This window comes from Falco rusticolus, chromosome 8 (assembly GCF_015220075.1).
Source record: "Falco rusticolus isolate bFalRus1 chromosome 8, bFalRus1.pri, whole genome shotgun sequence".
Taxonomy (NCBI): Eukaryota; Metazoa; Chordata; class Aves; order Falconiformes; family Falconidae; genus Falco; species Falco rusticolus.
Genome location: NC_051194.1, coordinates 5,551,522 through 5,695,065, shown reverse-complemented (window position 1 = coordinate 5,695,065; position 143,544 = coordinate 5,551,522). Strand labels below are relative to the sequence as shown.

At 43.3% G+C, this 143,544-nt stretch overlaps 2 protein-coding genes and 1 long non-coding RNA gene across 11 annotated transcripts; 2 read left to right on the top strand and 1 right to left on the bottom strand.

Annotated features, from left to right (window-relative positions):
• The first annotated feature begins 43,332 nt into the window (after positions 1-43,332).
• RASGEF1C (RasGEF domain family member 1C) lies at positions 43,333-122,555 on the top strand. Its single transcript, XM_037397626.1, has 14 exons — positions 43,333-43,492; positions 90,324-90,506; positions 92,035-92,157; positions 94,752-94,889; positions 100,226-100,438; positions 102,596-102,670; positions 106,151-106,246; positions 107,340-107,442; positions 107,539-107,618; positions 108,253-108,348; positions 113,409-113,504; positions 114,854-114,977; positions 116,588-116,660; positions 117,095-122,555. The coding sequence occupies exons 2-14, from the start codon at positions 90,330-90,332 to the stop codon at positions 117,117-117,119; spliced, it is 1,419 nt and encodes a 472-aa protein (XP_037253523.1). The 5' UTR covers positions 43,333-43,492; positions 90,324-90,329; the 3' UTR covers positions 117,120-122,555.
• LOC119152414 lies at positions 64,443-72,096 on the bottom strand. The gene is made up of 3 exons (XR_005105765.1): positions 71,940-72,096; positions 69,072-69,347; positions 64,443-64,680 (listed from the first exon to the last, which is right to left on the bottom strand). It is a non-coding gene; the product is annotated as an uncharacterized LOC119152414 (long non-coding RNA).
• Positions 122,556-130,238: 7,683 nt separating the features above from the next.
• Positions 130,239-141,862, top strand: CLK4 (CDC like kinase 4). 9 transcript variants are annotated; one of them, XM_037396594.1, is made up of 14 exons: positions 130,239-130,369; positions 132,422-132,481; positions 133,118-133,269; positions 134,314-134,539; positions 135,747-135,837; positions 136,238-136,304; positions 137,213-137,329; positions 137,432-137,598; positions 137,700-137,794; positions 138,936-139,065; positions 139,396-139,478; positions 139,949-140,028; positions 141,344-141,431; positions 141,510-141,862. In XM_037396594.1, the coding sequence occupies exons 2-14, from the start codon at positions 132,428-132,430 to the stop codon at positions 141,645-141,647; spliced, it is 1,488 nt and encodes a 495-aa protein (XP_037252491.1). In that variant the 5' UTR covers positions 130,239-130,369; positions 132,422-132,427; the 3' UTR covers positions 141,648-141,862. The 9 variants fall into 9 exon arrangements, with proteins under 9 accessions (XP_037252491.1, XP_037252490.1, XP_037252492.1 ...); XM_037396593.1 differs by having other exon boundaries at positions 133,112-133,269; XM_037396589.1 differs by lacking the exon at positions 130,239-130,369 and adding an exon at positions 131,090-131,114 and having other exon boundaries at positions 133,112-133,269.
• The last annotated feature ends 1,682 nt before the right edge of the window (positions 141,863-143,544 follow it).

The following is a 143,544-nucleotide window of genomic DNA, read 5'->3' as shown; positions in this document are numbered from 1 at the left end:
GAATGCTTCTGAACTCAGCCTGAAGAAAGTCACAGCTGGTACTTTGGTTAGGAGGTAGGGAGGTTTGTGATGCTTTTTAGCTCCTGGAAAAAAACAGTTCTGATGTCTGAGGTCAGTGCCTCACTGTTTATTGAAAACTTCAAACTTTGCTTTGGACTTCAGCCTTTTACTAGTGCAATGCATGTGAAAGCACAGGTAAATGTGAAAGGAAAATGGCTGTAACTTGTGAGCTTTTCAAAATGGCATCTGGAACGGCCCAAGGCAACATGGAAATAAGCCCTATATCTTATCCATTCAGAGTCAGAATTGGAAAGAATTGGCTACCTAGAGTGAAAACATACAAATCTCTTCATAAACTGTGATGGAGATGACAAGTGTAACTTCAGAACTAACCCCAAACTGGTGTCACTTGCACCTTCTTCCAGACTCCTTGCTATGCTAGTTAAACCAGTTTTGTTGCCCTTTGGTTGACACCCACATGTATTACAATTACTCACACATAACCACAGAACTGGCTCACCCTACCTGAGCAAGAGTATTTTCTGTGTGAAGAGCCAGAAGAGCAGGATACATCTAGAAAGACAAGAAGCAGTGATAAGGAAGTGTTGACTGAAGTAAGCTGCACTTCCTTCTCGGTTTCACCCTGCACTGGAGCTGAGGTGTTAAGCTTATTCCTTTCTACTTTAATATACACCATTTTGTATCTCCCCACTGGCCTGTGCGTGCTAGCTAGACTATGAATTACATTTTGTTTGTGATGGAGGAATTTAGCTGGGAAAATGGGAGAGCAGTGGACTTCAGAAGGTTAGGAGGTTGGCAGGACAAGGAAGGCATGCTCCCATGCTGCTGAGAGTCCTAATCTTTTTAACTGGCAAGGAAACTGGTCACTAATCAATGAATGTCTCCTGGAATACAGAGTACTTAGAAAGTCTCTGCAATGCTTTTACTCCACGAGGTCAGAAGGGTGCCGTTTCCATTGCAGAGTGTTTCTGCCACTGAATAAACACCTGCAGGTTCTGTCAGGCAGGACTTGGCCGCTCTGTGAGGAAATGCTGCAGGACTTCAACACAGGGGCCTGTATTACCTGCGGAGACAAGCTAATTCAATACAGGATTTGGGAAAGTTTGTAGCAAATGTCTTTGACAGGGTTTGTCTATATGCTTATGTAAATCAGAGTATGTGTGCAGGAGGCTTATCAAACTCGCAAACTAATAATATTACCAGCAAGTGACCGAAGGCTGAACCATTGCAGGGAGGCTGTGCTGAATGATGACTGCAAAATTTGACTCACTCTATTAAGGGGTTTCCGATTTCCACATCAACTTATTTGCATGATGTCTGTGCGACTGAGTGTTTGATCACCTCCTGCTTATTCATATTTTTCCCCATTCTGGACCGTATCCTCCCTGAGCTCTTGCTTTAACCGAACGAGGGTCTAGGGAACAAATTCTATGAGGAGCAGCTGAGGGAACTGGGGTTGTTTAGCCTGGAGAAAAAGAGGCTCAGGGGAAATCTTGTCACTCTCTACAACTAACTGGAAGGAGGTTGTAGTGAGATGAATGTCGGTCTCTCTTTCCTAGGTAACAAGTGATAGGATGAGAGGAATCAGCCTCAAGTTGTGCCAGGGGAGGTTTAGACTGAATATTAGGAAAAATTTCTTCACTGAAAGGGTGGTCAAGCACTGGCACAGGCTGCCCAGGGAGATGGTGGTGTCACCATCCCTGGAGGTATCTAAAAGATGTGTAGATGCAGTGCTTAGGGACATGGTTTAGTAGTGGACTTGGAAGTATTAGGTTTACAGTTGCACTCAATGACCTTAAAGGTCTTTTCCAACCTAAATGATCCTATGATTCTATGAAAAAGACCATTCATCACTACCTAGAGATGTAACCATACAACTTGTCTGAGACTTGTTGCTGCTTATAGTGCTATTAAATGGCAGTGCATGATGTTGGCACACTTAACTGGAAAGCTTGTCAAATGCCTCATTGACTTCCTGAAAATCACCTTTCTTCTAAGCAGCAGTGACAAATGACCATCACAGGGCCCATGGAGCGGGAGGGGAAACTGCAAAACTCACTGCAAATTAATTTTCTGAAGTAACAGACAAAACCCCATGCTTGCATGGCCTGATACTTTTCAGCCATCGGCTGTATTTCTGCCTCCCTGACGGGCTGCAAGCAGCTGAAGTGTCCCCCCTGTGCTGGTCTCGGAGCTGGTGCTCTTCGCTGTTGTGGCTCACTGAAAGGGCATGGCGCATCCATCTTAGCACAGTGAGATGTTGCCCGCAAGCCCTTCCTCCAGGAGCGAGCAAACAATGCCACCATATCCTGTCCCCTTTAAAAAGCAGGGCTGTACAAGAAACAGGACTGCTCTGTCTAAGGGACTAGGGGATGGTTTTTCCCTCAGTCCTGCTGCTGGCCTGTGCTGGAGTTTCTGGCACGTCTCTGCCCTGCCAGTGTCCTTCCCTTGCGCCGCCAGGCTGAGCCAACATGCTTGGAAAGGGGCCCTGAACTGGCAGGAGACATCCTCAGAGCTAAGGAGGCTGATGTGGGTGAACCTGTGGGGAAGGAACAGCCTTCCAGGAGAGAGGAGATCTCTGTGTCTCCTCATGGATGAGGGACCGCTGGCTTTACCTGAGGTAACTTCCCCATTGCCGTTTCTGGTCTTGTTCTGTACAGCCAGAGCTGCCCTTGGGAGGAAGGCAGTGGATCACTCCTTAGAAAAGGAAAAAAGGGGTAGGAAGAAACAGGAAAAAGGTGTTTTTCCTGCATAGGGAGGGCCTTTCTCCTCAGGCACAGCACTGAGGCGCTGGCTCTAGGGGACTAGAAAATGGCTGTCCTCACCTGCCTCTGGCAAAATGGCTTCCCCCCTGCCTGTGGGCCAGGGGCACCTGTGCCCTTCGCCATGACAAGACCACTTTGGCAGGGGTAGGTGTCATGTCCTGCCCCCGCTCCCCACAGTGCTTTCACAACCCTCTTGCTGTCGGGCTGTGAATGACGAGCAGGGCTGGCTGGGCCGTGCCCACCCTCTGTGCTGTTCCCTGCATGGGGGTGTGCAATGGGGCTGGGGGCCATGGGGACAGCCAGCAGCAGTAGGGTGGCTGGAGGAGCCATGGGGAAGCTCTTCCCCATGACACAAACATAACAACAAAAAACTTGTATTTAAAAAACAAAACAAAACCCCAAAAACCAAGCCACCCAACGCTCCCTTGTTTCCTCTGGGTATTTAGTCCATGCATGTACCGCTGCACCCAGGCCATGGCTCAGAAGGCACAAGGGGGTGAGCCCAGCTCCCCACAGCGGCCCCTTGCAGGGTACTGGGAGAGAAGTGGCTGTCAAAGGGCCCCTGGACAACATCTGTAGCTCAAGGTGCTGGGAAAACACCCGTGGCCACTCTTTGCTGTGTGAGAAGAGCATCAGGCATGGCAGGCAGGATCTGGATTGCTGATGGAGGTGTTCCTACTGCAGGGTCTGACCCTCTGCTGCTCCTGGCACTTGCCTGTACTTTGGGGGTGTTTCTCTTGCGCATGATAACACGGTACCTGATTTGTTGCACTTCCCCTGCACCCATGTAACCTGCTCCAAACTTCCCCTGAGTAGTGAAATCACTAGATTTGTTGTCTCTTAATATTAGGTCTTTCAGCCATACTGCACATAAACCTCAGAAGGAGATCAATATTTCTCACCCTTAGCACATTGATTTACACGGCCTTTCTGATGATGGCTTCTGTAATAAATGCAAAAGGGCTTTTAAAGACTTGTCTGAATGCAAATGTCTTCCATGTGCAAAATACAGTAGTGTGGGGTGGTTGGGAATATATGGGCCTGAGCAAACTTGCAGGGGGCAGCATGGGCTCGTGCAGGGCTAGGTTTTGTGCTACTGCATGCACGTGCATGTTTTAGAGATGCAGTCCGTAGTCTGCGAACAGCAGTGAAACAGTGGGATGCTGCCTCACATGTGGGTTAAAATGGAACTAGGATAGTGACAAGATGACGACAATAAAAAAAAATGTCTAAATAAAGCTAGCAACAAGGTTTCAACCTTGAAGCATTTTCCTTCAAGAGAAGAGCAGAGCTGAACACAAAGAAGTGGTACATGCCATGCCATGCTGTTGAGTTGCCTGTATATTGGTGCCAGGCAGCTGGGAGCCTTGTGTGGATATGTGTGAGCCTCAGTCAGCCAGTTACAATGCCAAAATATTGGCCTTTTAGCTAAAAGGGCTACAGTGAAACTCCGTGCTCCAGGTTCTGTCCCAGGCAAGGGGAGAAGCTGCTGAAACAGCTGGGATCAGATCTGGGGCCGCAGAAACAGGCCCTGTCTTAGTGTTAGAGTAATATGCCTGATACTTGCCCACACCCCAAAGCACTTCAGTGACCTGAAAGCCACCCAGAATTGTGACTCTGCCTGTTTTCGGACTGGCTATATAGAAAGTATAATTTGTATTGTTACGAGTTGCATGACATCTAGTAACTGCTTAGTCACAGGAAACCTTTGTGTTAATGTCTGCCTCTTCATTTTGGAAAAATCTCCCCCTTCATGCGTCAAAGCATCCACCAAAACTACAAGTTGAAGTCACCAGTCAGAGGAGTTGTAGGGGCTTCACAAGGTGCTGTTCTGTGGCCTTGGCAGAACAGCATTAGATCACCTGCATAAGCAGCCGGAGAAAAGCACTGGCAGCACAGTCTTTAGAAAATGCTGAATGCAGCTTTTTGCTGGCTAAAAAGGGACTTGGAGCTCTCTCCTGCTGCTTCGTTCCTGGTGTGTGAAGGGAAACAAGGCTTGCATGTAATTTGAAAGCAAACAGGATTGTGTCAAAGTTATCAGACTCCACCATTAATTATTTCTCCAGACTGGAATGACCCATGGGAGTCAGATTTTTAGCCAGCCATTCCGGGCAGGCAGATATTATCATGAAATGTTCATATCTGATGGAAGTGGTATCACTCCCTGGACATTACACTGATACACATCAGCAAAGAAACTGACAAAAATAAAAAAAACCCACACCGGCTTCCATTGGAGTTAAAGCAGCTATTTAAATTCACGTACTGCACAGCTTCAAGTTAGCTACTTAGTACATTAAGTACATCGTTTTCCTGCTTCATTACTTCCACTGTAAAACAATCAGTAACGAAGACTATGAAATAGAGGGGTTTTTTAAAAAAATACGGTTTTGGATCTCATGCAGTTTGCCTCAGACTGATTCCTTGTCTAAAAGGCTAGATTTGATAGTTCATAAATCTGCAGGGATTGCTGATACATACTATATAGTTGCTTTAAAGGTGACAGCATTTCAGAGCTGTTGGACTATATATCTGCACTGCTGCATTCTATCTACAAGTTCCCATTAGGGCAGTTTCCAGTACTTTCAAAGCCTCATCTCCAGTAAAATTGCAGGTCCTTGGGGAAGAAGGTGCAGAGAAGAATAATTTCTTATGTGTTTATACAGTATCTACCACCGTAGGCCTCCAATCCTAACTCAATTCTTCGGGTTCTGCCACAGTATAAATAATAAATCTTCCAAATGTTGCTGTTTAAAAGCCATTTCGGAGATTGTGTGGAGTATCTGAGTCCTACTGTGCTAATTCACTGGGGCAAGGGATTTACTGTTGAGTATTTCATAGGACAGGTATTTGGCTCATACTAAGAGCTGGACATTCAGTGGTATTGTCATTATTCTCTTGAAGTCCTTAGACTGGACCAGAGGTGCAAAACCTAGACATAGGCCTGGACTGCTCTGAGGCTGTATTGGGTTGTGTGTTGTTGTTGGGTCCTCAGATGTCATTTGAAATGTAACCTGCTCTGGTCTGAGCATCTTGGGTTCAGCAGAAGCAGAGGGTTAGGGTAGCTCAGCATCTCATTCACAAGCAGGCTCATCAATGCATTTTAATGCTTTTGATTCAATACGCAGAGTGTTCCTTGAAGAAAGAAAAAATCTGTTAGAGAGACAGGATTTGTAATTGCTGTTTATAACTTAGATAAAATTGACACCTTTGACTTGAATGACCGTCTATGCAAAGATTCTTTTACACACTGAACAGCACCATTTCCCATCAATACTCAGAAAAAGCACTGCTCAATCAAGACACCTCTGCTCGCACGGGAGACCAGTGCTGAAGCAGCGGTACTTCCCTTGGTCAGTGAGCTGGGCTTATTGTGCACATTTGATATTCCATCCATAATTTCACTTTAATACTTAAAAAAACCCTGGACTTTCCCAGCAAGAATTTCTGCATTACCGCAGATCTGCTGTGCAGCTGCCTCTGTCCTCCAGCTCGGCTCTCAGTCCCAGCAAGTGCCTTGGAAAATGTAATACTTAAAATAGAACAGTTATATGTGCATCAACCCATACTGATTATATTTACAAGCTGCCACTACTCTGGACATGTACGAGGACAGGCATGGCACTGAAAAATGAAAAGAAATGCCACAGAGGCTTTTATGCTTGCAAACAGCTCAACTGTAACTTAGATATCAGGAAACGCTCTTCACAGGGCAGTGTGCAGTCTCTCTGCGCTGGGACCCAACCGCATGATTTGTCTCTTCTGTATTCATGAAGAGCACTCTCATTATGGCTACTTCTCACATTTATTTTATTTCTAATTACAGTGATTTATGATTGGGTTTTAATTAACTTCTCTTGTCTGGAGCCTACCTATATACTTAATAGATCTTGCAGTCTAGGCCTAACACATTCAGACTGGTGGAAGTTGCAATGGAAATATCCTTGTAGCCACAAGCTTTAATTAATAAAGGATTAGATTCTTTAAGAGAGCAATTAGTGAGGAAGATCTCAGCTTTTATATTACAGAGAAGGTGAATGACTCGTTCGGGGTCTCTTCTGAGCACTGGTCTCCCAATACCAAATCAGTGCTGTGGTCCTCAGGCTCCCATTCCCACGGACTGGGTATACTGTGCCTGTGGATAAATACTGTTGTCCAGGCAGGTTGGCTTTGTGGCTGCTGTTTTTCATCTTTAGGACACTCAGCAGCTCTAGTGAGACCTCAGATCTGACCTGACTTTAGAGGATGCTGGGACCCCTCAGCAGCCAGGGGAGTATGGAAAACTGCTGACAGTGTCAGACTGTTGATTCCCTGCGAGGCTGCCATGCATTTCAGTCCGAGTGAGCTGACTTGCGCTGCAGTGCTGGCTGCAGAGGTATGTAACAGTGCTATGAGTTAACTTTGATGTGACATCAGACTTCTAGTTTGGTATGACAGTCCCTCAATTTTCTGATAAATTTGGGTCAATGCTGGTCTTTCGTGGGATAATTAAGGTTGATCCATTCTGCAGGGCAAGCAGGAAGAAAATTCATTACTGTGTGGGGAGGTCAGAGAGGGCCAAGGTGGAGAAGTATCTTGTGTCCTGAGCACTGCTGTTTAGTGCTGCATCCTAATTGATCAGTGAACTATGTAAATGCTGAACAGGTCAGGCCCTGCATTTACAAAGTGTCAGAACTGATGAGGCTTTCTTTGAAAAGTTACCTTGCTGTGCTACATGCTGCTAAGAGAATAGCAAAATGGGATTTTTAAGTATTGTTCATTTTTAATTCATGGCAAATTCTCTTCATGATCTCTATGCAGCCCTCAGTCTGCTGAGCATAGTGATTGCTAAAGTAAACAAAATACTTGCAACACAAATAAGACAATAAACAGTCTCCAACCCTTCTTACCCCCTTCACCCCACATAGTCCTAGGTGCTGTACAAAGCAATCACAGAGCAGAGAAGTGACGGTCTCCTATGACTGCAAACAACTTAGCTGCTTTGTAATACAATTTATTATTTTGGGCCTAGGGTCAGGCAAGTTCAGCTTCTTGTTCTGGAGCTAAAACCAAAAGGCATAGAGGCCACCGTTTCACACTCACTTGGACATGGACTTCCTTTCCTTGTTTTTTAAGGAGAAAAATCTGATTCAAACGATAGTTTCCACCATCTTCCTTCCACCTGGGCTCCAGGATTCTGTATAGAGTGTTGCTATGAACACTAGTTCCCTGCACAGGAATATAAGATAAGGGCATGTCATAGCAGCATTGTATGTCATGGTATGTCATTGTATGTCATTTGCAAGCTGAAATTCCAGCAACATCAAGAGGAGGAAATCTGCTATAAATACGGGGCTTTGTTTTGTAGAGCTTTGATTTTCAGGATCGTGCTCAAGTTCCATAGCCTGAGCACTCTGCTAGAACAAATTGCTCTGAGAGATCTTGGTGGTTTTTGTTTTACTATGATTGGAGGAATGCCAAGTTTTTTTCATTCGCTTGTACCAAAAAAACTTATCTGACCTCAGGGTTTTACAAAGCACAATGAGGTAGAATTATCCAAGAACAAGACCTTCCTATGAAGCAAACTACATATTAATTTGTGCAAGTGATGTGGGGACAGAATTCCTATTCGTGGCATTCTACATTTTTGTGATGAGTACTTCACCATTGCTTCCCATCAATGCTAAAGCTGGGAAATGTTTTTCACAATGAGTGAGGCAAGAAGTGGATCTCTAATTATGAATACTATTAGGGAGCAGAAGCAAAGCACCCAGGGTTATTTTAAGAATCAAAGAATGGAAATCACCATTCAGGCTCAGACAACATGTGTCTGTTACTGATATTAGAATTGTTAATGTAAACGTGCCATGGTTTTCCTTTGTGATAAGACTGGGGGCGGGGGGAAATCGTTTCAGAGGATGCTTGAAATTCTGGTTCCTCCAGGCAGAATTCTTCTGGAGACCCTGGGCTGCCTCTCAGACACTAGTTGAAAAAGCAGAGCAGCAGACTGCCATCCCAGCCTGGAAGAGGTATGCTATGGCTGATGGTCTTGCTATGAGAAACAAGGAATCTCTGATCCTAAGACAGTAGATTGAGACCCTCATAGGAGAAACATCTTGGCTTGTACTGCTTCATGAAATGAAAACTGAGGACAAAATTTGATTGCTGGCTATAAATACAAGAGGAATGGATAGCAGGAAGGAGAAGAGCTCTGTAGTTGGCCTGTGCACTTGTAAGCTTGACCAGTGCTTTCCCATTGTATAAATTAACTTAATGAAAGATATTACCTCTCTCTGCGGACTTCGCTTTTCTTCTAGTCTTGGACCATAGCAGCTATGGTATTTCTATGCTTGGCACTAGAGTTGGAACATTAACAATTTAGTTGAGAAAAAATATAGTCTGAGGAGGTTTCCAAGTATAAGAGCTGCAGGGATCTGGAAAAGGCTCACAGTAAATATAGTGTAGGCAAGGCACCTGAAATAGCTATAAATTGGCATTTGATTAGTATCTGAAGGATTGCATGACATGGGAACACGTGATAGCAGGATTGTTGATCCTCTGCAGCCCTAAGGGAATGTGAGCTGAAATAAAAAGACTAACATCAGTGAAGTGGGGAAAATCTGCATGAGGAACACCAGCATATTTACTATCCAGTGGTTTCTATTTAATTATTGATAATAATCCAAGTACTGCTTACTGTCTCTTGTACTATTTTACAGTGTTTTCCTCTGTGTATTGAATGTCTGATTTACTAGGAAACTATATGCCTTGGAGTTGTGTAAGAACAATGAATGTATTCATCAGCTTTCGTATAAAGCAGCTGTAAGATCTCACTGAGGAGGGCTTCTGCGAAGAGTTGAGCTGGGGGATGAAGGGGAATGTAATAGAATTATACATAAGATTGGCACATACATCTAATGTACTACCTAGGCTGTGTCATAAGGTTGGTTGTTTTGCTCTCTCTGTGTGCTTAGAACTTACAAAAGGATTCCAGAAATTCAGCATCCATACCTAGGGTAAGATTCTGGCTCTCATTTAGGCACTGTACAAAGAAGTGAAGGCCTTGAATGCAGTGCTGTGCTCAGCAATTTCTCCTTAGGTTTGCCATGGAGAAAAGCCATTCATCACAGTCCGTCAAGAGGAACAGATCACAGGTGAGTGCTGTGGCTTCCTAGCTCCCCAATGCCTGCAGTGACAGAGTGACTGGCTACAGGCATTTTGAGTAGTAATAGTACACAGGGAGTGCAGTGTTTTGAATTCTGCAGCAGTTTCTTCAGTAGGACTGGATGTGGGATAGCATGATGTAGGACAATTTTGCACAGAAAAAAATGATCTGAGTTGCCAAACCTTTGTCCAGGATAAACAACCAAGAGAACTGTTTGTTTCTGTATATTTCTGTAAGTGAACCTCCGCCAGTGGCATCACTGGAAGTTCCAGGAAAAACCCTCATTCTCCTTCTACACTGCATTGCATCTTTGCTCTGTGTTGGTAAGAGGGAGACTTCTTCTCTTAAGAAATTATACATTCCAGAGCCTCAGTATAGGTTCATTGTGATACAAAATACTTCATGCACATATTATAAAATTGCAGGTCTAAATTCTTCCTTGAAATCCTGTCTGAAGGGGTAGGCCATGATGGAGGGGCTGATAAAATAGGATGGAAGGCCTCACTAACTGATCCTCCCCAGAGGAGTATGTATGCTCAGAAAAATGAGCAAACAAAACACCTTCCCATATGCTGCATGGGTCTGGACTCTGAACTTGGGCTTCTCTTCTTCATACCTTGAACAGGCTTTGGATCAACCTGTGTGAATGGGAACATATTTCCAGTAATTACACAGCAATACTCATGCGAGCTATTGCTTACAACTAGTAGTTAGGGAGCCACTGCAAACAACCAGATGCACACAGGGTAGTGTTTTAAGCTGTCCTCAGTTATCATTCTTCTCCTGCTGTAAATGCATCTGAAGGGCGTGATTTCCATTTAGAGTACATTATAGAACCAGGTCAAACATGAGGAATTCATTTTTTACCTGCCTAGTAACATGACAGATCATGTAGTTCGATCCTTCTGAAATTATCTGACTAGATGCAGTGCTCTTCAAAAGCGGAGGATTAGGAACTATTTAGACAAAGAAGCAGACAGGTGTATTAAAACACAGTGATAAGAATAGGTGCTTACTCTAGCCTTAAAGGGAAAATGAAATTAATGGGGAAAGTGTTATTTATTTGCCTGTGAATGTGGGAATTATTGGAGAAAGTGTTACTTATTTGACTGTGAATGTGGGAATTATTACTAATTGCAAGAGTAATTCCTTGATAATGATGCTGTAATGATTCTTTCTATTACAAGTGGTAATGCTGTCATTACTACATTACTCAAACTCGAATACGTGGGGAAGCTCTGTAGGGTGAGCAGTGATTGAAAGTTCCACATTAAAATAATTACCCTCAATCTTAAATTTAGAATGGGTGTGATATATATCTAATGTTCACAGATTTCTAAAAGCTCCTCTTCCACAAAGATATTTCCTCTATCTGCACTGCACTCTGGTTATTTTGTTCTTTTTACGCTATTTGATTGTTCAGGACACGTTTAAGGATGATATTCAGAAATGAAAGAGTTTTAGCATTGTTCCAATGGTGACAATCGATAAATGAGCTGCTTATTTTCTTATCTATAATGTTGTGTAGGGAAAAACGTGTCACTCTTTATCCAAAGCTTTTCTGTTCCTGCCGCCTCTTTCAGATAGGATTTCAGGATCTTGGCTGAAATGTACAGTGGCAATGTGAGAAATATGACATAGGTAGGTGTGACAAATGCTAATCCAGGTCTCGTTTTGATTCTGAAAGCTCTGGTGAAGAGGGCAGGGGATGTGAAGGCCTGAGAAAAGGGCCCTTCTGGTTAGAGTGGGAGAGAGAGTTATGGAATGGGGCTTCCCTGCAGCCTCTCTCTGCTTTTGCACCTGTCTCACTAAGCCAAGAGCACCTCTGGAACTCCCTAAAGAAGGCCGGGCAAGCTCTTCCCCTGGGAAATACTGTTAATTAAATTCTCCTAGAAGTGAGAAGCCTCCTTGATTTGGTATTTTAACTAGTATCTTCCATACTACTTGAGTCAGCTCTTTGACAGCCAGAATGAGACATGTGGTTGTTGTGTACAGATATGCCTTGATGTAGCAGACACCAGGGAGCATCACTGAAATGCAGTGAGAAAATAAGGTGCTTTCCACTCCTTACTCACTTTTTTTCTGCAGTTTTCTTGGTAGCAACTGGTAAGTGAGTCACTGCTATGCCCTGCCCTTGGCTTGTCCTTCAGTGGAAGCGGTGCTGAAATAAGTGCTAAATCCTTATGGTCAGGGATTGCTATTAACTTGCAGGAACAGTTCTGAAGAAGGGTTTCATTCTGGCTTTTCTGTACCAAATGAAGGGGAAGGAAGCCCCCAAAGTAATTTTTGGTTAAGCTAACTGGATGTAAATTAGGTTGCCATAGTAAAACACAACTCACTTCAACTGGGAGATGAAGGAGCAGTGGGAACTGGACAGTCTCCTGCTTTGGAAGCACTTGCAGAGCTTCTGAACTCTGTTTCTTCATGAGGTCCAGAACAGGGGCTGCTGCCTGGGGCTACTGATGGGGGCTTGGGTCCCATGTGAGGGTGATGGCTGACCCAGCTGTGGGGCCTAAGGACTTCTCTGTGATCTCTCACTGCTCTTAACCTCAGAGACGATCTTATTTCCTCACTGAGCTTGTCCCAGTTAACTGAAGTTGGGGACTTGTCAGGATTCTCCTCTGGCAGAGAATTTTAGTCTTTGTTCTTCATACATCTTCTCCTTTGTAGAAGTGTTCAGAATCTGTTTTCTTTTCAAGTATAATTTTGAACATATTAATGATATTGGCAATTACTCAAAGAAAAACATACAATCAATGCTTGTTAGTCTGTGAGGTGATAAATTTTAAAAATACCGTCTGTGCTCGCCCGGAATTTATTGCTTCAGGCAAGGTGATAGCTTCAGCAGTGCCATTTCCAAAGACTGCGCTGTGCATTTATTTTCTCATTAGCATCTAGTTTCTATTGTATATTTTGAACAAAGGTAACCTTGGAGAAGGAACACATTCCTTTCTGTCAGGAAGAACTTGTGATGCTGTTTCAAAGGTGCATGCATGATTGAGCAGCAATACATCACAAGAAGCTCTGCAAAAAAGATAATTCTCCATGGGCTGTAGTAGAAGAAAAGCAAAAACCATTTTTTTAGATTACCGTACTTTATGTATGGGGGAGGGTTACTTTATGTGTGTTGTGACAAGCTCTCTTGGATGGTGAGTAGACTGTTTGTCAACTCATAACTATCATTCTCCAAAATAGCAAAAATTCAATTATTTGCATTTTAGTAGGTTTTGATAAAAATTTATATTACTTTTTAAATGGATGCTGTTGTCAGTGCAAATTCTTTAAAAAAAAACACCCACCAAACAAAAACAAAAATCCAGACTGATTTTAATAGTTCAAGAGAGGAATTTGAAACGGTGACTCTTAACTTTCCACTGCAGCATCCATTGCATAGTGTAAAACCCTTAGTATATTGCTAGCATTTAAAGCATGCTTAGAATTCATAAGTTCCACACAGAGCTGGAAGTTCATAGCTGCATTTCTGAGGATGGAGGGGAAGACAGGGTAGGAAAGCAAGTGAGAACAGTCTCATGGCAAAGCACTGAACTGCACACTGGAGGAAGAGGAGGTCCATGGTGGAGGGAGAAGGCTATATGACCAAGAATGTCAATAAATAGCAGTGGGAAACCTGGAAATGGCCTCTCAGGTTCTCCTGTTTTGAAAGTACCTGCATTCCAGCAGCATATCAGAACATTAGACCCAGCCCAAGAGGGTAACTAGTAGCAGTCCTTTCTGTAGCTTGGACCAGAGCTGGGATAGTAACCACTGCCCAGCACAGGAAAGACCCATTCACATCCCCAGAAACCACAGGGCATAGTTAGAACAGGTAAGAGGAGAAACACTGGTGGCAGAGCCAGGTATCAACCTGTATGCTGAGCCCAGTACTCTTTAGAAAACACAAGCTCAGATCTTTAACAGTTCTGCTTAACCTCAGACCTGTCTGCTCCACCAAAGCTCTGCCCCTGCATGAGGTGAGCACTGATGCAGAGGAGTGGCTTCTGCTAAAATCCCACCACTAGCTGTAAAACCTCTCATGATTGGAAAGTTCATCAGTGTAGGATGCCAGGATTTTGAGTTAACGTGCCGTTGCTGCAGCCAGTAGTGCCATCTGCACCAGCTCTGGGTGCACTCTCCATGGCCTCCTGTAGATTAGCTGAGCTGTCCCAGGAAAACAGAATCAGGAGATGATGAACCATGGGAAAAAAAAAGTATTTCTTCAGTTTGCTGTTCTTCATGGATTTTCATTACAGCTGAGACGGCTCTATCCATGCTGAGGACGCTGTGTGCTGAGCATTACCCTGAGTACAAACAAGCTGCTCAGGCTGATCCTGGTGCAAAGCGAGAGCAGCGCCTGGGGAATTCCAGAGATATTAAAGGGCTGCACCAGCCAAAGCAGCTGGATCGTGGCTTTCAGTTCTCAGTGCGAGTGAGCTGTGGTGTTGGCCCTTGCTCTTGTATTTTTATGATGATGGAGATAGAACAGGAAACTGACGCCCTGGAGTTTCTCACTTTTGGATTTTTTCTATGATAGTAAGTTAGAATCCTCAGCCTTCCTAGGGCACAAATCTCAAGAACTTGCTTCAGTGGAAAATGGAGCTTTTTAGTGCTGTGCTGCGTTGATCCTAAAGCATAAAACTCCATCAGAGGGGTTACTAGTTTAAGGATAATCTTCTGGCGTGAGGCACTGTATAATCACAACACAAAAAGATGGCTCTTGGCTTGAAGAGCATTAGCTTTGTAGTCAGCTACAGCTGTTCTGGCTTGAAAGATCACATTAAACGCAATGTCTGTTTCTATTACTAAAACTTAATGTTTTTTTGAACAATAAAAACTTCAATGTGTTTGGAAGTGCCTTAAGTTGGTAATGATGATGAAATGCAAAGAATCACCCAATTTTTTTCTGTTTACTTCTATACTATAAACAGCTTTGTTCAGTAGTTCCCGCATGGGGTATTCAAGATTTTTAACTGACAACAGAAGTCCACATATGGCTTAGAAAAGTGTTGGCATGCTCTTGTGTGAAGTTTGTTAAAATTTTATGATAGACATCTTGTTATTTAAAAAATCCTTTTCCTTTCAAACAAATTTATTCTGTTGTTTAAAAGCTGAGTTTTAAAAGCTAATTGGACAAAGGCAAAGATATAATTAGATTTATACTCATGCAGAATAGTCTTCTAGGACTATTCTGTAAAAGGACTCTGAGCTTGAAATTGGAGTTTGTCAGAATATCACAATAAAAAAAAAAAAGAAATCCCTATCCGCTCTAAGTGACAATTCTGCTTGTACTAGGAGGTTTTTGGTATCTAAGGCAGAGGTTATCTGGTGCTATTATTTACTGTCCACCTTGTCAAGCCTTCTTCCTCCTTCCTCTCTTGGGGGTGATGGTGATGGCCAAAGTCATCAGATCTGCTGGTGGTATTTTTAGGATTAAGAAGGTTAAACCAACATTAGGTCACTCACTGAAGGCTGATGATTCATACCTATTAACAAGTGCATTCAATAGTCGTGTTCTTTCTGACCAATCACATCTTTAAGAGGGGCAGAAAATAATTCCTTTAGGAAATAAGAATCTTCACAAACAGCTGAAACTTTTTTTTTTTTTTTTTTTAGGGAATTTAAATTCTCTTTCCCTTACACAGAAAAGTTGAAAAGGAACTGCTTCCAGTCTTTTTGTGCTTGCTTCCTTGTGAAGTCAAAGGTGAACAAAATCTTGCTGAAGGCATCCTACAAAAATAAAACCAGTTAAATCAGGCCAAGTTGTTTTCTTTGGCTTTCTGTTAGGTGCCTAACATCATGATTTCTATGTAGTAGCTTTATTTTTGCCAATCAAACGTGTGCAGCATGCACAAACATGACCCCCCTGAACAATCTTACTGTACTTATTTAAGTCTTGTTTTAAAAATCCAGTGAGGATTTGTTTTCCTTAAAGAACAATAAATGTGAAATGGAGAGCAAAAAACTGACTTCATTCATTCAGACTTTAATCTTTGTGCTCCAGGCCTGTAAGTGGAAAATGTATATGAATGTTACACATTGAAGTATCCCATGCTTCAAACGTGTAACCAGGCAGAAAAGTTCCCTTCCTCTAAGCTTCATATAGATTATTCAAGTGGTACCTTACAACTTTGGTAGCAAGAATTGTTTCTTGTCCTTGCTAATTCCTGAGTAGGAGAAAGATATATGAAATTAAGGAGAGAGAAGATGAGCTACATAAGATTGCTAGAAACCTCCAAATTTCAGACATGATCTGCAGCGTTGGTGATGGTTAGGCTCAGCCTGTGCATTTTCAAAAAGAAAAGACCTCCAAAACCTAAGTGGCTTACCTGATCTCTGTCATTAGAGAGAAAGCTTAATGTGATGCAAATATACCAAATTTATAACCAATGCATTGCTCACATCCAGTTTGCTCCCGATGCTGCCAACATTAGTGGAACTGAGAACAACCTGGTTCTTGAGGTCTATGAAGTCTGGTCAGTAATGAGTTACACTCGTCTGGAAGTGGTCCCACCACCTTGGTATCAAGGAGCTGCTATCCTACAGGCTATTCTGTGTGTATAAAATGAGGGGTTTTGCCTGTGGTTCAATCACCTCTTCCTGATTCCCTGCACCAACTGCAGCTGTATCACTTCTCAGGTCATTCATCTTCCAAGTTTATTAACTGTTCACAGGTTTCTGGATCTTGTGCTTTTCTACCTTTGCATGGATCATTTCATGGTTGAGAGATGTCTGGGCCCTCCTAGAAAAGCATAAAAGTTATTTGATTCAACTTACCTTGGACTTGTAACTACCTTTCCCACCTATGCTATGACTTGTTAGGCCTCCCCTTGTGCTTTTACCTGCCTCCCTGTTATCACACATCAAAGATACATGCCGGGTCCTGATTAAATACAAGGCATGCTGCGGCATATTTCTCTGTAAAGTGCCAGGGGCCAAGTTCTCCCCTCAGCCTCCGTGCATGCGTGGCTCCGCTTTGATCTGGCAGGAGCTGCGTGCGCAGGCACCTGGGGGAGCAGATCAGCTTACCGGGGGTTTGCCTCCTCTCCCTCCCAATTATTACAGGAAGCAGCAGCTTTTACAGTGTAAATAAGACATTTGAAAGCGGCTGTTGTCCAAAGGTTCTTCCTAATTCCATAATGCCAATCTCACATATTGAAGTAGCTGTCCCTCGTTAAGCACACGCTATCAGTTAGCACATGGAGGTATCGACCAGGTATCCCCTGTTGCTAGTATCTATACATTTGGGTAATTAGAGCTCATCTCTATCCTGAAGAACTTAGAGTTGGAGCTTCTATGCAAGACCCATAGGGAACTTCTTGAAAGGGAATTTTCCAGTTGTCAAATCTGAGCAGTTTTGTGGAAATTACCTGACTTCCCAGACTACTGACAGGGTATATGCATGTCTGAATGGCTCCTATTTCCTACTTTTTAAGAAAGTGACAGCCTTTCCAAAATCCCATAAAAACTGAATAAATAGTGTGGGTTTCAAGTCAATGAAAAGGCTGGAGGTCTTGGCCAAAAATGATCCTGGAAACTTTGGGTTTTTTGCTGCAACTGAAATGTGATTTACTATTAAGCTCTATCTGTTGTCTAATAGAAAAGATGGAGAAAACATACCTTTGAGAGCAAATGAACTAAATGACTTCCCCATGGTCCCACATGTACTCCAGAGCAGAAGCTGAATCGAACTTACAGCTCCTAAATATTAGTAGGGACTTAACCACAGAATGATCTTTGTCTTGTTACGTTAACATCACCTCAGTTATGTGTTGGCTGACTTAAACCACTGACAATAATAGCAGAGCTCTAGCTGAAAAATGAAAAAAAAAATGCTGGAATCACTTCAGTACTAGTGAATTATTAATATTAACCATTTAAAGAAAAATGTCACTGTTTTAGAGGAACAGCTTTTTAAGAAGTGTTTTTAAAGGACACATGTTTATATTCCTGTGGATTTTTTTCCTTACCCGTTCAATAACCAGACTGCAGGGAATCATCTCTGAGAAAGCTGCTATGACTCTTACTCTGAATCCTTTACCTATAATTTTCTAATGAATTTCAGCTTAAGTGCAGTTAAAATGTAAGAGTTAGACTAGGGAATGGATTGAAAATAGCAATTTTCCTTCTTCCTATTTCCTCTTAGGCACTTGTTAAGAAATGTTTGAATGCAATGAAGTGTTAAGACACTGGAAGCTTATTAAAACAGCAAAGGGGTTGCTGTTTGAAGGGAGGCAAAGAAGAAAGTAAGGAAGGAATCTGAAGAAACTTCCTGTCCAAGGAAGATTAAAAGCATTTCAATTTGAGGAAAAATAAATGTCCTTTCAGATCTTCCTGTTACACACTTTAAAATCAAATGAGCCAGAAAATTTGTTTGGCTGCTTCTGTGAGCATCAGTCTTTTATGTCTGCATTGGGACACTGGACCTGGTGTGCATGTGCCCAGGCTAATTGCACTGGTAATGGTCTTACTGCAGCAACTGGATCCAAAATTTGACAAATATTTAGGAATAATGGATGCATTCATAGGAACCTGGGATTGGCTAAAACCAGGATAAAGAGTTCAAATATTTAGTTTGCAGTTGGTGATTTATCTAATTTTGATAAGGACATTTTGCATGAAAAAGGCTTCTCTTTCCTCAACAATTAATAAACTTTATATTTATTGCTCAATAGACATCGCTTAGCTCTGGTTAGGCATCTTCAGGTATGGCTTCTCCTCGCACTTCTGCTTTTTAATATCATGCATCCCCTGCAGTCTTCTTAAATGCTATAACCTATGGGATCAAATCAACTTTAAATAAGAAGGGCAAAGTCAGCCAGTTCTAAAGCAAGAGCAGTATCTTTGTCATGGTGCTTGCTGGCTTGGGTAGAGGGTAAATTCACGCCACATCTGTCTGTAGGAGTGCACAGCTGGGCTCCCACAGGGCACGCCCCTGGGATGAAGCAGTGCATGAGAATGAAGCCTGCATATCACAGTAACTGTAGGGGTGAGGGCAGGCATCAGTCGCAAGTTTTCACTGCTATTCATCTCAAACGAGCAACAGTTTGCCTACCAAGACTGGCACAAGGGCGAGTGTCTGGGATATCTCTGTGTGTCTGTTTGCCACATATGAAAAAACTAGGGCAGGTTCTCCATGGGTTCAACCCGCTGGTGCCAAATAGGAAAGGACTGCTTGGCCTCTCCCCTATTCCCTTCTGCTCTATCTGCATTGTGCTGGATCTGATGTTTCTCGGGCCCTGCATGGAGCTGAACCCATTTGTTAATCCAGCAGAAAATTAACCTCTCAAAACCAAAAGGATTTTTTTTTTCTTTTTTTTTGTTTTTTTCTGGATTGCCACAGAGTTGGCTCAGCACAGGGTTCGATGAATATCAGAGCTGAAGCAAGGCAGAGAGCAGGACTTCTGACTTTGATGTTGGCATCTCGGCTGTTGTTGCCTGCCCCAGGAAGTAGAGTTAACAAGGAAGATTTCGTTACTGCGAAGTGTCTTAGGTTTTGTGAGATTATTACAGGTTAACAGGATGATCTGTGGAGCAATATCCTGCGCTGGGAGCAGATCTGCCCTGACTCTCTGGAAGGGTAGTAATATACCTTTATTTTTGCAAAACTGCGCTAATGTGTGTGCAATGTTAGTTTGTTTTGTGATTTACAGACATGGATATTGAAAGTATTCGATTAGATTACATGTTATTAAAGACAGTTTTGCTGTTAGTGTGGATTAGGAGGATAGGTTTAAGAGTTTTAACCTGAAGGGGACGTAAAAATATTTGTGAAGCACAGCCCTACCCATTTGTTCAGCTGTAAGCCTTTGGGATCCTGAGAAGCCCATGTTTCATTTCAAGCAGCATACAGATGGGGAAAGTCTGTTTACAGATGTGTCATGTTCTGTGGAAGGGACTTAGTGGGAATATTTGCCTTGGACTTTTAGTGTTTTTCAGATATATTTCTGGTTTAGCTTGGATTGCTTAAGCAAGAAATTTGCCCCAATTCTACTCGCTTGCATTTCAAGGCTTACTTGTACAAGTGCTGGTACAGATTGAGCTAATGCCACTGAAGACCTGCACAGGATGTGAGGATGCAGCAGGCACAGAGACCAAACTGAGCTCCTGTCCCATTCCAGCTGGTGCAAACATACCACTTATGGGTGCACTGAACTGTGCTGGGGTGGCCCATTGCTAGGATTCTGTCACACCTAGCTAGTCAAAGGAGACATTTGGTAATGACTTTGAACCCAGACCCTCAAATGAAGATACCCTGAACTCTTAACTGAGCTCTGCAAAACCCTGATTGTTTGGCTGACATGCACCTTGATAGACAGATTTCCAGAAATCCAGGGAATTAAGTAATAGCCTGGTATGGTTTAGTGTTACTGGCTTTGAAAATCATAGTTGTATATTTTAAGGACCAGATTAAGCCATTTAAATCATCCAGCCTGACTTCTGTAACATCATAATCTTCCTGCCTTATATTCTAATTAAGATAAAATATATCTTTACATATAATGACCAATATGTCACATCCCCCAAACAGGATGTTCACCTACAAATTGTCGTTAGTCTTAAAAGTGCATGTAGTGGTACTGATGCCTCTAAATCATGTTGGCAAGTCCATGAAATCGGCTTTGATGTTCAGCTTAATGTGCTAAATTGAGCCTGGACACTGAGCAGCTGAATTGCCCAAGTAGGGCATATAGGAGCCCTGGTCTGAAACTTGGCTTCTTGTCACTATAACAGGCATTCTTCTCATTAAAAAAAAAAGAAAAAAAAAAAAACAACCAACAAACCCCTCCCCCAAACAAAAGCCAAACCCAACAACAAAAAACATTTCCAGCTTGTTTACACATGATCTTAGCTAGTCGCTATATGGTTGTTCTAGTGTTGCTAACATAAATGAGTGGATTAGGAATGGTAATTTTCTGCTACTGGTTTTCCAGTTGAGCAATAAAATAATCCATGCTGGTGTGTGAACAAACACTTCTAAGCACACAACTAAAAATGGGTTTATCAAAATTCTCAATTAAAAGAAGCCCAAATCTAGCCTTAAATTTGAAAGCCTAATCATTGGCAAAACTCGTTAGCTTGTCAGTTTGTTAAAGTTTCTCAGGTCTAAGCTGGTAAGCTTGCATCCCCATAAAGGACAATGCAAAACGCAGAGTTTTAACAAAGCTGTAAGAGGGGTGGAAGTCCTTCTTTCTCTTGCTAATGTCTTTCTAGCCCTGTTTTGCATCCTTATGACTCTGGGGAATGTAGTCTGCAGTATGTGATTAAGCATTATCATCATGATTTCAGAAGCCATTCTGTTGCACCAAGTAATAATTTATTTTCCACCATTGTGCACACCAATATTACTGCCTGAGCTATAAGATAGACCCTGGCACTGGCACAACAAGGGAAGAGAAGCCATAAACTAGCAATAACCATTGCATCTACTTTTTTCCGCTTGTGACTTTTATACTAAGTAAAGCCAAGCAGGCCCATGGACTAGAATTACAGTCCTGCCATAGCCGTGGTAGTCTGGGCAAAACAAGGCTATTCTGTTACTCTAAGGCATTGCAGTTTATGGTTATATTTTTCTGTGGGTTTGTAAGACAGTCTTATGTTTTCCTGGAGGCACTATTTTAATTTTGAGGGCAAATCATGACCAGTGTTGGATTCTTCTGTTTAATGAGTTTGCTCTGGGTAGAAGTTGCTCCCTGTTAATTAAAACATTCACTTTAACTCAAAGTCCTGTTTGGAAGCAGGAGAGCAGCAGCCCCTGAGGGGGATGTGAAAGGGAGGTGGAGGTTGGCAGGAAGGTGGAGCTTTGGGGCAAAAGGAGGTGCATGACCTTTACTCTTTTATAAAATCTCTACTTTTTCCGTCTTCCTATACAGCCACCTCATGTGCAATGAAATGACGGCTGTGATGCCAGCTAACAGAGTATTACAAGGTGCTCTCACTGCTTATAATCCTCAGCCACAAAACCGGAGACCTAGCCTCCACTTCCCAAACAGGCAGGAATGTTTTCATTACTATGTTAATTCAAGCTCTCCTATAACAGTGATACTTTTAATTGCTCCTCTGTTTTCCTCAGACATAATCCAATTCCCTTTGGCCTCCTAGTTTATCCACACATTAATTGGGTTATTGCCTTGTAAAACAAAAGGTCAAATATATCACTTAAATTTTATCACAGACAATTAATAAGCATGACTGAGATTTTTAAAGTGCCCTAATGCAATTAGGTGCCAGGTTCCCAGGAATTTCAGTGGGATCTGGGTGCCTTCCTGCATCACACCTACTTGGAAATCTCTGTCCCAGACACATAAGAAAAACTATATTTCTTTACTGTACACTGAGCACTTCAGGGTTTCTCCTTTTCAACCTGAATTCCTGATTCCACAGTCTTTAATCTTGTAAATCTGCTTTTGATTTAATCTAGTAGAATTCCTTTTGATTTCTTTGATTAAGGATTGCAGGGTCAAAGCCTTTGAAGTACAGCTGAAAGCTTCAAAGTATAAAAAAGGCAGAGACAGGGCTTGGGGGACTGGTAATGGTACACCCAGCTTCTGATGTTCAAGACTGCAGTCCCTGTCAAAAGTGACTCCACACTTCCTCAAGCTTGTGGCTGCAGGACTGGTGTCCATACCCCGAATTTTGATGGGACTGATGAGTAACAGCCTTGTTCAGCAAACTCGGAAAGCTGTGAAGCTGCCCTATCTCCCCACACCAGCCTGTGGAAAGGAGCTTATGCTGGCATGGCCAGGTCTGTGCTAGTTACCTGACAAGCAGACACCTCTGAGCCTCTCCTGTTTTATGACTGCTTTGTGTCAAGGAACACTGGACCAGGATAGCAGCAATGAAAATTGGTAGGAAAAAACCAGTTGGACGATCAAGAATGGCCTTAATTCATTTTCACTTGAGCAGTGCAGTGCAACACCAGAATTGAGCACGCCATGGAGATCTTGCATGGCACGGGATCTCTTTGTGGCTGTTTCAAGCACCACTCATAGTGGCATGGTCAGAAATACCCTTCATTCATAATCAATTCCTTCAGCTGGCATTTCTTGGAGGCAACAGGTTGCAACAGAGAGGGAGGGAGAGAGCTGCTGCATCCTCCCACAAGTTTTTAGTGACACCAGTATTGGGTAACAACGAACAAATAGCCACCATTGCTACAAAGCCTTCATAAAGGAAACACATGTGCTGAACTAAGCCCTCTTTATTGTTACTTATTTGGGGTGTGAATCAACCAGCATAAAAGCCAATACTGCATGATCAAAGGGTGATTACTAATGATAAGAATATTACATTAAGTCATTGGATATCTATTCCATACCGGCAAAGGTATTACAACCATGCCCTGCCCACAATGCGTCTGTGTAGTGGCAACTATCAATTTTCTTCAAGCTAGCAAGAGAGAAATCGGTGCCAAAGCAACACTTGCTTAGTACTCTTTCTTCCTATAAAACATGGAATGAACACAACTGACAGGGATCATCTTGCTTTGAGCGGTTCTCAGAGAAAAACACTTCCCCCACCCCCCCACCCCACCCCAAACTTACATAGCATAGGTATTACAGTGGGCAGGGTAAAACATACATTTCGTAGGCTGTTGCAGGACTTGCTAAAATTGAAAGTAAAATAAGTTAAAAGTTGTGTGAGAGAGCTGGGGACAGGTACTCCTCCAGTATAGCTCAAGCAGGGACTGAAGACCCAGGGCTGAGCTTAGCTGGAGCATATGAGCCCTGGTGAATGCAAGGCAAGACGCGTACAAACGCAGTGCTAGATTACTGTGATATGTTACAGGTCAGGAGAGACTATCGTACACAGTAAACCTTCATGTGTCAGGGAAGAAACAGATCTTTTATACTTATTGCTAAGGGGTCAGCCAGGAAGGTGTACTCCAACAGCCTCATGGAGGATCTTAACAGCTCCTCCCAAAGAGGCTGATGTTGGCTGCCGTAGGATGTTGGTTTGGTTAAACCATGAAAACCCAAACCAAAGAAAGGGAATTGATTTTCATCCAAAATTATTTTCTTCATTGGAATCTTTCTCATCGAAAGTAATTTATGGATTCAGAATCAGCCTAAAGTAACTTTCACTGATGTGTGAATTTGGCTTTTCAGGAAGTACCGTATTCCAAACTTCAGTGGGCAGAGGAATAATGAGTGTTCTGCTTCATTTGCATGCTTCATGGAACTAGGCAAAGTGTTTACTTTTGCTTCTGAGACTTCCATAAGAAAAATCAGCCCTATTGCTGGCTGGGCTTCCACGTGTCTGTTGAGCAAAAATTGCTTATATCTGGGAATTTTCTCATGTGGTAATGTAGAGATCTGCTATCGCCAGAAATCTGGGACTGGATTCTCCATCAGTGGAGATGTCCATAGAGAGACAAATCTATATCATCTCAAAGGTACAGTTGTCTAAACAAGCTGAGAGCTTTGTGGAGTGTCTCTGACCAGTTACATTAAGCTGGCTATGACTGTCATAAGTGTTATCTTAAAATCTACAGACAAATCTTGTGTTGTGTCTGCAGTTCTTCCATTTCCAGGAGACACCTTTAACTCAAATAGAAAAAGTCTGGGTAATTAAAGCAAGCAAAATGCTGCAGTGAGGAATGTGCCATCCAGCTGTGATTGTGCAGAGTACCGATGTTTCCTTTCATTCCTGCAAAGAAATTAAAGGAGTTACAGTCTTGTTTCAACTCAGCTAGTGTTCCCAAAGCTTGCTTTACCCATTTACCACCATTACCACTACTAGCTGTAGGCACATACAGAAGGAAGCATTCAGCTGCCTGGGTTGTATTCACAGGCAACAGCTTGGGAGCACCTGAACTAGCCTGGCCTCAGCACAATACCCGACCGAGTGGAGTTGTGCCAGTGTGGCTGGGAGCACGGGCCAAGCCTTTCACAGGCACTGCTAGTCCTGCCGAAGTCTTCACAGTGTTTTTGCCTCTCCTCAGCTGCGTGTTGAACCAGCCAGCTTGTAGGACTGAGTGGTGAGTTTTCCCTTGGGGAAACTTCCCTGCCATTTCATTTGGAAAATAATAAAAATGAAACATGAAGATTTTCTCTGTAGCGGTGGATTTGGAAAAGAGGGAAATGACTGCAATAGCGCTCTGTTAAATGCTCACTGCCACAGGGGAATGGATCCTGCTGCTGCTAAATTTGGGGTGGATTAAAACTCCCTTGTAGTATAGGACAGATCATTTTCATTTGGAGCTTGGAGTCCATCCAAAATAGAAATGCAGAAAATCTGTGATTCTGACAATTGCCCAATCCTGTCCTCCCATTGCTTCTCCCTGTACAAAAAACAATGCAAGTTTTGGTCTCGGGCCTTGGGTCTTGTTTTACTTTTTGGCTGAGCCCTTGTTTCAGGTAAATTCTATCAGATAAGCTTGTTCTATTTCCTGACAACTTAAAAGTCCAGGGATTCATTTTATGAGAATTTTTTTCCCCATTGAAGGCTTCAGAGTTTACATGAAGAGCCAGGACATACTTGTTGGGGCTTTTAGTTACAAAAATGTCTTAAATAAGGTCTTTTATAGCCTCACAATCTTTATTTTTTCTTGGGCTTTTATAATACCTTTCAGGGTTTATTAGCTGTGTATACGGAAAACACCCTAAAATCTGATAATCTGTAGTATCTTTACTCAGGCTGTTGAGTTGCTTGCATTTTACAAGACTTTGTGACATCACAAGTACTTCATTGAAGATACAGCTATAATAAGATTATTGGTAGGTTATTAGTATTAAATATAACAGTAGCCACAAGATTTTAAAATTATTGCATACATTAGAAATGGGATAAATTGTATCATTGATTATGCTGGCATTAATTCACAATTCTTTAAGACAGTGCTGTCCCCAGATGAACTGTGAAAACCCTGATCTTTTTTGCTGATAATAACCTGAGCTCCCGTCAGTTTTGCACTAATAGAATCAGGCTCACAAAAATATCCTGAGACAGGGAAATCACAATATCATGTAAGTTGGTATGTGATCTGCTTCTCTTACATAAGTGGGAGGTGGGCTCCAAATTCAAAGCAGCAGAGGGACACATAGCACTGATTTCCTCAAACCATTTCCCAAATGACCAAGGAGACTAAGGTAACTGGGCATTTTCCCCACAGTGATTTTCCTGCTTTTTGAGATGTTAGGTTGGCCCCATTCCATGTAGAAGAGTTATGTGGATTGAATGGTCTAAAACCTCCAAGATCAGCGAGAAATTGGCAAGCACAGATAGGAAATTGAGTCCTGTCACTAACTTTGAACTGGCAGTGTAAGGTCTCAGGGATAAATTAGAAGGCTTAAGGCAAATGTGCTGCTTAAAGGACTTTATTACTTACATTCTGTAGCACTGATTTTGATTAATAGCTCTCTAATGCTAGAAGCATCATACCCAGATCAGAGGGAGCTCCACACTGGAGCTGTACAGGGATCCCAGAGCTCAGTCTAAGGGGCACAATTATAAGATAATTTGTGTGACTGTAAAAAATGGGATGGCAGAAATCAGAAAATGGACAAATGTGTTAAAAAAGCAGGTATCTATTAGACCTGTTTCAGTAAGGATCAGCCATGGTGCAGGCTGTGTGTTCAGAGATGTTACTCTGGGTTGTTACCCTGGTGTATCTGAATGGGGTTGAGTCTGGAGTGCTGAAAATTGTGATGTGATGCAGATTGAGCCACTCCTTTGTGTGCCGTGACACAATGTGCTTAGCCCAGAAGGACCATCTGAGGCTGAGAGGTTATTTGACTCCTAGGGATGTACAGACTGTAACTTTGCCGTCTACACTTGCTCTGTCACTCTGAAAAATCATCCATTTGGCTGGCACAAGATGTGAATTTCCCATTCGTACCAGCTGGTGCAATGCAAGTTTCAGGACTATTTTAACTGGAGAGATCTGTGAAGGTGGCAATAGCAGTTGAAGCTTTATCAAGTTTTTCAGACTTCTAGGTGAATGAACTGTAGGTTCTGTTTATGACCTTGAACTGAAGATGACCACTCTCTTGACAGCTTCAGTATGTCTTCCCAGGACCTCGTGAGAACAGTGTTACCCCCTTTCAGAACAGAGCAAGCTGAGGGTGTCATGCAAATTAAATCCAGCTCTGCCTTCCCTGGCCACAGCCAGCCCAACTCCTGTGAGATTAACAAACCAGATTCTGAGCTCAGTTATATTTGCAGAGTTGTCCTATATTCATCCTGAATAAATCATCTTACCCTGTTCAGGAAAGCCAGCTAGGTTTTGGTCTCAGTTAAGTCAGTGGGAATATTGACATGGACTGCAGTGGGCTTGGGTTTCATTTGTGGTTGACAGTTTTCAGTTTAATTTAACTATATCCTACTGGAGAAGGCAGTACTGTCCCAAACCTGAAATAAATGTTTGGCATCCTCTGCACCAGACAGCTCTCATCTAAAGGTGCATCACATTTCCCATAAAGACTGCTGCAATATTTGGTTGGCCAGGATGCTTCCCTTTCATGCTGAATCAACGGCTCTAATTAAGCATGATGACAAAATATGAGGACTTCTATGTAATTATGGCAACGGCACCACCTGCTTCTAATTAAGCTGCCAAAACATTTGGTCTAAAATGGTGCAATGAATAAGAAAAAGAAATTATATCCAATATTTTGGCAATGCAACAAGAGGCTGGCTTTCCTCACGTAATTAGCTTTAACAAAGTGTTGTTAATCTGATTTCTGATTAATAGACTATTTAATCTTATAGCAGTCTGACAAGACTGAGCTGCCTCTGGTTTAAGTTTCCACCAAAAAAGCTAAGATTTCTAACAGTTTTAAGGGATATACTTACATGAGAAACATTAGACTTGCTTATTTTCATTGTTCTTCATAAGAGCCCCAAAGGTTACATTCTCTGAATTCACTGAACTTTTAAGCCTTTCATTAAATTGGAAGCCAGAGGAAAAGCTAATTTTTTTTCTTCTTCCTAATTCCTTGCACAGAGAAGTCACTGGTATGACTAATTGGGGGGAGGAGGGGTGCCCAGAAACCTTACAAGCTTTGCGTGTTTTAGAGCTGCTGGTTGGCTGGCAGAAAGTATTAGCTTTGTGGGCTGCTGTGATGCCCTGGGGTGTTCAGTGGCTAATGGTCTCCCCCTAGAAGTGCTTCTTGGGTTGAATTTAGTGACATTGGGGAGGGGAATATAACATATAACAGCAGCAAAGCAGCCCAACCACTTTTTCAGGACTTGTGTGGCCATTTGGGTTTCAGAGCTGTTAATGTAACCTGGCATGTTAAATCAGACATGATCAACACTGTAAAAGAGCCAAGCATACCAACAGTACAGATGGGTGGCAGATAATGAAAGCAGCCATGGCTGAGCAGTGTAAAACTGCTGATCAAACTATGTTAATATATGGAACTTGCATTTCTGAAAATCAGCGTTTGAATATACCAGGATGAAAACAGGTAGCTGTGTATTTCCTGTAGGTGCCAAATCTTTAAAAACAAGTTTTCAGCAGCTTTCTTGTGTCCTTCCCTGGCTGCCTTAAATTTTCTTTGGGCATGATTTTTGCATTGCCTTGTGCTCCCTGGAACAATTGGTGACTCCACACAGTGACTCTATGTAGTTTCTGCCAGCCACCGTGTTTTATGTCTCTTCTCTTGCCCTGTTGGCTCTCTTTCCCACAGCAGTGTCTCGGCTGGTTTATCTACTCCCACTCCAGCTGCAAAGTCTTGACTAGCTTTAAAATTCAGAGGATTTTCAAGAAAGTCCAAGAACTTGGCAGCTCTTGGCTATTTGTAAAAATGACTGTTAATTCAAAAGATTTGTTTCTATTTTCTCAGCCTGAAGTAATGATAACAGCAGTGTTCTTGTATCTTGTATATTGCTGGGACAGTGGTGAGGTTTTAGCATTTGAGAAGAGGTTTCCTGCTGCAGTTCCCTGCTCTGATGGCACAGATTTGATGGCACAAATGATGCTACCTTTGTAGGTTAGACAGCCTTTATATCTGTGTGCTCTCATGCCCTTCAGAGTTGAGTGTAGAACTCCATTTGTTATCTCTGGGATCCCTTTGTGCAAGCGGTATGTTGGTGCCATACTAAACCTTAACAGATTTGCTAAATAAAATCTTAGTTGATGGGTTGTACCGTGAACTGCCAGGCAAGAAGCAGCAGTGTAAAACCACCTCCAGATTCCACCTACTGACAACGTTTGAGATGTGGAGCATCCTCAATAAATACTTTCTGTACAGCTGCATGGTAAGATGGAAAGATAAGGGTCAGAGGTCTCATTTCATGCTGATAGAATACGTGGATCAAAACTGATATGGTGAGTATCCCACATGATCTGCTGAAGCAGCAGGAATACCCGTTTACTCACCACGTGCTGGGACTCCAGCTGACAATAAGAGCAAGGATCTCTCTTAATTGCCAAATTTTGTCAATACACCGTGCTGCTACTCTAAAACAACAGCAACAACTCTTAGGTGACCTCACCTCTCTCATACATCGGACTGGCAGATGAAATGCTTATGAATTTTTTTCTTTTTTCCTCCACTCTCTACCTTACATATCAAATATGTTTTCAGATGCTGATTTGGGAATACCCTGTGTTTACTTTTAAATGCAGTCAGTAAGATTTGTTTTCTTAAGCGCTGATCCAAGAACTGAACAAATGAGCTCCTGAGCCAGTCTATAGAAGGAGACGGTTAGGGTCAGTTTAGTGTTTTCCATGATTAAAGTACACACTGTTGAGTAAATACAGGGAAGAATATATTATTTGACTAGTTGTTAATTACGGTGAGCTCTTCCTGACTGTGCTTCCTTTACAAAAGATGAAAGTCTGATCCCTCAAAACTCTCATATTTAGTTCCTTCGGAGAAAATGGTCTGGTAAATAAAACAAGTATTACTGCTCTAGTTTGTCATGTTTCTTTTGCATGCTAATCCAAAGTTCCCCTGAGATAATTTGACAAGAAGGCCATTAATGCAAATCTAAGTGTGACCTAGAAAGGACTTATTTTTCATGTACCGCATTGATTCTCTGCTATTATTTGGTTTTCTTTGTTTTAATTTGCCAGGTGTTTTGGGGTTGCCTTTCCTTCTTTTCCTTCCCTCTTTTTTTTTTTCTTTTTTTTTTCTTTTTTTTCTTTATTTTTAATTTTGTGACCATAGTAACATTATTCAACTCGAAATACATTGCTTTCATATAAAATGCTTGAGTAAGATATAAAAATGTTGCACAGAGTTCATTCTGGCAAATGCTACATATAGTTTGGGAAAACTGTCTTTGTAGACTATTAAAAAAGTTGATTTTAATTTCTTTTATTTTACTAGAGAACTGGTGTGCAAATTTGCATTACAGATACCTGAGCTTTCGCAACAGATGTAATCTCGAAGCCCTCCATTCTCCAAACTTGCCAACTGGCCAGCAGAATTAAGTAAATACTAACAAAACCAAACCTATTGCAGGTAGCAGGATTAATCATTCTTTTATCAGTTGCTCGATTTTGTTTCTGTAATTTCTAGGTATAACATAATTTTGGGGGTCTCTAGCTCTGACATTCTTGTGAGATACCTAATGTAGAAACAAGTGAGAAGCAAAACCAAACACTCGAGAATCTCAGCGCTTCTGGATTTGCTTATACCTTGCAAAGAGTAAAAATGTCACAGTTACCTGCCTCCCTCGAGCTCTTTGACTGTCACTTCAGGGATATTTTTTACTATTTTTATAATATAATATATACAGAAATAAAGTATGTAGCATTTCCCAAAGGGATCCCAAATCACTCTGCCATCCTCTTTCACTAAGCCTTCATAAAATATGCCATTGGTCGTAGTCAGGAGAAATAAACCTAGCTGCTTTCCAGTTAGGATGTGGCCTGCTAGTATGCATTGGTAAAAACCTCTCTGAGCCTGTGACTGTTTCTCCCCTTTGGACTGCTAATAGCAGAAGAAAAATGGTTACTTTCCTTTTAGCTCCTGAGTGTGCTGGGAGGTTATTGCTGATGGTGGCACTGAGAATGCATGCAAGGGTGCACACACAGTTCGCTTCTGGGTTAGTTAATATTTTTCCCTTTCAGGTCGATACGTCTGCTTTATATTCGGCTGAAGAGAATGCAAAATACTTCCTCATGTGGCACAATGGGGACAGTGAGCAGTCCTGAGGCAGAGGGAAGTTAAATGACTTGAGGTTACGCGGTAATTGAAGCAGAGGCAGATCGAGGTGCAAGTCCCGCCGGAGCCAGGGCTGCCCCACCAGTGCTCCTGCCCTGCCCGGGGAGCCGTGCCGGGAGCCATGCGGCCAGGCAGTGAGCTCTTGTTGACGCCGTGCCAGCTTCTGCTGCCCGAAAACACATCCAGTGTCCAGCTCGCTTGACCCCCTGTCTGAGTAACTTGTTTTGCCATTTGTCACTGCCAAATGTTTCTTTATTCTGCCTCAGTCACTTGGTTTGCCACTCATTTGACTCCCTGCATAATTAACTTTGCCAGCCAACTGACTCGCTGTGTAATTATCTTTGCCAGTCACTTTGGTCTCTGCATATTAATCACGGCGTCTAATGGGCCTCGGGGCAGGTTGCAGCTCGGTGGGGCCGGCAGCAGGTGCCCGCCAGCCCTCACGCCCACCGGGCGCTGCGTGGCGTGGGGGGAGAGCCAGAGGGCTGCCGGCACAGACGAGACCTCACGGGGCTGGGACCGCAGCACGGCCGGGACAGCTGCAGAGACATGCTGCCACTTGCTGCTTCTCTTCCCTGACCCGAATTTAACTCCACTTCCCAGCAGTGCCCCCCCTCCAGCCCTTCCCCTCCGCATTTAATTGCTCTCATTTCATATCGCGTCCGTCTGCCTTTGTCGGCTTCTCTGACACACTTCCCCGTGTGCTTTACCACGCTCTGTACAGACTTAGCCCTTTGCTCCCCAAACAACCTGCAAGGCATCCACAAATTCTTTGTTCAGCTTTAAGCGGGGGGCTGTTTTTGCAGGATGCCTTGGAAAAATTATCTGACTTAGAGTGACAAGTGTGAAGAGCAGTTGCAGACAGTTTATACATCCTCCTCAGGGAAAATAAACCTGTTAGTGTATGCCATATGCTACAAAGAAGTGGCTCTCGGCCACGCAGCTGAAACACTAGAGCCTTTCCTTGACTCTTTGTCTGCTTGTCTATTTGTCTTCAAAGCAGGAGCCCCTTACAGCTGACACTTCTCCTTCTGTCCTGATTGCCAAATAGCTGCGGACTTTGTAAATAATGTAGATTAAAGTTTGGGATGTTGTAGGGAATAAATAACATCATGCCTAGATTTATCATCTAATTGCAGAATAATGTACTTTGGAAAATGATCTTGCCTGCCTGCCTACTATTCAGAGAGCTTTGGTTTTTCTCCATTGGTGCACTTTGCCTTTAAAATCTCTGTAGTCTGTGCTTTGTTCTGCTCCTTCTGCCCAACTTCAGTCTAGCCCTGTATTGCTTAATCAAATTTTGTACAACTTCATTCCCCATTGGATACACTTCAGCTCTAAAAACACAATTCTGCACCAAAACCAAACAGACTTCCAATCTAATTTTCCCTGATGGTGTTTTCCAGTTTGTCTGAACAGACAAAATTTATTACTAGGATTTTGGCCTCTCTGTATCCTTTTATACTGACTGGTTATTTCATAGTCCAGTTATTCTCCTTGCTTAGAGGACCTATAACAAATTCTTGTAAAGAGCTTCTTAAAATCCTCTCATTGCTCAGTATTTTGCATTTGTATGTAACCAACAATGTCTTGCAGAGCTTATTTTGCTGAAGTATCAAAGAAGATAAATCCCTAAATGCATTTCTGACATACAAAGGCTCAAGTCTATACTGTGCAATCAAGTGTGATGTTACGTCACCTAATTTTGGTTGAGGTAGCTCCACAAACAGGAGCTTTCCAGCTTCTGCAGTTAGGACGGCACTAACAGGAGGTGCTTTTGCCCCGCTGTCCAGCCCTGCACAGTCGGGGCTGTGCTCTGCCACTCAGAGCTTATCAGGGACCTTAACATGGTGCACCGGGGGGTATGACTGACGTGAGGATTTTGCTCCTGTCAAGGGGAGGCAAGTATTCCCCCTCCTCCCAACTTGTCTTTCAGCCTCCAGCTTTTACGCTCCTGACATGTGCCTTGGAGAGCCTGAATTATTGTTGGTAGTGGTTTTGTTTTGCAAGAGTGTGAGTTCTTTGGCTGACTAATGCACAGACAAATCATCTGTCCTGGCTTGGTCTTCCCATAACTTCCGCATAACAAAAGGAAAAGGAGTGATTACATCTCAGCTGTCCTGCACTCTCACGGCTGCGTTTCAGTCTGGGGCAACATAAGGGTACTCTGCTGGGAAGAGATCTAAAGTTCACAATCTGGAGTTTTTCTTCTGAGGTTTAACAATTTTTTTCTTCTTCAGAAAAAATGAGTTCATGTGTGAAGTATGACTGCAGTTCTTTTTATTTTTTTTCCTGAAGCGTCTCTGCTCTGCCTCTCCTGACAGCTTTGAGCTGCAATAAACCCACTCAGAAGCGCACCAAGAGCTAGTTCTGACTGGTGCGGACGGTGCAGCTGCTGAAACTCGATTTCAGCACAGGAAGTGACATGACTGGAGCAAATTCCTCAGCTTGACATTTAAGAGCAAATATAACATCGTTGATGGTTTGGCTGGAGCTGTTGTTGTTTTGGATGAGGCTTGGGTCAGTGGGAAACACGGTAACAGAGGGGATGTAGTAACACAGCCTCATGTTGCCTGCTCAGCTGGAGAGAATGCGGGGGACAAGGGGATAACTTTGCATTTTCCCCTGGTCAGTCCCTACCTTTGCAGATGTACAAACTCAAGGCTCCATGCACAGGAAACTCCAGCAGAAAGGAAGAAACGCAGTCCTTGCAATGAGCCCTAGCTAAAGATTAACCTCACTGACTAATTGAATGCTAGGAATGAAAAACGTTAAAACAAATATACTAAAGAACAGGGCTGTATTTTTCCTCTCAGTATGCTGATGGAGGGCTGTGTTGCCACCTGCCTTTAGATATTAAACAAACCCAGGCTTCTGTGATACAGTACAGGAAAGTTAATTCATCTCTCCTAGAAAAGTACAGCACAAGGCAAGCCAATAATAGCTTTAAGAATGTGTCCTTCAAGTTATATTTCATACCCACCTAGTACATGGTGATAACAATGTTTACTATCACTTTGTATGTCTAACTCTCTGGATGACTAAATCAGAAAGTAATAAAATGCAGGTGCCTGCTGCATTTCTGTTTTTTATTTATTCATCTTTCTGTAAAAGAGCCTAAGGTCTGTGATGCCCTCCTATGAGAAAAGCATGAGTAGGTTCCCCTCTGGGGAAAGCCTGGCAAGTGGGTCTGGCTGCCCTGCTGCAGCTGGGGAGATACAAGGGCACGGACTACTGCTGCCAGGGGATTTCAGTGCCAGTGATGGAGCAGGTTTGGTTCAGAGCTCCTAGTTTCACCTCTTCACCGTTGTTTGAACCTCTGGAACATCATTCTAGGAAAAAATGTTACCTGGAGTTGTCTCACAGTGGGGGTGTGAAACAGTGAAGGGGGTTTAGGAGTAGCTCAGGTCCGCTGTGCTGGGTTCCCTGTTTCACAGCCAGAAGCAGCTGCAGTCACTGGCCGGAGGAGAGCCTGTGTCAGAGCACAGCACAGGTACCCCGAGGGGAGAGTGGGGAAATGCAGCAGCTGCTCTTCTGGGCAGTCCTGGTGTGGTAATGGAGTGCTCTGGGGAGGTGTCTCAGGAACTAGCTTTACATTCAGGACCAGACTAATCCACACGGCGTTACAGATGGTGTGGGTGGGATGCCAGTTCAGAAGGGAGGTTGCCAGAAAAGGAAACTTCGGCTGCAGGGTACATTGCCACAAGAGGTCAAAATGGTATAAAATCTTAACACCCTCCAAACACGGTGCAAGATCTCTCTTTACCAGAGCTGACCTGCAGTCATGACTGACTGTCAGAAGCAAGGGAGAAAAAAAGACAACAGTGGAGGAAGAGGGACAGGCATGCTGTTAGAAATCATTGGCCTTTTAAGACCTCCTTCAAAGTCTCTCTATTATTGCAAAGATGAGCTTGCTATAGAGTCCTGAATGGACAGACAGAGCCTGAGATGCAAGAGAATGGGCCTAAGAGTTTTCTATTATCTAGGAGATTTCTGTCTTAATAGAAGCTTTCAGAGCCAGCGTGAGTTGAGCTCTACAATTATGCCCCCACAGGAACAGAGTGTGTTCTGATGGAAAAGGCAAATAAATTGTGTTTTGCAATATGATATTGGACACACAGGGTATTATTCTGCTGGTTCTCAAGGCACACAGACTCTATCACAGACAGCGAGCCTAAACATCTTCTGTGGCAAAAATAAAAATCACCTTCCGTTGTCACTAAGAAAATATTTTGCTCCTACAGGGTAAGACCTGGTCGAGATGGCTGCTTTGTTCATCTTCAGAGCTCTGCAGAGTTTTCTTCTCCCCTGTGCTGCTGAGCCCTTTCTACTCTTGTGCACATTCTACTTTTGTCTTTTAAATTGTCTTTTGACAGTATCTATTATCTCAACCTGTAAGTGTGAAATTAATGTTTACATAATTTGAACCAGTTAAAACTAATTAAAGCAAACCGTCACCTTCCAGGTTGGGCTGAAATGGAGAACAGTCTGTGCCCCAATACACACGCACGCATGCAGCCACCTGCCTGTAGGATTGAATGGCAACAAATCATAATGTCAGGTTAGCCAAAGTTTTGCTGCCCCAGTGTTACTACGTCCTGTGATTTCAGTCAGTGGAACAGAACTCTCTCCGCATTCAAACCTGTGGTTTATGAAATAGATTTTGTACTTTCAGTCTTGCCACGACTTTACTTACTTTACTACTTTCTTTATTCACCACTTGTGGGTGGTATCTCCTTCAGGGATGCTAGCCACAGCTTCCATTATTGGCTGTATCGTTTATCATAATTCCACATTATTTCCTTTTCTGCCAATGGCAATCACATAACAGCAATGGATTATTTACCTCCTTTCATTTTAAATATGATCTATATATTTCAGCCCAGCTTAATAGCTCTTACATTAGCAGTGCATTTCTATTTGAAGATTTTTATTATATGTACGCTCCAATAATTCCTACAACAATATTTATTTTTCTGCCCAAAAATGGGATTCAGTAAAGAGCCTGCCTTTGCGTTTTAGTGGTTTCTAAAGAGAAAAAAAATCTAATGAACAGTGTTTGGTGTTGGGCTTTTTTTTTCTTTCTTCTTTATCTGCAGTTAAGGGAATGTAATTACTTTTCACCTTGTCTGCTGTTTGCTTTTTGCATTCCACTTCTCCTGTGCTTGGGGTATGAATCATATTTTATTTCATGACTGGAGAGCAGGCATGGGTGTGCTGCTGATTCTGTGTCTGGTCTATATTTTCGGTAGAGACACTTGGCTGCTGCAAATCAACAAAGCAGTCAATGAAGCCAAGTTTGTTTAGATGAGCAAAGGATGTAACCTTTGATCTTCTGCAAGAGAAAGCCCTTGACCCTGCCCCTTTGAAAAATCTAATTTAAAACATAAAGTACATGACTGTCAATCAAACATGTACTATTCTCTTGGTGAGGGTTTGCTCTTGCAGGCTTTTATTCCTCCTCCTAGGAATGCAGTCGATAGAATCCAGATAAAAACCTGATACCTAAGAAAGACCCTTCAGCAAAATGTTTGTCCTGCAGTGTCAGAACTTGCCCCTGGATAATGAGTTAGATCCACCTTTATCATTCTCTTGCAACTCTCACGCAATTAAGAAGCTGATTCCAGTGTTCGCTGAAACTCACTGACAGTTATCAGCCCGTATCTGCTCCTGCTGACAATCAGTTTTACACCGTTGGAGCAGAGTGGGCTCGGGCCCATCTCTTGCAGGTTACCTGCCTATGTTCAGCACATCCTTTCAAACCTCACACTGTACAATTGATGCAATAACTTTGTAGGATCAGCTGAGCTTTCCCTTGAAGCTGCTCTCTAATTAACCACCGCTTTAAGTTCTTATCAGCAGATTAACTTACTGCAGAAACATTCTGCATTTCCATAGCTTCCAAGCCACACAAGAACATGCTTCTGTCATCTTGCCACAACCTTGGCATTACTCAATATGTCAACTGAAGTCTTAGAAGTTTTCCAGACTTTTTAATCTTTACTCCTAGCCTAATATTGTTCCCTTCAAATAGATGTCATTCTACCCACAGACACTTTGCCCCATGGGGATCTAAGGCAAGCTGGGTTGAGTAAAGACCCATTTCACACATGAAGGAAAACACAAGAAAGATAAGGACTCTATAAACCTCCATTTAGGAGGACAATAAAGCCTGGGCTTAAATCCATTCCTGTTTTAACTATTGGTGTTATGAGAGCTATAGAAACTACAGCCTCATTTGTACTTGATGTTGTACTAATATGTCATGAGGAGGAAGTGTTCTGTCGTGAAAGACTGCCTAGAAATGTAAGAATAAAGTCAGCAGGGAGATCCAAGCAACAGACAGGATCGTGGGAAACTTGGCAAAACCTTTATCTACAGAGGGATTCACTGGCCAAAACAAATCACCTGTAGAACAGTGCTGTGATTTCTCTGGGTATTGTGGCATATCCTCAGCCCAAAGCACATGTTTAAGTCTAATTGAAGAAATTAGAGTTCAGCATGTGCTTCAGTGCTTTGCCGAACCAGGGCCATAGTGCTGCCACCAGCCATGTTAACACTGCATGTAGATGAGCTAAAGAATGTGTCTGGTATCAGTGAAATTCCTTAGTGGCTCCCAAATTGGGTACGTCGTGTCCAGCCAGAAGAACTGAAGCCCCTTTCTGTACTGTGATTTTCAACTCTGATTAAACCATCTCACTATACATTCCCAAGGTCACTGATGTAATAGATTCCTTCCAGAGAAAACACAGCGTAAAGCAGCGCTGCCAGGAAATGGGAACCCTCACACTTGGTGCCTGTATTTATTGTAACTATCCTGACTGAAGTCTTTTGTGTGGTAGTTTGAGAAGCAGCTTGTTGTTGTCATCCTCCTGAACTGCACCATTGTCCAAGTCTGGAAAGAAATTGAGATCTCATCTGTGGTGAAAAACATCCATCTTAGAAAAAGAGACTAAATACAGTAAGGGCAAAAATAGCCTGAAAATGGGTTTGCAGTGATAAAGTAAGTTTCCTGGAGGTCTTGTCAAAGTAATCGTCATCAACAAAGGACTCTTAAATGCATTCAGTACATCAGTGCCCTTTTCCCAAAAGTGACGCTCTCCCTGGTCCTATGATCGCAACATGACCTTCAGTCCCTTGCTTCAAACAAATTCAGCAGCTTAGCAGCCTTCAGTGGAAGGAGCCAGCTCACGTCACTCTTGGGCATTTCCCAGAAGCAGCAAAATTCAAGGGGAGTTTTGCAGCTGAGCAGGATAAAAATCTTGAGCATTTGTGCTAGGCACTCTACCATGGCCGTACCACAGGCTGGAGAGCTCTTCTGCTGGAATCAAGAATCCCTTTGTCTCAGTACTCCAAATGTGCAAAGCTCCTTTATGAATTACAGCAGCTAAAATACATACAAAAGAAGCAGCCAGTTTGTTGGCATACTAGCAGTATTAAATGTCATTATACTGTTAAGCTTCAAAGTTACTGAGCTTGGACCAGAGTTCTTCCCCACTGAAAGCCAGTCAGTGACTGCCGGCTAAGGCTTGTGGGCAGGCCAGCACTAACCAGAGGTGCACATCTGCTGTCTGTGCCTAGCTGTGAGTATACAGCCATAGCCCTGTGTCAGAGCATCCACAGCTACTTTTAAGCTACTACTGAACTTGTGGGTCTTCCACCTGCCCTACGCTGACAGGCCTGACTTGGTAAAACTTACCACAACACTAACAAAAGAGCACAGATATTGACCAAAATTGAGAGGGGAATATTTTAGACAGTGAAATCACATGGCTTAGTGGATATGCCTTTCAATTTTTGATAAATCCCTCAGTGAAAACATAGGCAATGTGTCGCCATAGGTACCTTTCTAATTAAACTAAGAACACACCACATCTATTCCTCAATGTCCAGTGCTCTTTCTCTTGGGTGCAATTTACAGTGCTGGGTTTGATCTATGAGCATCTTGTGTGGCTTGGTTAACGGCTGCCTTGGAGCGTGCTCCTTTCTCCTCCAGCCACTGCAGAGACCAGCAGGATCCTGTGTCAATGACTTCCTGAAGCCAGTGATCTGGACAGTTCTGTCTTACCGGAATTAGTGCCCCTGTTGAGCCAGTAAAAGATGTATGTTGAAGTTAGCACAGAGCATAACACTAAGCAATATGAGTGAGAATGAAGAGGGTGCGTATTAACGAGGGAAACCAAACTGGTGACTGTCAGAGAACACTTTTCACAAAAAAGTATGGCGTGAGTGAGCTGCTGCTGAAGAAAATACATCACTTTGCCACCTTTTTTTTCCTTTCCATCTGAGAATTACATCTGCATGTCAAATGATGATGAGCAACAACCTCACCTTTCCTTCTACAGGCTGCTGACAACATAGGAAATGTGGCTTGGTTGCCTAGAGAGACAGAAGTGATAAAGATGTGGAATGTCTGAGAAGCAGAGGCCTCTTCTCACTGGACGACTTCTGTGGTGTTTTATATATTCTACCATTGCCTTCCCTTGCCCGTGGGAGACGGGTTACATCTCAGTGCCAGAGAATGACACTGTCACCAGCTGGGTGAAGCTAAGGGGCTTCACCTTTGTGTGCTAATATCAAAAGGTCCTTTTGTAGGAAGGCAGAAATAAGGAGAGAGAGGGAGACCAACTCAAAAATATTCTTGGGGTTTTGTGGTTTTGTGATGTTTCTTCATTCTCCCAGGTGTCTTGTTAAAAATGAATTAAAATGGCACAATTAGCTGCTACTGAGAATTCACAATGCCACTGCATCAAAGTACTTCGGAGTACTTACCAAATAACAGCTGAGTAATTGGTACCGATCTCTACTGTCTGTCACAGACAATGGACATGGAGAGGGTCCTAGAGAGAGAGGGTCTTTCTTTATTGAAGAAAGGAAATGAATGTTTAAACAGGCTGATTATAAACAACATATATAAATGAATACGATTAGCAATAGCTAAACTGGCCTTTTTCTTTTTTCTTTCTTCTTCTTTTTTTTTTCTCCGCCCCTGCATCCTTCCATATAGTTTTCTTCTGGTTGGCTATAGAATGGGTTCCCTGGTGATAAAATATGAAAAGGCAGAAATAATATTCCTTTCACAAAACCACGGTCAAAAGGCCCTTGTTCTTCTTAAAAATGGAAAATGTGGACACGTCATCTGGAAACCACTGCCTGACAGTGGCTGCAGGACAGTTGCAGCTTCTTCCATACGTCCCCTCTAACCTTACTTTTTCTCCTGTTACTTCTTGAGTAGAATTTAGGTCTTGACTACTGTAAGGACCAAAACTATGAAGTCCCGCATTTCCCATGTCAAACCTACCATGCATGTACCATCAGTCCTTGTGTGTGGCACACACTCATCCTCCTCTGGCACATGTGTGTTTGATCCCTGCAGGCAGAGCCACGAGCCCAGATTGCAGGGAACCTGCCAACCCTCTGCTTTGGGTGGTGATTTACTGCTTTCCCACATCTGCAGCATGGTACAGCTGCATCTGCCGCCCCAGCTCTCTGCTTCTGGGTGGCAGAATTTCACCCCAGGAAAAGAACGAAAGAAAAAGAAAAGCAGCAAGACAGGAGAGTGGCAGGAAAGAATTTCTGATTAACTCTTTTTCACAGACTACATTTTTATTTGAGACTATACCAATTCCAGTTTTCATAACAATGCATTTTTCCTTTGACAACTGCTTATTTCATTTCATATAATTGTCTAAATAGTTAGCACACTGCTAATGTTTCCAGCCAGAAATTACTCCCCAATGTGCCAGATCCAGACCTTCCAGTAATTTGTGTATGTAAATTCAGATTACTATTAGTTCACATGTAATACTACAGGTAACAAAATGAAAGAGCAGATACAAATTATCTGCATAAAAATCTGCATAAAATATTCACATATGGAAACCTAATTTTTCTTGTTTGTATAAATGTCTGAACATGTAAGATCTATCAATCAATCTCACTTGTATCCATATAGCTCAGAAGCATGTCATATTTATTATATGAGTCCTAACATCATCTTCCAGTAGTTCATAAAATATGAGCACTGGCAGGAGTGATCAGAATTCAGAACTGTATGATCATTTGGTTGCTACTGTGGGTCTAAAATGTCTTTTTTTTTTCTGCTATGAATTTTTCTCATTTAACAGTCAACTAAACTATAGTGATCTGGGAATTAGCAGCTGAGGACTGTTCAGCACTGCAGGATGCTTAATGCAATTAGCAAAGTTAATAAAATGTTGGACAGGTGCCTTGTACCAGGGGAAAAAAGGCATTGTTCTTATTTGCTCAGGATCAAACAGTTATATTACCTTGTTTCTTTTAAGAAAGAGTTTATGCTTAAAATGGAATGAAATAAAGAACAAAATCAATGATTGTCCTGTTATTGGTTGAATTCTGCAGTTAGCTTTTTTGTTTTCTACCTCTAGGAGAACAGCTTCAGGAAACAACACATATCTACTTGCAGAGGGGCACAGAAACAAAAGGTACGCTGAAATGGGCAAAGCCTGAGAAGATTACCCTGGAATATCTAAGGAACAAGTTGAAGCCAGCTCTGAACCATCTACCTTTAACAACTGGTGGAGGATGGGAAACATAACAGAGGTCAGAGAGGACTGAGCATATTATTCCTCCTCTTTTGAGAAAGCTGATCCTTGAAAATCACAAACTTAATCAGCTTAACACCTGGAAAGATGGTAGAAAAACTGAGTCAAGGGGAGACAGCTGAAAACTATTGATCTCTACAACTGGGGGAAGAAGACTCCTGCTGAAAGGTCCATAAAGCATAAGAAAAACAAGGATGTTGCTAATAAGGTAAGTGTGTGAGTCTACTTGTATCTTTACTCGAGAGCTTGCAAGCTGGAGGACTTCATTTTGGGTGAATGTTTTCCTGCATCTGTCCTTGAGGGAAAACTAAACTAGGTAATTCTCTGAAGTTATTTCTATGTTGGTTTTAGAGGAAGACTGGGAAGTCTGAGTGAGAGCCTGTAATTATGATGGGACTTTAAAATAAAAAGGTTAACATTTAGGGAAAAGACCTTAAGATGGAAATTGCAGAGTCAGTCTATCAGGCTGCCTGTCCTCTGGTTCAAGCCATGTTTTTCTAGGTTATGTTGATTTTGTATTAACATGCAGGAATGTCCAACTCCTTAGACACCACCCAGGCTGATGTATGGAGAGAGGTACAGATGTGCAGGCTGTCTGCTGCTCCCCTCCACAACCCTGGACTAGGAGAATTCCCTAATCCTGCTTATCTGAAGTGTTTACTCTCCTCATCATGTCCCAGTGTCGGCAAGTGTGGCATGGCCACGTTTCAGCTTTGAGTCATAGGGTGAAAGAAGTCTGGTCTGGGGCCTGTAGCAACTAGAAATCATTACCTTGTGTTGGCTGCTTGTCCTCTGGAAGATGAATTTGTGGGCTTGATCCGTTTTCCCCACATACGTGCATAAAACGCCCACGCATCTGGCTTGTATTGGCGTGTCCTCATTGGCAATTTCCCTACAGATGAACTGAGCCGGGGAGAACAGGAGCGTCTGAACCAGCTGCAGCTCACCTGGCCCCTCCAGAGCACAGGTACAGCAAGGGAGCAGCGGAGGGGGGATGCTGCTCCCGCTCAGCCAGCCAGAGCATCCTCTGTTGCCACCCTAAAGCAGTGCCACGCTCCTGCTCGGTAAGATGGCCCTTCCCCAACACCTGCAATAACCTCTCATTTGCGTAAGGAGGATATTTACTCCTCCCTTCCCAGGGAGACCAAGTCGCTTTGCTTTCTAAGGACATGCACTTTAAGAAATAAGTAAATAAACGTTGCCCCTTATTTTCACCTGCTGCGAGCCAGACGCTTCCACTGAACCCTCAGGTCCGTGAGCGCGGGGGGCGGCCGGGGCTGCGCGCTGCCGCGGAGCGAGCGGGGGGGGCGCACGGCAGCCGCGCCGGGGGATTTCGATCAGCACGGCTGCCAAAGCCAATTATCAGGAAGAAGACGATATAATTATATTAGGGAACTTCTGTACTTCATTAAAAGCCCTCGCGGGGCGGACTCACGCCCGGCCACGTTATGCACAGGCGCTCCCAGCCGCTCCTCGCCCCCCGCCACCGTGCGCGGCCGCCGGCGCCACCGCCCCGGGCACAGCCGGCCCCGCTCCCGCAGCTGCACCGCCCCGGGGCCGCGCCCGGCTCCGCGCCGCCCCCCCGCGCCCCCGCCCCGGGCGGCTGCACCTGCCCCCGCGGCCGGGCCGCCCCTCCCGCCGCAGCCGGTCCCATCCCGGGCGCGGCGGGCAGGCGGCGCTCTGCGGCCGGGCTGCGCCGGGGCTCCGGGGCGGTGCGGCGCGCTCCGCTCTTCCTCCTCCTCCTCCACCGCGGCGGCGGCGGGCAGATGCGGCGGATCGTGGGGCGGCTCTCGCCCGCAGCGGGCTCCCGTCCCCCCGCCGCCCCCATGGACGGCAGCGGGGGCAGCAGGCGCGCGTAGCTCGGTGAGTCCCGCCGCGGCCGGTCCCGGTGCCGTCCCCTCCCCCAGCACCCTGCCCGCCGGTAGCCCGCACCGCACCGCGCTGCCGCAGCCGGGAGGATGCTGCCTCCCTCTCCCGCGCTCCCCCCGCCGCAACCCCCGCGCCCCACGCGTGCTGGCGGCGGGGCCCGGCTGGCGGCGGCGGGGACCGGCCGGCGGGGCCACCTGCTCCCTGCGGCGCGGCCCCGGCTCCCCGCGGCGGCGGCGGGAGCGTCACCCCGGCGGCCCGGTCCCTCCTGCCGGGATGGGCTTGGGGAGAGCGCTCCCGGCTCCTGGCGGCGAGCGCCCTGCCCGCCGCTCCGGTGGCGTCCTGGGCAGGGGGGGCTTGCAGTGGGACTCCCGAACATTTGTTCCAGGGTAGGACTTCATATCCATCTCGGAGTTATTTTCTTTCAGCTAAATTTCATTTAAACTGGCTCGGCAGTTGTGAGAAGCTCAGGGGAAAACGTCAGTTTGAGGACTGTTTTCTTTACCTTGGGTTTAAAGACCTTTCTCTTTATATTAGGTCATGATTTATGTTTGTGAAATAATCTTGTTGTGATTTATTTACTCCTGGAATTCCAACAGTCCTCTAAAACAGGCTTGTTAGAGGCTGGAATAATCAGCTCCAAGGCACAGCCAGTGCCCTTGGTCGTAACAGGTGCAATGTGCATATTCTTATGAACAATGAAATGGTTTCAGCATTCAGGTTTATTTGTATGCTCTGCATTTCGGTGACTCTGAAGAAATTGTCATGCTATGTTATGTCAAAGATGCGCTTACAGCATGAGCGTGTCCATAGAACCTAATTAACAGGGCACGGGAGCAGCTGCACAGACCCTGGCTGTCAGTGATGGCTTTAATACCCAGGGTATTCCTGGGTGACACTGTATAGCTTGGGGTATTTTCATGGCTTGTGTGGGGGCCCAGACTGGGCACTGGTCCCTCAGCGATGCTCTGGCACAGTATGAAACACTCGGACATGAGGGGGAATAGAGAAGCACAGAGGCGGAACCATTGGTGCTCAGATTGTATTTTCTAGAGTTGATGGTCCTTTCATACAATTCCCTGCCCCTGCATTTTCGGAGCAGGGTGGTAGTGGTGGCACATCTTGTGTCATTACTGAAACCTAAAATGCTGACACTTATATTCCGCAGAAGAGATTTCCTGGGCAGGTATTTCGTAGATAAAAAGATAATCATTGTTTTAGTATCTTCATGGGCTCTGTTTTTATGGCAAAAATCCAGAGTGACACCATATTGGTAATTGACTTAATGGAAGTCATTCAGGAGTTAGAGCTGTAGATCAGAAGGAAATTAAACTGGAATTTAATTATTGCTCTCAAGACAATATAGCACAAAAGGTGTGTTCCAGCAGCCCTCGCCTCGTGCTGTGGGATAGCTGTGCTTTGTGGTGCAGCCAATGGCACCTCCTGCCTGGAGGTGTCTCTGCCCTCCTTGGCACTGAAAGATGCACCTTGCTGGTGCTCTGCTTTCCAAGATTCTTTAAATCTCACTTTGTTAGGGACAGGAGGAGGAGTGGACTGCCTGTGTAGGATGGGTAAGGATGACTGGGGAACGGGGTGAGGATGGGGAGTGAATTCATTTATTACCCTTCAGCTTTTTATAGATTATGACAAAGAAGTGGTTACAAGCAAAGGAGGAATCAAGGCTTTAGCCAGGGGAATGTGCCTGGCAATGAAGTCTGTTAGAGCTGTCCTCCTGGGTGATACTAGAGGAGGCACCAAACAAAGTGAAGGCACCAGAGATGTCTAAGAAGTCTTAGCTTATTGTCAGAGTTGCTGTGAGACTGCACAGGCTTTGATTTATGCCAGGTAGCTTACCCCGTCATGAGAGACTGTGCTTCTTCCTCCAGGAAGATGGTGAGAGAGGTGGGTGGTGTCTTCTGGGGTACTCAGTCCCCCCCGGTGGTGGGGTCTGCCAGCCCATGCTAATGAGCTGTAAATACCAGGGAACTTTGTGGTGTTCTGTAGTACCTGCAAACCTTGGGACAGCAAAGCGTCTTGCAAAGGAGGTGGAGAAACAGAACCAGCACTTCTACTGCTGCGTTAACTTCTCTTGGACTCCTTACAGCCTCCCCCGGCAGCATAATTCCATCCCTTGTAGTTCTTGGTTTATGGCAGGTGAAGTTAGGAATATACTTCTGCCTCCTCGGAGGCACAGCATGTTGTATAGCTCTAATTTAGCTAACCAAGGAACATAATTACCTTGTTAACCCTTCATAAGGTGTGACTGATCCAGCTCCCTCTGGTTAATGAATTTAAAAGTTGTGTGCACTGTTAAAATACAGCACACTTCTCAAAAAGTTGAGGAGAAAGTATTTCTATTATACCGTTAAGTCAACGTCACCTAATGATGTTCAGCTGAAAAGATCTAAAGTGTTATTTAATCAAATTTGGGGACAATAATCTTAAAAGGATTCCTTAAAAATCCATAGAAATAATTAGCAGCCTTATTTAGCATCTTGGGCGATTTGTGCTGGCGAGAGAGTGATTTGTCCTTTTCACATCACTGGCGAAGCGTGATGTTGCTGTGCGGGTGCTGGATAATGTTTACAGATCTGCTAAAGGCATGAAGCTCTGGATACTGGTCCTTTAATTGCCTGAGGCTTGTCATGCTATACATGCTTGTTCAACAGAGTTTTGAAAATCATCTCTGGGAGTCAGTTATTTGTTGATTTGGTCAGGGATGTGTCCATGCTGCAGCCAAGGATGTAGCTTGAAGCCTCTGCTCTGTAGGGGTGTGTCTGTGACCATGTGGAGCTCAGTGCACCCTAAAGCTGCAGGTACCTGCTCTTGCTGTGCTGAGTGCACCCATGCAGAGTGCTGTGTCCTCTCTCCACTCACTTGAGGCACCTGCACGAAATGAGTCCAGGTGGGGTAGATCTAAGAGCAGAGACTTCTAGATGCTCTGGTCAGCTACCTTAGAAACTTGTAGCCCCGAGCCATTAGTTAGGCCCAGGGGTTTAGCAGGATGTAAATTGAGTTACATGTTTCAGATAGCAGAGATGAGAGAGAGCAGGTGTAATTAAAATGAACAAGGGGGATCCAATGCCTTTTGCTGGGTACTGTTGCTTTCTGTATATCAGTTCGGAGAAAATGTGTTCTGGCTGCTGCTTATGGCACATGGTGCTTGTGGGAACTGGGTGACAGTGCCTGTCCTCTGAGGAAGACCTGTTCTCTCACAGTAGACAGCTAATAAATGAAGTAATAGTAGTAGATTTAATCTGTTTAAATCTGTGTCGTGAGTTCCCTAGTAAACTTCATTTATTCTTTTTTTTCTTATTTCCTTGCTGAGAGACTGCTCTGCCTGTAGAATAGTAGTTCACACGCTCTGGAGTGCAGCTTTCTGGTAGCATCACATTGGTTAAGTTAGAAATGTTTTATCTAAGCAAACTCACTCGGGATGCTTTTTCCCACCTGCAGGTTTCTTCAGAGATGCAGAAGCTTAGCAGGTGTGCAGCAAAGGCCTTTCCTTTGCTGGTCAAATGTTTGCTCATGTCCTAAATATAATTTCTGGGAATTTGTGTTTGGTTTGGAGCTGGGGAGCACTTTTCTCTTTTACCCTCTTTATAGATTCAGAGGATTTAAGCATATGATTAACATTAAACATGTGAATATTCTCCCCAGACTAATTTTTTAGATCAAAGGCAGAATGCTCAGTATGTTGAGAGGATGGAGCCCACAACCACTAAACGCAAGGAGCTGATCTGCTGCTATGCTTGTCTAAAAAGAGTATGTGATATGAGTACTTTGTATTTATGTCTATCTGTGCCCCAAATCCCTCTGCTAACTGCTGTCTTGATGTTCCTTATCTACAAAGCGCTTACAAGCATTAACAAACCTTTGTGATGCTGCTGAGACTTGTTGTTATCCCCATTTTTCAGAAGAAGATGCTGCGAGAGTTTGGTGATCTGCTGAGACCACTGCAGGTTATGGACAAAGCTGGGCGTTGAACTTTAGGCTTTTAATTCCCAGCGCTGTAAGGCAGGGGCAGCAGCACAGCTCTCTGGCAGTACTTGATTAAACATTGCCATCTTTCACAGGATCAGAACGCTCCCCAGATTTCCATCCCAACACAGAGGCTTCTCATACAGTCTACTGGCTCAGACTCCAATCCAAAATACAGTCTGTCTGCAGAAATAAGCGGTAGCCTCTTAAGGGAAAGAATCTGAGAAAATTTTGTATCTGTCCTGACTCTCAGTCTTGCTGGAGAGCTGTTGTGTCAAGACTCCGGTAACCTGAATGGTTGGAGCTTAAGAGGAAGGGGGATTTTTCCATCTTCTCCTCCTGTAAGTGCAGTGATTCTTGATTTCTTTTGCCGATTTAAAAATACTCGGATTGACTTTACAGAGCAGAGAGCCTGAATCCATGCATATAAATATGCACACACTAGGTCTGGCAGATGAATCTGTTTCCAAATCTGAGGTTTGTGTTGTGTCACTTTTGGCTCCAAGCTGGTTGTACTTCATTTTCGGTTTTGGTTGTTTTCTTTTTCTTCCTGGTTTTATTATGCTTCATTTCCTTAAATTAGAAGAATTTCTCAAAAGAGAACGGGCAAACTTCAAACATGAGGGAATGTGCTTTGCACTGCTCTTGCCCGGCTGCGCTCGGGCAGGGCAGCGTGGAGGTGAGAGGTGGGCATCTGCCATCCTCGCTGCTCAGCCCTTGGGTAGCAACATCCTCCCAGACCGCTGTGGGATGCTGGGGTCTTGAAGCTGTGGTGGCCAAGCAGGCTCTCACTAGATCCAGTAACAGTGGCAAACGCAAGCTTCCACATGTTTTGAAGTTTTCCTTTAAGAAATGTGATTCGTCAAAATCCAATGTCTTGTAATATAGGACAAGTGACAAATTTGCAACAATCCTTGAGCTTCCAGCAGGATAGCTATCTGCTGTACCCGCACGTATAAACGTGCGTGAGGGACATACAAGCCCTAATTGAGGATTTACTACCTTTACGTGCTTTGTGAATGAGCCACAGCCATCCTTAGCTTTTCCGGGTATGTAATGGCATCTTTCCCTCTTTCTTTTTATCCTCTGTAGGGAACCTGTGTTCTCTGAACTAACATTCCCGTCCACATGTGACCCAATCAGCCTTCATCATTGCTCGCTAGATCAGAAACTTCATTAGTTCATAGCAGTGCTGTTCTTCCTTTTTGTCCCTACTACAGCTAAGCTCGTGGCATTTACAGAGTTGTTAGTCATTAATATTCTTTGTATTCTTCATCTTTGGCTTCAGAAAAGAAGGCCTTTCATCTTCTGCTTTGCTTTGTTTTTTAGAAGAAGCCAAGTTTGACTGGAGGAAAAAAGAAACCAAAAAAACATTTCTCTCCTGCTTTCTTATAAGCTTCCAAGCAGTCTCCCCTGCTGACTTTGTACTTTCACAGTAGACAAACATTGACTTTGTTTTCACAGAATATAGCTAGTTCATTTTTTTTCTTGGTTTACCTTTTTGGTTATGCCTCAGCAGCTTGACAGGACAGGATTAATTAGCAGCGACTGTCTTACTTTGCTGAAATTCTCATTCTTTCCACAATTCTTCCATCAGATTTATTGTACCTAAAGTCAAGTAAAGAGAACATAAGCATGTGTCTAACTTAGAAAAATTGTCAAGGGTTTCCCAGGTTTGGAGCCTAGAAAGTTACTGTGATTGATCTGTTGATTCTTGATCTTTTCTTTTTTAACGAAATCAAAATGCTGATACCCAGGAGTGTGTTTTAACTGTGCCTACTTGGGCTGAAGTGTGCATGGGCAAGTGCAATAATAAGCCACGTTCCTCAGTTGGGGAAGGCTTACTCTTCACTACTAAATGCTCACTACTTGTAAGCAGTCGTATCCTTTCCTGATCTGTAGTGCTAACTAAACAGAAGATATGGAGGCGCAGCACTTGATCTCTGTGATCATATGGAATCTCGCAGCTCGTTTCTGAAGAGCAGGACCAAAGCAAAAAAGACCTTCTGACCTGGGCTATGTGTTTGTTCTTGAGGTTCATTAAATGCTTTTTTTGGATGTGCCAGTAGCTCATATGCATTCTGCTCAGGTTTCCTCGCTCCTAACTCTGATGCAGTGCATATCACAGTGTGATCATTAAGTGTGATTACCACATTTTTGACCTATTTAAAAATCTCCGGCTGTGAAATTCCAAAGATTCTAATTTAAGCTATAAAACAGATTATTAATGTGCCGTCGCTTACACATTTCATGGCTCATTTCCTGATTACAGTAATTTTGAATGTGTACGTATAGTCTGTTCCAATGCACGTGTATAAACATCATACACCATGTACAGCCTGGTCATCTGGGACTGGAGCTCATGTTCCATGTTTCTTCCACAAATTAAAGCAGATAGAAAGCTGCAGTGTTCCACATAGCTTCAGGCCTCTTGCCAGCACCATTCTGCAGGGCTGGACCTCAGAAGAGGGTATGGGAATGAGGGTCATGCGGGGATGCAGAAGTTGGGCAAGAACAGACTTTAGGAACATCTTCACGTGGTCCCTTGCTCTGCCCTGCAGACTGGAGAGGAAGCACCACTGCTCAGTGGCCATCCCTGGGTAGCTGCCAGGGGACTTTAGCTGTACACAGGCAAGATGCTATGTGTACTCAGTGGGTCTGCAGAGAACATAGATGGCTGTTGAGATTTTCAAGTTTTTTCCATCACTTCGTTCAAATCTGTCGTCTTGTTCATGGAACTGAAATTCAGCAGAGCTTCCTTACCCACATGCACAGGAAGGGGTTTGGGGTTACAGTTCCGTGGGTCACTAGTGCTTTGGCCATTAGGATGATACAGTATGAAACAATTCACCGGGGTTACAGGTGCAACCACAAACAGTGGATCCAATAGAGAAATTCAGTCTGAAAGATCAAGAGCATGTGAAAATGTTGTATAAATTATCCTGTGGCCCAGTCACTGCATGAGACCTGAATCAGTGAGGCACTTCTGTGCACGCTTGTATTATTGAGTCTACTCCTGGTGAGGATGTAAAGAAAAGCCTATGTCTCACCAAGTTCCATAGGATTAGTTATATGCTTAAAACTGCATCTAGAGATCTCTTCCTGAGCTAGGAGCATGCTTAAAACTAAGCATGTGCCTGGCTGAGTTTGGTGCCGTGGTCCACAAGGGACTCACCCTGCAGTCCCAGTGTCCATGGTTCTGGCTTCCACATCTTTCAGAAAGCAGCATCCCTTGGGTTTGGGAATTAAATCTTAAAATCTGTGTTGACTTCCCACTTAGAGACTGGGTGTGCATTTTACTTCAGTAACAGCTTGTTCCGGTTCCCTTCCTGTAATCTGACAGCTGGAGCTGCTGCAAATCCAGTGGTTTTAATAGTTGGAGGTGTTTGTGAGTCTCTAACATCACCCCCACTGTCACCTGGTCACAGATACAGTGGGGTCCTCTGTGCTTTTCTCAGAGGTGCAGGTACAATACCTATTAGCAGAAGGAGGGGAGAGGGGAAAAAAAAGTGAATGACAAGTGAAGGAGTTAATTTGGCTTATTGATTTATCATTTTGGGTCATGGCACATGATCAGAGTCCTGACCTGACAGAATCAAGTAGCTCTGTTGCTGAAGTTGTTTTGTTTTTGTTTGGGGTGGTTGTTTCGTGGTTTGTCTTTTTGTTTATTCATATATTGTGTTTATTTATTTGTATATTGTGTTTATTGTTTATTATATTGGTTTAAGTGTTTGTCATTTTAGTAATGGTTACTGCATCAATCACATCCAACACAAGTCAGGAAGCAAGCAAGGTTTGGAAGATCAGGGCTAGAAGTCTCTTTACTTTTCTTTCTTTAAAATCCATTGTTACGACAAATTGACGTGTATATTAAACCTGTAATCTTGCAGATATTTTAAATAGTTGAATAATTTGAAGCATGTGAGCCATTCTTCAGAAGTCAGTGGAGGACAGTATGTGAGCCTGGGCATAGGCTACAGGCTCTTAGCTATTTAGCTCTTTTCTTGCTGCCATGTCAATTTCTTGGCTCTTTGGTCCTGCGTGAGCTGTCAGATATGGATGCTTGCCTCTGTGTGAGATTAGCAGTGATTTTATACAAGTTTGGGATGCAGGATGAAAGCAAGGTGAGATGTGACCCTTCTCTTTCAGGACCTGGAGGTGAACCACTTGTGCCTTGTGCACACAACATGAGAGGTGAGAACCAGGCAATAAGCCATGGTACTTGTCCCCGCTAAGGAGCGGTGTCCCTTGGCATTTTCTGTCCTACTCAATGGAGAGGTGCAATTAGTGCTCCTCATCTCCGAGCACTGCTGGAGGACAAAGTTAGCAGCCTCTCTCACGGCTGCTGCTGTCCCTAGACCTGGAGGAGAGATTTCTGTTCCTCGCGGCCTGTGGAGGCTGCCAGTACAGGCCTTGTGTGCTGATGCTGTGCGTCAGGGACAGGATTTGTGCTTTTGTTCCTGGACTGTGCATATGTTAAACAGCATTTCAGCTGTTCAGTGTGTATTGCTTTAAAACACCAGCAATACAAACTCTGTAAAGGCAAAGTCGCTGCCGTTTGTTACTTGGTTGATGGAGAAGATTTGAATCCTTCTGTCTGCCTCCCAAGTGAGAAGTTGGTTGTGAGGCTGGCTAAGCCTTGGTAGGAGATATTGCATAGTGTACACAGCTGGGAGAGCATCAGCTTGTTGTTTGCAGTTGTCTTATTTCTTAATGTGTTGTAGTAAATTATAAATGTACATAAACACCTACGGAGCATTTCATTCATAAGCTGCCAGACTGCAGTGTGCATTTTGAAATTGCTGGTTTGGGGTTTGTTTTTGTTTTCTAGGAAACTTCATTATCTGATACTAGGCATTTCTTAAAAATAAATATAAATCACATGAGAACCATGTGTCCATTAGTGATTCTGCCAATAAAAATGTCATCTTTTTTTCATTCCATGAAAGATGTGCAACATCTTTTTGTTCTTTATGGCACGGTTGTTAGCTGTTATTATGTCATTTCAGGAATGTCATTATTTGCAGACTGGTGGATTGTGGGGCTGGGAAGCATGTGCCACAGCGTCATGTAGGCCAACAGAAGTATTTGAGGGTATAGATAAGATTAAGGAAATGTGCAAGAGGTTTGTATAAATAGGGATGGTTACGATTAAGTCCCTCTTGTGGCATTACCCATATACCTCTTTCTTCTGGGGCATAGCAGTGCTAACAGCTACCCAGTTTGTGAATTAAAGCAAGCATCTTCCCAAGCGGAACCACAAATGACAGCAGAATTATGATTAAAGGGCAGTCAGTACTGATGGCAAGCCCAACATAAAATACAAGTCTGGCTGCAGTTCGGAGAATGTGCCCATCTAATAAGCAGCTTAACTTGGTGTATTACTGTGAAATAGAAAGAACCATGAAATATGTGATGTGAATAGTAGGCTGGATTTCCCTGTCACTTCGTATTTATGTTCCTGGAGCTGCCCTGGCTTCGCCAGGGTTACTTCTGAATTACGCCCAAGTGCCCAAGTGCATTAGAGGTAGATTTCCACTTCTCAACACCATTTGTTTGGTTTTTTTAATGTGGAAACAGCAGTGTAATTTCTCTGTTGTGTCTCTAGATTTGAAGTTTACATATCAGAGAAAATGCAGCCAGTAAGACTAATTGATCCAAATGTTTTATTTTTACTGATCAGATGCTAACTGCTACAACTTCATTCAACTCCACTAAAGAAGAGAGGTGGTTTTCCTTTCTCATTAATGGGAGTTGGATTGGACCATTAAAGGCCAATTTCAGCAGAGATATTAGCAAATACTAAGGCTTGATCCACAGCGTTTTGCGGTCAATAAATCAGCAATTGCTATCTACGCGATAGTAGGTCTAGTAGACGTTTGAGTGTCTTTGAGAGGGCTTGTCTCTAGTATCACTTCTTTAAGTTTTCTGAAATCTGTTAAATTGAGATAAATCCAGTGACTTGTTCATGTCTATTGGAATTGTTCAAAATTTATGTTCTTTACTGAGAATAGACTGTGGCCTGCTGTGCTTGGGTAGGGGAAATAGGAGCTTTTCCCCTTGGCCTATAAATAGCCTGCCAAATGTTTGTGTTCTAAAGGAGGTGTTCAACCAACCGCTGAAACAGTATTTCGAAACTCCTTTAAATCACTTCCTAATCGTTTCTGTTACGGATAGCCAGGTTTTACTTTTTGTAGGCTTTTACATGCATGAAGTTCCCTTTTAAGATTGTTGTCTCTCTCTCTTGCCTCCCCTCCTAGCATGATTCTTCTCCTTTACAAGCCATGTCCAAATATCTCAGTGGTATGTTTGTGGAAAGAAAAGCCTATTGTATAAGGCTGTGTGTATGAGTGTTTCAGCATGTAGCACAAGAAATCTGAGGTTCTGTCTTGCACACCTTCTATCTTGATGTTTTGACAAGTCCCATTTAAAAACTCTTATGGCAAGTGATTTTTATGAGCACATGTGGAGAGGAATGTGTAAAGTGCTTGGGATGGTAGGGACTAGGAAGACGCATGACAACTGCTTTGTGTAAGATGATCGGTGTTCTGAGGAACAAATGGTGCATTGAGATGACAAATGGAGCAGCGGAGGTGCAGCTGGGCTGCAAAGGCTGTTTGATAGCGGAGGTACCGCCGAGCGGCTCGATGAAAGGATTTTGTATGCTGGTCAGTATAAACAATTTCCTGTTAGGTTTGAGCTTTCTTATAAATTAATGATATAATTCTCATTGATTTAATTAAATGGGGTTCCAGAGTCTTGGTTTGTAGAGTTTCCTGGTAGTGGTTTTATAACTGGAAGAGTTTTAGGCAAATAAATGGCCTTTATTTTCTTGCTTGCTTGGGTGGGGTGTCTGGTGATAATTAGTGCATTTGTCAAGGCGTCCTTCCGTGTTAAGAGACAGGCTGTTACCCACTTTTGATAGACGGAAACAGAGGGACAGTGAGATTATGGGACTTGTTCAGAGGCTGCTGTGTGATGTAGCAGAGCACAAGAGTTAAGTGCTGGCACCTTAAAAGCCAGACTGGTCCCTTGAGTCGTGTATTGCTCTTCCTTTGGGCTATGCTGTGCCTTTGCCCTTCCTCGGGAGGGCAAACAAATACCACATAAATCTGGCACTGTTCCTTGCACCGGCCTCCCGAAGGCAGACAGGGAAGAGAGAGTGCTGACCTGTCCCATCAGTGCGCTGGGGTGCTTGGTGAAGTGGGGAGCAGATGCCTTTCAGCTGCAAAGGGAAAGAGAGATCTGCTCCTCATTTTTCATCATGGTAACTGCAGAAACTCTCCCTCGGTGCAGACCTTCCTCTGGAGCTTGAAGACTAATCTTAGCCCTCTGTTGCAAAGGTTTGGAAAGCCAATGAGCATCAGTGCGCAAATGGCCTTCCAGCATCTGAATAAAGAGCACAGTAAGGAACCCAGTTTAATTCCCATTGAGGTGTGATTCACAAGCTGCCTGAGGACCTGGGGACCTTGTACTGATCTGATTTGGAAAAGTGCATCGGGACTGAAGGCAGAAGCCAGCCAGTAGTGTCCCAGAAGGATGGAGAGGGGAACCAAAGCAAAAATTGTAGGGGAAGTAGTAAAAACTGACACTTTCAACTTAGCAGGTCTTACTTTTAAACGTCCTCCCAGGGGAAAGGTGTTTGGGAGAGCATCACTTCAGTCTTTCACGTGGCTCTGGCTGAAGTCTCCATAGTAATTTGGAGCTCAGAAGGGGGATGGGTTTGCCCAATTTCTTTCCCAGTGAATCTAGACAGTTCCTGGTTTCCATGGTGCCAGAGCCATGAATGTGGACACAGCACCTGCCTGGTTGATTCCATGGGAAAATACCCCCTGCCCAAACTCAGGGCCAAAGTCCTGGTCAGTAGAGCTGGGTTGGGATGGAGCAGTGGTCCTGCACATGATGGCCTCTTCCCTTTTCACACCTGCAAAGCGTCTAAGGCACAGCTCAGCCAGCAGTTTCCTTCATTGGTTTGTGACAGGAGGGAGTGAGGCCAAGGTCCTCCTTTATCAATAGGCCAGCTTTAAAAAATAATAATAATAATAAAAAAAACCCCAAACACCAAACCTCTTCAGCTTTGACCTTGGCTTATTTCCCTGCTGTGAACAAGCACTGTTTGATTCACAAGAGGCTGTGCGTATGTTCTGCATTCTGACAGTACTGAGAAATATTGAAAATCTTGTTCCTAGTAGAATAGAAGAGGGCTGGGTTCATTCCTAGCAGTGGAAGAGAACTTTTTGCATAGATATGAGCTAATATGGAATATCATAAGAAATGCAAGCAGTCTTTAGTCTGGTATATTATAAAGCAAAGGCAGAATACCAGAAAACATAAGGGGGGAAAAAAGTAATTAAGAGTCACCTTGGCATGACCTTCAAAGGGTGTTCCTGCTGTCAGCAAGCAAAGCACAAGTGCGAAGACTTGAGGTTTTGGTGCCTCACCAGCTTGGGCTGGGAGCGCTGAAGTGGTCCCCGCTGTTGGCACTGTGGGGAGCCAGTGCTGGTTTTGTGGCTTTCTATTTCGTCAGACTTCATGTGCTAATATCGCATCGCTCCTGCTAGTTCTGGTTTCTCTCGCTTGAGTTTGAACGTGTGTTGGTTTCTTCAGGAGATCAAGAAGGAATTAATGCCCCATTCTACTTAATTGCTTTTGTCAACAGCTAAAATTGTGACCAGACTGCTCCACCCCAATTAGTAAAACAACAAGTAAAAGGACTTAATTAGACATCTGAAATCTTACTGCTTCCATGGCTTGGGAATGCTGTGGCAGACCAGTGCATGCAGCTAGCTAATACAGTGTTAGTTCTCCACTGATGAGCAGAATCACTAGTTTCCTCATTTAGAAGTACTTGACCTTAAGATATGAAAGTATATCAATGAGGTGACTTTTAAATCATGGGAATTTGTGTCTCAAGACTCAATATCTGGATTGTATTTATATGTATCTTATTATTTCTACTAATTACTGTGTCAAGTAACTAGTTTAGCAAGACCAACTTATAGGATGAATGACAGTAAAACCTTAGGAAGTGAAGATTTTTTTTTCCTAAAAAAGGAGCAAAGGGATTTTTACCCTGAAGTTAGATTTGCAAAGCCTCTGACCCTCCCCCAGTTGGTGGTTTTTTTCTGAAAACAAAAGATACAGTCAGCACAAGTCACCATTTCCTCAAAAGGGTCATTTACCTTTCATAAAAAACAATAAAGACCTATATAAATATTCTCCATATGCTGCTACTGGATTGTATTACTGAAATATGTCAGTATTTGTGGCATGTGCAGCCCTGTGTTTTACGATGCCACTTGAAAAATGCAAGACGTTCATGTGAGTTATTTGGAAGACGGTGACAAGACTATTTGACATAGCTGTGTCTTAAAGAGCATTTTCAAGCATACAGTGGAGAGAGAGAAACGTGCGTGACCAAGCGTCACCAGCACTGGGGTAGCAGACTTCAGCCCATGTGCTACTAGAAAGATGGTTATGGGGCTTCCCAGTTTGCTGGATTACTTTTTTCCCGGTGTGACCTGTGGGACTGAGTGCTTACAGGAACTAAGCAGATGGCTATGAAGATCTTTTCTGCATGGCTTCCAGAGACTTGAAAGCAGTTTTTTTGACAGCTTATGTAGATTGGATCTCTACCGTACCTAGGCATTTCCTATCCATGGCTTTACTGAGCTTTTCAGATAATCTGCATGTCACCGAGACTTATTGCAGAGCTCAGCAGTAGAAATGCAGACACAGAAGAATCTGAGAAAGGTCATTTTTGACCTCTTAAGCAACTTAGACTTTCGCTTGACAGTGTTGGCTAGAGCAGATTAAACCCTTGTACATCTGGTGCCTCACACCCCTGAATGCAGCCATTTGTGCTGGGTTTTTCTTAGCCAGAAGAGCAAGGATGATCAGAGGAAGCTGGGTTTGGATTTGAGTCATCAGAGTATGCCATGGGTGGCAGAGGAGAAGGTTACCCCAGCCACCTTTCCCTCTGAAGAAGTTGTGCTATGCCTTCTGCATCCCATACAACAATAGGGATGATTGATAGTAAAGAGCAAGGAAGAAGCAACTTCTGCCTGCATCTCTTTATGATTGTATCTACTCCCTGAGCCTTACTGTATTACCTCCTTAAATCTGTGTGCCTGACAATTCTGCTTTGGCACAGTTGAATGTATTGCTGTCCTGGGTTGCAGAAGAAAAGCGTGCACTTGCAAGCCTGCTGTAGACTCCCTGGGAGGATTTGGAGTAAAAACTCCCAATGTGCAACAGCCCGCTTCAATCCTCCATTTTTACGTAGCAAGTTTTCGAAGGGTGGACTATTGTGAGGATAAGTTACTGTATGCAAATTTGAGGTTAAACCTTCTGTCTTTCCAGTGCTTTCTGTTTGAATCGCTGAAAAAGTGGTTGCAGTTTCCCAGCTTTGGACTCAGGCTATGAGAACACCCCAGCGGAGGTCTGGAAGTGTTGATGAATTGCACGGTGTCTTTAGGCACAGTGTTCATGAAACAGCAGGTGATGGGATTGACAAAAACCTTTGGGCAGATGATTTGTACTGCAAGCAGCAGCACAAAGTGGGGGCTCTTTTGGCTAATGAATATTGAACTACTTCTGTCTAACAGCCAGTTGTATTCTGCTCTACAAAGGTAGAGGCTGAGCTGCAGATAAGGGGACTGCACGTGAATTCATTAATATGTCTGGGTGACGACTGTGCTCCAAACAGGGCTCTGCTGATCACCCAACAGTTGATGTCATGCCATATGATTTTTATTTTCTTTTTTTTAGTGTTCAGTTCTAAATATTTTCCTCCTGAAAGCTTAGAGTCTTTACTCAGTACTGGATGCTTTTCTCTAGCTGCCCACGTTGCGTTTTGTACATGACAATATCCTCCTTTGGAAAGAATTCATATAATAAATTTTTGCACGCAGCAGTCCCTAAATTCAGCTCTGTTTGTGGCAGAAGTTCCAAAGGGCACATAAGTCTCAAACATTGTGACCGTTGCATGAAACGGTAATTTTAATGCATGGAAGATCAGCTTATGATTTACTTTTATTAGTGCAGATGAAAATTACTATGATGTTTCAAGTAGGGTGTAAAATAATATCTTTAATCTCATTCCATGAGGAATATTAACTTCAAATTTTGTATTTCTTTCTCAAACCACTGCAAAACGCTTAGTATGCGACTTCAGTGTCTGTTCTATCATGTTTATGTAGGAAGGTTTTGCTTTTTCTTTTTTTCATGCTCATAATAGGAAAAGTGTAATTTTATTTCTGTAGTGGTTTATGCACCACAGAAGTTCCAGTTCCTTTGATCAGGGAAAAGACAGAATTTTTAACCAGAGCACAGAAATGTGCATTTATCCCAGTGCACAAAAAAGCATTAGAAAATGCTTTCCCAAACAGGACACTGCAGGTGACTTCAACTTAAAAAACACCCAGACTATGAGAAGTCAAACACTTGCTACCAGCAAGAAAACCCAGCAGCCAGGGCTTGTGGAAGGGACTGTTTCTACTCTTGTTTTCCTTGTATCATCTACAGGTGAGAACCAATATGGTCCTGAAGACTCCATAGATACACAGATAGCTGCTTGTTCTGGGGAAGCATAGAATCATTTTAGGCTGGAAAAGACCTTTGAGATCATCAAGTCCAACTGTTAACCCAACACTGCCAAGCCCACCAGTAAACCGCGTTCCTAAGCGCCACATCTACGTGGTATTTTTAAATACCTCCAGGGCTGGTGACTCCGCCACCTCCCTGGGCAGCCTGTTCCAGTGCTCGACCACCCTTTCCGTGAAGAAATTTTTCCTAATCTCCAACCTAAACCTCCCCGCACAACTTGAGGCAGTTTCCTCTTGTCCTGTCACTTGTCACCTGGGAGAAGGGACCGACCCCCTGTGCCTACAACCCCCTGTCAGGCAGCTGTGGGGAGCCAGAAGGTCCCCCCTGAGCCTCCTCTTCTGCAGGCTGAGCACCCCCAGCTCCCCCCGCCACCCCCCAGCCCCCTGCCCGTCCCTGGACACGCTCCAGCCCCTCAGCGTCCCTCTGGGAGTGAGGGGCCTGACACTGACCCCAGGGGTCACGGTGTGGCCCCACCAGTGTCCAGCACAGGGGGACGGGCACTGCCCTGGGCCTGCTGGCCACACCATGTCTGATACCAGCCAGGATGCCGTTGGCCTTGCTGGGCACACTGGGGGCTCACATTCAGCCGCTGCCCACTGGCCCCCAGGCCCTTTCCCACTGGGCAGCCCCCCAGCCACCCTCCCCTGGCCCAAGGGGCTGGTGTGCCCATGGACAGGGCCAGGCACTGAGCCTGCTGGAGACTCCACGCTGTTTCCCCAGCTGTTTTGGCACAAGCTGTGGGGAGGGTTAAGCCCTTCGTAGACTTCAGCCCTATCCTGTCTGTGACAGGTTACCCTGCGGCCCACGTCCTCACCTCAGGGTGGCTGCCAGCGTGAGATGGGGCCTGGAAATGGAAGGCAGTGCTCCTCCCTGCTGGCGTGTTGTAGGAGGTCAGAAGCACGAGGTGTCCTAGCTGCTGTGGCGTGCCTGTCTGCTGTCCTGCTGCTGTACAGTCCTAGTCATTCTCTTAGTGTGCAAAATCTGTGTTAACTAATAGCACTGGCCGTGCCAAACGGATCACTGAAGAAAAAGTGATGATTCGTGTAGCGTGGCGCAGCACTCCTGCCCTGAACTACCAAAGCAGATGTCGGTCAGTGGAGTTGTGAATAAGCAATACTGAGTGTTTTCCTCCCTAGGTAAGTTAGAAAAAAAACATGGTTATAGGCAAGCCAGGACTTTGTACCGGCATATGAGAAGGTGACTGCGTGGTCCTGGCTCTGCCCGCTGTTTTAAGATCATTAGCTAACAGTGATGTTTCAGTGGGGTTAATTGGTAGCCTAAATAGCGTTGTGAGGAAAATCATAAAAGGCTTTGAAGAGGATGTTAAAGTATTCAAGTATCGCTTAAAGTATTAACAGAAGATGCACATGTAGGTATGTGCGTGCATGTGTGTAATTGGCAATGCAAAGCCCTTGAATTGGAAATCATTGGTACAGAAATACAGTTAAGGTTTAGAATGGATTTAGTTCAAACAGCCATAGGGAAAAGTCAGGGTATTAAAGCGGCAAAGAGATGTACTGTAAGGCATTGGCTTTTGTATCGATATATTGATATGTACTGAAGGTGGTGTGTGCATCATTGGGCCTTCTGGTAGGAAAGGGAAATTTGTTTGGGGGAATAGGAAAAATCACGGAACATGCTGTAAGAAATTAATACTAATGCTTCTTTCTGAAGGTCTAGAGAGGGTTTTGTGAGTCTTGTTTTGTGTTCCAGTAAGTTGAGAACTGTCCTCTGTGTGGGAACAGCTATGCATAGTCTAAAGATGAAGAAACCAGTGTGGTCTAAGACTCCACAGGTATAAGAGAAGGAAAGTCATGATATGAAAATATTTATAATGGCAAGGAATTTTACAGTCCTAAAGTGACACTTCTGCTGTGAATAATTTGCCATAATGAAAGTCAAGAGTTTGGCATCCTGGTGAGTTGACTTTGGCTGTTCACAGGGAGAGAGCTCAGAGATGTTCCTGAGGAGGTAAGGTTGATGCTTATTATTCCAGAGAATAACTTGAATAGTCTTTCTGTGTCAGTAGCACGTAGTCTGCTAAGGATTATTTTCTGCTGGCCTAGAGAATGAACACCCAGAGAGTGTGATCAAGATGGTGTCTGTCCCAAATGACTTATCTACTTAAAGTCCACCATCCTTTCATCTGGGCTGAGCATGCTGCTGGCATAAAGCTTTTTGTAGGCAAGGTTTGGGGAGTAATTTGGAAGTGGAGGCTTTGGCGTGTTACAGGTTGAGCTGGGGAGAGTCCTTAGAAATCACACTGGTCTTGTGTCTGGTCCTTCTGTCAACTTTTAGTGATGCTCTTGCTATGTCTTACCAAGTTTAGGGTGTCTGGGTGTTGAGGGTGTCTTCCAGAAGGAAGTGGGAGCACGTATCCCATTTGTGGTCTCCACCACTATCTTGTGCTCAAGACCCACTTGATGATAATGCCCAAGTCCACCGTGGACTTATGCATAATGCTAAGGATGCTCACCCGGTCCTGTCCATACCCCGCAATATGGCATGGTGCCCAAATGGTCAGCTAACTCCAGACAAACTAGCTCACTCTGTAATTGACTGTTTAAATAAAAGTATATTATGCTCCCTGGGTACTGAGAGACATGATGTCTGCGTGGTATAGCGCAGGGTACAGAGCCAGCTCATGGCTTTATGCTGCAGAGTGTACACCTGCCCCGAGGGTCTTATATGCACAAGAGGCAGCTCTTCCCTCTGACTCCTGAGCTTTTGTATAAACCAGTAGGCCCAGCTGCCGTGTTTTCTTTAGCTACTAAGTGCTAAATCTTTGATTGTACTAATTCCTTTACGAGATAATAGTATATTTAAGGGTTGCTTGGTCTCTGCTTGCAAATACACTGCTTGTGTTCCTGGATGAAGATATTCTTGGAATGCTTATTTTAGTGTGAACCCTCCAGTGGGCAATCTTTTATTCCAGAATAATGGGCCTTTGTCCAATTTAACATAATGTACTTTGGAAGTGGAAGTCTGTAGTTTGTTGCGCAGGAAATGCACTCATTTACCAAATCTCATTAATTAACTGGCACCTATTTAAGGGAAGTTTCTTCTCTCTTGCGGTGTTTAAAATATCATCTGTCATGAAAGTAGCTCATTTAGGTTTTTAATATTGATCTTTGATTTTACAAGTGATTCCTTCTGCATATTAAAATTAATTTTTCTGCTGTTGCTGCTTATGAGAAAGGGACCTCAGCTTTGAGAATTACAGTTTAAGCTGCTCAGAATTGCATGGCAGCTCAGTGCTTGCTGCCAGGAAGCTGTTACTGTGCTCAGGACAGTTCGTCTCTGCCATTTGACATAATATTCTACGTGACAAAAAACTAAAGTAGGGTTTTTTTATTCCATGTGTAGCCCCCACCACTTCTGGGCAGCACAAGATTAATCTTCTGGCTGCCAATCTAAAGAGCTTTTGCCCAAACCAGAGACACCTAGCAATGCCTGCACTGCACTAACTGTATCAAACAAAACTCATCACCTTTCCACAGCAGGCTTTATCAATATAAGCATGCAAACGTTTCTCCTTGGCCACTTCATCTTTGTTCCTTTGCCTTGCTTCACTTTATCATTTCCAGGTCACTTCCCTTGCTTTTGTCAGCATGTTTAGCATCACTTCATGTAGGCGCTGCCCTCAGGAACACCGTCATGCATACTAAATTCACGTCTGGGACCACAGCATGAAGTGGCCCATCCACTTGGGAGCAAGATACAGCCATAGGGAAGAACAGATGAGCTGCAGACCCTCTGGACATCAGTTCTGTGCAGCTGCACGAGCACCTTCTGCTGTCCTCCTGGTGTGGGGGTGCTCGGGTGGCCCTCGTACAGGTGTGTGCACTGCTTCTGCCATCCCTCACTGCTCTGACTTGTTTTCAGTGGTGCCCGAGCCAGTCTATTTTAGTAACGCAATTATTCAGATTGCATGTAATCAATGAACCACAGAGCAATCTACTGGTGGTTCCAATCAGTGGAATTACTCAGAAGGATCAAAATGAGCTGCTTTTTCTGAAAACGATGCTGTCATTCACACATAAATGAGTTCAAGGAAATCCCATTCTTTATGCAGGGCATGCTGTGACTCCAAGTACCTTTTCGCATAAGTCCTTGTCTTGCCATAATGTAGGAGTAGGGGTCTCTGTGGGTCCCGAACGTGTCTGCCTGCAGAAGAGTCAGGGATAATAACTTTACCAGAGAGAATATGACTAAAGGGCTGCAGAAAATACTGCAGCTTGCTTTCTCTCTGCTGGCAGTACCAGTGCAATGGGTAAGAGATATTTTCAGTTGGGTAACTGCGTACTGCTCTAGGACAGTGTGGGCACAGGAGGTGGAATTTTCTGCAGTACGCAACAGTGAGGTACTGTGGCTGGCACCTGCTGGCGTGAGCCTGCTGCCCCCATACAAACAGTCCATATACCTTCAGCACCGCACCGTGAGTGCACACTGGGTAGGTGAGTCCTCTTGCCTCTCTCACATGTGCTCTTCTCATTGCTCTTCCTTCCAAATTACAAAATACATGGAGGATTTCAGGGAGTGGGGAGGGATTTGGTGTGAAGAAGGGCACTCCTCTGTGCTTGGCAGGACTTCGTCCAGGCTTACAGCTATACAGAGGGAGGCCAAATGTGCCCCGTTTTGAGTGTGCCTCTTGGCACAGCTGTGGGAAAGTATCACACAGATTGCCAACAGCGTGCTGTGATTTTTGTGTGCATCTCTGCATGCACTGGTTCTGCTGTATTATTCTGCAAACCTGCCTCTGTCTGCTGGCTAGCCCCATAAACCCACAAGTTTGTCTCCTCCCCCACATGTGCTGGATGCCACTTGCTCACCAAGAGCGTGGCTTGAAGGTTTGATCCTACCCATGAACCGATGCCAAAAGGGACAGTCTCTTTCTTCTTTTGGAGCTGTGCATCTCCTCGCTCTCCTTTGCCTCAGGTTTGCAGGTTGTGTGGCTGACAAGGAGCGGACTCCCTGGTCTCATCCTGTGGGCCATGTTTGGTTTTAATAAGGGGCAGAAAAGTCCTTGGAGGGTTTTTTACCTCTTGGCGTGTTAATTTTCTGCTAGATCATCAGGTTGAATGGACTTACTCAGCTCGTCTACCAGTTGCTGTGCCTGTTGCAAGGAAGGCAACAGGCAGCGGTAGGAGAGTGGGATCTCTCCTTTGTGCCACACATGGTCACACCAGATCACGTTTAACATCCAACTGCTGTCTTATGTACTTACTGCTTACCTTGGATGTGCCTGCATGTAGAAACTTCTGGGCTTTTATATGATTATTGTTGGGTTCTGAGTTTCAAAATATAGCCACAAATAGCGGTTTGGCTTTAAAAAGCTAAAATGTTGTGTGCATGAAGTCATTAATTTATTGTCAAACTGATGCTGATTGGGGGTAAGTGAGAATCAGATGATGGGATCCAAATACTTCCACGCTTCCAGAGACCTCAGTTACCAAGTTGGAGATTAGGTCCAAATGTTGGTGGTGATCCTTCCCAAAATGCCTCCTCCCAAAGGGTGTAACAACCCCCTGCCCATCTTTGGATACTCAGCTCAGGTTCTTGAGTTTAGTTGCTGTCACAGGTCATTCTGTGCTGTCCTGCAGAAGGAAGGAGAGCCAAAGCTGAAGGTATTTCAAATTGCCAAAGCCCTCTGTATTTTGTGTATTTGAAATCTAGCTGGGGAGGAGGGCTTGTTCTACTCCACATTACTGTTACTTTAAGGTGTTGGTTTGGGCGGGGTTGGAGGGTTTTCTTGCTTTGTTTTTAATCTTCACAATAGCTGTTTATATGATATGGAAAACCCATTCCAGGAGTCTCGCTGCTCAGAAAAACTAAAGCAATATTTGAAACATGTTCAGTTGGGTCCACTTTTTGAACTTCGTTCAGATTCCTCATTTGGGACCCCAAAACATGTATGAGAAAGCCAAGGTGCACAAGTAATTGATGTCTCCAAGACACCAGTCTGTCTCGTAGCATGTCTCGGATGTTGCCTGTTGATTTTTATAAGTATAAGCATGGTAACACTATAGTGTTTATTAGCAAGATGGTGATTTCCTTATCACAGCCTCTCTGCAGGTTTTAGGCACCAGTTCAACACACAGAACTATGTGAGCAACCCCATCTCTGCTGGATGGGACATTTCTATGTTTACTTAATTTTGAGCACGAGTAGCCTTATTAGCTGTTACATTTTGAAGCGCACTCTTAAATGATTTACTGACCTGGGGCCCACATGCAGATGTGAATATTAAAAATGAACATTAGGTATCCAATCTAGATTGTGAAGCTGAAATACTTTTTTCAAGGCAGTCTTGGGGATTTAAACAAACACTTCTATTAAGATTAATGGAAGATACATGCCTTAACTCCCATAGACTGAAAAATATCAATCAAGTGTTATAGTATGAAGCCCTAAATGCTTGATGTCTTTGCATTGCAATCCTGTGTTCTTAGCTCTGTGGACCTTGTAACGTTTCCTGGTCACTGTTTTGCATCAGGACCGTAACTGTCCTTACTGCTTTCTGTTGCTGGCCCCTGCAATTTTTTTCTTTAGTTTCATGGTACTTAGAACTAGGAACTGTGATTTAAAACTGATTCACAATGGTACAGCATCAGTTTCTATTCTTATTTCTACTTAGCCTGTGTTGCAAGGGGAGATGAACATTTACAGCCTTTAAATTTGTAAAAGAAGCACTTGAAACACCTGACAGCATTAAGTGTAAGCACTCAGAATCCCAGAGGGAATACAAAGTTGATAGATTTCTGCATGTGTTTTTAAATCTGGAGGTTTTAGCATCAGTCTTCTGATCAGTGGGAAGCCTGTTTCATTGCTGTGGAGCATTTGATGCTGGCGACCTGGCAGATGCAGCTTTACAACCTCCTGTATATGCATCAACCAGACATGTGTTTTGGGAGACTGGATCAGTCCTGCTGTGTTCTAGCACTTACCACAGTTGAACGGCGTTCCTCCCTGACTTCTGGAAAGTACTTACAGTTGTTCCCAGCTTCTTGCTTTTCATGATGCCCTACCTTCTCTTTAGTGGTGCTCCAGGGATCCCAGAGAGTGGGATTTCCATGTTCTCTCTGTAGAACTGTTCTGGCTTTTTTTGGAGGCAAACCCATGTTTTCCTTCCACTCTGCCTTTTGTTCATAGGCATTGGTGCTTGAGGCAGAACATTTCATTAAAGGTTTATGTAAAGCAGGGGCTGGTCTCTGAGGCAGGAGGATAAAGCTGTGCTCCAGAATGCTAATGTGGAGCTGGAGCAGTTTGAGATGTGCACAATGCAGGACCGGTTGGCACAACCCAGGTTTCATCTAGGAGAGGGAAACTTGCACCATCTTTACCTTTGGCACCCTGTAACTTTGAGGTGCATTCACATTTCAGTTTGTGAGGAGACAGCACCACCCTGCAGGCAGACCTTGCCAGGTGCCCCCAGCGTGCACGGGCTGGGAGGAGCGAAGGGGGTTTGGATCCTGGAGCTGGGGCGGCAGTCAGCAGCCCAGCCTGGAGCCTGCCAGTACACTGAGCTGGTTGTTGGGAGAAAACCACAACCGTGTGATTTTTCTCTCTGCCCTATCATTCTTTTTCTAGCTGGCATGAGCAGGACGTGGAGGTGAAGCTCAGCTTATGTTTCTTTCACTTGAGATCTCTCTGGTAACTTCTGCAGTGGCTGAAATGTACGGAGAACGTGCCTTTTCTCTGTCCCTGGTTCTCCAGTGCTGTCCTGGTAGGGTGTTTGGAAATCCAGAGGGTATGTCAAACTTGGAGATGCTTTTGAAAATTCACAAGTGCAACCGAAAGCATTAGTGTGAGTAGCTTCATTGCATACCTGGCAGTTGGTGCAGCTGCAGTGCTACTGGAAATCTGACTTGTGGAAGAGCTCTTGGGTTCGTACAGAGCTGTGAGCAGGGACTGACCCAGCCCCATCCACATCAGCTTGTGCAGAGCCCAAGCAACCCCTATCTGACAGCACTAAGCAGAAATCTAACAGCTTATGGAGCTTCCCCTGGGCTTCGCAGCTGCACACAGGAACCCACACATACTTTTTCAAAATGGTGCTGTTTACTGTACGTGGCAGGCGCAGCTCCTGTTCCCCACTTTGCAGGCAAAGCTCCTTCCTGTAAGGATGCACCCAAAGCTCCCAGGGACTTGCTGTCCTTCAGACATGCATTTATGTGTTGCTGAGCTGTTTATTTGAATGTAAAGGCATGTCAGGAAATGGGGTTTGTATTCATGGAAATGTAATTATGTATGTTGTGTAAACTAACTAGTAAAAGTAATTCTGGAACTCAAAACAGGACAGGATTTGAATACTTATTAACCAAAACAATGGTAGTTGCAGTGTACCTTGGAATAAACACCTCTCTGACATATAGGAGAGGCTGTAAGTATTGTCCCATCCTCTCTTTTAGCTCTGGCAGCTGGAAATGACCATCCTGCAGACGCAGTGCAGTGTAGGAGGCTTTGGCAAATGTGGTCTTGAATTGTCTCTGCTGTATGGAGATCCTGTAAGGCACAGGATAAAAGACTGGAACAAGCTTGCCTACGCAGGCAGTACACTTCCAGCTAATCTCATGAAGATAGGATCTGTGCATTCCTTTGAAGTCATTCATGGAGAGCCACGATAATGTGGAAATCTCTTGGACTGTCTCCCTCTGCCCAGCAGCTCCAGCTGGGATCAGAGGCCAAACTGCTTGCTGCCTTGAATATGTGAGAGGGAAATGCTGCTGCAGGACTCTGGGCATGCAGAAGATGGTGGGTGGCAAACCGCCCCTTGTCAAGGGATGAACAGGGTAGGGTGTGATTTGCAAGCTGAAATAATCAGCCAGAGCAGTGTAACAACGTGAGTGCGAAATCCTGAATCGGAGAACCCAAAGATCGTGTGTGTTGCAAATGCATCTTGTGGTGTGAGCTCTCAGTTTGCATCAACTGTACAAAGCAATTGTGCTGCTTGTCACTAAGGCGTCAGATCCCAGGACTGAATTGGTTTCACTAATTTCACTGTGTACCTGAACTAATAGAGCAGACTGTGACTATCTCATTTGCAGTTTGTTTTAAGGTAAGGCTCTCCACAAATTGGAAAGTCCAAGTTCTAGTCCTCTTAACATCAGTCATCTGCATGGAGGATGCCAGCCATGTGTGTGTGTTTTAACAAGCACATACCTGGAGAAACACCCTCAGCTGATTATTTTTTTTTGCTCTGTTTGCCACAGACGGGTAACGCCAAGCTGATGGCTTTTATGAGAGAAAGTTCTGAGAAATTTTGAATTATTCTAGTGCAAGTCAATTTGGTTGCTATGTGAGTAGAGCTATAGAAAAAGATTGGCCAATGTTTTTATCCTGAGCAAAGAATAATTCTCTAGTTCTCCTAAATGGTGGAATAGAGAAAGTCAAAATCTGTTTCTGCATTTTTGTGGTCTCTGTTTTTGGCAAGTGCAATTGATGTAGGACAGCTAAGTGTCACTTGGCTTATCTGCTATGTCTTCAGAAACGAGTGCAGGCAACCATCAGCTTCCAGTTGCTTTCAGCAACTCTGCAAAGAAGCACTGGAAGTGGCTTTGCTGATGCTAGGCAATGTCAGATCTAGAAATAACAGGTTGGCAGTGATAAGTTGTTGTTTCCCAGCAGCTTTGGAGGACAGGGTATACTTGAAATAAATCTATCAGGTAGGGTTTCAAATTGGCCAGGTCTGTAAGCAACAGTTTATTGAGCTTATTTATAACGTTGCACCTAGGAAATGAAATGGAGAAATGTCAAGTGCTTTCAACACCAGCCAACACAATTTAATGCCCCCTCCCCCTTGCTTGGAAGCTCGGTCTTGGCTTCACGCCGGAGGCATATTATTGTAATAAAACACATTCACATTCTAGGTGGTAAATGGAATTTACCCGATAATTAAAACTACAAATAAAATAAATTCATTTATCATCATCTTCATTCCCAGCATAGCTTACATTCTCAGCACTATATATGGTATAAAATTGTGCACCTTGGGCTTTTTAGCTGTTCATGGCGTAATGACCAAATCCATCTGTGTGAGTCTTGGGAATCGAAGCTGAAGCAAAACCACACAAAAGCCAGATCTGAGCAGTTCCCTTAAATGATGTTTCCACAGTCTCTTACCCTGTATTTGGACTTTGGCCTGGTCTGAAGCCTATCTTCTTTCTAGACTGCTGGCTGTTACCAAGACAGAACTGTTACAAAAGCAGAATAGCCTCAAGTTCCGTAGCTGAGTAACCATCTGTCTGCCCTCCTACACGGACACCTGAAGATGAGTTAATGTGGAAAAGAAAACAATTTAAAAAAAAAATTAAAGCCTCAAATGCATCTTTCTAGAATCTTGAAAGTTTCCAGCATTTTTTTCATGTGTTAGAAGGACAGAAACATTGTTAGGGGTAAAGTTTGCTTGTTATATGAAAATTACGGCGTTCAGTTTAGTAGAGTTGCTTCCTAATTGTGCAAATGGTATTCTTGATGTCTCTTATAATACGTGCACTGAACCTGGCACGTTGAACATGGGTCACGTGGACATGCACAAATGAGTATTAGTTGGATCTTGTCCTGAGGGCCAGCAGCCCTTCTGCAAACCTGGGGACAGGGATGAGTGACATGAGGTCTGCAGTGTGTTTTGCAAATTACGTCTCTTTGTACAGCCTTACTGGGTAAAGCCTTAGTAAGCAGTCACATAATCTGGTACGAATAGCACAATTGAGCACAGCAGTTTCTTTTCAGAGTAATAATGCTTGCTAATATTAGGATAAACTTACATAAAAAAGAAAAATTAAAGACAACTTTGAAATAAATCCTGAAATGCAGCTAGACGGATCTTGGATTAAAAACCTCTTGTGTGCTGCTTTTATGAACAAACAACTTCATCCGTGATAGATTGTGTGCCCCGAGCGTACATAACAAGGCAATTAAGAGAAAGCAGAGTCAATGGAATAATATTGTATTATCTTTTTGTTTCACGTAAGTCCTGTTATCTCCTTTCCACTGCCAGTTTGCTGTAAATTGCACCTTGTCATTAATAGGATTATTGATAACTTTGCCAAACAGAGCTTCTGCAGAATTTACTGTTTGCTGAAATGCCTCCTTCATCATTAAAAACTGTCACTAATATGCTTTAAACATAAATCTTGTACAGCGCTAATGCTCCAGGTTGCAGCTAGCAGCAAGTAGAGCTCTGCAGATTGCTGAAGCTGGAAGAAGGGACACATGCGTGCTTTGGGCTGCAGCGTGGCAAGCTGCTTGAATTTTTTTTCAGGTCTGTAAACTCTTAAAAGTGAATTTGCCCTTCCTTCCTGGGGTGAATTCCACCCTGGATAAATCAGCTTGTGCCATGATCGAATATTCACCTGAAAACTCGTATTTTCCTTGCTTTCACCCTCTCACCCTGCTTGTTTGGAGGCAGCAGCTGTAGTGCAGGTGGCCCCAGGTTGTGCTGCTGGTGGTGTTGGGGTCCTGCACCTTGGGAGGTGGCACTGTGGGTGGTTTGCACTGGCCTTGGCCATAAGGACATGGTGATATGCAGGTTCAAAGTCTGATGGCCTCTGGGTAACCAGCTGAAGGACATGGGTTCACATCCAGCAACAAAAAGCCGTTCATTGCGTGCCAGCAAGGCTGTCAGCAGTGCGGCTAGCCCGTCACACGCTGTCCCTCAGCCTGGACTCGGGGTGGATGGCTGCAGGGCATGGGCTGGTTTTGCTCGTTTGGGGCTAAAAGACAGCACTGTGGCTGGAACTTTCTCCAGACTGCTTCGCTGAGTAGCGTTGTGTCCCTGAAGCCTGGGTTCGGTTTCAGCCCGCTGCTTCCTGGCCCTTTATCGCCAGCTCTGCGCAGTGCATCGTCTTGGTACCTGCAGAGTGGCTGTGCAGAGAAAAGGGCAGGCCACGCTGTGTTTTCTCCACCCTTTGAGAGCTTCTCAAATCTTCCCAGCACATTGTGGCCCCAGAAGTGCCAAGTGGGATTCCAGAGCAGGCCTTGATATGGAGGTGCCATTTCACACCAGTTTATTAGGAAGAGCTATGTTACAGGATTATCCCGGAGTACGTTGCTTCTGCTGGGCAATGTTTTATTGTTGACAGGAGGGTTTGGAGGAATAAAAATATATGATTCTCCTCTCTCTGCTGAGACCCAGAGATCATCCGTCACTGCTTTTTGAGTCCCACCTCCATCTCAAACCTGGATTGTTGTCTAGAGAGCATCAGACTCGTTCAGGTGATTGTGGCTGTTCCCTGTGCGCGCAGTGTCTGTGCAATATTCTCTAGTGCTCAGCCTAGCTCAAACTTAAATAACACAAAGGGATTTAATTCTGTTTGTGAGACATGAATTATTGTTATTTGATGGAGCTGTGTGGTACCAATCTGGAGTTGTAACAAGATATGAGCAGACTTGCCTTGGTACCATCCTGACACTTCAGCTCAGTAACCGAATTCAGGCCAAGCAAGGACAGTGCAGAGCAATTCCCCGGGATTTTCATGAGCAATGCGGTGATGTTCGGATGTCTTTGAAGTCTGGGGGCTACACAGTTAGAGCAGTGACCACTATGCGTTTTTGTGGCCCTTCTCTAGCTCGTGTAAAGCAGCGATTTGAGACAGCCTGCCTAGTCATTTAGAAGATGATTGTTCTCTCAAAGCAGCAGTTTGTCAGACTGTAATTTTAGAATTACATTATGTTTTGCTAGGACTTGGCAGAACTTCTCCTAGGCCTAGACTTTTAAAATAGTAGCCCAAGAAAGCTCATTCCTGGTGCAATTAAAAACAAAAACAAAAGGGAGAAGGAAGAGTGATTTGAAATCAACTGTTTGTTTGGGAGGTGTTTTGTTTTTTTTTAAGAGAATGCAGTCTGAAACTCTTACCTTTGAAGATGTATTCCCACGCTGAGTCACATTCAGGGTTCATACAGGAAAGCCTGGCTGGCGTTTAGAGGTCGATATGTGTTGACTCCTTTAGAAAGTGCACAGCAGTGGTGTCTCGCAGAGGAGGGCTATAGGCATGCCCTAAGATAAATCGATTCCAAAGGTAGGCACTACCTCTTGGCTGCTTTAATTTTCCTCCCCCTGGGCTCGCTGTGCTGGTGTGATTACAACACATGCTGGGCTAGGGTCGCCATCTTTCCCTGGGTGACAAGGACAAATATTTTTGCCTTCAGAGAGACTGAAGTTTTCTCTATTGTGTGTCACTGCTGTCTGGGGAGCACGTAACGCCATGTCATCTGTGACAAACACAGCGTTAGAAATAAGTCTGCTATAGGTTAAGAGCCTCTATCTCGAGGTTATGTGGCTGTTATGCTACTAAATGTCACTTTAACTTACAGAGTCTCATTCTGGCCTTATTTCTCAGTGCTTCAGTTGGTGAGTGCGCGGTTTTGTTACTGCTACTCATGGAGTGCATAACTCAGCCTGAGTAAAGATGCCTATCTGAAATCATAAGGTACAGCTACATTAAGCCCCATTAGTTAAGAGCTGAAGTGGTTACAATTAAGGGTAAAATGCATACTCCATTACTGTACCTGTCTCTTCTCTGTATGTGTTTAATTTTCTGAACTAAGGGTGGGGAATTAACAGACACCTCTTTGATACATTTGCTGCTGTTTTGAACCAGCCCAGGTCTGTGAGAGCAATTGTATTTTAATCAGCTCTGTGAGTCATCACAAAAAGTGCCAGCTCAGGTTTGGTTGGCGAGTTCGTATCGTTGTTGATGTGTGAGACATGGAGTAGAAAGAACACAACGTGGTATTTAGCTGCAAGACTGAGCTCAAGATGCTGACAATTTGAAAAAGCTCAGTTTTGACTTTGCATGCTAAACAAATTTACTGTAGGAAGAACATGTTTGCCACACAGTGATGTCATTTTCATAGAGTCACTCCACAGATAGTGCCCACAGATCAGCAGAAAGCTTGGTCTGAATACAAAGACCTCTTCACGATTCTTCCACGTCTCCTGGTTGGAAGAAAGCCAGTGCTGATGTGATAGTGAAATGCATGCAGATAGCAAATCTATTCATCCGGTAAAATTCCTGCCTGAACTCCCTTGCAAATCAAAAGTCTCATTGAACTGCCTAGAGAAGGTGAAAATTATCAAAGATTTGCTCATGTGAGAGCGAGAAGAAAAATCACAGGATACTAGAGAGGATGGAAGCATGGTGCTGGGCCAAAACCTTGCCTCGTGGGAGGGTCATTTGGAAACTGGAAGCTCCTGGAAGCTTTTATAGGAAAGGGTGTTGAGTAATGACAGACTGAGCATCCTAATAACCTCTTAACTCCGGCTTCTCATGGTGTGTGGTGTGGCAGTGAAGTGCAATGAAGAGCCAATGTAACATGAAAAGGGATGGTTTAATGGTAGAGGATTTGGGAATTTCAGAATTGAGTTCCCACTGGGAAATGAGTCAGATCATAAAATGGACTACAGTCCTGGAAAGTCTAAATACTCAGTATGTTAATAAAAATTATAACCAAGGAATCAATTATATATTTATGAATGACAGGCACACGCTTAAAAATGCCCTGGACAATAAAGATTAATATTTGTCATTAATACGGTAAAAGAAACCTAATGGGCTAAATAACTTGATTTCCCACACATTTCTGGATTTGGCCAACGTGAAAGATTTCACTGAAATGATCACAAAATAGACTGAGATTATCTTGGCCAATATCTTTCTTTTTGACGAAACAGATTCTAATAATAAAATCTTGTGGTTGACTGCTTAGCCCAGTGAAATGTTTTTAGTAGTCCTTCCTTTTCACACTGTTTAATGGGCTGCAGCGATATTGCCAGCCGGTCCAGAGCAGGAAGGGAAGGAGAGTTTTGTGCTGGCCTTGGCGGGAAGGTCGGGACACGGATCTGGCTGGAGTGCGGTGGCACTTGCAGGGACTAGCTGGGGGAATTGTTAAATGTGCAGAGTAGACGTGAGTGGGAGTACTGATGTGAATGAGGGAACCTGTACAAATATCTCTGTTTAGAAGATAATACTTGAAAAAAATGCTTATTAACAGTATGGGAGAAATTCAGATAAGGACAAACTTCTTGTATGTCCCTAAAGGGCTCCTATGCCAGTATTGACAGGGACTCTTGGCCGTGCTGAGATACAGGGAGGTCTCCATGTGAGGTGACATGACTGCAGACATACTTTGCTTTTTGTGTCCTCGGAGTAGGTAAATAGCTGTTACAGCTTTGCCTTTTGGGCACTGCAGCTTCTCTGTAGTTTAATCTGTTAAAACTCTGAAAAACTTAAATACCCAGAGCTCTGTCTAAAGCTGAATTACGTTTTACCCTGTTCTTGCAGCATAATGTGGTTTTGAGCAATCTCTTCAGTTGTTCTTTTTTTTCTTCGCTGACCATTGAAAGGCACCCAATTCCACCCTGTTGTTTTAAAGCTTGAGTATTTCATTTTTGTGGATAATTTAAGCAAGGATCCTTGAAATTCCTAAAAAACCCACTTGTTTCTCTGAGTCCCACACGTGTCTGCTGAAAACGCTGTAAATGTCATAAGAAGTGATTTCACTGTACAGGCTGCCCAGAACAGACATATTGATGTAATTTAGCCTTCACTTGCCAAGTTGAGCATTAGGATTGTGTTTTCACATGTGAAGAAGCTATCAGCTTTACAGATAGCCATATTTTTATAAGCTGCATTTGGCTGTCACACCTTCTTCTGTAGTCTCTTGATATGCAAACAAGTCTCAGTTATATGTGCTCCTGGCCTATAAACTGATATCCCTGAAGAGTTCCTGATTATCCTTCCATTAACTTTTACTCTCCTCCATCTCCCTCAGGGAGGTAACCAGTAGTCTTTCCTTCATCATGGGTTTCCAGCTGCTTACCTCCCCGGTTCCCTTCTAAATAGATTCTTTCAGTAGTTTTGTATGTCACTAAGGAAATACAGACTGTGAAATTTCAGCGCCATCTAAAAGTACAGCAGGGACTGCTGAAATGGGGAATTGAATATTTGAAATGCTAGGAAGGCATCCTGGTTCTTAAAGTGCCATCCCAAAGAGCAGAGTATCTATACATCGTGTCTCAAGAATGGTCTTGTAGTGCAGCCAGTAGAAGGGGCATTGCTTTTTGTATATGGTGTTCCACCTCCTCAGATGTATTACTGAAAACTTTCACAAAAGCTTGTGAGAGCCGTTTTTATTTTTTCTGGTCTAATTAGCATTGTTTACAAACCAACATTCAAACCTACGTCTGGGTTGCATCAAGTGCTGCACACTTCACTGCATTCCTCACTTCCACAGTTTTTCCTTTATGGAGTTCAGCTTGTTTCTTAATCAGGCTCTCATACCCTGTGTCCATCATAGCTGCAGCTGGGGACATGCCAGCAAAGCATTTAGGGATGAAATCTTCATTTGTCCTGTGTCCATCCTTCTGCAAACTCCTGTGACAGTAAGTGTTTGTGTGAGCACGACCCGAGTCCTGTGCCCAAAGTTTGGGTCTGTGCAGGGTGTTTTGCACTGGGAACACATTCATGCAAGTTTTGGATGCACTGCTGTCTTGACCACGAATCTCTATTATTATTTAAATTCTAAGTAGTACTAAAATAGCCTTTGAGGGCTCTCTCTCCTATCATGTATTACTGCTTATTTTGTATCCAGTTGACAGTGGGCTGTATGTTTCTTCTAGTTATCGCCTTAAATTGAGCATAAACCAGTGTTTGCTCATTCCTGTCAATATTCTTTGTTTGAAACAGGCTGCTGGCTCAGCTCCTTTAGAATTATTCAAACTGAAATGATTATTTAGCTGAATAAACATTTCAAGACAAGTTGCACATTTGTGGTTTTGGTATTAGCACTGTTATAAAATTTGCAAATAACCAGAGACTGAGTTTTTAAATGTGATGTCTAACCTTGTAGCCGTAAATATTTACGTGAGCAGTCAGTTTTAACTGGGGAGCAGAGGTGACTCCCCTTATCCGCGTGAAGCAGAAGTGTACTTTTTGTATAGTCACACTGACTTCAAGGGCATGTTGAGTTTGTGGCCGCTGAACAGAAATAAAATGGTTAGAATATGGCCCCAGCTACCTGGTGATGGCAGCCTAATTTGAGCATGTGATTCATCCAATTTCCCATGCGGAGTGGAAAGTCAAGGTTTTTCTTCAATTGCATATATATATCTACAGCCTTGAGAGATTACAGGTGACACTAGTCTCTTCCTTTTGCAAATCCTGCGTATTTGCATATCTTTACATGTATAATTTTACCAGAAATTCCCCTATAGTGTTTAAAGTCCTATTGTGTATGTCTGTCTGGGCAGGTCTGGAGTCTTAGAAGATTGAGTGAGATATTTAGCCACAGGGTAACAGCTCTGGTGTACATTCAAATTTTATGTCAGGTAGTTTGTTATTATTAAAATGGTACAATTTCGTAACAATGGTAGTTGCTGCTTTAAAAACCTCACTGTTGCTCAAGTAATGCGCGAAATGAATGAATGAATGAATATAGCCTTTGATGTTGGGCTCTATCCATAGACAAAAGTTGGGATTTTCACTGTGTTCCTGTGTAGCATGTCCTTTTTCAAGCACTGTGGAAGGGTGGTATATGTCCCCAGCTGGGCTGCCCATACGCTAAGCAAGCTGCTACCCTGCAGCCTTGGAGGCTGGGGGGAAGAAAAACAGTGTGTGTTGTTTGTGGCTTGTCAAAGCACCAGAATAATGAGTTAAAAAAGCTCTGTGCTTCCTGACGGGTCACATATCTTTCTGATCTATAGGATTTGCACCCTTGACACCATCTTTTGAGGAGCACTTCCAAAAAGTATGGAATGAATGTAGATTATGTGGGAAATATCTCAGCAGTGTGCTCACACAGCTCGAGTCAGCACAGTCTCCCACTGTTAACTGAACATGTCCTTTATGGAAATTGGCTTTGTAACCCACATTTCGACTGCTGGAGAGTTATGAGGTCAGCAAGTGCAGTTCAGAATTTAGCTCATTTTGTGTATATCTTGGACCATATTCACCCCTGGGTTTTATGCCACAAAAATCAATGGAATGATGCCAAGAAAAAAAATAGTCCTCTAATATTTAAAGTCAACTCTTCAAACACGCATGTGTTTCACTGAGCTCCCTACCGTAGCTCTCGGAAGGCTTCTGCTTGCTGGTTCCTGAAGGTTGTAATTTTTATATGGGCTCTGAGAATAACTAACAATAGCAGGCTTTGGATGGCTATTAAACCTTGTGCTTCGGGGTATCAACTAGTCTCTAACTACTTGGGCGCAGAAAGAGGCAGCTGTAGTGAGCAAACTGTTGTATTTCAGCCCTCTGCAGTGCTCTTGTCCCTTTCTACGATCCGTCTGATGGCAGCCAGCGTGAGAGGCAGGCGGGTGAGCTGGCTGGACCATGGGCAATTCCCGTGTTTCTCCAAGAGCAGATTGTTGATCCTGAAACCAGAGCGTCACCTTGCTGGTGCTTTGATAGGGAGCAAAGAACTAATGTCTGCAGTCCCTTTTAATGACAGACTTTTAGCAGTGATCACAGAATTGTCTTGCAGAGTTAATTTTGGCTAATGAGCAATTAGTCAGCTCAGTGGTGACTCCCCCGTGCCTCTCGCCTGCTGGGGAAGAGGTGGTCAGGGCTGAGTGTGGTGCTTCCCTGGGGTGTGGGAGCCTGAGCAGGACCCACGTGGGCCCAGCACCCCCACCTGCTGTGGTGCTTGGGCTGCAGCTAAAATTTCCTCTTTCTGAAGTTGAGGGATTTATTTTCCAGCTACAGACTTGCTGTGTTATCCTAAATGTCATCCTAAATGTCAGCAGAGTCTCCTCTTTTCCTCCTCTTTTTTTTTTTTTTTTTTAAAGTGCTTGATGCAGCCAGAGAAAATCTGTCAGCGGAAGACTCCTTGCCTCTCCAAAGGAAAGTTGAACTTGCGTGGGTTGAGCGTATTCTAGCGTGAATGTGTTTAAATTTGGGGATGGCTACAGAAGATGATGATGCTTTCTCGCCTCCGTGAAGCGCAGGGCTGCTGAGCACCCAAGCGCTGGCGTGTGCCCGGCAGCCTCGCATCATGCCGCAGTAGCGGGTGGTGGGACTGGGAGCAGGTGCAGATGGTGCTCCAGAAGGGGAAATCCAGAAGCTCACGAGCTCGTTTCTTTTAGGGAGATGTGTCCATATGCCATTCATAGAGCACAAGAGCCTGCTTGTCAGTCTGGAGCACGCCGGGGATGCTAGGATGAAATAACCCAAACCTATACCTAGGACCGGAGCCTGATGCTGGCTGCACCGGTGTAGCCCCTGTGCTCTGTCCACCTTCCCTGGTAGCGGGGGGAGGTCCTGTGTTCAAGTGCCATCATCAGTGCATCGTGAGCCCAGGGCCGAGGGGATATTTGGGAGGAGTTAGCTAGGAAGCATGCATGGCTGGATTCATCAGACAGGCTCAGCTCTGACCTCTTGGTTTTCCAGTCTTGCAATCCTGTGCGCAGCTCTTAAAGGCGAGCTTAGGATAGGGGGGGGGATGAGCATCATGAATCGGGTGCTTGGGTGTCTGTCCCCACGGCTGGGCAGTGCACACCAAAGCCCAGAGGTGTTCGCCGCAAAGGATGCCTTGCAGTTGGACATAAATCTCAGGGAGGCTTGCAAACCATGGCAATTAGGAGCAAAAAAATCCAAGAAACATTTGTGCTGATCTGGTAACTGAGCATTGCTCAAATACAGCGTAATTAACACTGGTGATAAATTGACATTGGTGACAGTCAGAGCTCTGGTGCTGTTCTTCAGAAGGCATTGATATATTCTGAGATGAAGATTATACCCTCTTCCATTTAATAGTCCAGCAAATTTGGGAAGAAAAGTCAAATGAAATGTTGTCCCACTGGAGCAGCGATGAGCAAGTTACTTGAATTGCTGTGTTTGCATATTGGGGGGGTGGCGGGGTGGTGGTGTGTGCACTCATAGGAAAATGTGTGTGCCTCTATGTAACTGCATATACATATGTAACACGTGAAATACATCATTATGCATTCATATGCGTGTGTGGAGACTGTCTGAGGTTGCATGTGTACATATAAAAATATGATTTATAGGGTTTTAAATCTCCCTGACAGACTCCAGGAGACCAATTTCTGAATGTGTGTCAAGGTTTTTGACTAAGAGACAGGTAGCAGTAGGTGCTAATAAATGAAGGAACTGAGAGTAAAATGTTGTGACATGCACCTCTCTGAACAACCTGCGGAGCGCTGGCAGAATCATCAAACCGAGCTGAGAGTAATCAGCAGGGACTGATAAAGCTGCTCTTGTAATTATTTGTTTGATATACAGCTTTCCTTCTTCCTTCTGCATAAATAGCAGAATTGCTTTACTTAGTGTGGGAGGTTTTTTATTCCTGTCAGGGCTTGTTCTCACCAAGATGTCATGAGAGGAGGACTGAGATCTGCATTTCTGTTTTATTTACGGGCTTTCCATTGTAATTCTGACAGCATGCGGTGGAGACAGCATTCATTTAGATGGGGAGAGGCGTCCTTGCTCAAGCAAAGCTGTCGGTGTTGCTGGGGCCAGACTCTGCCATGCTGCTTTTAAGCTGCTCTGATTCCTCCAGGTTTGGCTTGGAAGAAGCAGTTCCTGAGAGGCGGTGGCTGCTGAGGTCTGAAGGCAGTCATGATGTCATGCCCGTGTATTTAGATATGAAATAAAATTCCCACTGCAGCATTCTCATTTATAAGTGTGAGTTCGATGCCGCAGCCCAGACTGCCCTACAAAACCATACAGCCCTTCAGATTGACAACTGTTAGTTATCCTTAAATAACTTCCTCTCCTCACCACTTCTGCTGAAGCAAGAAAATCCAAGCATTGACTGATTTCCAGGCAGTCACAGTGGTGGCCCGTCCGCGACAACTGAACTGAGCCAAAAGGCTCCTGTTGATGTCAGTGGTTTCTGGGAACACTGCCTGCATGGTTTTGTTCCGGGATTTCCCTCTCTGTCCATGCCTGGTTGAGATCCGACTTCACTTGAGGAAAATTTTGTGATTCTCTGTTTAACAAAAGGTGCAGTAATTCATTCCCACTCTTAAGCACTCTCATTTTTCTCCTTCTATTTTTGTTCTATGTATCCTTTTTCTTTCCTTAAGGAAAAGGAAATCCTTTTTCTTGAGGAAAGATGAAGGATAAATTTTGCTCAAAAAAAAAAAAAAAAATTCCTATGCACCAGAATGTTTTTTATATTGTCTAAGGCTTTTACCAGGAACTCGGGAGGAAGGGGAGGCACAAGGGGAGAGAGGCACATTAGAGCAGAAAATAGATTTTCTAGCCTAAAGTGAGAGAAATCCAGACTGCTGCTTTAGCATACATTTGAATACTGTCAAGGGCATCTGGAATATATCGGTAGGCGTTCTCCTCCTAATAATACTAAAAATTGGATAATGATGAGGCACAGATATGCTACTGGCCCCATAGTTCACGTGCAATATTGGGAAAGGATCCGAGACATCAGAGGCTGCGTTCAGTCTTATGCCAGGGTTGATGCCAAATTGCTTTTACTCAGGAGAAATACCTCAGACTTGAACCAGAGAAATCGTTCTGAAACTAAGAAGAAGAAGAAAAAAAAAAAAAGCTTTACACTCATTGCAGTTTTATGGGGGGCTGTTCCTGAGCAATTGCGGTGCATCCTTTCAATGCTTTCCGATTCCAGGTAATGATGGCATTTTAAGATAAATAATGCTTTTGCAGCACAGCTTGTTTTTGAAGGGCTTTTATTATTGCTGATGTTACATGAGAAAGAAAGTTATTAAAAAAAATGTGGCACTAACAAATTGAAGCCTCCAGGGAACTGTTGTCTGAATGGGATTTTGATTGGAGTTCAATTTAATTGGCCATAAATCTCCTCATTTCTGATTTACATTCTACTTCAGTCCAGTCTACCAAATTCATGATAATCAGCTTTTCATTTTTCTCTATTGAAAAAATACTCTGACATGAGCATAAACAGAAATATTCCTTCAGCAAGGTGACCTTGTTCTTGCTTGTACCATGCTGGTAATTGATTTAATGCCTCCTTACCTATAAATTGGGTCTCTTTCTGAGGCATGTCCATCAGATTTCGAGGTAATTGGTTAGTGTAGTTGTTTTTTTCACTGTAGTATTTTGACTGCCAGATATTTCTTATAAACCTCTAGTACAAGAGTAGCTGTGATCATTCTTACTGACATGATGGAAAAAATTTAGCTGGTAGATGTAGGCATGCCTGTCCTGTTGGCTGCCTGTGAATGCAGCTGTGTGCGTAGCTTGGAGAATAAAGGCTTTTGTTCTAGCCCGGAGTCAATATTTGAGAGTAGAGCTGTGTAATTTCTTTGGTGTTTGAGTTGAACCTTTTTTCTGTCACATTGCAATGTACACTGCAGGTGCCACATGCCCCAGGCCCTTCTGGTGTGGAGGTCTGCTGCAAAGGAATCATTTTTGTGGCTGCTGTGAACACCAGCCTTTGCTCTGTGACTCGCCCAAGGGCTAGCAGGGAGAGGATGGAGACCTGAGAGCTGCTCTGCATGTTCTGGGGCACTGTAGATGCTGGGCCCGTTTGCTGGTCAGAATATTTGGAATTGTTCTTTTGAATTAGAATGCTTTCTTATGGAGAAGTTGGAAGCCCATCAAGAATTGCTTAGTGTGTGAGTGAGTTTGTAGCGCCTTTTACAGCAGAGGTCACTTTGGTTTCAGTTTTCCCTTGAAAAACTGGATGAAGAGGGTTTGTGCTCTAGGTGCTTCCCCGGTTTCCCATGGGAGTTGCAGCTTAGCTGCTCCTGTAGCCTGTTCCCCCTCAGTCGGAGCTTCCTAGTGCATCCCCATCCCTACCTTGTGCTGGGGGCTGGGGCTGTGCCACGCGCTGCCCCTCCTCCCCAGGAATGGTGGTGGGCAGCAGCATCCACTGCAGCTGCAGGCTGCAGCAACTGCCAGGGCAGGTCAGAGCACTTCAGTTCAGGCCAAAACAGATGTAGAGAAAACTTTTTCTTTCCTTGAAAGAAATTTTACAGAAGAAAAAGAAAAAAGTTTTCCAGGCACGCTGAGGCTCCTGGCCTGCATCCCCCCCTTGCTCTGGAGTGCCGTGCGCCACAACACATTGTAGAACCGTCCTCTTGCTCCCCGCTGCTCTGCTCATCTTTCCCTTACTTTGCCCAAGGTTGCTTTTTGCAATTGCTGATTTAGATTCATCAGGAGTTTTCCTTCCCCTCCTGATCTGCAACGCCCAAAGGAGGCTCCACAGGAGAGGACTGGGGGGGTGAATTCTTTAGGGAAGTGATTTGGGAGGAGAGATGAGTAAGAGGTGAGAACCAGGTGGGATCAAAGGAAATACAATTATTGTCTAATTCTGATTAGATACCCAAACCCCTTAAATTCACTTGCTGCTCTTGCAATCCTGTTCATGGGAATTTCAGTGAAGTGCCTCAGCTGCTGCAAGGAATGGGTAGCAATGGAAGGGAGCCAGCCCATATTGAGATGTAATCGTTGTTATTGAGTTTGGAGAATATTGCAGTTAAAGTGTTTTTTTCCCCACTTTTCGTATCCTGTGGTTCTTTTCACTTGTGATTCTTTTGTGTTTCTAAGTTGTACAGCTTCATTATATTGCTCATGTAACCATTTCCAACAGTACTGGGATTGACAGGTTGAGTTTTCTGCAATCTCACAACTTCATGGACTGTAAATTAAATGTTTCATGGCCTGGTGAAAAGAAACTTACATCTGCTACCGGTTTCCGAATTAAATCAGCATCAAATACATTGAGTTTGTTAATGCCAGGTACTCTTGCTGAAAAAAAAGTTTATAACCATGGCCTTGACAACTGGAAGCAATTACTTTGCAGGGGTTTTCCTTTTGTTTTCTGAAACATCAGAATTCTTTTGATCCTTTTTCCTCTACTTCCCTCCCTACAAAAGAAGTAGAGAAAAATCTGAATTTTAACTCATTATTATTATCTTCTGAATTTTTATTTTTTTGTCTGCAAAGATGAATAGCTGGAAAATTACTCAAAGTAATGTAGAGAAAAATGAGTATCTGTTGCTGAAGTTTCTGCCGAGCCTGCCAGTATTTAGGCCTTGTAGGACAGCACCGGGCAGGTACGGAGGCAGGTGAGACCCAGCTGTGTCTTGTGCTGTCCTGGCTGAGAGCTTGGAGCAGGGCTTGTTCCCCAGGGGATGGGGCAGAAAGTGAGGGCTTCATGGGGAACAGCTGAAGAACTCGTGCCATGTCCTGACCCGCAGGAAGCGTGTAGCAGAGATGAGAAGCATCGTTGATAGAAAAGTCTCCGTGTCAAATAACGCGTCTGTGAACAGCTAAACCCTTCTGGCTCCAGGTGGTGTGCTCAGGCTGCCTGTGAAGTTGTTAACGGGAGAGAGTTTGAAACTGGCCATCACTGTGCAGCCTGCTCCACTGCACGATTGTTTCTGCTCCTTCAGTCGTTACCTACTTGAGCCTTGGTTTAGGAGTCAAAGTCTTTTCCAAGCCACCTAGATGGTAACTGGTCAGAGCTTGGACCCCAAAGCCTAATGAATAGGAGTGGGAGTTGGTTCCTCTCCCACTTGTGGCATTAAGTAGATCACCTTTGGCTCCAGTTTCCTATCCCACTGTTTGTTCATCACCATAGTGACTTTTGTTTGGGGCAGGATTCACCTGGATGTGAATTAGAGCAAACAGCACCTCGGTTTTGGTGTCATTGCAACTAAACATAGAGGGAGAAGAGATCTGTACGTCTGCTCTGAGCTGCAGCCCGGTGCAGCCCATTAGGTCATCTGGGCCATCCCTCAGTTCCTGATGCTTTTGGAGCAGAGGAAATACTTCAGCAAAGTTCTTCTAGTTTCAAATAGAGAGATTGGTGATGGTTGGATAATAGGTTTGATTACAAATGCTGGCCAAGAGTTCTCCAATACGTTTTTCCAAAATGTGTTAGTGAACCATCTGCACTTTCTTGAACTCTAGTTTTGGTGAAAGTTTGAACAGTAAAGACTTCTGCAGGATTGGGATGGGAGACATCTCCAATCTCTGTTCCCTGACGGGAGTAAGAACCAGTCCGACTCACTCTAGATTAGGTATATTTGTTACAGTTTGTGCCTTGCCAACTTTTGCTTGACCCTGAGTCTCCCGTAGCCTTGATTTATCCCCTGCTCATGCTCACTGAGCACTGACTTGCACACCCTGAGTTCTTGTAAGGAGGAGCCCATGGTCGTGGTCAGGATAGTGAGTGAAACTGGATCCTCCCATATGGCATGGATGGACACCCCAGCCTCCACACCTTTCCTTACCATCCACTCTAGCTCCTGTAATTCTGGTGGGAGATTGTCAAAAGCTTGTGCCTTTCATCCCTGAAGTGGGAAGGGTTTTATTTATTTTGTTAATCTGAAAGTTAAGTGGGTGGGAAGATAAGTCTGCAGCCCAGCTCCATTCATCACGTGGTAGCAGCTCTTGTTTCCCCTTGAGAGAGGCAGAGCAGATGGAAGGCAGAGATGAAATGAAGATCAAAAGTAAACAGTGTGATTAAGTTTTTGATAAAGGATAAAACACTTATCACATCAAAGCCGCTGAAAATCACATTAAATGTTTCCTGACCGTTTCATGTCCACGTAGGCACTAACTGTACTTGCCGTGGGGACATTTGTGACAGCAGGCAGTGGACTTGGGGAAAGCTGGTGGGGTTTTTACCTTCATGGTTCTGCTGCAGGTCACTGGGCTGGCACCAGGGAGGCAGAGCTGGCAGCCTGTTAGCCACCCTCTAGCACATTGCACCTCTCTTGCCGCAGATTGATGGGCCCATATTACAGTCATCATTAGGCAGTCCTGTCTGTAAGCCGTGCCCTGCTCTGTTTTCCAGGTTTGGGGCACTGGTTTTCCAGGGGTTTTAAGGCACTTGTGGATGTAGAGTTTGTGGGCAGCTTTTCTCCCGAGCATTGGTGATCCTTTGGTTCTGTGCTTTGGATCAGTGAATCAAGTTCTTAAATATTTTTGTGTAAGCAGTATCTTTTGTAGTGAGAAGCGTCTGTGGATTATCTGTTTTCATCACTGTGTTGGAATATTGAGCTGCCCTGGCCCATAGAGAAAGATTAAAAAGCAGTATATTGCCGTTATTTTTAAATTTCTTTTCTAGTCTTACGAATGTATGAAATATATTAAAAGAATGTAAAGGCAAGGCACTCTTTAATAAACATGAAAAGCCAAGAATGGTGAAACAGAAGAACAGCAAAAAAAGAGTAGAGGTAGAAATAAATATAAGCAAAGATTCCCTGTTCCAGTTACTACTGTAACACCCAGAAGTGCGTTTCCTCTGCAGTGGCAGCGGGCTCACTTCCAGCAAACCAGACTTCATAATCCAAAAAAGCCACAGTTGAACAAGCTGTTGCTTGAGCTGTTGCATTTCCCAATCAGAGCATCCTTGGCTGAATGCACAACACCAAGATCTTGGAGAACACGGAGGAGCCCACTATGATCCAGTGTGACACAGTTGTCCTGCTCCTCCTTGGGAGTAAGAAGGGTCACGAGGACACCTTACTGCAAAGTGCCCCGACAAGTGAGGACAGACCTTTTTTGCACCTTCTTGCTTAGCACGACTTGCACAGAGCTGGGATTATTGATCGGACTGTGCCACTGCTGGTAGACATAACATTTTCATAAAATTAATGCAAAATGCTACTGTTTCAGCTCAGTAGCATTTTATGTTGCCTTTATGCAGATGCCAGTGCTGAGCCCCGTTTCCTTTTTTCTTCGTTCTATAACCTTGGTTTTCTGTAGGCAAGGAAAGAGCCATATGCCCCGCCTTCTCCCACAGAGACCAGTCCCAGAAACAGTCTGCCTTTCTATTTTCAACTGGTGCAGAGACATTTTCCCGTCTCTGGGTCTCAGTCCTTTAGAGCACAGAGATAGTTTAAATGCTGCACATGTGCAGCCAGCCACCTGTATCATCAGTCATTTTGCGTGGTGGGATGTGGAAGTGTGCCCTTCACTAAGATCCCCTCGCCAGCAGCGCTCCTTCTGGAGCACCATTTATCAAAGTGGTCCTTCAAGGCGTACATTCTGTTTTACCCTTGTCGCTGCCACCAGAGCCCATGTGCTGTTAGCAAAGCATCTCTGCTCCTTCTGAACCCATAAGCATGAAGTCTAGTCTTGGGATCAGTGTGTAGCGCTATCTCGTTCCAAAGTCAGGGCACCAGCCCTCCAGTATGTTTACTGCTGGAAATTTCTAGGTCTTAGTAAGTACGCGTAAGAGCAGCAGAAACTTGTGAAACTTGGGGGTTTAGCTTTTCCTTGCATGATTAGATTTCCCTGTACCTGGCGGGGTTGGTGGTGCCATTCCTTCAGCTCATATATTTGTACGGTCTCTCACCTCCATACAAGTTACAAGTCCTCTTGAGCCCAGCAGCAGGTCAGCTCACGTTGTTGCTCTCTGCCCAGAAGGTCACTAATTTGGGTCATTCTCTGCTACCAGCTGCTGGGCTTTATGGCATGTGGAAGAAGCCAGGCGCTTTTGAGATCTCTGTATCATCCTGCAAGTTTTGGTTGAAATTAGCATCTGATTTCCATCTGAAATGAGAGGAACAGCGAAACATTGTGTGCTTGATTGGACTAAAGTTCAGGGAAGCACTTACATTTTATTAGTGTGTAGATATATATATAAAAATATATATATAATTGTATATAAATACAATTACTGAATTTTCACATGCTTAAATCTTACTGACTCCTGGTTAAGTTCCAGTGGTTTTCAAGTGAGGCTTTGAGCCATTTTTACCATGTGAGCTGTTCTTTCCAGGAAAAATGGGATAAAGTTTTTACATCCAACATGGACTTCTTTACAAATACGATCTAATGCTCTGGGCTTGACTTTTGCTTGCCATGGTTTGTATTTAAAAGCCCAGAACTGGGGCAATACTTGAACAGTTTGAAGAAGATTTGTATTAGAATCACAGAAAAGTTAATCAGAAGGGACCTCTCATGGTCATTAGTCCAAGTATCTGCTCGAAGCAGGGCTAACTTCAAAGTTTGCTCAGGGCCTTTTCTAGTTGGGTTTTGAAAGTTTCCCAGGATGGAAGTTGAACATCCTTCCCAGGTCTCTCTTCCAATTTCACGTGGTGCCCAGGGGAGGATTTTCTCTTACATTCAACTGGAACTTCCCTTCTGCAGCCTGGGGGTGTTTCCCCTTACCTGTCATTCTGCTCTTCTGGGAAGGGTCTGTCTCAATCTACACCGCCTGCCTTCTCCATCATCCAAACCACCGTCAGTACAGGAAGACAGATCTCCTTAAGGTTGTTTGCTTGTTTGTTTTCCTCTCTCAGTGCCTTCCTTCTTGTTTCTGTATTCTGTAAGTGATTGACAGCATAACCTCATCTGCCTACTGCAGGCAATCACGTGTTTGGGCTCTTTCAAAGCAAGGTCGTGTTCCTATTTAGTACTTTTGGAAAGAGTATTTCAGAAACTGCATGTACATAAAAAGAAAGCAGCTGTTGCAAGGAGAGAAGTCCCTGTCCTAAATTCCTATCTGCCAAATATTAATGTTAGTTAGTATCAAGCTTAGTAGTGCAAGAGGTTTTTAGTCTCTGTACAGTTGGCCTTCATCCTGATGTGAACAGAACAGGATCAGTTAACTTCAAGTAAGGTGGCAACGAGGCACCAGCTCAGATACAACATAGGCCTTGCCTGAAAAGTTGAGATTAGACCAAGAACTGCATGATAAAAAGTCATATTTAATTTCTTCACAATACCCAAGACAGATGTCTCTGTGACAGTTGTACAGCTGTTTTTATTCAGCTGTTTAAAAAAAGGTAACTTTTTCTTAGGAAGCATTACTATGTATTTCAGCAAGATTTCTTGTGTAATGAGATGCAGAAGTTCAGGCAATATCCTGTTTAGATATGTTTCTATTTGATAATAAAAATGGCATTGACAATGAGGGATTGCACTGAATAAATTATTACTTCAAATTCTGTTCTATGGCTGAAGCCAGGATGTGTCCTGTAAGTTCTCAGATGTTTTAACGTTTTCTTTTCCTCATCTAGACAGCTATATGTCCATGAGATTTATTTCCTGATCTATATGGACATGCAATCCTTCTTGGGATTATTGCCACAGGAACAAGACCTAACATAGAGCATGTTAGAAGTAACAAATGGGATTTGGCAGTCTTTCCCATTTACTACTCGGAGTCTGAGCAGTGTACAAAAAGCAGCAATTAGTTGTTCTCAGAGCCTTATTAACAAGCACATCTGCACAGTCATTAAAACTAGATACTTCAACTTCCATCCTAGCTGGGATGACACTCAAATATTCTGGTCTTTAAACTAAAATCCCTGACATCTATTTTATTTTTTGTTCAAGGGAGGAATTTGTTGGTTTTGACATTTTGGTTCCTTCTTGCTTGATTGCAAATCCCGGAGGCACCCTGCGCTCCCGCCCCATGTGAGCCTCCCAGAATGAGATAAGATGCAGTAACTACACTGCTGCCACCCAGGGAACAGTCCCTCCTTTGAAGGATGAAGTCACCCAAGTTTTGCTCGTAAAGCCTGATCTCCCACGGTGCTGGGACCCAGCCCCCAGCCTCTCCCAGGGCTTCACACCCTGCCTGGCTTCCAGGCACACTGCCCTTCTCATCCTCGGTGGCCCAAGGCTCTGAGTTGGCAAGCTGGAGCAGCCTGAGCTTTGGGGGAGTAGATGGGTTGTGCCAGGTAAAGAGGTGCTTTTGCAACAGTAAATACAACATACCATGCGTGTAACTGAAGCTGAGCTGGCTGGGTCACAGCACACCTACTGATGGATGTCAGGGAGAACAGCAAGCTCAAATTTTTAAGCCATATCCATGGGGCAGCTTTTGAAGTTGTGTGCGGTGGTAAAGAGGCAGAAAAGTGGATGGAACAGGATACAGAAAAGGGCAGAGAAATATATTTAAAAGTCAGGTGTATCTGCTGGCTGCTTGTGACTGAGCACCAGCAGGCTGCCTGTGGCCCAGCACCTTCCTGCGTGGGAGGTCGGTGCCAGCTCAGCAGGCTGCGGGGTGCAGATCTTGCTCTTCCAGCGGAGGCTATGCTCAGGAGGGAGAGCTGGAGTCCTGGGAGTTTTGTAGCTGCTCAGGGGAGTAGGGGTTGGCTCTAGGACTCTTCCTTTCCATCATCTCTTTCCCCACCCTCCCTTACACTAAGTAAAATCATATTTAGAAGCAAATAGTCAGGTAATGGGGTCCCTTGCTCTGGATGATGCATTTGCTGACCTGGGAGTGAGCATGCACTGTCCGTTTACCAGTCCACGTCCTATAATGCTGCCTCTAGCTGAGAGCAGAGCAGCTTCCAGGATGGATTTTGGAAGCAGCTGGAGATGCTTGAAAGCCCTCAGGGCAAAATCTGTCGTCCCTCTGCACCAATTCAGGAACAAAACAACTTTTCTTAGTAGAAGAAACATTTAAAGCTGATTGTAAGCCCCAAAATTGAGATGGAGCCTAGAATGCAACCTGAAGAGCCCAGAGAACTGAAATACAGGGAGCTTGAAACTGGGCTACGTGCCTGGCTTCCTTTCAAAGGTGCTGAGGACTCTGCATCTCCGGTGAAGTTGATGAATGTTCAGGCTCTTTTTGAAACATTTATTTAGTACCTAAGTATAGATCTAGGACTGACTAACTTCACGCTCCAAAAATAGTGCAGGTGTCTGCCTTCTCCCTCTTCCTCACTTTTCCTTGCTCTTTAATCTCTTCTTCATCTCCTCCTATCTTCTCTGTTCCCTCCAACTCCCTTCATTTTTCCATCCTCCCCCAGTTGTCTTCTGGTCCTGCTTCTACCTCCTTGCTCACTGACAGCTCTCCTGTCCCACGGGAGCCACAGAGCATTTCTCAGGGTCCATCCTGAGCAAGCCTTAGGTGACACCCCTTTTTTCTTCCTCTGTCACCCTAAATTCTCCCTGCCTCGTTCTCAGGCGGGCAGAGGTTCAAACGAACAGTTGTGTTCTGCTCAGGAACCTGCTGAATTCAGTTCCCAAGTATCTTGCCTCTTCAGTGTGGGAGTGACAAGGAATGGCAGCAAAAAGGGAATCATCACAGACACTGTTGATTGGGGTGGGAGCCCAAAGTGGCTGTCAACACTTTCTGGCCCAAACGCATAAATCAAAACATCCCATTTTCCTGTGTATTTCCTATCACAAGCATGACCGGCCAATGACAACAATGAAAGAGGTTATAATGAAGGGATCATGTTATTTTTGTGAACAGGAAACTCTCATTAGTGGCTTGTGTTTTTCGTATCAACCAGAAGACAGATGTGGCTGTGAATCTGGTGGCTTTTGTCCCTAATACAGGTGTTTCTGTGTTGTAGGAAGGCATGCCCCAAACGCTGAGTTCTACCAGTATGTTTACCCAATGTGGCTTCAGCCCTCATCTACATACTTCAAAAGAAGACGAACAAGGAGGAATGATCTTCCAGGATGGAAACCTTACCTCAGCATCTCTGGATGCTCTAATCCAGCATCTGATACCTACCACTGATTACTACCCTGAAGTAAGCAATTCACAGTGTAATAAACAGTTTAATTTTGATGAATCGGGGCAGCACTTTATGCAAAAGTGCAAATTTGTTAAATTTTGAATTGAGGGCTAATTTAAAAGCTGCATACAATTAAAGCTTGGTAAATTGATGCATTGCTTTAACTGCTGTTTCACTGCTCTATAATTGTTCCCATGAAAAAGCAGATCCCAACGTTGATACTGCCTTTAAATAAGAGAATGGGGTAGGGGAGAGGGGAAGCTGTGGTGGTGATGAATTAGTGGTATAGCAGTCGGAGCACATCAAAACTAGCAGCATATCCCAGAGAGGTTTAGATGAAGACTGAAGCAAAAAACTTCAGGAATGAACTGGCATTAAATTGGCTGAATTGCAGTGGCTGCTGCATTCATCCAGGTTTGTCTGTGTACAAAGCGTTCCCTCAGTGACAACAGAGATGATCCTTCTGGTGGGTTCATAATTTACCTGGGGTTTATTCACACCAACTTTGCAGTCACTGAACAACACAGTCCAGATTCTAATCCTTGCTCCGTCAGTGAATATTCAGCGTTTCTTCACCAACAGTGTGAGGATCTGCACTGGCAGCAGGTTTATGGTCCTGCAAGCCATTGACTTCACTGGATTTTGCACATCCTGAGTGGAATTCAGGATGGAGTTTGGCTGGAAGACTTCTAAGTGCTAATATATCTCTATGGAAAGGTTTGTATTTCAAAGCACAGGGTGGCATTGACTTCTGGGCAGTTTAGAAGACTATAAAAGTTATCAATGCAGAGCAGACAGCATGTTTTAAATAACCCACAGCTCAGTTTCTGATCAGCTAAAAATAAGTACTAAAGAAGTATATCAATTAAAAAAAAGAACAGAAAGGCCATAAAAATAGGTAATGGACAGATTAGGCTGTGAGATTTTCATTAAGCAACGTATGATATGTAATATCGGACCTGCTGCTCGGGAGCAGGGCTAGGTCTGGGGGAAAGAAGATAATTCAGGTGCCAGGAGGGGTTAGGATGCAAACAACTGAGGATTCGTGCATATATTTTAAATTCACTGCTGGAATACTTTAAATAATCCAAGGATTTATCCAACAGGCCTGCTTCCCACAGCTTCACAGATGTGGGACTGCATATCATATGGCTTGGCTGATAGAAGTGAATTTTGGGGAGATAGTAGAATAAATGAAATATTTCTTAAAACAGGCTGGGTGAGACCTGCAGGGCAATAGCAAGATGTGACCAATCTGGGGGCGTCTGCAGCTCACAACCTGGTACAACACAGAGATGCCTGAGTGTCTACACATTTAGCTTTCACTGGCCTCTGTGCACCCCTAGTTGTGCTGTCTGTTAGTTGTGCTGCTGCTGCACCCACTGTAGGCAGTTCCGTTTTCAGGGTCCGGAGTGCTTATGTCTTTTAGAAGTAAAGGTCTATCCCGGTGGAAATGCAAAAACCATGGAGTTTGGGGCTTTTATGGCCAATATTACCCACTGTGTGGCTGCTTACAGCAGGTCTCCTTGTCTTTCTCCTGCAGAAAGCCTATATCTTTACATTCCTGCTGAGTTCCAGACTCTTCATTGAACCCCATGAGCTTTTGTCCCGAGTTTGCCTCAAGTGCATTGAGCAGCAGCGGCTGGATGACCCTGTGCTGGACAAGGTTAGTTTATCTTTACAGCAGAAAAATGTGATGTATTTTCGATGGGCAGAGAATTCTGGGGCTCTGGTGTGTGTCCTTTATCTCCCTTTGGATTGAATGAAACTTTCCGGTAAAGGATGACAGTTGCCGCTGAGATCCTGACATTGGCACATCCTAGTATCCATGTCCAAGAGCAATGCTCCAAGCACTAGTGATTTCAAATCTTCTTCTAATTTTACCTTTCCCCCTGTCTCAGTCTTCCCAGGTGACTTTCCTTCTTAACTTCTTTAAGGCTCTGATGAAGCGTGCGGGATGCAAGGAGGTAGGATGTAAACCTCACACACTGAATTGCAGATGTCGACACCCCACTCTCCCATTTTTACTTAATGCGTCTGCCCTTTTGCTTCCTTGCTTCTGGTACAGTAATATTTCCTCTTGGCGTTACCTGTCAGTTTGAACGCTACGTAACAGCATGCAGCTCCCCACTAACCTCCCGTTGCCGGCACTGACAGATCGTCCGCACAGCCGTGCTGCAGAGCGGCGCTGTCTGGCACACCAGGAATGAGCTAAAGCAGTAGTGAGGCTGTGACAAGCCAACAGAATGAGAAAATCCAAGCTGTTCCTGTGTCGGCACTCCTCCTGTTTTGCCCTAGGGACTGTGCAGACTGATAATGTGTGTAACAACACATGTGCATCCTCTGGCAGTCCCACAGACAGCGTGGTGGAGATGGATCCCACTGGATCCTATTCAGTGCGGGATTCCACCCAAGCTCTCCTCGGTGCACTGATGAAGACCTATCCTACTGGAGCAGGAGATGCACCTTCAGTGCAGTGGAGGGGAGAAGAGTGTGCGATAGTTGCAACTTTCAAAAAAACCCCAAATTCTGATATTAGTCTCAGGATCAGCCTTTCAAGCTTTGAAACACTGTTTTTGGCATCAAATACTGAATCACCAACACCTGAACACACGTGCTTGTTTTTGCCTAGGCAACTGGTTGCATGAGTAACAGGAGCTCCACTTCACTATGGAGAGCGATCAGCCAGACTGCTTAGAAATCTGGTGCTTGGGTCGCCCATACATTGGTGTTAATAGAAATATCTGTATGAGATGCACCATACAAAACAATTTTTCTGAGTTTTTTTCTGAGTTCTGCTCTCTGATGCCGCAATGGATGCAAGTTTAGGAGGATTAAAATGTGGGCATTGTGAAGTTTTGTTGCTCATTAAACTTTGCAAGAAATGAGAAATACTGTATTTTTATGAAGATCTCTCTGTTCGCCTGAAGTGAATCTGCATTTTGGACTGGCCTGTAGTAACGCAGAGTTGGTGGGACACAGCTGATTTTGTGTTCCTGAGAGTGGGGCTGACTTTGAAACCTTGCACGCAAATGACCTCCCATTGCCTGTGTCCTGTGACGTGCACAAAGTCCTCTCCTTCAATTCTTAATAGCAGTTTACACAGCTGGAGCAAATGTCTCCCCAGACCTTTGTAGTTTCCAATAAAGCTTTCCCTTTAGCAGCCACCTGCTGGTCTTTGAGCATGAGCTTAATGCTAGCTGACAGCAGTTATTTTTAGAGATGTGGTTCATTGCAACCTGTTGTTGGTGGAAAGCTGAAATACACATTTTAACCACCTTGGTTGAAAAGCAGAGAGCTGTGGAGCTCAAGAGTATAATTTTTCCTGATTACAGGGTACACTTTAGCTACAGTACGTAGGATGCAGAAGAAAGCTGTTTGTTTTGGTCTGTGTTTTCTGTAAATAAAAATGCAGTTTGTTGTTTAACGCAATTTCCTTTTCACATGTTCTTGGATAATGGAGGATAAAAGCTTTGGAAGCAGCTACACAGGCCGTCATTTGAGATAACACTAATGCACCGGGTGTGCTGTTCCCCACATATCCCTCCTTGCCCCATATCTTCTTGACTATTCGCACTGCGGCATCCTCAGATAAATCTACACCAAAAGTAAAGTGGGCAATCAGCTGTGTGTTATGTGAGTGGGTGCCCTTGTCCTGTCACGACCTTGAGCTCATGTGGGAAGAGAGCAACATTATCAGTAGCCCAGGTAAAGTGACTGAAATGCTGGTGTTTTGTCCATCTTTTCTTCCTCACGTTACATCTGCCCCTGGTCTCTAAGCAGTTTTTTCATACAGCCAGAAAGCAAAGAAGCAAAAAAAATGTCTCCTTGTTGGTCAAGAAATACATTCCAATCTATTTTTCAGAGAAGGATGAAAATATAGGAGGGTTGTAAGTACAAAAGGAAGAACATATGGTTCAAATCAGCAAAAAGGCCAGATGTTTTTAAAAAAGGTATAAAGGTTGCACCAACAAAATGTCCATCCAGCCGTAAACTGGCCAATTGCATGTGCAGAATACTTAAATCTGCATGTAAAACAGACAGTTGTGCATGCATCTAAGTTCTGGTATATTTTGCATGCCAAATTGTACCACTTGTGCATCACACTCTTTGTTTGCATGTGTGCAGATTTTGCAGGTGCAACCATAAGTGCCTTCTTTGAAAATCTGGCCCCATTTTCAGTGACGTACATATGTACTAGGAGACTTTAATGAGTAAATGTGTTTCAATTTCTACCTATCATTCTGGTTTCCATTTCAGGCTCGGATCAGAAAATTTGGACCCAAAATCTTACAGTTGCTGACAGAGTGGACAGAGACATTCCCGTATGACTTTCAGGAAGAGCGGATGATTGGCCATCTGAAAGACATGATTCACAGGATAGCCCCATGTGATGAGGTGAGGCCGCCTGACCTGGGCTGTTGCATGGAGATGTTAAGTTCGTTTTCCCACTTGGATCTTCCTTTTGCCACGTTCTATTCCACGCCTCTTCTTCAACAGTCTCACAGGGTTTTTTTTCTCCTTTAACAGTTAAAACCTGAAGTAGCTTCCCTGAAAGCCACATCTCTCAGTTTAGGTGCTCCTATGGCAGTGACAGGGGGACGCATTGGAGTGATCAGCGGAATTTATCCTACTGCACGTTGAATTGTAAGATAATAATATCCGCGTCTTACAGATGGAAGAGCTGAAGGCATAGTATAGACCGAATGTGGTGGTCACAACTCAAATAGCAACAGGGCTGTCATCTCCCAAGTTATAGCCTAGCAGAGGAGTGAAGTTTCATGACCCGAGACCAGTCATCCTGGCGGAGCAGTGGCTCAAGGAGCGCTCCAGGATGTTTGCTGTAGTGAATGAGGAGTGGAGCAAGCAGCCAGTTGTCAAGTGATTGCACTGGGGAGCTAAAAAGGCTCATCAGTGCCTGAAGGTACCTGGTGAAAGCTTCCTTTCTCCAAGGGCGTTTATGGTCCTTTCTTGTCTCACCTTCTCCATTTATTTATGTCCCTCATCACCTATGCCAAAATCTAATTTTCCATTACTTACTTTACATGTCTTCATCCTGGTAATTTTTTTGAAACAATCTTTGTGTTTTGTCATCTTTTTCATTAGTCAGTCTGACAAGGGTTTGGCTTATTCCTTCCTGTCCTGCGTGAAGGAGTTCACTGGCCCTATGCTTGAGCAAGCAGGGACCCAGGCAGGAGGCGCAGAGCAGCAGACCCTGATCACGGTTTGACTGGTGCCACTGGAATCCCCGTCAGGTTCACTGGATCTGTGGGATGAGATAGCTTCTCTTGAATCCAGCCTGTTTGGCTGACATGGTGACGTAGCAAGGGACAGTCCTTACATTTAAAGAAAATACATTTATGAACATGTAGCTTCTCTGGGAGCATGAAAATGGCAGAGACAGTGGTGTGTCGCCTGCTGGCAGAAAATCACTCTAGGTGGCTGTATGGTCTTGGTGTTCAAATGTGTGAGCCTTGTGTGTGGCAGGGTAGGACAGAGTGAATGGAGTCTATGGGAGACCTGCTTCCAAATTCAGGTGGATGAACCCCATAAATTAATTCAGAAACATTAAAAATGCTACAAAGTCCACAAAAATAATAAGGGTAAGAGCAAATTGTACATAGAGAGTCTCTAATTAGTTCTAGGTTAACCATGGGATGTGGGAGAATTCATTTCCATTGGCTATATCAAGGCCTGGCTTCAGGTCACAGATGGGTGCAATTCAGTAGGACAAAAAGCACATACCCATGAGGCTGAGAAAGAGAGGGGTGGAGGGAAGAGAGAAGGAATTAGCAGGGTTGCAGCACAAGGAAAATTAAATTGGATGCTCCTACCCACATGAAACAAAAGAGAAATGGAAACAGCTGCTCTTGGGCTGTGCTGGCATCACGGCTGGCAGCTTTGGGTAGCTGTAGGCTGATACGGATCGGCTGGCTGGGCTGGGAAGGGCTGGGACGGGGAAGCTGTGTGACACGTTGGTGGAGGTAAGACAAGAGACAAGGTGGCCTCAATTCCATTGATCAGACAGTAAAACTTCTCCCTCAAGGGGAAGAGGCAATGAGCGTGCCCCTGCCAACCACCAAGAAAGGCACCTTGCAGCCCTTCAGCATCTGAAGTGAGAGAAACACATACAGACCCACCACGTGTCCACTGGAAAGAAGGAACCCGCCAAAAGGGCAGAGAACAGGGGGTTTGCAGGTGCTCTTTGAAAGCAGTAGCTGTCCCAGTGAAGAGCCATAAATGCTAAATACCCACTTTTTGCATGCAAAGCAATAGGTTATTTGCCTAACCTGAGCAAGCGCTGCACACATTTGCTCTTGAGCATGCATAGCTGTGTACCAATGCTTATGGGTGCCCTGGGGGGCCTCAGACTAGATTAGGTTAAAATCATTGTTTTTCAAATATTACTAGGCACTGTAATTGCAAGTGATTGTGCCTGAGCAAAATCAATAATTAATTTAAGAAACAGCTCATATCCTACAAATGCAAATTTCCTTCTTTAAGGGACAGCACAAAAGAGTGGTGGTGCCTCGAAGTTGTTTGGAGGAAAGTTGTTCCCATTGTGAATCCCAGAAATGAAAGATTGAAAGATTTGTGAGGTCATCTAGTCCATGTAGGTCAATGCAGGATTTTCCTCTGCAGTGTATGCTCCTGTCCTTTGTAGAGTCCACTTTCTAAAGGCTCTGTGATGTGCTTATAAAGGTGTCCATGCTGAGAAGCATTTCTTAGTAAGTGCTGTGATTTGCATTTAGAGTTAGAAATTTTAATTAAAATTTGAGCTCCTAAGCCACCTGCTGAGGCCTGCTGTCTTCAGAGGAACTTTCCCAGTTAAGAACGAAACATTTTCTTTAAATATTAAACAGTAGTGTGCTCCTTTCGACTGTTAATGTGGCAATGAAATGAAAACGGTTGATAGAGTCCAGCATGCAGCCCTTGTACAATGGGGGGTCACTTTGTGGCAAGATAATTACCAGCATGTTGAAGGTAATGAACAATGTTGTTTTCGGTTAGTGAGCATAGTTTAAAGAAGGCAGGAAATGCTTTTAAAAGGGTAAAGGCAGGATTATATTTTTATTATTATTTCTCCCCCAACACACAGAGAAAAGCTTTCTAGGCAAGGGTGCATCCAACCCATTTTCAGTGAGTCTCTTCAAGAGCACTAATTTCTGCATGATTTTTTTGTGTCCATTAAGTGTGTCTCATTTCATTCTTTATTAGGTGGTTGGCTTACCTGAGTCTTTGTTTACTGTATTTACTGAGATATAGACATATCTGTATTTTTGTGCCATATTCCCTACAAAACTAGGTGAAACTAGATCTCTTGGTAAAGGATTTCTTGAAAGACTGGCTAATATGCATGTCTTTCAAGCGATTTTGTGCTGCTTTTTGGCTTTTCATCCGAACAGTGAAAAATTTGATAATGCGCAGACATTGCTGGTCCAAGATTTCTCATCCAAACTCCTTTTTGAAAGAGAACTGGATTTTCAGCTAAAAGTTTTTTGGCAAATGTTTTACATTCAGTAGGAAACATGGATTTCAGTGCTGTGGCCACCCCCACCCCCGAAATTAATTCCCCTGTTTACAAAATATGTTCACAAAATAGCAAATACGTCACTATTTGAGTTTCTACTAAAAAAATAACATTCTGTTCATAGAGCTTCATAAACTGTGCTGAAATTTGCAAACACACCTGGATGTAAACCGGAGAAATACTTAGATGGCGGTTAGTAGTTTGGGTCCAGGGCATTCTTTGTGAACCAGAAGTGTGACCATCTGTCTGAGTGAGGCTTTACATGAAGAATGCTAGTCTCTCTTCCTTGGAGCTAGTATACATCAGGAACAGATGAAAACTGAAATAACATTTTCTTATTTTCTAAAAAATATTTCAGTTACTTATTTTTACGTCTTCCTCACTAAATTTTCACTACTCCTGTGTGATTTGCTTCCAAATAGAACATGTGTTGCCATTCTCCAAGACAAGTCCCTCCTGCCTTCTAGGTGCTTGTTTCATTTCAGACTTCCCAGTGCTATTTTGCAAAAAAGCCTGACTACATCCTGCTTACATGGCAGATGTTCCAGCCCAGCTCAAGAGAGCCTCTTCCTTGAGTGAAAAGAGAGGCTCCTCAGCAACGTGAAACCTTCTGCTAGAAAAAACCTGTGTGAAATTTATAAAGTATTGCAACAAAAGTTAAAACACTTGGGTTGTTCTCAAGGTTTCCAGCCTCAGTCTGTAATGGAAACGGTACATGTCAGCATGTTATTCTTCACTCAGAAGTAGCAGGAGATGCTGCTTCCAGTGTGCGGATGGGATCCTGTGTAGGCGAGAAGAGCACTGACTCTGGCTTCTGGTACCTTGAACACTTAAAACGTGAGTGCTGTCAATGCCTAACACTGGAAACTGTCCGCAGTCTACAAAACTCTGAGGAAGACAAAGGCTGGATCTCAACCATGGGATTCAGGAGTACTTCCCAAGACTTCACTTGGGCTGCGTCCCACTTGGGGTGTGACACAGGTGTGTGCTGGCCTTTGTGGGAAGGCACAATGCAGCCAAGTCCCTCTTGTGATGATGAGGACTGTGTGGAGGGTGCCAGGGTGTACAGCTGCTGTGCAGTACAGATGTGACGGAAAGGCTCCTTGCAGGCTCTGTCACACTGGTAGATTACAAACTGATGTTACTGGCAACTTGGTGTTTGGATGGGGAGTGAGGAGTTACTCCACTTGTGAGCAGACAGAGGATCTTTCCACTGTATGTCTTTGTGCTGGAAGAGGAGCTGGTAGTAGGCTAGCTTGCAAACTGTCTTCCCAAGTGACCATGCTCTTTGAAACTGAGCAAGCACCCATTGCACCCATGCCTGATGCTCCTTTCTCTGGCTGGGAAGGCCCATGAGGCTGTGTTCCTCAGCCAGGGTATGCTTCACGCTCTGTGTGAGGCTTTTGCCCAAGGATGTTTCCAATTAATCCATGTCTTTAGAGCCCATCCACCAGTTGTCTCAGTTTTATGATATCTGCATCTGTCAGTTGTGAAGAGTTGGAGGCGTTTATTTCTGCCCATCCTCCCTGGCCAGCAGCTCCGTGCAGTCTGCAAAGGGCTGCTCCAGCGCCGAGAACAACCTGAGCAACTTAGTAATGATCATCCTGCTGAGCACATGGCTGTGCTTGGAATACGGTATGAGCTTCCTTCAGTAGCAATTAACGTTTTGGATGTTAAATACTCAAAGCTACACGATGCTCACCACTTCAGCTGGGTAGCAAGTAGCAGCATGCTTGTGCTGCTTTCAGCTCACAAGGATGGAGAGAAGAGCATTAGAAATGTTTCTTATTCCTAATAAATAAGAGTTGACTAGGCACCACTAACAAGCAGAGTTCTCAGCCAACATGTAGCTGACATAAAGGGTAGGTACTGAATGCTGCTGTGCTCCGGAAAGCTGCAGTAACCCGTGTTGTAGCATTACCTCTCCTCTGATCCTGATGTTGGCAGGAATATGTGAGTACCAGTGCCAGCCCAACCCACCAGCACTGCCTGCCTCTTCTCTTGACTGCAGTCTGCTTCTCTGGTCCAGAGCACAGAACTGTAATTAAGCCAACTGGTTATTCTGAAATAGCCGTGTTGAAAATAAAATGGTAACCTGTTGCTGACTTAGGAGTATTTTTCAGAAGGGAGAATTCAGCATAAAAACACTCCTTTGTTAAGTTCTGTGGGTGGTTCATATTTCTTTTTTGCCCTGTCTCTCCAGGCCTACTGGAAAAAGATGAATCAGCTTTTACAAACCCTGAACCAGAAGCTTGCAACCCTCAGCCACGGGCAAGAAGGGATTGTCAAGATCAGTGCTGCTGTCTCTGATAAACTGGTTGCCTTTAAAAGTAAACCTCCGTCAATTCAGAGAGAAATCCTGAGCGTCTGCAGTGACCCTTACACTCTGGCTCAGCAGCTGACACATGTGGAGCTGGTAAGTGGGAATGGTTCCCAACTGCTGCAGTCAGAGATGATATTTTAAGCCATCAGCTGCTAAGTATTCCAGACAGAACCAAAAATTGTCTGCACTGCTGCAGCACGTCCCATGCTGTATCAGCACTGCAGCAGGAGGCAGGGTTTGACAGGTTAAGAGATGCTTGGGAAGCAAGCTATGTATCAGAGCCTTCCTGCGCATCTTGGGGTGGGTCACTTTTCTTTTTCAGCTTGCTTATTCATGAAAAATGAATCATAATCTCAGGAAGGGATTCCCCCTTCTGTAAAGTGCTCTGAGCCCCACAACCTAAAGGTGCTATTGAAACGGCTGGTTATTAGCCCTTTTATTAATTTGGAAGACATTTTAACAGTTCAGATCTGTTCCTGCAGATACACAAAGAGTCTGAGTTGTCTGGTATGTTTTTCATTTTTCCCTTTGGGACTTTGTCCATGGACATACAAGGGTGTGCAAATACCACCCACACAAAGTCCTGCTGTTTCCCTCGCTGGACTGCAGTGCACTCTCAGACAGGCTTTTGAGGGTAACCACTCCAATTGCAGTACCAAGATGTTGGACAGACTGTTGTGCTGCACACCCTTCTCCCAGGTTCAGGTCCTCTGTGTAGACCTCCTGGATGTTGACAGAAGAACATAAAACATTGCTGCCATCTGCAGATCTCTTGATGCTCTAATGATTCCCTGCTGCCTGTCCTCCTGTAAACACTGCTGATCCTGGAGAGGAAGGCTGGAAAACAAACCATGAAATGGACCATGGATTGGAGTGAATATCATGGAATTAGCCTTGGGAATTCTGAAGGTAGTTGATATTCTGTTTTTCAAGAAGTGGAATAGTTCAGAAACCCCAAATTTAGAGTCATCTCATCTTGGTTAGTTTTCAGAGCATGCAATGTTGGCTCTTTGCTTTACATAACTTAAGCCAGAGAGTAGAAGTCCTGTTTCCTGGAGTTTTTTCTTCATTTTTTTTGTCCTCCACAGTACAACTGTCTTCCAAGGGGAGATTCTCTGTAACTGGGGCACTGCTGCACTTATAAAATTGATGCAGCTTCATGTTTTCATTCCACTGTACTATAATCAATGCTCTCTGCCTTCTCCTTCACTTACTGCTTACTGGTTACAGTACCTAACTACACTGCACTGAAACTGTCCGATGCTTATTTGTTATTAATAATTATTTGCTACTTATTTAATAACAGTTATGTGTTAGTAAGGGTCCTGTACAGCTATCAGTGGCAAGGTGAGAAGCCAAGAGAAATAGCATAGGAATAGCCATAAAATTTCCACTTAAGCAAAATTACTGTATATTTTATTGTTGCTTGAGCGTCCTAAGTTTGGACTGTAGGAATTCCAAAATATCTCCTCTGAAATACCTTTGTGTGGCCTAAAACCTACTGAAAATACTTTTTTTCCCCCTAATAATCATTTTTAAGGGAATTGAAAAGCCTAGTAAGAAGGCCAGTGTGCAGCTGGAACTGCCAGGTGTGTTCAGGAGCTGGTGAAGATGGCCTGTTGTTTACTAAGCAAGTCCTGGAAGCTTTATTTACTCTTGTTTTGGTTAATGCCTGGGACACTCTACAGTGTAAGCAATGCCTTTAATGTAAGCACATGCATCTTGCAACGCCTGCCTTCCCCAGTGGTACAGAGCCACCACCCCGGGGCATCACCTGAGCTTCAGTGGGTTTGGAGGCAGTGTCAGAGCCTGTGTGTGCAGATGAGCAATGGATTGCTATGGTTACCGGATAACAGCGTCACTGCCATTCTAACAGCTGGGAAGCAAGGCTATTGAGTAATGCTGGACCACAGCAGGTCTGTGGCAGCACCAAGCACAGAACTGAGGTCTGCTGGTTCCCAGGTGGAGCCCCTGTGCATCCAGCACCTTTCTCTCTGGGCAGTGCAGGGGGCTCTTACTGTGGCTTGTCAGCAATGAGACCTGTTTATTTTCATTTTGTTCTTTATGCTGAAATAACTCGTAATTGTTCTTATGAATTTTAATGTCTGGTGGTAGTTGGCTGACTACCAGTTCAGTAACACCATTCAGAGCTGATGGATAATGGGGATGTCTTACCAAGAGAAACAGAAGAGACTCTGGGCTGCTCTCTTACTTCTTCCTCTCTCTCTTTCCTCCCCCCTCCTCTAATAGGAAAGGCTAAGTCACATTGGACCTGAGGAGTTTGTGCAGGCATTTGTACATAAGGACCCTCTGGATGGCACCAAGGTATGATTTCTCCGCGTGCAAAGTGCCTCCTGTGATCACTGTTTGTTCAAGATGAACTGATGTGATGAGATCTGTAAGAGCAGGGCCTGGGGCACATGTTGATCAGGGTCAGGCCAACCGATGACCTGTATTCCGGCAGCAAAGATGGGACCTGTTGGTAGAGCTCATACTGGCAGGTCATTGCCATTCCTTCCTGGTGAGAGTGTGTCCCAGCCCGAGACTGGCCAGAACCCTAGATCTGCTTTCTGGCTTGTTCCTCCGAACCTGCTTTGACCAGGGCAGATGGCTTGTGGCTGTACCCAGCCAGGGAATGTCTCTTCCCCACGCTGAAGGCATAAAGACTCTGGACGTGATGTCATGCCCATAGTGTGTGCCCAGACACCACAGTAATGAGTCAGTGCGTCATGAATCAACGTACTCTTCTCTCTCTACACAATAGTTCTTAACCCAAAGCACCACAGGGAATGGAGTGCCTGATCGGGGCTTCATCCAAAATCTGTGGAAGCCAGCTGGAGTCTTTCCACTGATTCCAGTGGGGTTTGAAGGAGCATTTCAGTGAGTGCCTCAATAAGGAAAGAGACTTCCTGGCTGGAGAGGGAGAATCAGGGATTTCACATGCTGCCAGAAAAGAAAGAGGGTGGGAAATTCTTCCCCTGAACTGCATATGGGCTCCCACTGTGATCATACATCAATGGCAGAATTTCATCACTGGATGCTGAACATAACAGGAAGACCTCTGTTTATAGTGCTGCCCAAAGAGCGCCAGAATAGCTTGTAATGCTGAAAAGATGGATGGATGGTTGAATAAAAAGTGCAGCATCAGGCTCCTTCTCTTACTGGAGTTATGGAGATTCTGCACTTGGTTTCAGGAAGAGTTTCAAGTATTCTGACATTCTTTAGGAAGGAACCCCAAGGTAGCAAAGGTGCATCAGAAACATGAACACAGTGAGATTTCAGCAACCTGCTGCAAACATGAGGGACAAAACTGAAAATGAACAGTGAATAATCTGTTGTGAAGTAAAACGAAAGAGATCAAATGTGGCAATAAATGTGAGTGAATTTTGGAAGAGTGGGATGGAGGCAGCAGTGAGTGAAATCAAACAGCATAAGCCGTAGAGGGGAAGGGATGCTAAGAAGAAGAAGAAGGAAACATGTGTACATTAGCTTATTACCGAACAACGGCTGAAGCTGTATCTGGAATTTCAGATGCAGGGTCAGCACAGAATGCCACCAGGATGTGAAGAGAAATTGGGGTTACAAGGTAACTGTAAGGAAACATCAGCTAAGGTGGATGGGAAGGATTAGAATGAGAGGTGGAGAGCCTGAAAATAATGGTGGGATTGGAAATCTGACAGAACTATGACAAGCTATTTGACAGTTAAGCGTGTTCTTCAAATGCAAATCTGAACGCTGAGGTGCTGCCCAGTATCTGTGACTTCAGTGAAGTGCATAATGACAGAGAAAATAACGAGTGCAAAGCAGGGACGCACCACTGCGTTGCCTCTTAAGTTCAGGGAGATGTCTTCCCCCAGGAGGATCTACTTAGTAAAGGAGAGCTGCCGTAAAGTTTTCACACAAGACATGGCACTAACAAATTATTGGATTTCAAGTCAGCAAGGCTGGTGAAAGCAGAAGTAGCCTGGAACTCTTCTCCACACTTTGCCTGGGCTGACCAGAGCTCCCAGCAATTATTCAGAAGGGATCATGTGGGACCTGGCAGAGCATTTTATACAGTGGCACAAACCTTATGTGGACCCACAAAGAGCACCCCTGTTATCCACAGGGAATTGGCTCTGGTCTGAATTCCCTCCAGCTGGAGATCATATTAAACATCTTTCTTGTATGAGGGCTTCAAAAGGCTTCACTTAACAAATGTTTATCAAGCACTCTGAGTTGCAGATGGAAGATGCTAGGGAGGTGCTAAATATTGTTGCCATTTATAAAGCTCAACCTTTGAAAAGCAGTCTGTTTCAACTGTAACTGTTGCACATTTTTTACAAGTTTTGTGGTATTAGCTGTGGTTCTTATGCCCTGGCAGAGGACAACAGTGTTGAGATGGAAATACCACGTTCAGAACAAAACCTAGGTTTCGTGTATTTTTTGCTATCACAGGGAACAAGAAATACCACAGAGCACATGAAAAGCAACTGTTCTGGGTAGACTGGGGCTGCTTTGGGCTTCCTTTGTTTTGTTTGATACTTACATGCTGCTAGCTGACATTTACTTTTTAGATACTTTTAAAATACGTTTTTTATTGTTTATGTGGTCTACTCATAAAGTGGCTAGGAATGTCAGGCTTGTTAAGACTTGTTCTGTAGCACGGTATTGTGATTTCTGCCCATGTGCAGAATCACAGGTGAATATTTTCTTACTTTGGATTACCTTGGGAATCATACTAAGCCCCATTTCTTATGGGGTCTTAGTCACCCGTTTAACTTAGGTAATACGGGTAATCCTATTGACATTAATGGAGCTGTGTTTATGCATTGTGATTTTCTTCTTAGTGGCATGTATTTATGGTAGCTCTGGGAAATGATCATCTTAATAAAACAAAAAATCAGTATTCTCTGATACCCTCTAGTGGATGTTAATGAATGTTCAAATAAATCACATGAACTCTAGAGAGCAGTGTGTCCTAGATGGACAACCTAAGAATTTAGGGCTGGGAAAAGGACTTGAATTCTTATAATCCCAAGCAACATCTTCAGGCTGTGTGAACTGCCCTATCACTCCGCTGAAGTCAAATATCTGTTGATGTCAAAGGAACTGGAAGAGTTCAGCCAAGTATCTGCTCCCACAGCCTGTATCGGCTATGGGAATTTATGTTAAATTTCATATAAAAAAGTGAAAAATATGCTTCTCTTATCAGTGAAGTATCTCTGGCATGTAAGTTGAAGAGCAGCCAGCAAGACAGACCTGGTTGCTAGAGAGCCTATTGTCCTGAAAACTCAATAAGGAAAATATATTTTCTTTCCGTAAAGAAGCAACTGGAGCTGTTTTCTCTTGCTTATCACTTGATCACTTTGCTAAATTACGGTCTCTCCCCTCCAGAAAAGGGCTGTGGGTGGCTGCATTTACTGAAGTGAAGGGAGTCCTGGAATCAAAGCCACAAACTGAGCGTGCTGTGGAAGACTGTGCTTGTCTTAGTTTTTCTGCATATTGCTGCTGTCTGAATCCTGCAGTGCCCCGGCTGTTAATATCCCAGTGAAAAAGGTTCAGTGCAGGCTGTGTCGGTGAACAGTTGCCACAGGCAAAATGGGGCTGTTTCCTACATACTGGTGTGAATGGTGTGGTGTGGCGCACTCAGCCAGACCCTGTGCATCTGCCAGCCACCGTCTACCTGCTGACTTTTTGAAAGGGGCCGTTAATGCACGGTCTTCTGTGTGCATAAGAGAGATGCGGCCAATAATTACCTTCATCTTGGCAACCAGGCAGCTAACTGAAACAGTTACACAGCTTTCTGTGCTTTTTTCTCCCCAGACTTGTTTCAGTGAACAGAAGAAGACCAGTAACCTTGAGGCCTATGTGAAATGGTTCAATAGACTCTGCTATCTTGTAGCAACAGAAATTTGCATGGTAAGTGAAAAGCATGTGGCATGTTTTACCACATGCCTGAAGTACCAGTTTGAGATTGTACATTAATAAGCAAATCTGGGGGTTTATTTCTCATGGCCTAGCTAAGCATCTGATGGTAAGTTTTAGTAATACTGCACTCGGAGAAGCAACCTGATAAATGGCAAACATATTGCAAAACAGAGCTGGCGACACACGGGGGATACACTGTTGTCTTGATGTAGTAGGAGCGCACTGTGGAATAATGAACCCTGTAAGGAAGGCGAGAGGAAAAAATGCCTTGAATTATCCTGTGAGATTTCTGCTGGAAAAGATTCTAGTGGAGCTGTATTTGTTACCTGTCATCCTAAAGCTCTGTTGTGCATGTGAATTCCCATTGCATGGCTCTTTGTCCTGCTGCCCATTACTGTAGCTGTGACTAGTCATTTTTTTAATTTAGTAGTGGTTTTAGTTTCTTTAACTTGGCTGCATCAAAATGAAATGAACGTTTTCTCCTTTGAAAAGGGTGTAGAAAGGAGACAGAGTAATAGTATAAACAGCCTAGATAGCCTGTCGCTCCAAGCATTACCATTTGAATCTTTGGAAAATATGGGGTGATTCCAGTCCAATTAAAAATTGTATTTAAAATGCAAGCTACCATTTGGCCTGGCTGTATTGCTGAAAGGGAAAGAAGAGGGAAAGGGATTAATGCAGTGAAACAAAGTCTGTCTTGGACGAAGATGCTGCTGTTAGATGGGTGTGAAATCCTGCCCTTAGGAAGCCTGTGCTGATGTGCCCGCTGCCTTGAGAGAGGCGAGCAGGGAGCGGGGCACTGCTTCGGGGCTGCTGGGGCTGCCTGTTCGAGCACCAAGACATTAACTGAGGCGAGCCTGGGAATTGCTGTGAATTTCTTCTGTATCACTGCAATGAAAGTGTTGATTTTAGAGGCTGCCAGTCACCAGGATCCACTGGATTGCTGGAACAGAATTAGGGCCGGCGACTAATAGCAGATGGCCCAAGCTGTGCAGGGACCCGTGCTATGCATGGAAGAAATGTCTAAGATGCCCTCTGACCCTGCATATGCTTAATAGATATATTTGTTTGTTCTAATTCGCAGCCTGCAAAAAAGAAACAGCGAGCACAAGTCATCGAATTCTTCATTGACGTTGCCCGAGAGTGCTTTAACATAGGGAATTTTAATTCGCTGATGGCAATCATTTGTAAGTACAGCTTCTAACCAGGTCTCTCCGTCCGCTGTCACACATGAAAAAGGAAACCCAGCTCTTACCCATGGCTCTCTTCTTTCTCACTCATAGCTGGAATGAACATGAGTCCAGTTTCCAGGCTAAAGAAGACCTGGTCAAAAGTGAAAACAGCCAAATTTTTCATTCTTGAGGTAAAAAAAAAAAAAAAAAGTGCTCATACATTGCTTGAATTATATTCTGGGGTTTTTTGTTCATGAATTTTCACATTGTTATCCAGGTGTGAGATATTTGCAGACATGTTTCACAGGCTAAGGACCAGATTCTGGCTGAAGTTTCCCAGGTGCAGTGAGGAAGGTGTGAAGCTGCTGATATGTAGAGGTGAATCAGAGCACTCAAATAAATAGGCGGAGCTAAAAACCCAAAAATATGAGCCTATATGCAAGCCAAAGTGCTTCCCTGATGCCACTTTTGTTTGGTCAGGGACACAACACTGAGTGTAAAGCTCCAAGCTACACCTTGGATGTCGAGTGAACAAGGCTTAAGGTTGTTTTTGTATTGAGGATTTCAGGATTTGGCATATACAAAATATGCAGCCTGTATGCTTCAGATAAAAGCTCAGTAAGCTGTTACTAGAAAAATCAAGGGTACAAACAGCCATGATCTGTAGATCTGTCCTTGTATCTTTGGTTCACGGGGGTTTGGGTGTATGTGGATTTTTGCAGATGTAGGCTGGGCTCTGTTCAGGCTTCATTACAACTAAGGGTCACGTTTTCTTCAGAGGAGGCAGGTCACTTTCTAACCAGACATCTTCTTTCATGTATCTAGCACCAGATGGACCCTACTGGTAACTTCTATAACTACAGAACAGCGTTGCGAGGGGCTGCTCACAGATCCCTCACTGCACACAGCAACAGGGAGAAGGTAGGTGTGACCACATCCCATTTATCTCAAAATGGGTGGTGTGCATTGCTGCTGAGGGCCAGTGGCTCAAAGATTTGATGCAACTGCTCTCCTCCCTTCCATGGGCCACCGGTGCAAGGCTTGTGCGCTGCTGAATGTGCTTGGAAATGTAAAACCGTGGCTGAAAGGAGTCTGAAATGGATCACAGGGCTTTTGTGGACTTGCTCCTTGTTGCAAGCATCTCTATATCCCTGAAAAATTCACAGTTTAGAGTGAAAAACCCGACGGAAACAGGTATCCCAGACTAAAATGACTTTTATTTTGGTGTGGAGCATCAGCCTGGCAAGCCCAGGTGGAACTGTGCTTTTGTTAGGACTGTGCCAGCCAGGCTCTGTGCAGACAAGCCCCTATTGTGTGGTGTGCATTGGAGATGGAGAGCAAAGGGCACGGCACTCGGGGGTGAGCTGGTTCTCCATTTACATTAGGGAAAGACAACTTACTGCAAGTCCTGCAAAGAAGTCTAGTCTGAATCCATTGCAGTGGATTTTGGGGTGAAGTTCTGTCCTTGTGAATTTTAATTTCATTTGGTTGTTGCTGCCATCTCGGTGAGCAAGAACTGTTTCATCAGTGTTCGTGGCAGATACGTAGCTTTCCGAGGTATCACTGGTGCTGCAAAAATCAGATTCACAAGATGTTAGTGCAGGATCCTCCTATTTTGTGCCCCAGTGTGTTTCTTGTTAATTTTCTTATTTCTCTACTCAATTCTCTCTTTTTTTTTTGTTTGTTTGTTTTATGAAAGAGGGTGGTTTTTTTAAATTGCAATTGCACATAGCCATAAATGGGTAATCTCTGCGCAGACCATGGCTAAGGTAAAGTAGATACTGCATGAACAAGCATAATATAGAATTTAGTATTCATTCACTAGAGGAGCCAGGCCAGATGCTAATCTCACATCCCTGTAAATTTGATGTAAATCTGCTGAAGCTAATGGAATCTCACAGCATTTACAGTGAAATGAGATCAGCCTCTGGTCGCAGGCTGAGTCAGCTGTAATGGGAGTATGCTGAGTTGTTCTGAAAAGCACTTCTCTGTGCAAAGAAGAGATGATGGCTTTGGATGTTTGTGACTGGCAAAGAAATTCTTTTAACTCTCATGTACTGCAGCGAGGACCTGTCAGTCTGAGATGCTGCTTAAGTTTAGTTGTTCTGCAGCCATCATGTGTATTCAAACCAGTTGTTTTACTGTTTGACTTAATTTCCTGTAGAAGTTAGCAATCTCTGTCAGATCTCAACCCCTAGCTGGTTAAGACTGATGGCAGAGAGGTTTATTAGATTGAAAGGAATCTGGTTTACATAAAAAAAAGCCCAGATTCTATTTCCCTTGTGTAGATAACGTTAGTTCAAGAAAATGTTCAAGCATATGATTTGGTAGCTACTCACACTGGGTATTTTACAGTGTCAGATAAAGCAGATCATGTAATTCTTAGTGTAGGAATTAAGAAATTTTGTTTCTTTCTATAAGCAAGATTATCAATTATTTGTTTCAATGAGTTTGAATAAAATTGAAGGAACATGCGTCGCTTTTTTGATAGAAAATGTTATGTTGTTTCTTGGCAAACTTGTAGCAAAGCTCATCTTCAAACTGAATTGTGCTTACAAGAGTCTGAGGTCCCAATCCTCTCTGCCCCTCTTCTCGACAAGTGGCCATGCCAGAAGCACAGATGGAAGCTTCAGGCCTTAGTCCATCTGCTTGAGAAGGAAGGTGCTCTGGAGGGAGTGCTCTTGTCGCAGACCAGCAGACCAAGCAGTGGGTTATGTCTTGCAGGGAAAAAACCTGCCTGTAGGCTCAGAGGAGCTAATATTTAACTGGCAGACTCGCCAAAAACAGGCTTTCTTCTCTCCTCAGGGCTGGTGTCTTGGAAGGATAGCTCAGGAGCTAAATTATATCCTCAGAGGGAGACGGGTGAGCCAGTGACCTGGGACACCCTCCCTCCTCCTGCTCTGTGTACGGATCTCTACCCAAATCCCCCACGTGACACCAGCCTTCTGGCACAAAGAGCACTGCCTGATTGCGTCACTGCTCCATCCTCATCCTCAGGGTGTTTGTGCGAGGCTGCAGCGCAGGTTATAGGGGAAGGGGCTCAACATACCCATGAGGATCCCCTGAGCTCAGTCCTGTTCCAGCCCTTCTCACAGTGCGTAAATGGTATAGTTATAGCTACTCGTTCCTTGCTCAGGAGTAGGCTTGTGAAAAGGCACGGCAAGGCAGCTCTCAAACCTGAGAGATGCAGTACAGCAGCAGAAATAAACCTGCCAAAGTGCAGGGTGGGAGAACTGGTAATGAAGAAGGGCTGATGTTTCATGCAGAAATCGGGGGGGTGTACTTGTTAGGAACTAAGTCTGGTTTTATCTGTGCAGTCAGCTGACCTATACCACCTCCAAAATTAAGTTATTCCACTGGGAACCCCGGCATTGTGCTAATGGCATGTCTGTGGCTTTGAAACGTTGGGAGTGTGTACAGTGCGGTACTGTGTGTGTTGCTGTCTGATTCTGTGGAGGAAGAACATGTCTGATCCCATTAGCTTGCTTCTTTCTGCAGGAGGCAATTGTCCTTCAGCATGTGAGTGGGTTGGATGGGATGGGGGGGAGGAATCAAAAGGGAGTGAAATATGAGGTTCTGGCACTAACCCAGATTTTGTGCTAGCAAAGTGTCTGGATTGAAGCCAACATTAGAGTGTAACTATATCCACTTTTGTTGCTTTTTCTACAGAAATTTGGAAAATAAACCATACAGAGTAATATATTTTTATTAGGGAAATAAATGGTGACCCAAAGACAGAAATCCCCTGGAAATGTGTAGAGAATTGGTATCCTAGGGTATGTCTTTGACGCCTTTTGGATGCAGATGAGAACAAGCTCTACCCATGCTCTGAGGTGACTGGTGGCTTTGTAGCTGTATTAGCATGGCATTGAGCCCGCATTCATATACCTTCCCTCTCAGCAAGGCTTTTCGTTTATGTTTAGTACCACTAATGATGGTGACCTAGCCCCCAGGCAGTGTGGAGCAGGGCAGAACTCGCATCTGCGTGCAGGCAGAACCTGGCAGTAATTTCTAGCTGGGGATCAGTGTCTGGCTCCAGCTCTCTCTGTCTTTCCACCTTGTAAGACCACGCTGCTTATACAGAGTTCCATCAGTTTGGGCAGAAAACAAACCACATCAGACTGAATTGTATTCTTTACTCAGGTCGATTGATCTAGTTTGGATGATACAAAAATGAATCCTGAAACACACTTGGCTCAGTTTGACTAGGAATTGCTCCACCTCATCCTGATAGGAGGGCTCAGAATTTTGGGGGCTTAGGCTGTGCTTTGTTTCCATTCCTGTATTGTATCAGTGGGATGTATCACGACAATAATGCCAGTGGCTCTTGGAGTGTCAGTCCAGGCTTTCTTATGGCTATTGCGCTGAGTTTACCTATGGCTGTCCCATAAAAAAGCCAGCAGAGATACAGATCTTCAGCAGTATACTGCATGTTGTATTGTAGCTGAAACAGAAAGTGGCTTCCATTTTCACAGCAAGAGTTGGTGGTGGCTTACAGACTCCTCGCAAGCGTTTCTGTGCCTGTGACTTGCACTCACTGTTGCATCGTGAGAGCTGTACCCTGGAAAATAGCAGCTGCCAGTCCTGTAGTAGGTCCATTTCATATCCAGTTACAGCTGGTGTACAGCATGAGATGGAATAACAGTACAACATTAAATCCTTAACTAAAGGATTGCTGCCTTGGCTGGTTTTGCATGCCATGGAGGCATTTTAACTTTGGTGTGCTTTGAACAAGCTACAGTTCAGTTAATTTCCAAATAGACCAGTGGAAACATTTGGACACTACCATGTGATGTGCTTTTCTTTAAGTTCATGATGATTAAGTTTATGCTTAGTGGCTTAAAAAGCAGGTGTTGCTGCCACAGGAAAATACTTACAGGGGTGGCAGCTGAGGTTAATAGCTCAAACCCTCCAGGTGGCCTTTTTGTGTCACGGTGCCACTGCGGCAGAGGTGGGTGCACTCAGATCGGAGTACTGAAGTACCCAGTGGTGTGTGGGTCAGCTTTGTCATGGACTGCTCTGTTGTGTTATCTTTCTTTTCCCTTTGAGTTGTGACACGAGAGGACCCGGAGAGAGTCAGCTGCGCTCTGGGTCTCTGCTGAAGTGCTGAGGATGTGCTTCAGGAGCGCTGTTACTGCTTTCTGCTGTAGAACATCTGGCATCAAATTTATCCCTGCTGTAATTCCATTAATTTCAAGAGCATTACCCAGAAATAGACTTTTTCTATAGCAAATTATTACCTGACTCTGATGGGTTAGAGAAAAGGCTTGGATCACTGCTGTATGCCACTTTGCCCTGCATGATGCCCAGAGCTTATTTTGAGCACTATGATGATCCCTCTGGCTACTGTTGGCAGTTTCCTGTCAACTAACCTAAGATTTCCAATCTTGCTGTCTGCGGGTTAATTTGGAGAAGCAGGTTGAACTGATCAGGCACCAGGAAGGAAATTTCATGCCTCAAGAGGCAGCCGTATATGGAGCTGTTGAAAATGAAACAGCTCCTGATTAACTGTCCATAGACAAGTCCTTGGTCATCAAATTTTACTGTCTTTCCTGTTCAGGGGCAATACTGGTTCTTTGGTTCCTAGCTGTCTTTAAATTGCTCAATGTGTATATTCAACATCTTTGCGTCTAAAGACCCAACAGAGAAGTGTTCTGCAGTTCTGTTTTGCTCTTTGCTGTCTGATCTTGTCATCAGACACTCATGCTGTTCATAATAAACTGGGTTATTAAGTATTTTCTTAGTCATGTTACTGTGCTCAGTGAACACTGTCTTCATTTCATTGTGTGATCTCCTGATGGCTGAAGGTGTCTCTATACCCTACAGCCCTTCTGCTTGCCTGTCATTGTACTTTTTAAGTCCATAGCACACTGAAGAGTTAAGATTTCTTTTTTTTTTTTCCTTCTCTCTCCTGAGTTACTCTTTCATGCAGAGAAAATACTGAACTGGAAAGATAATAGTTTTGTCATTTCTCTTCACAGATTGTGATCCCCTTCTTCAGCCTATTGATCAAAGACATCTATTTTTTGAATGAAGGATGTGCTAATCGCCTTCCAAATGGACATGTCAACTTTGAAGTAAGATCTGAAAAATGTTTTTACCTATCCTTTTCCAGCAGACTATCTGAGACCATTTGCCTGCAATTTCAGTGCAGACCAACAAAGACCGAATATTCCAAAATGGACAATCTCAAGTGATAGCATGATGGTTAAACCAACCCCAGAACATTTTTTAAAAGAATTAATATGTATATTTTATATAAAAATTCCAAGCAGATCATCCTGACTTGCTTGATGTCAGCTGGCTGCTAGAAATACAGTGTCAGCAGTATAAATGAGACTTATGGCTTGGCGGGGAAGACGACTTTTTCAGAAAACATGGAAAATTATTTTTCTTACATATGCATATAAACAAGTCACTATAAAATGTTTTATACTTTATCTGCCTTTTTAGCCCTTTCTCATTTTTAATAAAGTTTAGCAAAGTAAGACGTAAATGACTTGTGGTCATTAAAGAAAAATTAGAATACAAGCAGAATTACATAGAGGGTACAGTCACTGTGTCCATGAGGTAAATGTCATGCTGCTGATGTAAGGATTTTAATGTATTATCTCCTGCCTGTAGGTTTTACATAGAATAATTTCTATTAAGTGTAGTAGAAGGATTTGTATTCCCCCACAGCCCTGGCACTAGGTAGTATTAGTCACCTGCCTGGAGTGACCCCAGTTCTCTGCTGGAGCAGATGGTTTTGCACTAACACGACTGGTTGCTGGTGGCAGTGTGCAGGCGCTTGTGTGTTCCGCACTGCTGTGCGTTGCGATGGCTGCGTTCTTGCATTCCGGTGGAGGGGCAGAGGTGAGGTGATTCTGAAAGAACTGCCCAGTGTCACCAAGAAAATAGCTCCTGAGCTCTCAAATTCTTTGTAAATAATTTCTTCAGCATCACTTTGGTTGCATTAAATTTCTCCTTCAGTCGTTGGCATTGTGAGATAGTGAGTAATGCTTAAAACGCTGAGTCTGGCATCACCTTAAATTATATCACACGTGTTAGAAGGCCTGAAGAGTTGCAAGGCGTTGGAGTCACTCCACTTTATGTAATTTATATCTAATTCTGCTCCCTCCTGTTTCATCAAAGTGTATGTCCTCTATTCTTAGAGCACATATGTGCAACCCATACCTTTATTCATGGATACATTTTAAGTACAAACCAAGATGGCTTGTAAGAAGAAGCGCAATGCACCCTTTCTTCTCTCTTTCACCTGTAAATGAACTGTGAAAATGTATCCATCTAAAACATACAAGGCACTTTTCTCCTAATGTCCTTGCGGTTGGAACAAGGGATCCTGGATGCTGGTCTTCTGCTTGGATGTGGTTGTTTTACTGAGATAATCTTACTGCATCTGAGTGCAATGGTTTTATTTTTACAGAAATTTCTGGAACTGGCTAAGCAAGTAGGAGAATTTATAACATGGAAGCAAGTGGAATGTCCCTTTGAACAAGACCCTAACATCATCCACTACTTGCATACGGCTCCCATTTTTACTGAAGATGGTAAGACTTTTGTACAATCTCTAATCACTGAAAATACGTCTCTTCATCACTACTAATTAACACCCTGATCCATGTTTTGGTGATCTCTCTCACTGACCAGTCCCAGTTCTTTCCTAGCTTTCCTGTCATGCAGCTCATTTGCCTGTTTATCCGCAGTCTATCGATGTGTTTTTTCAAATACAATCTTCTAGCTCATGGAGCTGCTGCCTGATCGCTTTTCTCCTGTCCATAACTCCTCTATAAGGCACGGTCTAGGAAGTTGCCGTTATGGCCCTATTTTTGTGATCACGAAGAGGCCACGCATCTATGTTGTGGACCGCCATGAATGACAGCTGTCCCCTCGCCACTCATCCTGTCATTGATGGAGCCAGAACTAATCTCCTCCACAAACCAACACGGCCATCTCAGTGAGCGCAGCCCAGGGCAATGGTAGTCCAGCTGACCTCCTCCACTACAGCAAAGAAATGAGTTATCTACAGAAAAGAATTTTTAGGAAAACCTTTTCTAGTAATTAATTTAAGCTGTAACTATGAAAGCCCTGTTCTGAAATTATTTCTCTGACTCTCGTTCTATACTTATCTGTCCTCTTCAGTTCGGTATCCAGCATGTCAGACCATGTGCCCCCCGCTATTCATAGTGCTTTCATGAGATGCCCTTTGCAGAAGGCACAGCAGGCCTCCCTGTTACCCAGGGGGAAGTGCAGGGGAGAAAGATCTGCCCTGAGTAAAAGGTGGGAGGATATATTAAGAGAGATGCAGCAGTGGTATGTGAAATGCAGCTGTACGATGCTTGTCACAGAGTGGCAGAATGGGGGGCCAGCACTTGAATATTAAAATGCCATTGAATTGCAGCACAGACTTGAATACTGAGATGGTTCCAGCATTAAAGAATAAAGCATCACTAAACAGTCAAATGAGGAAATATGTGTGAATGCAAATGACAGCGTACCTAAAATAAATTCTGTGAAGACAGTGAGATATTAATGCAGTGCCAGCTTTTGCAGAGGAAGCTCTACAGGCTAGACACATTTTGGTGTCATAAAATGCATCCTACACTGCAAAGTTTTGCAGAAAAAGACCTGTTTATTTTCTTCTGCTGTGTTCCTTCTCTGGTTTCTGTAACTCATTCTTACCTTGAGGGTGTTTTGTATCCATTTAAAATACCATGTCCCCATAAGCTTTAAAAAGACCAGGAAAGTTGTGTTAAGTGATAGGAATATTCTCAGTTTTACGAAGTTTATTTGTTTAGTTGTCAGCTCTCACTGTCTCTCTGTTTCAGTGTTCATGTAACACTTTGGTAGCAGCGCTGTGGCGGAGTAAACGGGCCCAGATCTCTACATGCAAAACCAGAGACCATTTAACTGTTTAATATTGTTACGGTCATGCTAATATATTTTAACTCTGGGCTCATATACTGTTCCATCAAGATTAACCTTACAGCTTTCCAAAGGTAGACATAGGAGCTGAACACCAGTGTCCTACCGATTACCAGCTACCTGGTGGACCATGAAGTTTTAAAGTTTCTCTTGCTGTGTGGTACAGTATAGGACATGCAGGAATCCAGAGAGACAGGGAGTTACTGTTAGAATAATATGTATTTACCTTTTCCAGGTTTGTATCTGGCTTCCTATGAAAGTGAAAGTCCAGAAAACCAGACAGAAAAAGACAGGTGGAAATCGTTAAGGTAACCACTCATTTTATCAGCCCTTTTCTTAAGTACCTCCAAAATGCAGCATTTACAGTCAAAGCTTGTAAAGTGCTGGCATTATTCATTAAAACAGTCCTTTTTCATTTAGGACTAATCTACAGAGCTGAGGCTGCACTGATAAAAGCTAATTGTAATCTCAAATTACCCACCATTTAAAGAATACCCTCCACTTGTGCATTTATACAGTGCTGTACGCATGCAAAAGAAGCCTGGTGTAGATGAAAAATGCCCTAGATTAACTGGATCTTCCTAGACTTTACATCTCATAACAAGAGATGTACGTGTAACGGTTTGGTGTAAGTGAGAACCTGGAGAGAGTGACTTAAAAAACAAACAAACAAAACCACACCTTTATATTTGCTGGGGTTTTTTTTTTTTTCCTTCATTGTTCTTATGTTTTGAATTTACAGATCCACTATTTTAGGAAAGACTTGAAGATTAAGAGGTTATTGCAGTAGGTCAAGGAAAAGAATCCGCAAAGATTTTGCACTACTGATTCCAAAGATGCCTGTTTGGGATTTAGACAATTTTTTTGTTTGAGTTTTTGTTGGGTTTTTTGACTGCCTAACATGATGGATGAACTGGATTCATCCACCGCAATCAACAGAACTGTGCGCACAATGACGCTTTTCTAACTATAAGACATAGGAAGGACAAACAGACTATTTGTGGCTGTGCCCAAACTGCGTCAGGATCACTGTAACTTTTGCCTCTGAAGGAGAACAGAAGAAAATCAGGAGCGTGGAGAACCATGGTACTGCAAAAGAGAATGGAAAAGTATAAAAAAGGGAAAGCAAAAAACACGCACGAAAATGTCAGAAGCAGGTGTTTCAGGCAGCGGCTCTTTAAACCCTCTGAGGATTGCAAAAGTAAATCAAACACAGACACAGCAGCAATCTGGTTAATTGCTGAATGAAGAAAGAAGAACTTAATCTTACATGAGCAGTCCCCCAGCCTTGTTGAACAAAGCACTGACTGCTACAGGTATAAGCTTCCAGCAGATGAAAACTGACATTGCTCACTCATATGTATACATGTATGTCACACACAGACCACATCAGCATGGGACAGTCGTACCAACCCCATGAATTTTTACAGAGAATAATCTGAAGTATGACTATTGCTTAGTTAATTCTTCCCACCACTGTTGTTGCTTTTCTTACTGTGAATCTTGGCAGATCTGAGGAGGGCCCAGTGTAGGCGGTATCACGTAAAGACCCACCACCACCCCATCTACAGCTGAACTGAAGAAGCAAGTGACTCTGGACTCAGCTTACCTCTATTTAATGTATGTAGTGTATTCCCTAATTTTCTTGATGCTGAGATGCATCTTTTAGAGGGTTTTATCATCCTTCAAGAAAAAAAAATACTGCATTACCATCAGGTTCCCGTTAATACAGTACCGTTTATTTTGCAACATGATACTTAAGAGGGTAGGAAAGGGGGAGGGGTGGGTAATTGCTCTGAATTTGGGAACTACATGGTATGCTTTAAAAAGACAAAGGGTTTCAGACTAGAGTGAATGCACTAAAGAATTTGTTTTTTGTGAGTAGATAGCCATTTTTCTCTTTTTTTATTTTTAGGATCTAAACCGTGTTCGCCATTTCCTTACAGGTAATATGAAGTAGGGACTATGTCTTGTGTTTAAAATTGTACAATAATTAAGGTGCTATTGTAACACATATTAAATGATAATGAACTATATGGATATTAGATTCAAAACTAAGCCCTAACAGTAGACTAATCGTTTGTATGTGGAAGGAATGTTCCTACCTGCCCTAGAAAAAGCCTGAAAAAGCTTAAGTGAAACCTAAATGCCACACAGTATTGAACTTTGCATTTCATTGCTGACCTGATGCTGGCCTTTTCAGATGGTCCAGTCTTTCTCTGCCTACAACAGAAGGATGTCACCCTTTCTTTGAGATCAGTAATAGTTTTATTTCAATACAGAGGGATTCCAGGTGGCTTCAGTGTTTTGAAAAATTAGGCTAATCACAAAACCTGGCTGTGTTGGGTTATGCATTTAGCCAGAAAACTGGAACTGTTCCTGCCCTCGGCCAGGCCTCAGAAGGTATCCATGCCTGAGTGAGTTGTTGAAATGTAAGGCATTGGTGAGCTCGTGTTTGAGAGCAGCTCCGACAGCTGAGCTGGTCCGGGAGTGCAGCAGCCTGGGACAGGCAGTATGTGATATACTAAAGGTTTGTAGTGTCTGCAGTGCAGGTCTTATGTTGGGTTATGATCTATGGAAACCTCTGCAGTCTGGGTCATGGCCGCCCAGAATCCACTGCTTTTGCAGCTGCTGAGATGAGGACACGCTTCTTCTAGATTTGCATCTGCAGGGGCTTGAGGCAGAACTTCAGTTCTCCTTTTTGTATAGGTCTATCGGCACATAAATTCAAGCAGGGAGAACATAAAAATAGCATGTATTTATTCAAGCTTTGTATGGAAGAACTAAGTGTAAGGATGGCGCAACATCATTCCAGCCAGGGAATGATCACTCTGCTGGTAGTACTGTTAATATGCTGTTTGTTAATTTTTGTACACGAACTGAGAGCTATACAGAGAAACATATACATAGCCGTTCCTTCAAGCAGAACCATTTCCAAAATGATGTCATTAAAAGCCTGTTAAATTCCAACCAAATCCAGAGCAATAACCATAAACATATCTACAACAATGCTAATGCTTAAGTGTTTTTGCTAAATGGTCATTTTTTTTCTTAATGACTGCATCTTTTTAACAGGCTTAGTGTGACTTCATTGTGGATTTTTTTTTATTATTATTTATCTGAAACCCGTTGTAGGTGGATGGGCCCTTTCTTAAACCCTGCTTTTTAAAATGCAAATCCTCACTCCTTTTCTAATGAGCCAACAGAAGCTGGTAGAGCTGACATTATAACACCCTGAAGATGAATCAAAATGTGATTTCTCATGATAATACTTTATTCTTGGGCACCTTCCATGAATTTAGGCAATTTTGTAAGTATGAGTTAAATTAGATCTCATAAAGTTTATCACTGTTGCAAACTAAACCACTTTCATAGTTCAAAACTTTCAAACCTTAGTGCTTAAAACAGAAGCATAAAGGTCAGATTTAGGTAGGTGTTAAGGGCTTAGTGGGACTGTCAGAAGCACTGAATTATCTTTAAGCCTTTATGTAGTCACACATTTAAAAGGTCTTTTTTTCAGAAGTGCTAAACATCCTCATCTCTTGGTGAAAACTGAGGTAGTTACTGTTTTATAGGGGGGTGTGGCATATTGATCTGTAGTATTCGATCTCCAGAGATGCTGTCTCCTCTTTGCAAAATGACTTGGAGATGAGAGTACAGAGCAACTTAAATGAGAAGACAGCGCTTTTAAAAAACAGATTTTTAGGAACCATAGCTTGTCTTCACATAATTTTGTAGCTAAAATCCTATTGATTTAAATAGAAACAATGTAAGCCTTAAGTTACAGCTGTCGGTTGCATTTGTAATTCATATTTGGCCTAACTAGGGTATACAGCTCCAGACAGAGTGGTTAGAGCCCTTGCTTCACCAACGGGTTTTACAAAGCGTGAGTACAACTGAAAACAAAGGGTGACAATTTGGGGAAGAGGTTTCTTCCAAAGATGTATTAACATTACACGAAAACAGGGAAAAGCACCTCCAGTAATTAATGTTTTCTTGCTATAAATGTGTAAAGAACTCCTACCATGCTGAAAAGAAAGCAGTATCACTTAACACCAAGCACTAAGGTCACTATAAGGCACATAGTCGTTAGACTAACATCTAGACAAATTACTGGTAGTAATGTCATGGCTTTCTAATTCCACTCTTTTCCATGAATATGCCTCCCTGACAGCTGCTTGAACTAATACCACACAGAGAACAGAGTGAAACTAGACCGATAGTGTTAGTATCAAAACCCTAAGGTAGTAAGATGTGAATATATGATAACAGAGTCTTTCAGAAGCATTAACTTAGCTTCTGTGTATACAGCAATATTTTAAAAGACCCAAATACATGAAATCACTCTTATCTTCTCTAGTGTAACCACAGTGGTAGCAAAAGTCCTGTTTTTTAATTTCTTGAGCGTGCCATTCTGCAACGTGGGGCAAGATAAAAAGCCCAGTGAAAAAAGATGAGGGAATTGTGTGCCTTCAGCTTGTGTTGAAGTCAGTAGATGAACTTGCTCAATGCCTTTCAAAAGGCACTTAACCATACAATCTTGCCTTCAATTTCACATCAGCATCGATCACATTACCTAATTAATGGTGGACGGATATAGGTCTGCTGGGCGTGACTGAATCTTGAGGGCAAAAACCTCTTGAAATGAGTGTGGTGCACAAGAACCCTGTGCACCCCAGAGCACACTGAGCTGGCATGTCGATGCCCTCTCTGTCAGGCGGTTAACACAGTCCAGGTAACGCGGCTGGCTGGAAGCTCCCTGCCTACGTAGGGGGCTGCAGATCTGGAAGCAAACTAATCCCAGCCACTGCTGAGATGGCACTTGGACAAAGTGTGGACACAGCTGCTAAAGCACTTCAAATAAGAAACAATTTAAGCATAGAGAGATATTTTTTCTCATCTTGAAAATACTTTATGATATGGTCAGTGGTGAGTGAATCACTCAAAATCAAGCCAGTCCCTTACTGATACCTTGGTTACTTTGTCATGTTTTGTTGCAATAGTTTACGCACCTCTTATTAAAGCACATGAGCACTGGCTCGCATGTGACTGTAAATCCAGCTTAGAACACAGCTCAGATTACTGAACATGTAAATGGAGTTATTAATAAAAAGACATGTTAGTAGAAGAGATAGTTCTGCATATCAGTGTAAAAATGTTACATAGTTAACAGTATTTGACCTAACAATGACTGTGTTCCATAGAATGAGACTGAACCCAAGCACAGCGACGTGCCAGAGGAAAAACTCCAGTTGATTTTGATGGGTTTTGGAGCAGTCCTGCAATTATGAACTATAGTACCATTTTAAGTTATTCATAAGGATTAAATCACGTTGACAACCAGTCAATTGGCTTTTCTTTTGGGCCAGGTGCAACTCTCAGATGGGCAGGTGCATTTAATAGGGTGAAAATCCAGCCCTACCAAAAGGTTTGTTTGACATTGTTGAAGTTTCAGCAGCAATTCAAGGACTAAATCTGATCCAATGAATTTATTTGCATCTGAGAGCAAAATTTGACTTTCTGCCTTTAAGAGCCTTTTTTTTCTTTTTAGATTGGTAGAGATTAGCCTTAGTGTCTCAGGTGTCTCTCATTGGAAATCAAAATCCCTTTGATTGTGAGCTGATTATTTCCATTGTTGTAATTACAGAATGAGATTAGGGAGTAAACAAGGAAACTTGTGACAAAGGGAAAGCCCCTTTGTCACTACTCAGAGGCTCAGCTGTGGGCCAAAGACCTTCTTTTCTTTTGTCGTCTTTAACGTTGTGTGTCGAGTGAAATGACCTCGGTGGTTGGTGCAGGGCATTACGGAGCTGTGGCTGGGGAACAGCGCGCGCATATCATGTCCCTGTGGCAGCACGCACACTAGCAGCGGGGTGCAGAGGTGGTTAGATGATCCTGTACAAAGCCGACATGCAAGTTCATATCAGTCTTTCATGATATGATGCATATCTTGCATATGATGCAAGAGGCCTGCACTCTTTCATTTCTGATGCTGGGACACATCCCTTAGAAAAGGTAGGAAGTTCTTGGAAGCTCACCTGGAGCAAAGCCTACTTCCTTATCCATCTGACAGAATGGTTACAAGATCCTTTGAACTATAAGAGGTTCCTCTAGAGCAGGGGTCCTCAAACTACGGCCTGCAGGCCAGATACAGCCCCCAGGGTCCTCAATCCGGCCCCCGGTATTTACAGAACCCCACCACCACCACCCCGCCAGGGGTTGGGGGGGGGGGAAACCAAGCAGCCACAGATGACTGCCTGCCACTTCATCTGCGTGCCGGCCCCCTGGTTAAAAAGTTTGAGGATCCCTGCTCTAAAGGACTTCAACAGTGAAGAATTTGTTAGTTACTTGACAGAGATTTTAAGATATACTTTAAAAAAATTATGAGAAATACCTTGATGGTTGTTAACTTCCATTTTTCACAGCGTAGCAGCAGAGTGGACCAAGATAGCTGTGCATATATCCCTGTTAATATCAATGGCAGCTGGGCAGGGTAAGGCAGGAGAACACACAGTGAAATACTGACACAGAAATCTTTACCAATACTTTTTATTTTAATATTGGATATGTTGGGATGAAAGCATGCTGCCTTAGAGTGTGTCCCTTTCCCTGCAACCACTGTTGGCTGCTCTGTGGAGCAGCTGAGCTCTGAGCTGAGCAGAGGCAGAAAACAAGTTACTTTTTTTGATGGAACAGATCAGGAGGCTCATCTGTTTTGTATTAATTTATTTTAAAATTCTTTTTGCATATTTTCAGATATGCAAAAAAATACATTAAGCTAATGCTCATAACAAGGCATCACATCCTGCATTCGTACATTATGCAAGGTGTAGGTAAGAAGCTAATAGGTTGTATGGGTGGTGTTTCATACGCTGCACAGGTGCAAAACACTGAAACTCAGGCTATAACCTCAGCTACAGAAAAAAAGCTAAGTATGAGTAACTCCTGCCCAGATGCCCTGTCCTGCACTGGGGCCAGACGCAGGCTGTAATGCTGTAAATTCAGAGCAGCTTAGACTGCTCGCTCTTCCCTTGATGCCTTTCCCTCCCCAGAAGCGGTATTTTGCTTCATAAGCAGCTCTTGCAGAATGCCATAGGAACATTTTTCTAGTTCTCTGCCATACCAAGGGCTGTATAGTCGTGCTCCAGAGCTGTCAGAACAGAACAGGAGTCCTTCTGCCTTCATCCCTGTGGCCCTAAAACTGCCAACCCAGACTAATGCTGCAGTACAGCAATGTTCCCAGGCCTTCCTGAATGCAGAAGGCTTACGAGTTCAGAGCTCATGAGTCCTGTAAGTTAAATATCTGTACAGGAAACTTCCTTCTAAAAGGTGCAAGGCCCCTTTAATGGATTTGTGACCAGAAAGTTCCATAGTCCGGCTACTTCTCAGAGAAATGTGACTTCCTCGGTGAACAATTACTGGTCAGTACTACATTACTGCTTTCATTATTTAATTATGCTTCTAAAATTCCAGTCTTTTTGAAACAGCTAAACATGTGGTGGTGATTTCTTGATATTTGTCCCATGGGTAAGAGTTGAGAAAACAGGAGGTGTAGTCCGGACAGTTGACATCATTCGTATTTCCATAACAGCCCAAGTTGGGTTATCGCTTACAGTCTGTCCTCGCCTTGAGCTAGAAGGAATTTTCTAATAGAATCCTTCTAATTATTAATACTTAGTGAAAGATGCGCGCACAGAACTATTAAATTCAAGTGTTTCAAGATACGAGTCTTACAAATGTACAAGTACTTCCCTTAGGAGTCTGTCTGTAAAAACACCATTGCTAGTATGCAACACAGATGGAAAATAAATTATCCTCTGGTTTCAGAACTCTTAGCAAGTGTCATCAGCTTGTAAAGGTGAGAATCAGATTTTAAGATTTTTTTTCACTTTTAGCGACAGTGCCAGCTGTCTTAAACCTAAACTCCAAGAACATACTATTCTAAAACATTTAGTCACAGACCTAAAAGCACAGAGTAAAAATGGGTAATCAGAACTTGTCCTTATATTCAGACTGAGAAATTCAAAGGTTGAATGACAGGCCCCAGGGTCACCTGGGAACGCATCCTTTGAAAAAATTACCCCATAAAGATATCCAGGTTTTGATTTTCTTCTGGTGTAACCCCTTTTTACAACTGTGCTTATTAGAAAAATGGGAACTAAATTATTGTTTTCATTTTCAAAAAAATTAAGCTAGGAAATAAATATGGATTACAAGACTGGTATATACTGATCATGTGAGTGATAATAATGAGGAGCTGTGCTTTTCCTGTATCTTTTTCTTTAAATTGAACAATTTCATGTTATGATTAGCATTTTCAGGTCAAATTGAAATCCATCTACCATCCATAATACTCAAACGATGTAGCTTTGTTAGAAGTCCTCAGAACAAATATCGACACTTTATTAATTGCACAGGCAGGAAACAGTGAAGTTACTTGAAAGTGGCTGTTATGATTTTGTGACTGTACATAGATCTTGCAAAATGTTAATGGTAATATGCATACTGTACCCCACATAAACACTGCAAGAATAGCATGGTCATTGTTACGCTTTATAGCTGTTGTGGAAAATGTCTTAACCTGCATTCATGATTATAGTGCCCATCCTATTCCCATGCCTTTTTATACAGTTGTGGTAAGATTGTTATGGAATTTTTTTGTCAGTCATGTTCGAGCTAACTTACCTATGTATAGAATTTATATATTAAATCCCCCTAATTTATACTGTGTTTTAACAGTTTGCCTGAACTGTCTGGTTTCTAAATTTTGTAATGTGAGTGTCAAATAAGAATAATAAGTAAAAAAAAAAAAAAAAAAAAAAAAAAGGCTCGGCTGTGTGGATTTTGTTCTTCAGTTTTATTCATAGCGGAGATTTCAACAACTAAAAATCTACAGAATAGGCTGTAAAGAAACTCGCATTGCTTTGAAACTCAAAAAATACAAAGATGTCCCTGACTCTGCACGGCAAGTCATGAATATGCATGTAGGCACAAAAGTACCTGTGGTTTCTGCTGCCCTTTTTGTTTCCACGTTACAGCTTCTCTCTTCATCCTCACACATTCAGAACACACTGCAAAGAAACGAGACAAAAATTCCCTTAGCTTCCATAGTATTTTCCCAAATAGAAGGCATAGACTCAACACTTTTTCATAATGAGAGGAAAGAGCTCGGACTGAGACTGAGCCTTTTTAGTCTGTTCCTATAAAACTGGTGCAACTGATGTTTAAATGTGTTCTTTTTATTATTTGTATTGCAGTAAACAGTTTCTACTGAGACAAGGGACCCATTTCACTAAAAATGTACAGCAAGAGATATCCTTGCCTCAAGTTACTTAAAATTCTTCTAAATAAAGGTGAAAGAGGCTCAGAGGCAAAACTTGTGTGTAGGTGTAAGTGGTGGAGTTTGCTTGATGTAACATTCGGCTTCTGCACCACGTTGCCCCTGTGCTACTCAGCACAGCCTGCTTCTGCCTGCTGTTACCAAGTGAGGACTTTGCTCCATGTAAGTATTGTCACTGACTCCTAAGTTTCCAGAAGTGAAGTGCAACCTCCTTTCTCATCACAGTGTCCTTACTGATGGTGTTGGAGCTCTTGCCAAAAGGGACTGTTACGTCACCTGGCTGAATTTCCCATAAATGCTGGCTTATTCAGGCTTCCCACTGTCAAGCCCCTGAGTCTTTATTAGGCTAAAACATTTCGATCCTCAGAAGGCTCAGTTGTGCCCCAGAGTGAGAAAACTCCAAGTTTCAACCCTCCCGGTGAGCCTCGCAATAAAAGGGAGCAGATCGTGTCAGTTCAGCCCACGGTGATCCCAGCTGGATGATCACAGCGGGTATTTTTACTGGAGTAAAAACCAGTCTAAACACTGGAAAGAAAACATCTTGCCTTAGTGGCAACCTGCCAGCCGTTGAGGGCATGTTGTTTCAATTGCCCTTAATATCTTAATACAATGTACGAACATGCTGAGGGCAGCGTAGGCCGTGCCAGTCTGCCACCAGCCAGAGCTCAAAGAGAACCACGGTTTGATTTGGCCACAACTTTTCATGAATGCACATGTGAATAAACACAAGTGCCCACGCTCACATACAGTTTCTGGGTCACTGCTTTTCTAAGAAAAATTCTGGTTACTCATTAACAAGGAAAATGTGTCCCTGAGCCATACACGTATCTTGTTCTTTTTGACCTAGCTGAATATGTGCATTTTTCTATGCTACTGCATTATTGGCAAAAAAAACAAAAACAAAAACAAAAAACAACCAAAACCAATAGATCTATTTTAAATTTGTCCTTTTCAAAAAAAAACTCCCATGGAGTGGAAACGCTACTATCAGTAGGTTCTCGCTTTGCCTTTCTGCTGATCCACCCATCCAAGCTTCTGTTATCTCTTTGAATTTACATATGCCACAACAATCTAGGACACTGGCTCCCTTGATCAGTAGTTATAGTGATTTGTGAAATGAATAATATATTTTCTCTGATACATCTTAGAAATGCTCCTGGTGGGTTTTCCATCCTCATTCAGTTCAGTCCCTTATAAACAGACGCTGCTGTCAGTACTGTCCCTGAGCTCCCAAGCAAAGCTACAGCTGGTACCACCCAATCGAGGGGGTCTACAAAACACTCTCCATCAGTATAAAAACTAAACCGTGGAACTGCAGAAATCCGTAATAACTAAAGGCAAAGCACAACTGCTAATCAACCACCCTCTGACACAAAACAGAGGGAGGACAAACAAAACCAATACATCTTTTAATTAAGAGAAAGCAAGCACAGCACAACACTGGAAGTACTGAAAGCCAGAAATTTTTGGCTCTGCTGTTGAGTCTTTCTGAGACTTTGGGCAAGGCAGGCAACCCCTGCTTTAAATTTTGTATTCCCAACAATGAGAAAAATAAATGAGATTTACGTCTCCTGATTAGCTGCTGTGAGGATGGATCACCTACTGTTGCAAAGCAGTTGAAAGAGGGACCGTCCAAAACTGCATTTTGAAGCAAATGTTTTGAATGCAGCTTTTCGTACATGCACAAATGTGTCCCACCAGGATAATTACACTGAATTGTAACATATTCTGCTGTACAAAGCAATCTTAAAACAGTCACATTGCGTTGCTCTCCACAAGTTGTGCATACATTTGGTGTTGTAAAGTCTAATTAAACAAGGAAATACCTCATATAAACAAAAAAATACCACAGTGCTTGACAGCAGAAGCAGCTGTAACTACACTCAAATGAGTTTCCTTCCCAGTTTTGTAAAACTAGATTTCTGTCATTTGATTCTTCACTGTTAGATCATTTCAATCTTAAGAATGGCCATTTCTAGAAGGGCTGTTGCTTTGTTTGCACTACATAACCTGGTCATGGCCAGTGAATTTCTCCTGACTTTAGCCTTCTCTGAGATAACCACTTAAATTTCATCTGATATTCCTCTACCGCTGGGCCTCCACTGCCACCTCCTGAACAGGAAAGAAAATTAACCGCTTTCAATATGGCTCTCCTTCTGAATGGCTGCAGAGGTATTTTTGAAAGCACTTTGTTCAGCACGAAGACCAACAGCTGAAACTGCTTTGTGATCTGTCTATGGAGGCAACTTCCTATAAAATCTGCTATAAGGCTTTCGCTTCAGAAGGAAATTTCTTTCGTTTACGTATGTTTGACGTGAAGGTGGCACAACCTTTATACACCACTTTTCTTCTTCAAAAAGGTTCAAAATGAAAAGCTAATTATTCTTAACTTCTGATAGATTTGTTCCTCTTTCAATTGTTCAGCTAGAAATCTTTAACTGAAAATGATAAATTTTTACTAGCTCTCATTCGCTGCATTTTCATAATGAACAATAGTTATTTCCACCCTTTCTATTCCAGGCTGAAGATCCTTCTTCCTAACAGGAAAACCAAAACCACAATTTTCCTGCTTCAAGGTTGCCAGTTCTGATAGCCTCTTCAGCATTAGCTTATTTTTTCCCATTAAACGGGACTTCCCCAAATTGTCCCAGAGCTGTTATACCCTGCTGGAGGGGCTGTCATTTGTTTATATTGGAAGACAAAAATAGCAAAGGTAAGACATAGTAAAACCCTAAAAGAGGCAGTGAGGCAAGGAAGGCAGACAATGTGATCCTGTCATACCCCATCTTCCCTGCTCTGCTAGGGATACTAGCCACCGGTTTGTCCTCTGCCTTTCAGCAAGAAACTTTCTATAAAATCCCATTTACCCTTCCTAGACATTCCTCTTGGAATAAGAAATCAGTGAGAAACTGGAATTATCTGGTACAGCTGGCTAGTGTCAGGCCAATGGATATTTTCGGCATGTTCACAATGCTTCTGCAGGCATGTTCACGTGTGCATGCTCACTCTCTGTATATATAATTTTATCCCTCTTTTTTCTGCTGCATGTGATCTGAGAGAATTCCTCAGGCAGGGGATGTTTCAGTGGATATTGGGAAAACTCAACACTTTGCAGATGTTCTCACTAGTTTTATAAATAATAACCAATCATTTACATGCTAAATGAGAAACAGTAAACCACGGTCATCAAAGCCATATTTGGCATTGACAGATTGGGTAAATGACAAGGACTATGAGGAAAAGAGTTTATTTAAAAACCACATGGTAGCAAACAGCCAGCAGTGCTCCCTATTTTAGCTTCCTTTCCTCAATAATAATAATGAAAAAAAGAAAACAGGAAGAGAAACAAGATTTTCACTCTAGTGCAAACCACCTTTAAATGCTTAGCTTAAGCTCACTGCCAAACAAATTTTAGTGAAAGTTTTAAACTTATGTCTTCATTTGAGTACTATTTGCTAATAATTTTGGGGATTGGCATTAAAAAGACACCAGCACCTGTTCAGTAAAAAGTGTACCACTCCTTAGATACTCTCTTTTTTGCTTCAGTTGCAAAATGTTTCTGCATTAGAGGTAAAACTTGAGAAAATTATTCTGGGAAAGAGTCGCTGAGCTTGTGAATTTTTCAATTTATCCACTAACCTTCAGGGATTTGTAATTTTCCCCTGGATAAACCACTGTGAGTTAATAAATTTGAAGCTTGCATTTCAGTTCCACTTCCCCCTCATTTTGACTTTGCTTTGCTTTAGAACAGTCTCTTTGGGCTTATTAAATTCTCCATCCAAACGGCTGCTAGCGGAGTTGGGAGTGTTTTCCCGCTGTGCAGCACAGCATTAATTCAGGCCTGTGATTCCAGGGTTTTGCTTTTCTGGGAGCGAGGAAGCGGTCGCCTCCGCCGGGAGCTGCGACAGGGCTCGAGTGGCTGCCACACATCCCTACGGGCGTCAGCCAGGAGCTGCCCGTGCTGGGGCTGCCCCACCACTGGAAAACATGGATTTGCTTCCACCCCACGAGGCACACGCTCCCTTTCCAGCGGCCACGGGCTTGTGGATGAGGGGCTGTCCCGTGCCGGGGCTGCACAGCGTTACTGGGTTTCTCTGTACAGGCCCTCACGCCACTCGGGAGCGAATCCCTCCGGACACCTACGAGCAGCTCTCAAACACGACGCCTAAGCACGAAGCCAGGCCCAGCAGCGGGATCCACCTGGCCACCCAACTGCTCAGAGCCAGGCTTGATGCACTCATTAGGAGGAATTAATTGGTAGTGTGACTCCTAGAGAGCTCCCGGGGGTGGGGGGGGAGGGCCGCCCTGCAGCAGCTGGCGGCCTCCAAACCCGGGCTGCCTACTGAAGCACTGCGTGAACTGGGGTCCCCAACCCACACGGCCTCAGCCCCCGTGAGACTCCCCCGAGAGCAGCCCTGGCCCAGGCCCAGGCAGCCATAGCCCCGCTCCCTCAGCGCGCCGGCGGCCTGGGGGCGGTGGCTCGCCTCTTCCCCTCCCCCCACCCCCGCTAGGGGGCGGCCATTACGCCCGCCGTGCGTGCGTCTGACGTCACCCCGCACCGAACCCGCGAGAGAGAGGGAGGAGTGAAGGAAGCAGTTTCTCCGCGCTTGGTCGTGGCCGCCATTTTGTTTCTGTGCGCAGGGCGGAGACGGGGCTCGCTCGCCTTTTTTTTCAGCTGTAAGTGGTGGAAGCGGCTTTTTTCCGCGGGCTCTTTTCATCTTTCCTTTTTTCTCTCTCTCCCTTTTGTTTCCAGGGGGTGCGAAGCAGCGGGGAAGTGGAGGGTTGGGGGGGGGGGGGGGGGGGGGGGGAGCTGCTTGCGTTGCCTCCGCGGCCCAGGGAGCAGCCCCTCCACCGCCTGCGTGAGGGGTTTATTGAGGTGGTATTAAGGTAGGAGGAGGGAGCCTGAGTACACGACACCCCCACCCCCCCCGGTCAGGGACTCCTGTGGCGGAGGGGGGCTCTGCGGGCGGTGGGGGGGCTGTGGTGGGCAGAGGTGGGGCTTCGTGTGCGGCGGGTGCTTGTGTGGGGGCCGCGCAGCTCGGTTGCTCAGCCCGGCCTGCACGAACATGGCTGCGCCTCCCCAGAGGGCAGCGCAGACGAGCCCTTACTACACACACACACACTCTCGGTTCTAGAATGCTCCCGAGGGAAGACCGGCGTGTAAGTGGACTTTGTGACTGTGGGCTGGGGTAGTGGGTGTCTGCTGTGGGACCTACTTCTGCGTGGCTGTACCCCACACGCTCGGATCGGCCTGGTGCGGCGGACTTTAGTCATCTCAAAGGAATAAGCCTTTGACCTCTTCCAGTCCCTGCAGCCAGCCAAGTTTTGGAGGAGAGACATTTAGAAATTGCAGTGTAGGCAGCTTACGACAGGACTTTTGTGGCCTTCCTGGGGCCCTTCATGAATGGAACTTTTACAAAAGGTCGGTGGCTCCTGTTTGGGAAACCTTATGGCGAAATGTGGGAGTGAAAACGGCCTGTGATATGGATTTGGACCACATACTATAGGAATGCATATGTTCGTGTCAGCTGTCAGTATTACATAAGTGAAGTGCTTCGGTGCATAAATTTAGAGGGAGTGCATAATAGTCAAAAAAATCTTAAGGTGGCTCCTACCGTAAAATGGATCGTGGCCGCTTTGGGTCTTACACAGACCGACTCTTAACGATTTCCTCCTCATCTGCATTTCATCGGTTACTTTAGGGACAGAATTTGCAGCTTCTTAATTCCAGTAAATCTGTACGAGCTTGAGTGTGGTCATGCAGCAGCTAGTCTTCTGCTAAGCCTTTTCTCCGGTGTTCTGTGTCAAATGGCCGTCCGTACACCCCTAAGCCCCCCTCTGCAGGACACTTTAAAGGTGGTTTTATTTAGATATTTGTCCGCTAGAGAGTCTTTAGTGTAGCCTGCCTTCTGCCAAATGGGGAAGGGAAAAAAAAAAGGCAGTCATAAGTAAAATCCTCAATTCACCTATAACTGAGTATGTGTGGACCTTTTCACCTCAGAAGTAGAATAACCAGAAACCTGAGGGTGCTTTGTGATTTATGTAGATTGAAAATAAAGGAAAATCGTTTGGGAGCTGCATAAGAGAAGAAATTGAGGCATGTAAATGGAACGCTAATCAGTTTTAATTTTGTCTTGATCCTTGTGGTGTCTGTCATTCAGCACGTTAGTATTTTTATTTCTTGTTGATGTATCATAAGTGAGTAAGGTTTTTGGGAGACCTAGAATCATGACTGACTCAAAAGGATGTACCCGTCATTTTTGCAGTTTGTCATTCTGTTTACATGGTATTTGTATTTTAAAAAGATACCTGTAAAAAACTGATGCAGATGTCTAGCGTGTGGTGTTTTTCAACTACCAGTCTGTCACAAATATTATAAGTATCAGAAGACCTTTTTCAGAACAGGCCTGTCATTTACATGTTCTCAAAGTTTCCTTCTTAACACCTCCAGTCGGTATAGAGACAGTCATCATTGTTCTGTGTAAATTTATACAATCGTGGGTTATTTTTAGTGCGATCTTTGTTTCTAAACTTTTCTTGCTGACACTGCTTGCAATGGAAACAACTTCTTGTCCTGTGTTAGTTCATTCTTCAGAATATACTGCAATAGATACATAAACTTATTTTCAAGCACTTCTGGCAAAGAAGAATAAACAAATAATGGCAAGTTTTGTTCTGCTCTACAACTCTGCAGCTGTGTTTTACTTTACTTTTTTTTTTTTCTTTCAGTTGTGCATGTACCTGTTTGAACACAGAATTCCTGCATATAACACCCAGCAACGGAAGCTGGTGGGTTTTGTCTTTGGTGAATCAGCTGAATTGTAAAACACCCTCATACGTTTGCATGCTAATAGGGTTCAAAAATTGTGGGTTGGCGCATAGTACTGCAAAGTTATGTGAGTTCACTGTGATTATTGCTAAAACTTTAAAAGTATCTGTTTAACAGGGATCTGTAAATACATCTGAGAGACGTTTTTGGACTGATGGTCCATGTTTGACTTTCGTGTAGTAACTGATGTAGACTATAGTATGAAGAACTAAATCCAGGTTATATTGGAGAGGATGTTTGAAGATTAAGGTCTCTCTCCAACAAAGACTTTAAGGAAATTATTCTGTTTAGTCACTTGAGAGTTTATTTAAAACAGGCTTTAATGACATGTTTGAAGCTATTAAGTGAAGATGAGTTGGCCTATTTAATCTTGATTTGTGTTTCGTAACAGTGTTAGGAGGAGAAAGCCATGTCTGCTCCCAGACCAAAATAACATGTGGAGGAAGCTGAGGAAAAATAATTATTTGAGGACATGGTTCTTCCTAGTTTTGTTACATTTGATCAGACTACAGTAGTTGACTTGCATCTATAAATACTAGTGTAATGCTTTTGTCTTTTATGTGTTTTTGTTGATTTGGTTTTTTTTTCAGTGGCAGATGCGGCATTCAAAACAATCGCATTGTCCTGAATGGGATGACAGAAAGAGCTGGGATCAAAGAAAGCACAGTAGCAGCCGTAAACGCAGGAAAAGGTCCCACAGCAGTGGACAAGAAAGCAAGCGCTATAAACCAAATCACATTTCAGAAAGGTATAAGATTCTGAATTGAGTAGCAGTAATGTTTTTATCACGTCTAAAATGAAACATTTTGAGGATAAGAGTTTTAAAGGGCCCAGACTTGGCAATTCCTTAAGGTTTGGCTCACTTTAAGATGAGCTTAAGAAGTAGTTGGTTTTGTTAACACAGTACTTGAATTGTTAAATAGAAATTCTTTAATAAAACCAAGTAAATGTTACTAGTATGTTTCACTGTTGTCGGTTAAGTATTGGTATTGAATGCATTGGATATTAAACTTCAAGTAAAAAGTACGCCTTTTCATTTACTTAATGTGAACTAACGGAAGAGAATGTTTGTTTAATCGTTTTATGCAATGGTAAGTATGAGTTTCTTACTGGTTTGGAGATGGTTTGCTTTTTCTCCCACACTGCTTTCACTGGAAGGATGTGTTTTTCTATTCTTTTTCGTTGAGAAGATGATCCCATGGAATTCTTCTAAGAGCTTATACTCATGCTTAAAAAATTTTGGAAGGGGTAGGTGTACAGCAATATGGGGGCTCTTGGCCTCAGCAGCTTGTTAAAAGTTGGGTTTTTTCTGTGCAGAAGATCCGTGATCCAGGTACTCTGAGGTTCTTAATGTTTAATGCAGTGCACTAAGAATGCTGCTTCTCTTAGTCTCCAGGTTTTGTTTTTTAACACCGAGCTTTGAAAGCGTAGAAGGGGATTATTGCTGTATCTGGTGTTTTAATCTGTGATTTAGGAGGCTGTAATGGAGTTGCTCAGTATATTTTAGGAAGTGTTTCTCCTATTGAGTTTGAGTTTCGTGTTTACTGTGCAAACTGGACAGATTATATATTGTTTGTGTGGATGGCCGCTGTGTATTTGAGACTGGCAATGTTGTTAGATTCCTAATAAAGGAACTTTAAAAGCTCCACTATTCTTGGGGAGGGAGTCAATTAGAAACGTTCTTGGTGTAAAGACAAATACTATGTAACTCTGTAACTCAGCTCAAGTCACTTATCTTGTTGGAACCTCAAGTTTTTGAAGTGGAGAACATTCACTTAAAATATATTTTCAGTCATTATTTGGACGATAGAGCCATAAATGAAAGAGACCATCATGACCGGAGATATGTTGAGGAATACAGAAATGACTTCTGTGAAGTATATGACCACAGGCATTATCACAGAGACTATGAAAAGAGTCACCATCATCACTATAGCAAATCCTCTGGTCGGAGCAGGAAAAGTAGTCATAAAAGGAAGCATAAGAGACATCATTGCTCCAGTCACCAATCACATTCGGTATGAGTAATTTTTAACTTTATTATTAATGAATTAGTGGTAATAGACTTCTTAAGTGAGTGCTAGAACTTCAGTTCCTGATCACAGTACTTTTAAGAAATACTGTATTATTAAAAAAGGATTTGTAGTTGAGTCCATTTGTGAGCATATGAATGTGTTCTTAGTTGAAACTTTTGGATCAGAGCGTTGGGTGGGGGGTGGGATTATCGTCAGTACTAGCTATACACGGGACACAGGTGGCTGGTAGTTAAGATCACTGGGATTAATATGAAAAATGTTATCTTGAAATTGAAAACAGGTAACTATCCTATTTCAAAGTACAGTTGTCACTTTTTAGTTTTACGGCATAGCGAACTGTGTTTTTTCAGGTAGAATGTGAGGTGCCATCCATCCTATTGCTAAAAGTAATTGAAGTGACATGCCTTTTTAATGTAAGCTTAATTGGAAGTATGAAACGTGCATGTCTGGTAAATTGATAAGAACAATTCTACACCTGATTCCAGAAAACTTTGATAAGTCATGTGCTTGGCTAATGGCAGCTAATGTCTTACTGAAGCTGGGATAAGCTTGCTGCTTGCCTTCTTTGAAGGCATGCTCTCTGAATTTTTCAGTATTGGCATGATGCCCACTGATATATCTTCAGCTCCAGGTGTTTTATATCATATTTCTGCAGTAGAAACAGCAAGTTGTGTTAGATTGTACAATGTGAATTAAGGACTTCGGAGTAATTTTTCTTCTCTCTCTGAACGTGAGGGAAGTAAAATTACTTTTTAGTTTTTTATATTTAGATTACATGAACTGTAAGTTTTAAAAATAGAAACATTTCACCTGACTGTAAGCTTAGATATGTAAATAAATACTGTTTTTTTGCTGTTTGCTAGCAGAGTATTAGAAATAGCTATGTTGCAGTCTTAATCTGTCTTCAATTAAGCCACTGTTTGAGAGACAAAATTGTGTTGTTTTTTCTGTTGCTTTTATCACTTTAAGTATTTATCTGAAAATCTGTTCCTTGCCATGTTTTTCTTCTGTAACATAAACTGTGCCCTGTGAATTTCTGGGGACTGAATTTGAAATTGCTCCTGCCAACTGTTCGTGGCCTGGTGTGTAACTGAATGCCTGAATATCTCCCCGCTGAATGAATTGCGTATTCTGCCCTGAATTCACTCTGATATATTGATTGGCTGGACGATCTTGGTGCCGTTTCCAGAAGAGTCACCGAAGGAAAAGATCCAGGAGTGTAGAGGATGATGAGGAGGGTCACCTGATCTGTGAAAGTGGAGACGTTCTAAGAGCAAGATGTATAGAACATTTTTCAACACTTTTAAAAAACTTTTCAGCAAAAAAAAATCTGTTTAGAATAGTATGTCAGAGGAGGGGGGATAAAGAAATCTTCATTGCTCTTTTTGTTCTGTTTTTTTTGTGCTTTTTTGTTTTTTTGCATATCTTCTTTTCTGTAGAATTTAAATACTGTGTTCAAAAAGTTCCAATTAGTAAATGAACTTGAATCTTGAGATTAGAGCAAGAGATAGTTTTTTTGGCTAACTGTTTTTATGACACCTGTCCAATAAAATAATGCATTCAGATGCTGAGATTTTAAGTAATTATGCTTTTGTAATGGCACATTTTTAAGTCTACATTAATAATATTAATTCTTGTTTAAGTAGTTTTATAATTCTAACTTGTGTTTGTTCTTTTTAGATGAAATTGTTGCGACTTTAGGAGAAGGAGCTTTTGGAAAAGTAGTGGAGTGCATAGATCATGATATGTAAGTGTTGGTTATAAGTGGATCTCATGACAAAAGACACCGCTTCACTCAGAAATCAAATATCAGAGACGTTTTTTAAAAGAAGGTTGCAGTTCAAATAGTGTTGCAGTATATTTAAGTAATTACACTGTTTCTGAGAGCTACCTTGTAAGCTTATGTGTAGTTCAGAATTTTCAAGGATTTTCAGGTGATACCACACCTGTCCCTGATAGTTTTTAAGGTTCTTCAGTTATCTCTTCCGGTACTATTAATGCCTTTTGTTTTTTTCTGTTGCCCTGTCAAAGGGCCTTGAATGGTATTGACTTTATACAAGATGGTAAATAGAGAATTACTTTGTTTCTCCTCTAAGCTTTTGAGAATCTGTCTTTAGCAATAAATTGCCTGAACCATGTTTGTCTTATAACTAAGTTGGTTTTTTTCCTGTACGAGCTGTATAACCACATGGTGCAAACTACTAAGTAGATGTCACCTGCCTTTGTTAAAGAGGGATAGCTAGGATTTGCTTAGTTATATTTCTCTGTTGGTTCTACAAGTGCTTTTGCCATAACTGGAGAATATGAGGGTATATAAAGAGTGCAGAATTGATTTGGGAGACTTGGCTTTTAGAAGATGATGTGCTGAGATGCTGAGAAAACAGTTTAGGTTCTTGTATGTCAGAATGCATGGTGAAAGCATTGCTTGAAAGCAGTTGCTTACAGCTGGTTGAGCTGTAAATTTCTTTTGTCAGACTCCATAATCAAATTACTCTTCAAATTTTTTCTAAATGCACAGTACTCCAGTATCCAGTATTCATAAATCTCCATGACTTTAATCTTCCTGTGTTTCTCTGATTAAAATAGAGCTGCTTTGGGGTTTTAAGTATTTAACAATAATTGATTCAGTTTGCAATGCTTTACTTTCTTTTAAAGGAGGGGAATGCATGTAGCAGTTAAAATTGTGAAAAATGTTGGCAGATACCGGGAAGCAGCCCGTTCAGAAATACAGGTGTTGGAACACTTAAACACCATGGATCCAAGCAGCACTTTGTAAGTATAAAATTAGTCAGCGTACTAAGGATTTGCAGAAGATAATTATTCAGTAAACTGGGTCTTCATTTGCTTAATATTTTTTTTCTTCCTTTTTTTAAGTCGCTGTGTCCAGATGCTGGAATGGTTTGATCATCATGGCCATGTTTGCATTGTTTTTGAGCTGCTGGGTCTTAGTACTTATGACTTTATTAAGGAAAACAGTTTTCTGCCATTTCATATTAACGACATTAGAAATATGGCTTACCAAATTTGCCAGTCTATAAACTGTAAGTAAATCTCAGTGCTCTTACCAAGTATGTTCTTTTATTTCCCCTTTTAAGGATTTTCTGTATTAATTATGGAATACTGGTGGTTTTCTTCCTTGTAGTTTTACACCATAATAAACTAACTCATACTGATTTGAAGCCTGAAAATATCTTGTTTGTGGAGTCTGATTACATAGTGAAGTACAATGCCAAAATGGTAAGTTTGTTCTTTGTTTCTCCCAACTTGAATTGGGCTACTTTTGAATGTTTAGTTGTGTTTAGTGTGTTTTTTCAGGGGTGGGGATGGGGCTGGGGGTGGCAAGCAGGTGGGGAATTGTGTAGAAAGATCAAGTGGTAAGAGTTATATTTCCTAGAAATGTTTTTTGTGCTCTTTGAGATGTACTAACTTTCTGCTAAGCAAGTAACTTTGCTCTTATTCAAACTAAACTGTTTCATCTGATCACTACTTAAGTTCTTTGCTGTTTAATGAAGTTCTGGCATTCCTAGGGAGCATTATGTTAATGGCTTTGAATTTACCCAGGTTTTTGCCTTCACATTTCTTAACCCATTTGAATCCCTTTCTTTAACACATCCCTGTGTTTGAGAGGAATGTTAGATCTGCTTTCTATCCGATTACCTTGGAATCTGAAGTGCTTGTCAGTTTTGCAGTCATTGGCATAATAGCTAAGATGGATTCCGTGTTTGTCATCAGCACGTGATATTGGCCGTTGGGCAGTGTTATAATTGGCATGAGCCCTGAGTAAGACTTTTCTTGACCAGTGTCTTCCTTATAAATCTAAGAAAATGCTAAGACACAACATTAGGATGAACCTGTCTGCACAAATCTCTTCTGACACTGGCAAGAATACAAATTTCTTTTTATGTTGCCGCTCTTTTTTTCAAACTATAAAACCTTGTTGGAGGCAGAGAAGCAGTTTGGACTTCACTGCCCCTAGTTTATGCATAAGGCTTGATCTTTTTTTCGGTTTAGAGCTAAAATTATATAAATGACTGTGCACCAGTGGGCAGAAAAAAACAGGACGGAGTTAACAGCTAACTGAAGTTAACTTGAAGGTTAACAAAAGAGGAAAGGAGCTCTGTTACTGTGGGGAAAGGTCTTTCTTTACTCAGCTGTTTGGAGTATTCAGACTAAGTCACTTTGTTAGCAGCTCCTCTTTCTTGGAGCTTGAGCTGAATAGTAGTTGATGTATTTGGAAGGAGTATTTTGTTGCATAGGTTTAATTTTTAGTGTTTTATGTTAACTGGTATTTTGAAGATGAATCAAGATAATGTGAATATCGTTTGCTTAAGCATGCTTCTGAAAAATACTAACAAATAGCATTTTCATTTTCTTGCAGAAGCGAGATGAACGCACTTTAAAAAACACAGACATCAAAGTTGTTGATTTTGGAAGTGCAACTTTTGATGATGAGCATCACAGCACATTAGTGTCTACAAGGCATTACAGAGCTCCTGAGGTTATTTTAGGTCAGTAAAGACTTGTAAACTTTCTGACAGTTAATTACAGTTCATTCAGATGTCTTTACTTCATAAACTGGGGTAGTTGTTCATGGTTCTAACAACTCTGTCATTTCTCACAGATGGCGATGGTAGAGTTCTTGAGGGTAAACAGCAGAAGAAATACTCTAAAAACAAAACTAACATGTTCCTTTCCTACTTTTTCCCACAAAGGTCTGGGGTGAGGTCTGGAAGGGGAAAATGGGTATCAGTAAATGCATGGAAAGTGGGCATGCGCTCTGTGGATTACAAGTTTTGAGAATATATTAAAAAGTAAAACAAACTTTGTTTATTTGGCAGCCCTGGGATGGTCCCAGCCTTGTGATGTTTGGAGTATTGGTTGTATTCTAATTGAGTATTATCTGGGATTTACAGTGTTTCAGGTATGTACATAAAATTAAATAGAACATTTTTGCTACAGGCTACTGGTTTTGATCTTTTAATGACGTGTACTTAACTGTTACTGTAAAAGGCATAAGCTCACAGGCTTTTTAAGGGTTACACAGATGACACTGTAAAGACAGCATACGTGTATGAAAATGTGGTGCCTTGGATATCTCCTTCACACTGTTTAAGCCTGTCTAGAGTCTGAAGATACTGCTGGAATGAAGAGTAAACAAAACACACTCTTACAAAACTTGGTTTATGAACTCTGTTGTTCAGGGGACTCTTAACTGAAAAGTGCTATATAACAAGCTGCATTGCATAATCTATTTTTAATAATTTAATGTGATAATGTATAAAGATACTGTGACAGTACTCTGGCAAACATCTTGTTAATAGATGAGTGTTGTTACCAAGCGGCTGAGAGTAGAAAAATGTGTTAAGTACATTCATTGCTTTTCCCACGCAGACGCATGATAGTAAAGAACACTTGGCAATGATGGAAAGAATACTAGGGCCTCTGCCAGCTCACATGATAAAGAAATCCAGGTAAGTTCATGACAGAAGAAGTAACGTGCCTAATATTTTCCTGTTACAAGAGAAATTTTAAAGTTTCCATTGTTAGCTGTGAGTTTCTGAAGATCAACAAAGAGAGTTCCAGGCTTCTTGTTACTTGTTAGTTTACTGCAAGAAATTGTGTCAGATTTAGGTGCATTAAATAGTTGACAGTAGTCCTCTTTTCTGGTTTTAGTCTGAGTTGCCAGACACCAAGATGTGCCAACCTCTTGAACAGTAACTGAGTGTGAATGTTCTTTAGTCTTTAAAACGAAGTTTGCTATGATCAGCAGAACAGTAGACACCCATTTTTCTATTAACTATGAGAATAAAGAACTTGCTGCCATCAGAAGATTTATACTGAGAAGAAAGAGGGTCCTGTCTTGCTAACACAGTTGCCAGCCTCTTCCCCCGTCCCTTCGTACCCCTCAGACATTTGTTTCAGTGATCTTTCTCTCTTCCTCAAAGATAACTACATGCAGCAGAAGTTTCCCCCTTCCATTGCAAGGAGAAGCAGCCAGCCCAGGGTTCTCCCCTAGCCCCCATACATGCAGAATCCAGAGTATGTGAGATTTGATGGCCCGTTCTTTCTGCAGTAAGCTGTCCCCCTGCCAGCTAATCCTAGATAATCCTGTAACTCATGTTATAGTAGAACTGCAGTAGTTTTGGGTTGGGTGTTGTATTTAGTTTATTACAGTTGTTCAACTGATTCATAATGCATTTTGAAAAATGAGAAGAAACTTAAAAGCTGCAATTGGAATAGATTCGGGTATTTAAAAAATAAAGTGCTACTGACGTAGCAGTATTAATCTGATGTTGAGGTGTGAATTTCTCAGAACTTAATTTGCACTGGTAGTCTCATGCATCTTACACTTTTTCAAGACATTTGGGATTATGTCATTTTGTTAGATAGTTGCTAACCACTTAAACTCTGCAGATTTTATAAGAAACGTTTTTTAAAGAGCTGATAGATTGACAAGTTGTCTTCTTGCTACTGGCAGATGAGCCCAAGTTGTTCTGTTGGAATACCTGAAAGCATCAATCTCTTTAAATGCCAGTAATGGAAAGGATGCTTTCAGTGGCTTCTTTGTTGACTGGAATATTGAAGGACCTGTTTTCCAAATATTGTGACAATGGTAGTATAAAGGCAACGGGTCTCTGTGAATAAGTATTTGCTTAAACAGATGTTAGCTCCCAAACGCGGAGGGGTGTGCAGGAACACTTTTATGGTGTTTCAAAACTTCTTAGAAAGGCATCTGCCCACTTTCTGTGCTGACACTATCTTAAAATTATTTTCCTCGCCATGCAGAAAGCATTACTTCCACCATGACCAATTGGACTGGGATGAGCACAGTTCTGCAGGACGCTATGTTAGGAGACGCTGTAAGCCTTTAAAGGTAGGAGACAGCCTTTTCATTATTTTGTTAGTCGCAGTTGCAAAAGATCTCTCTAAATTACTTGCTTTTTTCTTTCAGGAATTCATGCATTGCCAAGACACAGATCATCAAAGGCTGTTTGACCTTGTTCGCAGGATGCTGGAATATGATCCAGCCAAAAGAATTACTCTTGATGAAGCCTTGCAGCATCCTTTTTTTGAACCATTAAATAAATAAATACAAAGATCTTTTATGCTTCTTCAAGGAGATTTCCTAGACTGTGTCAGTCAACAGAGGTTGCATGAAACTTTTGTAAACTCTAAATTATTTTGTACAGTTAAGTCTGTAAATATTTACAAATGTTTTGTATAACTGTTAAGTTTACCTTGTTGAACAGTTGTAGTCTTATGGGTATCAAAGTGAGAAATAAAAGTAATTTTCATTTTTGAAAATTGTTTTCTGTTTCAAACTGCACCCCTCAATGGGGTTAATTAGGTGTTTGACTTCAGATGAAGAGATGGTATAACTGAACCTGTTTTGAAAACACTTAATGTTTTCAGCTAGCTTTCTTTTATTAGTCATAAAAGATTTGAAGGGCTGAGGCTACCAAATCATGCAGTGCAATAATTTTTTTATACCATCCTGAAAGAGGGTTGAGAACAGGTTTTTGTGCATCAGCTTTTTCACAGATTTTCAGTTGCATCATGTTCTGGCTGGCTAGTTAGTCTCTGGAAGCTTACCTGATGCTTTCAATGTTGAGTATTTGTAGGTAGGGTTTTGGTTAAGGTCTGAAAAGTGACATTTCATATTTTCAGGGTTGATTTGTTGAGGATCAGCATTATCATGATAAAGGTTTTGGAAGGATTGCGCTGCCCCTAGAGAAAAATGCAGAGGAATGCTGCCTGCCACAGAACCGTGGCATATTTAAGCCTTTCTCTTGCAATAGTAGTAAGATCATTCAGAAGTCTTCAGATAGATATTTCTGTAGAGCTTGATCTCTGATCGCTGATAAATTTAGTAACCTTGGCAACCGAGGAAACACTGTCATCAGACTATAGTATCGGGAGGAGGAGGATGGGTTTCCACTTGTGACTCCTGAACTCACGTGCTGAGTTGAGATGAAAATGGTACTGCTTTCCCAACCCCATTAATGCACTCTGATAGGTTTTGCTTTTCTGTGTTTTTAAGTTGATGGTTTTTTGGTCTTGTTCAGTGCTCTCTTCATCAGTTTAACGCAGGCTTGCAGAGTTGGAGGGAGGGAAGCTTCCATGGTGGGGTTCGTTCGGGCTGTCTGGAGATGCATTAAGTAAATTTTGGCCACTTTGTTTCTGACTTCACCACGCAAGCCTTTCTTAAGGGAGGAAACAGTAAATTGTTTCAGCTCCACGGGAGCCTGACTTGAGGTTTTGTGCTTGCTGGGTGAGTCCTAATGCACAGTAAGATTTCAAACTGATGTCCTTGTTCCACTGATGAGGGGACTTAATTTGCAAGAGGCTCCAGACGCTCCTATCTCTGACTTGGCAGTAGAATATAGCTGGGACAGGCTTTGAAAGCTTATCTTCTGTAACCAGTGCCACCTCCTGTGCCTGATTATATCTCATAATGGACACCCTCCCCTTCCTAGGATGTTCGCGTTTGCATCATTGTTTTGTCTCTGTGTGACAGAGAACGTAACAGTTTGTACTGTCCAGGTCAGCTTGGTAGGACTGAGGACAGGAGCGAACTCCTTCCCTTGCTGCTTCCCACAGCGCTTTCCATCCCGTACCTTCAGAGGCAAAGCAAGGACTTGGCTGAGCAATGCAAATCAAAGGCAGATGGGGGGTAAAAAAAAGTTTATATGCTGCTATAACTATAAAGCTGTAACTATAAACCAGCGCTATCAAAATCAGAAAGGGAAAGACTCTGTACTTACTGTGGCTTAAGGAGTACTTCTAGCCTTGATGTAGTTACTGAAGTGCATTGCACTTGTTAAAGGAGATACGTGCTAGACAGATACATTATAAAAACCTGTTTAAATTCACTTTTTTTCCGCAGTAAATTTAAAAAACCCACACTATCAAGACTAATATGGCATCTGCAGCCAGGTGCCAAGCAGTTTTGCAGGCGTCCAAGGTCCCTGGGCGCAGGGAGCTGT

Bases quoted from the DNA above. Each gene is read 5' to 3' on its own strand.
- CLK4 (XM_037396589.1), top strand. The intron at 139,479-139,948 runs GTATGTACATAA...TTTCCCACGCAG, and splicing joins TGGGATTTACAGTGTTTCAG to ACGCATGATAGTAAAGAACA. The intron at 140,029-141,343 runs GTAAGTTCATGA...CTCGCCATGCAG, and splicing joins CACATGATAAAGAAATCCAG to AAAGCATTACTTCCACCATG.
- RASGEF1C (XM_037397626.1), top strand. From the start codon at position 90,330: ATGCCCCAAACGCTGAGTTCTACCAGTATGTTTACCCAATGTGGCTTC. The intron at 107,443-107,538 runs GTAAGTACAGCT...TCTCACTCATAG, and splicing joins TTCGCTGATGGCAATCATTT to CTGGAATGAACATGAGTCCA. The intron at 108,349-113,408 runs GTAGGTGTGACC...TTCTCTTCACAG, and splicing joins CACACAGCAACAGGGAGAAG to ATTGTGATCCCCTTCTTCAG.